Genomic DNA, 139,347 nt, shown 5'->3' on the forward strand with positions numbered 1-139,347 from the left:
ACACCACATGGTGGGAGGTCTATTTTCTCTCAATCTTCCCTCACTCCACAGGGAGTGTGTGTGTGTGTGTGTGTGTGTGTGTGTGTGTGTGTGTGTGTGTGTGTGTGTGTGTGTGTGTGTGTGTGTGTGTGTGTGTGTGTGTGTGTGTGTGTGTGTGTGTGTGTGTGTGTGTGTGTAGGTTGAAGCCTGGGTCAAAGGCTGGTGGTAGAGTCACTTCACATTCTCAGATCCCTCCCCAGATTAAAAGGGAGAACTTGAGTGTTTTCATTTTTCAAGAGCCGACACTCATCAAAATGATAAAACGTCAAAGAAGGGGTCACACAGGCCTCCTAAATCTGATCGCAGCTTACATGGATCTTCATTTCAACAATGTGTGCGCTGAGTAGATTCTCTGAGACATATCTTCCAGCAAGCCGTCTTTATGCTATTTGTTCAATCAATGCAATCTTTAATGTAGCATGATGGCTCTGGAAAGCATCTCTGCATATGTCTGTACACTTAGTAACCAGAGATCTTTCACTGCTAGTGATTTGAAACTAATTGTGTGATTGAAAGAAAATGGGAGTGGCAGGACAGAAGAGGACTGCTACTAATTTTTGATTAATTTGATTAAATAGCATACAGGGTATGCTTGGAATATGCTGATGTCGATGATGGTCTACCAGATCCTTTAGCCCTGCATAAGCAGCCTTCCTCTTTAAATTTTTGGGACCTATGTTGCACCTGTGCGTGCGAGCATATTCCAAGATGCAAAATGACTTCTCTTTGGGAGTGAACGGCATGGCGCAACCTGAAAACTGAACAAAAATAAAACATTAAATATAAAATCTTGATCTGTTTATATGCATTCTGTGAAAATTTGAGGTTATTTCAACAAGAATTGCCACAATTATTGGCCTATGAAATGATGTCAAATTTCTTGGGACACCCTGTGTAAAGCAAAAATGATGAATTTAGTTCCATTTACCTGATGATCCCCTCTGCAGGAAAACTACTACACCTCTTAAACTTGTCTATTAAACACCACTGCTACATCTCGAAAGCACACAGCACACAGTCCAAAAATAAGGCCTCACTCCTGAAATGATAACATGTAGGAAAAACAAGATTTTCAAGTGACACCAGTCAAATGTGAGGACACAGCATCATAGCGCGAAGCAAGGTTTGTGTGCGTGGGTCGGGATCGCAGGCTATCACAGTGTACCAAATATAGAAGTCCCCGGGTCTCTGGAGAGCCCATCAAGAGTCTCCTTTCTCCTTTTTGCTCTACACACTCAAGCTGATGAACAAGGCACAGAAGGCAAAGCTTTGTTTCTTCACTGTCAGAGAGGAAACATGGCGGGAATTTACAATGACTTTGCTGTAGACAAATGTTTTTACGTGTGCAAATGCACAATGAAAATCATTTGCACAGCCATAATCTGGATAAAAGGTTGTTGTTGTGCAGGTGTGGCCCAGTTTATTGCTTAAAAAAGATATTTACTGAGATAGATAAGAAAATGATTGTGTATATTGTTCACAAAGAAATGTAATTTTTATTTCCACGTCTTCTTCACCTTTGGCTGTCACAGTTCACATTTATGGATTTAAGGTTTGTGTGAACAGTTTGCAGACCAGTAGCTCAGAGTGCTGTGGTGTGCTGGATTTAAATTTGCCAGGTGTAGGCTCTTGCTGTTACACATCTTCTGTAGGTATGAATATTACATACACAGATCAGACATAACATTATGGCCACCTGCCTAATAATGTGTTGGTCTCCTTTATGCTGCTATCCAGTGGGGCATGGACACAGGATCTCTGGGGCTGTCTTTGGGCACCAGGATGGTGGCAGTGAATTCTGTGGGTCCTGTGGGTTGCAGGGTGGGATCTACCTAGATCAGGCTTATCCTGGCACATCCCACAGATGCTCAATAAGATTTGAATCTGGGGAGTGTGGAACCCGAGTGAACAGCTTAGCTCTGTCGTGATCACTGGGCCACTCCTGAGCAGTTTTGTGGTGTGTTGGAGTGCATTGTTCTACTGAGGGGGGCAACTGGCATCAAGGATTGCTGTTGCCATGAGGGGTAGCTTGACCTGCAATGCTTAGGTGGATGATACATGTCAAACATCCATATGAATGTCAGGAGGAGGTTTCCCAGCAGAACATTTCATTATAACGATGTTATTCACTTCACCTGTCAGTGGTCATAATGATATGGCTGATAGGTGTGTGTGTGTGTATATATGTGTGTGTGTGTATATATATATATACACACACACACACACACACACACACACACACATATATATATATATATATATATATATATATATGTCATTGCTATGTTTGCAGCTTGAGTATAGGCTTATCGAAGCAGTTTGACTCAAAGTTTCAAGTCATTTTTATGCTGTAAATTGCTTAAGGTTAGGGTTATTGTCAAGTGGAGGTTGATGTTCATCAAGACTACACATCATAAAAATAACCCCTTCTTGCCGTTTTTGTCATGATGCAACCCTACACTGTTTCTTTGTTTAGAATGTGCAGCTCTATCATTTCCACACCTCTTTCTTGCTACAGATGGAGCACACCGGCACACCTCATTTTATGACAAGTTGTAATATTTGAGTAGATAGCTCAGTTGTACATCTTTGATGTGGAAATCAATTCTGAAGAAGAATAATGATACAGAAAGCCCCGCTGCAAGCTGATTGGATTGGTCCTCTAGTTTTGTTACGTTTAAAACATGGTTGTCTACATCCATGTTTTTCAAATGGTCATTACGACACAACAACTTCAAGATTTGTGACAACCAAACCCCAATAGAATGCTTCTGTGTTTCTCGGAGAAAATGCTCAGCTATAACACTCTACAAAGTCATAATTATGATTTTCACCAGTGAGAGTTCTTCAACTGAAATATTTGTATAACCCAAACCAACATCTTTTCTGTAAGTAATTTCCTAACAATATCTGAGTCAATTTGTGTCTAATTTTGAATTTAGTGATCAGCATTGTAGCATGTCCTTCACTGTGGATGACCTGATTGCTGTGTTATCAAAGCAGAGGATGTGGAAGTTAACAGGATAATGATGCAGCAAAGAATCTGTACACTTATGTTTCATCTGGCTTTCTGCCATGTTGCATTTTACATGGAATGAAAACAAACTGTGATATCTAAGGTGCAGAATATGTCACTTCTGTTGATGTTGAATTGCATTTTAGCCAAAGAAATAAAGAAAAACCTCCCATTCTGTCAAACTTCTGCTTTTAGTGCAATATCCGTACATAGAGGTCATACAGTAGCAGCCAGCTCAACACAAGAGATGAGCATAACATCCTCTGCATAACTTTGACACTCTCAACCACTGAAGAACTTTCTGTCTCAGTTGTAAATTTATCTTGGTGAATAGGCGGCCAAAAGTTCCTAGCAGAGCGATGTGGGGTGTTTTGGTATGAAGGCTGGGCCTTTGTGCAGTGAGCCCGAGGGCAGCAGAGCATAGCTCTTTTAGGGTTTGATTTATAATTGAAAGCTGTGTTTACATCCGCTCTCTAGCCTCCATAGCACAGAGTGCAGTTCATAGCTTGGTGAAGGAGGAACCCAGAAAATTGAGCCCATTAAAACTGGATTTTTTTAGGGGAACTCGGAGGAAGGGGCAAAGGTTGGGGTGGTCACAGAGCATGGTGTTTACATCTGGTTGTACATCACTGTGTACACTAGTGGTACTCTGAAAGGAGGGCAAGGAAATTTTAAATCACCCCTGACAGCTGAGAAATTGACCACCTCTTGGCTCTAACATGTGTCTTGTGGGGTGTTGGGAGACTCTCCGGGTTGACATGGTGGTGGAAGCTAATGAGCAATCATTATACTTGGCCTGCTTTGTGTAATTACATACAGATATACACCATTTGTGAACATGCTAACATGACTTGTATACTGCCATTATTTCTAAAATGAATACGAGTATGAAAAAGGCATTATGTGTTGTGAATCACACGCTACAAAGGGAAAAGACAGCCAAATATATCAACGTCAGCATGAAAGCTACACAAAAATACAAAATCCACAAGCAGGTTTGCATTAAATCCACCAATCTGTCCTATTTAAAAGCTTCTCTGACTGTACAGTGTGTTCATGGATACAGAGAGGAAGGACTTTGTCACATATCTGGTTTGTATAAGTTTTAAAAGCTGCTTTTTTGTTTCCAAAATTGCCGTAAATATTTACAAAGGGACCAAGCTCTGCTCAGCTAGAAAACAGAATCCAAATAAATGAGTTCTCTTCTTGCAAAACATAAATCGCAAACTCCTTGCAGTGAATGAAAAAATGATTACACCCACCCTGAACGTTCCCATTTTTCTAAGTGAAATGCTCCAGATTGCTAATTAGTGATAATAATATTCAGTACTTTCACTTCCACGCAGGCAATCACTTCCTCACTGTGGGCGTCACTTTCTTCTCCAAATGGTACATGTCGTAATTTAGAATTAAAGTAGTTATATTTTGAGGCTGATTGTGCAGCTAACTTTGTGTACTAATCACTTGGTTCTTTATGTCTCTGCAGTTTGCCATAATAGAAGTGATGGAAAAAACAATAACCAAGATGCCTGGGGTTTTTAGTATTAACTCACACTAAACTGAAGTATGTGTAACTTTGTATGCAGATGGTTCAGTAGTTATATTAGACGTCATTCTGCGTACAGAATGAACAGTCCAACAGATGCACAAAAAGGTATCTGTATCAGTTTTCTGCAGAATCTGTGTTTTTCCACATAGTGTCTAAATCAGCAAATGCAATCACTTCTTCTCCTGCTGTGCAAACAGGGATCGATGCATGAGATGATAAAGTATTAATGAAGCTTGGCCCATTACCCATTCTGCTCTGTGGAGATGTTCATGGTCAAACTGGATGGAGTTTCTCGTCCCTTTCCTGTGCATCGCTTAAATTTCTACTAAATACCAGTTTAGTCTCCCTCCCCCGACTCTCATTCTTGCTCTTTTAACTGCAGCAAGCAGGGTCCGAGCACTGACGGTGCCGAGGACAGGCGATGCAAGGGCACCGACTGTCCAAGGCACCAGTGGTGCCTAGGACCCTATTGAAACCTTAGGGTTTTTTTATTATTATTATTAGGGTCCGAGCACCGACGGTGCCAAGGACAGGCGGTGCAAGGGCCATGCCCGAAACCCAAAAGGAAGTCCGCCATCTTGAATTAATTGTGAGATTTTTGACGATTTTTGTCATTTTTGAGAGCAAATTCCTCCTAGGGGGGTAACTCCAGGAGACCTGAAATTTTGTCAGTCCACACAGCAGGACTTGGTGATGGAAAATTATCAAAATGTTACCCAGAAGCCAAATGGCGTAGCCATGGCGACCATCAGTTTTGATGCTTCGCCATGAAACATCAGCTGCTGTATAACTATCCTCTGCATGCTCCAATCTGCCTCAGACTTTACATGTGTGATCAGAGTCCAATCCTGATCACATCCATAGGCCAACATACACTCTCAGTCGCAGCGCCACATGTTGGATGGAAAAGAAATGCTGCATAACTGGCCTCTACATGTTCAAATCAGCCTGAAACTTTACATGAGTGATCAGAGTCCAGCCCTCATCACATCCACAGGTCGGCATACACACTCGGTCGCAGCACCACCTGGTGGACATGCATGGATTCGCCGACAAGCAAGGACGCGAGGACCCGTCCAACGCTGCTTGCAGCTTTAATTTTAGTTATTACTACATTCATTGTGCTGTTGTGGAACAATCGTGACCTACACTCCACACCCACCCAGATGCTCCTGGAAATATTGCATTTAATTAAACTGTTATTGAGCAAATATTATTTATATAAATTGGGGACTTAATTGCCATGCAACGGCTTTCCAGCTGTGTTGAAAGCCTCACTGCCATTACAGGCGAATTCAGAAAAAGCCCACCAAAGTCCTGCTCAGAAGACCACGCTGAGTCTCCTCAGTCCAGATGCTGGCTGGAACAATGAATCCACATGATGGCCGCTTGGAGTCGAATAGTAAAGCTTAGAAAAGGATGCTTTAAAGTGAACATAGCAAACGTCTGGACAAGACAGTGAGTGATCAGATGAATAAATGAGACAACATGAGGTGGAATCATTTATATCACTTTCAGTCTGCAGTAAAATAAAACATGTTAACTCGTACTAAGTCCTGAGGTGCAACAACAACAAGAAGAAGGATGTCTTAAATTGAGTGGCATTTCCCTTTAAAAAGCTTGCCATGGCATACATATGCCAATAAGCAAGTTTTTATTCTGTTAAAATGCAGACAGTGCCACCAAGTGGTTCCTAAGTGCACTACAACTAGTCATTTCTATCCTTTGTGTCTTTTGTTATGAGGCGAGGTGATTGTGGAAGCACCTCTGGGTTTCTGATCATCAGCTGTAATATAGAAAATAAATAGCCAACAGATCCTGAGGTGCTGCAAAAAAAAACACTATCTGGTCTGAATGTACTAAATGAGAAACAATAAAAGTCATGTTGATCCACATGAAACTAGTTACAAAGGATGATAACCTGAAGCAGCACTGTACTGATGAGACGTCTACCATGCGTGCCTTTTCCTGAGCTGTGAAGTGAGGAATTCTTTACATAAAAAACAACAAATCTAAAGAAAAAGTGCCAGATCTTTCAATTTATTTCCCTCTCGCACATTTGGTGCAGAGAAATGTTCCAGGCAGTTGTTTAAATCACTTAAATCTTGTATTTCTGCTTTTTCATCCTTTAATCTATATTTACTGATCAAGGATGCAGTGTCACTGTGGACAGATTCCTTCTGCTCCCTACAGTGGACGTGGAAATAAAATAATTGAATGCTAAAAAAAAATGTAATACTACATAGCCAGATGTTTGGCTGATAATATTTGCAACATAATTTTACTTTACATTGATATAGTCAGTCTTTTTTTTGATCACGTGGTCAGTGAGTGTCATCTGAAAAGTCCTTCCTTGAAGCTCATCTTTATGTGAGGGTGTTTTATAGGAATCTATCTTACTTTTTCTTTACTACTGTTTCAAGTTTTATTTTTCAGCTTTAACTGAAATAGAATTGATCATTTTTTTTTAGAATCATGGCCCATTTTTGTATTTATGTATCAAATGATATACAAAATAAGTGTCCAGATGAAATAAACGGAAGCAAAACGTAAACTCTTTGAATATAAATATTATGCTCTCTTTCCTGCCACAAATCAATTCTAGCAATATCACCTGATATTTAAAGTGGTTAAAAACTGTACTCTATTACTTATTTCATTACGAATAAAATCTTCAGCTCAAACTTCAATATTTGAAATGATGAACTATTTAACACCATCAGTCCATAAGACCTAAGCAGACAGTCACGTTCTAGACTTCATCCTTTATATTGTGCTTTCTTTTCGGTAAAAGATTTCCATCAGACACTGAAGCTCCGTCTTGATGCTGTAGCAGTCTGTCCTTCCCCTGATGTGATTCAGGACTCCTCTGAAATCTTCAGCTCTTTGCTTTCTTTTAATGAGCAGCACTGAGCAGCCAGAGGGGCAGAGGAGCTGCTCTCTTTCCAGGGCCAGCAGGTCTGGAAGGTACTGCTGGGGATCGTGGTCCATTAGCACCAGATCGACGCCCTCACTGGTCCCTGCATCGGGCCCAAGAAGTGAGTGCAACCTTGGGATGGCCTCGGCTGAGCTGCATGTCAGTACCTGGAACTGAGGAGGACAAGAACAGTTCACATCACTGGTTTCCTGCTTAGTTTTTCATTAGGGTGTGGTGATCGCCCTTTCCTGTACCTGGGAGTGTTTGAAGCCAGACACTAGTATGACTTCCTCCCCCAGATCTGCTGTGACTGGGTCCAGCTCCACTGTGATCAGTCGGCCAGCAGGGGGCAGCAGACGTAGCAGGCGGACTGAGCTGTAGCCACAATGAGTTCCAAACTCCAGGACCCTCAGTGGACGGACACGCCTCACCACCTCATCCAGCACCTCACCTGGAGCCACAGAAGCAAAACTGGGGCTATTGTGTTTGTAGCTATCATGTTGGATCAGAACTGGAGACTTTTTTTCTAATGGTGTGGAATTTTAAACACTGACTAGTGATTCACAAATTCAAACACTTGACAAAGACTACACTATACAGCTACATGCTTAGTTTGTGGCAACCATGTTCAAAGAACTAAGCAATCATATTGTGTATATTTTAGCATGAACTTTAAGACAGATCAGGTGAAAACATTTGCTTTTGTATGTCTAAACAATCAGTGTCACTTGAGACTTGCACATGAAAATCTCTCCTCTGCTCTGATTATACAAACTGATAAGGCTTTTAAACGCACTGAAAGCGATTGTAGTTCTCACTTACCGATCTCTGGGCCGATGCAGAGGGAGGGGTGCGTCCGAGCGTAAAGGTCAAAGGTCTCCAGGACACTGTTAACTTTGCCGTGGGTGCAGTTGGAGAACACGAAAGCGTGGGCGCTCTTAACACATACTCGCCCTCGCATCAGCCTCAATGCCCAGGCCAGAGCTTGCTGGCACAGCGTGGCAACTTTCACCCGGTAGCGACTGTACACCATGACGATGGCGGGAAGCAGCGGCACAGATAAAGCAAGCAGCCACATCTGAACAGTGCATGGAAAGACGGTGAAATGTCCTGAAATCTGTGGATAACAGATGGAGAAGCTGGAATCAGTTTGTGGTTTGATTTGTCACTGAAACGATTCAAAATGCTGCTTTCTAAAATAGGATTTCCTTTAGATTTTAGTGAGGTTTGATCATCAGTTTCAGCTGAGGGATTATGGTGTTGGCTGAATTATTTCAGTAAGAAGAGAAACTGAACCTCCTTTGTTTTCACCTGATTAATGTCAGTACAAACCTCCAACTTCCATGCAAAGTTCTAGTTTTAACTGTTTTTACACTTCATTTATCTACTTTATCCAGACATGCATATAGAGTTAACCGCCAAACCCTTCACAGCCATGTAAATGTTGATTTGCATGATTAATTTTTTTTTATGAACAGATTTCCTTTGGCTGAAAATAACATAAACAATGGACAAAAGACAGTAAGTCATTGCATTAGAGATGTTGGTGATATATCAATTTTTAAATTATATGATTGTAGGCTTGGTTTTACATGACATTCTACAATTCTACAATTTTCGTTCAGCTTGTACTTGTAGCTTTTACAAATTTTTGAAAGCAGGATTCAGTCAGTGGAGAGCTGAGAGTTTACAGGTGTTTCTGTCAGTCAGACATTACAAGAGCTTGGACTGAGCTGGTCTCATGTTGGAACGAAAAGCTGCAGGTTCTCAGTTATATGTGTGTATACATATATATATATATATATATATATATATATATATATATATATATATATATATATATATTAATGCTCATTTCTAATCTTCAATGGTGTAGTCTTTTGGGAATAAATTCTACTAAAATTTGTACTGAATACAATATTAAATGTTCTTAGCCTTAATATGTAGGGGAGTCGTGTAAATTCATGTAATAAATAATATCCCAGGGTCATCATCTTTGCATTATAAATGTAAGGGGCACTCTACCAGTCAAAATTTTGGACACACCTTCTCATTTAATTGAGTTTTCATTTAATTATTTTTCTACTTATTTCATTGTATATCAATACTGAAGACATCAAAATGATAAAAGAATACATATGGAATTATGTTGTAAACAAAAAAGCATTAATCTTCAGCATTAATCTTCAATGTAGAAAATAATACAAATAAATAAAAAGCACTGAATGAGAAGGTGTGTACAAACTTTTGTCTGGTAGTGCACATTAGTTAGGTAAATAAACATAAATCCTACTTTTCTACTCAAAAATACTTTGGCTCTGTTATTTTAGACATGCTATATAAAATCAAATCAAATAATATAAATCAACATTGTTTTTAATTCACTAGTGAGCAAATATGATTTTATCTGTTAGATGGAATAGACAGTATTAAATTAAATCAAATGTATATCCTTGTTTAAATCAAAACATCAGGATTCAGGGCTACACACAGAGATCACATGTCCATATATTTCTGCCAAAACCTTCAGGGTTTAATATTATTTATCTCCAGCTGAGCCACAATCCTTCAATTATAGACCAACTCCATCTTTAGACTAAATAATCATACAGACTATGTGCATTTCTAACACAGTATGTCTGATTTCTCGAGGCAGCTCCTACCTGTGTGCTGGGTTCAGACACAGATGGTCCTGTCACTCAACAGTCTGGACGCTGAGCAGCAGAATGAAAACAAACTCCTGAAGACAGGAGGGTAAATTAACTGTCACCCTCACAGACCTCGTGGGAACAAAGTACGAAAGAAAACTACCGGATTGTTTACGGTATCCAGGAAATACTGTCGAAGCTGAGTCTGACGCACGGAGGGGAGGAGTGGCCAGGAGGGATTACACCCTCACCCAGACTCCTCCTAGTGAAGGTCACTACCTGCAGACCTCCACCAGAGGGCAGCAGAGATGTAGAACACCAGAGCGTGTACAGGTCATTCTGATAGGCTGGACGGGAAAATCACAGGCTGGATGATGGGTAGAAGGAACACTGTAATAATAATAATAATAATAATAATATGGTATCAAATTTTAAAAAATAAATAAATGTTTTTCAACAATTTACTGTTATTTTACAGATTTTCCTTATTTGTTAAATTACAGATAATAACTAAATTTTGTAATAAAATTGACAATAAATGAATAAATTAAATGCCCACAAAAAATTCTGTCATTATAAATGGTAGTTTGTTTTTTGAAATTATTTTACAATGTTTGTTGTCTAAAATTATACTACAAAATGATACTAACAAAAATTATGTACATTAAGAATTGAAAAAATGGCATTTAAGAAAAAAATGTGATAGATTGTCCCTGTTTTGTCAAATTACAGGTAAATCATGTTGCCTCTAAAAAATAAAAGTATAAAAAGAACAAAACTGTATATAATGTCTGTCGCCATCAAATCTGTTTTTACAAAATAACAGAGATTTATTCTATTTAAATTAGCTACAAATATCATTATTTTACAAATAACTGTTAAAAAAGAAGACAAAGCATGAAGCCAAAACTGTAAATAATGTTAATGTAAAATTCTGCATTATTTTAAAAAATTGACAATTTTTTTCACACAGTTTGTTGTTTAAAATTATACTGTACAATGATACTAACAAAAAGTTATTGTATTAAGGACAGAAAAAATCATTTTTGAAAATAAAATTCTTATTTGATAGAGTGCCCCTGTTTTGTCAAATTACAGGTAATACCTATAGTAAAATAATACTTCCTTGACCAAAAACACACATAATGTCCACATCATATCAGTCTTTTTTTTCTCACAAAATTACAGAATTTTGCTGAATTTAAATGAGATATCTGCTATTTTTAGAGATTTTTTTTAATGTTACAGTATTCCACTGTTAAAATCTGGCACCCTTGCTGCCAGATTTCTACCATTTTTTTAACAGATTTTTTTTTCAAAGTGTAGCATATGGGATGCAGTTTCATAATCTAATAGCCTCTAATGATGTTTGCAGAAGTTGAAAATATTGAAATCGTGTGTGTGTGTGTGTGTGTGTGTGTGTGTGTGTGTGTGTGTGTGTGTGTGTGTGTGTGTGTGTGTGTGTGTGACTGTTCTCTGGAATCTGCTCTGTAACACAAATAAATCAGTCATTTTATTGACTGACGTGGCTGCATAATTTCTTACATTTCTTTAAAAAGACACAAGAACAAAAGATTGTCCACGATGGCAGAGATCAGGTTTTAAAACTCTGTTTCGGTCCCTCTGGCTTCATTGTGCAATCCTACAAACATCATTAACCATGTTTGCAATTGAGCAACTGGTAAGACACTAAATTCTCGGCTCCTGATTACAAATCAGTTTCCTGGGGTTCAAGGGCATGTTTGCTCATGTTTCATTGCCAGTTAGAGAGTATTTGCCAATGATGAGTTTTTCCTTCCAATGCAAACACTATGACATAGCTAAAACGACAACCAAAGACCAACAAAGAAATGGGAATAAATAAATAACTTACCGAGGGAATGGCTTTTGAAATGTACTAATCTAGTATCTGCAGTCGTTACTGTAGAAGCAGTTGTCAAACATTTTATTATTAATCATCTTTTTTTGTGCAGGATATCCCAGCGAAACACAGTTTATCCAATTTTATCAAGATTTGTATTCACTTTATTTGAAAAATTAACATGATTTCATTGTTCTTCTAACACAAATCACAGAAATTCATAATTTTTAATAGAATCAAACTGATGAAAGTTCTAGATTACACTGATAGAAAAGTTCAAACTTCTTCTTAGCAGTATAATTTAGTTAACAGTAACTGCATCAACAACTGGAGGTCAGAGTTTTGGGTGCCTTTGCTCTAAATCTGTGAACTTGCCTCTCTTAGTTGCCCCATATAATGAAAGTGGGTGTGAGATCCCCAGCGTGCTGCTGCCCTCATTGGCTGCTGCTGGAGTCTGTGTATTTTTGGCCCTTGGAACTGAGCACACTGCAGTGAGCAACTCATGTCTGTCCAGTTGCGTCAAGCTGCACAAGAACAGCCTGAATATTAGAGGAAGTCAAGAGAGACGTTGAGAAAATAAGAGCATGGAGGACCTCTCAATTGTGACTTCAGTTCTTGTGGATTTTAATCACAACCATCAATCACACTTATATTTGGTCAAGTTAAACACACATTAGCCACTAATTCATTATTTTGTTACAGCAAAAACGTGTAAGAGATGACTTTTAACAGCTTCTGTTTCGTCATGAAGTCAATGTTATCAAAATAAAATTTAAAATCATTTTTGCACTTCATACATAATAAGTGGACTGCTGTCTTGGTTACCATTGGCCATTTGTGTCTAGTTTAAGAAGCAGATCTTCATTTCAGTAGTTGTGGAGAACCCCCTGCCATTGCTTCACTGTTGTCTTTTAAAGCAGCTCCTTACCGTACAAGCTGAAATGTTTACTGTTAATACTGAGCTAGAAAAATCCAGTTATACCCACTGGACAACTACAACCTGGAATAACGTGCACTAAAATCTACGACTAGACTAATACAGTTTTTTTTAAATTTTCAACTTATTTTACTGCAAGCTGTTCAAGCTGTTTTTCTGCTTACCATGTGAATTGCTTTGCTGACTTTGCCTTTAAATATGTAATGGCTATATAAGTGTTCTATTTGTGTCCCTAAATCTATATTTTCTCACTTGGCTACATTGTAAATGAGATAAGTGTTGATAAGCCATTTAGTCTTGTCAAGTTGCGTGACTGCATTCTAACATTATTAATGATCTAATGTAACCTAAAGTGTCAGATACAAACATTATTAATTGGCCACAGTAGAAACATGAAGTTAATTCAGTGTGAACATTTGTAATGCTGGTTAGGGCACACTGTGTTAGCTAATCCTGTGTTAGCCTTCTTGTGACCTGACAATGTGACCTTCTAGTATGTGTGTCCTGGTTTTATTATGTAGGATTAATCTGCACTACTATACCACATCTGTTCCGTCTACTATACAGCCTATATGAAGTGATACCATAACACAGATTAAAAACAGGATGGAAAGTTCTAAATGTCAGTGGTCCAGTACTGTGGATTAGGCCTAATTGATGTTTATTTATGTTTGCAAAATTATTTCAAAATGTTCAGTTTGACCAATTGTCCTCTCTCACTTTGAAGATGCTCATAGCAGTTCAACAAGTTAGATCCCAGCCCCAAAGAGAACAGATGCACCACATGCTGCACAGACTTCCACCGCTCATTCTGTTGCTCAATATTGTTCCACCCGACCATCAGGGGCCACTTAGATGTATCCATATTAATGTCTCTCTCTGTCTGTCTAAAGTCTGATTTACTCTTGTTTTTTTAATTTTTGGTTGGTGTGGTGGTAGTAGGGGGATATTTTACTGACCATTATTGTATAAAAAAATAAATATATATATCTGCCCCTAGAGTTGTACTAGTGTACTGCCTCAAAGTGTCCTGTTTGAGATCTAATGACCACAAAGCCCACAACACATGATTCCATTGTTATTTTATCTGATAATGATATAAGTTTGATACTTACACAAGTAAGTATCAAACTTAGAAAGCATTGTTTGGGTGGAATGAACCTTTCATATCTTAACTTGTTAGTTTGAAATTGCTATTTAGGTGAAATAAACCTCTCAAATCTTTAGTTGTTGGTAAGAAAGCACTATTTGGGTGGACTAAGCCTTTAAAATCTTTACTTGTTAGTTAGAAAGCACTGTTTGGATGGAAATGAGTGGAATAAACCTTTCAAATCTTAAATTGCTGGTTAAAAATCATTCTTTGGGTGGAATAAAAAATTCAAATCTTGAGTTGTTTGTTAAAAAACACTATTTGGGTGGAATGAACCTTTCAACTCTTAGCTTGTTGGTTAAAAAATCTCTATTTGGGTGGAATAAACCTTTCAAATCTTAACTTGTTGGTTAGAAAACACTATTTGGATGGAATTGGGTGGAATAACCCTTTCAATTTTAAACTTGTTGGTTAAAAATCCCTATTTAGGTGGAATAAACCATTGGAGCCTTAAGTTGTTAGTTACAAAGCACTATTTGGGTGGAAACAAACTTTATAATCTTAACCTGTTGGTTAGAAAGCACTATTTGGATGTAATGAACCTTAAAATTACAGGTTCGTGGACGTCAAGTCGTACTTTCTATGGAACACATTGAAATTAGAAACATATTTTGAGTGGAATAGCCTTTAAACCCGTTAGTGACCGCATTTTAAGGATCCTCCATGGCGGTAGGTGGCGCTCTCATTAAAACAGGCTCCAAATCATAGACTGTCTTTGCTCCAAACGTGCGGCCGAGAGGCGCGATCGCGGTTCTGAAAATCCGCGGCACCAACTTTTGGGGGCTTCTTCGGTTGTTTATCGTCCTCTGGTTTAACTTTGCAGCTCGAAAATGGGCCATTTTTTAAGATTCTGTGAAGTTTTTACTATGACGTCACTGCCAGTGGCCCTTTATTTACCCTCGTGTAGCATTAGCTGGCAAAGTTAGCTCGCAAACAATAAGCTAAGATACCGGCTAATTAGCGGTTAGCAAGACTTTAGACACAATCTTAAGTATTCCGGAAATGTTAACGGAATGCACACTGGGCGTTATATCAAAGGTGGGCAATTCTACATTTGCTGCACTGGAATATTTGTTTCACATTTAACTAACAAGTTCTCCACTAGTACTTTTATTGTGTCGCACCGGATGTCCTGTAACTAACTGTGTGTACGTTGACGCTGCTTGTTTCTTCCACAGACTCCAACAGGAGCAACGCTGGAGAGCAGCAACTGGTCCACTCGTCTCGCCGGTGCTGCTGCAACACATACAACCGCCCGAGGAGAACCGGCTGAGGGACACGGCTGATTTCGGTGGAATAAACGCGGCACCGAGCTGCCTTCGCACATCTCTGCAGGCTTTAACAGTTGACGAGCTGCGCTTCTTCGCCAATGGCAAGTCCGGTGGCAGACATAGGACAGTCTCATCAGCATCACCCTGCGACCGAATCGGCCGCAGACTCCGCGTTTCAGGAGGCGCAGAAATGGATAGAGGTGAGTCATTCAGTGTGATCAAAGAGCACAAATGCAGCTTCACATCACTCGGCACTTTGCCTCCCTTTAGTGCAGGTGTTTTGTTGTCTCTGTGTGGCCTTAGTTACTGGTTTGCAGCTCGGATTCTGCAGCGACTTCACCTTTGGACGACAGTTTATTTATTGCTTCGTCACCTGTTGAAAGGTGACTAAAACTTCAATAATTGGGACTCAAATTTAAATGAAAAATGCACGTTTTACTCCTGTGAAGTTCAGTACTGGGCTGCAGTGTGCCTGTTGCTCAATGTTTGGTAATTTAATCATCTGCAGTACAATATTCTAGCAAATACTTCCATCAGAGATCCAGAATACTGAGTAAATGATCACCTTATTGGCTCCACAATACAATCCAGCATTTTTAACCTCTGATAGATTCTAAGTAAATAATACAGCAATGTTCCAATTGGGAGGTTGCACATATTTTTTTTTGTCAGACCCTCCTAAATGTTGCAGCAGGCAGTCAGTTGTTTTTTGCTGAGGGCCATTGTACAGTAGCCGAGGCTGCTGTAGCGCCCGGTGCGTGTTTGGCTGAAAACAATGAATGCATCATGTGGAATGGATTTTTGCCTCATTGCGAGCCTGCTGAACAATAATCACACAAGCGAGGTTTTGTTCTGGGAGAATTTCAATCACGACACTTGCCTGCCCCCATTGCATTTGACTTTGTCATCCTGCACTGAGCACTTCTCTTGTCAGCCTTCAAAACACCAATGACTGGCTGATGATGTTTTGCATGTTGGTGGAATGCAGCCACAGCTGTGCAGGTTTACATAAAGGCTTAAAAATCAGATTTTAAAGCCCGCTGAGGCACAAAGCTCGGTCTAAAGTTTGTGATTCAGTGTAGCAGGGGTGTTGTCTAGGTTTATGGGGCCTCTGTGCAGGAGAAGATTATGGGCCCCCCTATCTCTTCCCTTACTTGTTTTAACAGATTCATGGTGCATCCTTTAAGTGCTGCATATATAACCTTGATTACAGTCACACTTTTTATCAGTCTTTGCTTAAAAAAAGAAGTTGACCGTATATCTGAAGTGATTCGTCCATCAGCCAAGCGACACTTCTCATTGTTCACTCATTATTTCAAGCTAGGCTGCAGGACTTTTACATATAAGTGAATGGTGCATTTCTGCATTAGCATACTGCTGGTGATGCATTTTAGCTAAACCTGCAATGATTGGTTAGGCAGAGCTGAGAGGGTAATAACCGACTGGGACGGAGTAGGCCACAGCAGCTAAGAATATGACCCTGTGTCTGTGAAGGAAAATCTAGAAAGTGTTAAAAAAAACTTTGGGATGCTGATGAATGCTTGCTGATTTTTTTTTTCTTCTTCCAAAATGACACTGCATAATGATTGTTTTTAAACTGTTTTACTGAAGATGAGTTGGACTAGCTTTGACTGAGTTTTGCAAAGTCTTTTATTTAATTTTTGCCAATTGAAGTCTGTTTTGAACATTTTAATTGTAATCTGCAAAAACCCTTTCTAAATTTGCTTTCTGTCCTGTTCTCCTTTTTCTAAGAATTAATCATTATGTGGTTTATTTATGTATGTAGTTTTCTAGTGCTTTTCAATAGAAGAATGTGAGACACAAGTTCAGAATATGAAGTTTAATATAAAGCGCACTTCAGCATGACTTTAATGTTATCAGTTACTTGAAGAGTATCGGGTTTGATGCGACAGTTAATCTGATTTGTGATTTGCAGCCATTCTTGATATATTTTCTGACAAGCAGCAGTGTATTAGAATAAAATTCGAGCCCAACATCATCATAACATCAGCTTAACCCTCCTGTTGTCCTGGGGTGATTCTGACCCCAGGTAAAATCTTTTGCTGTCGTAAACTTTGATGTAAACAAGGTCTGTTTGGCCCTAAATTCCAAAATTAAGGGACAAATTTATAGTAATGGATTGGACTGAATTAAGACTAAAGGTGTAGCACAGATTTGATTGACAATTTATACTATATGCTTTAAATAACATTCAGATTAGACAGGGCAGTTTTTTGACCTCAGAGGACAAAAGGTGTTAGACAACTGGGAGGACTTTATGAGGGTTAGATAAGTTCTGTTGCTGACCCCATCCACAGCAGTACACTGCTTAGCTTTCCTGTTGGTTCCCCTCTGCACCAAACTGACTCACCACAATTTACTGCCTCATTCAACCCCACTTCAAAGAAACCAAACTATCCTGTTTACGCTACAATTAAACTCCAATTAAATACCTGAAACTGGGTATGTCTTAGCACAACAAAATACTTAAAAATGCCAGTCTGAACATTGTTTAATTTGAATGGGAAAATATTAAAAAGTCATACTGACTCTTCTGTATGCACTTCTTCCCACTTGGGTATTTTTATACATCCACAGCCCTTTGTTTCATTAACTTAATGAAAAATGTCAGATCCTCTTTAAGAGTGTCAGACGCCATTACAGGCCTATTTAGCAGCTGCAAACTCCTCGGAGGCCCAATATCAGATCTTTAAAAAGCCACTACTGACCTAGAATCTCCGAAGCAGATCAGGGTTGAGAGCTGAAAAGACGGGAGTGAACCGACACCACTCCTGTGTTGTGCTCCTCTCACCCTTCCCCCTCGGGGGCTGATTTCATTATCCGCACACACCTGGTAACGGTCCTCGAGTCACCTGAGGGAACCAGAGACAGGTCACTGGTTCCTGAATGAACACAAAGCCTCAGTCAGCATCCCAGCAACTAATGCTTGGCTGCTTGTATTCAACTTCTGTGCCATATATGATGTCAGGACCCGGGGCTAGAGATTTTAACAAACGGGTTCCTTATTTGCCATGTACTGTAAATGGCAAATCAAAATGTGCAAAGAGGCAGCAGAACCTTGTGTGCTTTGTGTTGTGCACCTTAACAGCTGTTTGACTTGATTGGAAATTGTACGTTCTGTTTTTTTTCCCTCACCCCTATTTCAAGTTAGATACATTCTTTTATCTTTAGTTAAGATTTCTGCCTCATATTGTTACACTGAAAGTGTTAAACAGCAAACACAGAGTCATAGGTGCTATTTTAAAAGCTTGATCAACAAGATAGTAGTTCAAATCTGTGACTACAGGTGTGCCATGCCTATCAGAGGCTGTCCATGTGATTAAGTAGTAAGTAAACACTCACGTAATGTGTTGCAAAAGCATGCTTAATTCTTTCTGTGTTCTATTTCAGGGCATGTTAGACATGTATCACTGGGGGGCTTTCTTTTTTGATAACATGCTACACCTATTTAATTTTGAATTGTTTTGGCAGGTACAAATGATTTAAAACCTACTGTGGACTAGTTAGCCACGCATAAACTTTTAAAACTGCTGTTGAAAGCCAGATTTATGCTTCCATGTCAGTCTGTTCTGGTGGTCCCACATAGTTGTGTCCGGAGTAGAAACTGATTTATAGTCAAATGTTGGATTTTAGCCTCTTGATTATTCTAGTACCATTATACCAGTAAATGAAAGTGTCCTAAATTATGTGGCTGTCATGCATTTATTACAAACTCTAAGTAGTTCTTGTGACAGTGAGCCATGATGGGAAAGTTTGCACTACAAGTGAGCTGGCATCAAATGAAAAGCAGTCAGTTGTTGTTCAATTAAATATGTGATTATGCTTTTATATTTTAATTGGCATGGTTTGCACTGAAAATGCCTAAGATAATATATATTCAAGTTGTGTCACTGAAAGGAGGAACATTACTGAGTCTTCAACTAGCTTCTTTTTTTCTATAATCTCAACCATTTATCTCTACCAGCAATGGGAACGTGAAGGAGAAAACTCAAAAAGATCTGACCGGTCACATGTGGTATCAACGCAGCACAAACACATTGCTGCATTTTTGAGACTGTGCATTACAAAACCAAGTATTGAAGTAAATTTTTCCATCATGGGTTAGATCAAAGAGACCTTTGACTGAGAGAGATTATTTTGTGTTTCTTAATGTCCAATTTGAATGGCAAAATAGCCCTCTGAAATGTGTCGCCACGTGAACCGAGCTTAGCCAAATGGCAGACAGCGGCTCTGTCTGTTAAAAAATGACATCGAGATGAAGTGTTCACACCTGCACTCATTACTTCCTTGACGGCCGCTTCCTCTCACCATCTCATCAGTAACGCCGTCACTAATGATGGTGTTTAGGCTCCTCTGAACTTCAGAAGAGGCCGAGTGGCCCTTTGATGAGGGTGAAATCCCTCAGTTGGTTAGCTTGATGGATTTGTGTCATATGGCCACAGGGTGTTTGCGTGAACGGAACCCTGATGATGTTATCTGACAGGATCTGCTCTCAGAAGCATCTTAGTGGTTTGATGAACTGGCTTTCTTCTTGGTGGTTGAGGTCTCTTGCTGCTGGCAAATTCAAATCAAAGCATAACTGAGAGAGCATAGGTCCAATTTACGCAATTCCATCATTTGCCTTGTCATGATTAAAGACATTTTTAGAGGTGAAACAGTCATGAAGTGTGCGCATTTGAAACCGATACAGTAATGCAGCCAAAAAGTTGCCAAGAGAAGTAAAGCTGCTTAGGCGCATGTAGTGTAAAATGTCTTGCCAGTTTTAAACAAACTCAAGTACTAGGGATTACCTCGCTGATGTATTTCATAATGATTGCTTGTTTCTCTTGAGGTGTCAAAAGCAGATGGGAGAAAATAATTCATTAAATCTGTATTGACTGGTTAAGCCACATTGCCAGAGAGGCTGTCTTGTACAGCTTAGAACACACTACATGATGTAAAACCTACTTAAAGCTGAAAGAGCTGTTGCCCTGGCAGCTGCTTCTGCATCTCTGAAACAAGAACAGACTGTCTTGGACTACACATTAGGTTGTAGTTTGTGAATGTAGTTTATTCAGATTTCTTGTTTCAACACTCAAATTTTAGAGTATTATATTAATATAATAGATTTATCTCCTGGCATTTTATTCAGTTTTTCAGTAAAGCATCTGATCTACAAAAAAAATGTCCAATTTTTATATAAAAGGCATATTTTTCCCCCCATACTACACTATCTTACAAATAGAAACAAATTCTCCTATTAGAGAAGCTTTTATCCAAGTAAATGTACTATTTTTATCCCCCACCTCCACGAAGTGGAAAAGGGGGATAGGTTTGGCGTCCGTGCGTCCGTCTGACATGAAGGAGACCACTTTTCTCGGAAACTATTACAGCTAGGATTACGAAATTTAGTGTGTAGCTTCACACCATGGACACCTTGATCAAGTTCGAAAATGACACCTGTGCGATAATATTTAACAGAGTGATGGCCCTTGATCACTATTTTGGATATAGACTCATAGAGATCACATTTGGCGGGGGATATTGATGACTATGTAGTCTTGTTTTGTTTATTATTTTTTGTTTGTTAAACTGCTCAAAAGATGCTCAAAATAGCTGTTGACTAATTAACTCATTGACAAATCATTTTGGCTCTATCTCAAGTATATCCATTTTTTTCTGCAACGAGGACCTTTTGGCACACTGTAAGAGGTTGTAGCCATCTCTAAAGGAAACAACCAGCACAAAAATGATGAGCATTGAAAATTGACATTTTTGTTTATTAAACACTAAGAAAAGGCATAGATTTCTGTCATGTACAGTCACTTAGACTCACTGGCTTTATTGTATGCAAACCGATCTCAATGTTGTGTGTAGTTGCTCCCTACAGGCATTTTGTGAGCTTCTGGATATCAAACCATCACATTATTCGAATGAAATTTTGATAAATCACCTAGTTTAAGCCAGCTTGTGATTTATCAGTGGGTTCATCTCTGTGCCTGTCTGCCAACCAAAGATGTGTTGTGATACCTATAAAACAGGGCCATCCACTTGACCCTTTAGATATCCATCTGTATCTTTAGGTGGCATTTCTATTTATTCCCGTCACAGCTGCATAGCTGTGTTATCAGTCTAAAATCGTTTTGATCTAAATACCTTTGTGTCGAGGTGTCTTTCTTTCCTAAGCTTGTCTTGTCTTGTATACTGTGTCTTCTCTATCTTTAATCCAAGTCCTGACATGCTCAGGGGTCTGTGAATAATGCCAAGTTCCTCTGTGACATGCCTGAAAGTGATATCATCTAAATGTCAACGGCTGATACCCTTCCAGTGATATCATCACGCACAGCAGACAACAGTTCTGTGTTATTAGAGGCTGTTCAGTGTACATATATCACTGTGACGGGAGATTTAATCCTCATTCCGCTTTCTGCAGTCAGTGTTTTATCTTGGGACTTGGATAGGAGTGTTTTCAGTGTGTGCATTGTTGAAACTTGTATCAGAAGTCAGCACACGCCACAGATCTACTAAATTCTTCAAAATGCAGCTGCAGCTTTGTTTTCGTAGTTGTTGTTCATTGAAACTGTAGTAACTGAGTCAGCACAACATTATTTCACAAAGGCATGATTAATCGCAAACTAAATCCTGTGCAAAGGGCCAATGGAAGGCACCCAATGGACAGTAGAGTACAAACATGTTTACGTGGTGAGTGATTGACAATGAGGACCAGCCTTCTCCAGTTGGAATGAGGTGCAGTATATCAAGCTGAAGTGCCAAATAGGACTAGACCTGATGACAGCTCCTGGTGTTTGCTACGGAAACTTTGGGTTAAAGAGCCAGAAAATTGAGAACCAAGCCAAGAAATGGGGGGAAGAGTAACGGATGCCAGATCATTTTAAACACTGACGATCATGCCCTGAAACAATGTTCCGTCCCTCCACACTTTTGTATTCCTACGTTGCTATAAGGTGCTGTTTACTTTGTCCAACAAGATATTTTATGAGTGATGGTATACTGTGTTAGTTCAGCAGAAATCCTGGTAGGTTTTGAGACTGGGTCCAGTTTGATTGAAATTTTGACTGCTATGCAGAGCAACACTGTTAGAGGGTGTTGCTATTGCTCTTTTCAGAGTGAAACAAATAAATGACATCCATCATTTTTATGCCCTTCATTAAAGTGAGAGTGAACTCATGGAGAGATGTCAGAGAAGGGGCCCGTGATATATAGATGTTTTCCAGAGCTGCAGTTCACACTTTTATGTGTTCATTTAGTCTCTTTTTTTTTTTTTTTGTAGACACACACAAAACGTTCCTTTTGGGATATAAAATGATTTTGATATCTTACTGAACACGGTATCCTAAATCTGGGCACCCGCTAACATCCTAAAGGCCTCTTTTAAGATTGCCACATGCCTGTGAAGTTCTGCAAAGTTGTGATTAGGTACTTAAATGTAGCTACTTAACTAAAACGCTCTTTTGCTTTTTGCTGCATAGATACTATTGCTGTGTGCACATGCGCAAGCCATCATTGTCTCCTCTCTGATTTTATGGTGTTTAGTAAATAAGGCCCCTAATCCTGACCAAAAGGTCAATCCTGCAGGAGATAATGCACATCCATCAACAGAATTACCCTGTCAGAATATGTGTGAGTGATGGACGTTGCTCTGATTGCAAGTATTAGATTTATACCTGAACTATGAAATGGAAAATGCTGTGAATCCACCTGAGTATGAAGTCTTTCTTTTTGGATGCTGTGCCAAAAACATCTTCTGTCTATGGCCTCGAGCTGTTTTGGAAAGACGGTGCCATGTGCATAGAAAGATCTGTAGTCACTCTGTCTGTCCGAATCCTTACATGATCTCATTCCTAGTTTGGGGCCATTTTCATTGTTTCCCACAGATTGGTGTTAATTGCTTAGCTTTGACTACATGAGGTGCATTGCCATGACTACAAGCCATGGAAGAATGTAACTTTAGAAGGAAGTGTCTGTTAGAGAAGGGTTTAGTCTCGATTGAGGATGTCCCCTTCATTGCTCGACTTAATTCTCTGATGACCTGGAAATCCTTTGTCGACCACGAACCCCCTATGCTGACTGTGCAGCTTTGAGTATACAGTTAAGCGTATTATTTGAGGATGAGAATTTAGTCGAAACTTGGATTTCAGCTACCCGTTTGCTCTGCTTGCTTTCTCTGTTTCCATGTCTGCATTTTGACCTCTGTTTTCAGTGTGTTTATGGTTGCAGTTAGGTAGAGTCAGTTTCAGACAATTTATTGCAGTAATAAATGGGATGCTTAGTGTCCCCTTCTTTTCCAATACGTATATCAGCACCACACAGCTTCAGTCACTCACCCAATGAGAAATCCCTGAAAGTAAGATACTAATCACTAATCCTGTGGTTATGATCTCCTTAATCTCCACTGTAACCTTCTGCCTCTCCTGGTGAAGCAGGAAAATGAACCAAAGTTTTGATGCAATTAGTGAGACAGCAAGCAGTAAAGATCTAATATTTGAAAGATGCAGATAGAACATGTGCAAGTTTGTGAATACAGCTATATTGTAAAATGCTTTTTAATAGCTTGCTGCGAGATGCACCTATTGGCCACAGCATTTTAGATATGATCAAATGCCTCCGTCTGTATTTCTGCCATATATGTCTGCAGATTGAGAGTACTTGTTTATTTGTATTTTGTACACAAAAATCCAGTAGTAGAATGGTACAGATGTCAGCAAATGCCAGCCAGTGTGGCCACAGATGGGTCTTTAAAAACGCATACACATTTGGGGTGAGAGGTGATCATGTGATGGATTACCAAACTACAGAGGAGATTAGTCCCCTCCCTCTCCTCTGTGTCTGCATGCTTGTACATTTGTGTTCATAGTGGTACTGAGACAGATTACAGCATTCACTTTTGGTTATTTGTAGTGTTGTTGTGAGTATGAATCCAGTGCCACATTTGCAGTGACAAAAATAGTTCAGTTTGTTTATTTATTTGGTCAGGGGCTGAACTCATAGGAGAAGAGATGCATTGTTCCAGATTTAGCCACTAGCTCATTTACATTGACCACATTTGTCCTTGTTTTCACATTTTCTGTACCTGAACTTGAAGGCAGCATCACTGGCCAGCATGTGTGTCTTGCCTTTAGCTGATTTGTATAATGGCCTTCTTCTGAAGGAGCTTTCCGATAAAGCAGCTGATTTGTTGGCTTGCAGTTAGCTTCCAGTAAAGGCAAAGTGGATATTTGGAGGACATGCATGCCAGGGTAGACTCACAAAAGAACTATGCTCTAGTGAAGCAAGGAGGTTCAACGTATCTAGTGAAACCTGCAGGTACTCCATTTCACAGTCAAATGTATTCAAATAAAGTAGGCCAGTGGACTTAGTGAATTCTCCAGTTAGGCTGATGACAGGAGTTGGCTTACAAAACTATTTTGTTAATCACTGTGTCGTTTGATATTCAGTTGAACTTGTTTATTCAGGGGTAATTAATGAGTGGGTTGTCCAGGGAAGGCCTTAAAATACTGAAGACGTATGGTTAGGTTTTTTTTTGTCTCCTAATAAAAACCATGAACCCTAAGACAGTTTTACAAAGCTTATTTACTATTAATTACTTCTATACTTGGCAAGATTTACTAATGCCAAACTTCTCTCTGGAGGTTTAAGATATTTTGACAACAAGGCTCGATAGTTTCTGATCCTGTGCCATATAATGCCCAAATTTGTGGCATTATTGTTCACCTGTCCAGGATGTACTCAGTCCCTTACATACATAGTCAGAGAGGCTTCAACACACTGTCATCCTGAAGTAGCTGTGAATAAAAAAAATCTTCTGGATGGAATTATACAACAGCCACCAAGAGCAATGTAAAGAATACATATCTGCTGCTTAGCCTGGATGTCCCTTTGACTTTCTGGCTTTATGTGTGTGTGTCTGTGTGTCTGTTTCACCTGATTTTGCAAGTCTGTTTGTGACAAGGTGGACATATTCATCTCGTTCAACTGTCAGGTCTGTGTGTTCATGCACTGACAGAGAAAAGGAGCTTTCAAGGAGAAGAGATCAAGACAGTACGGCGCTTAAACTGCAGTGCGACACACACACAAACACACACAGGCACACACACATGTAGACAATAAGGACCAGTGTGAAGGAGGCACAGCCGCCTGTTTGCCAGAGCTGCTCAGCCACTCTCTGCAGGGAAGCTGTTGGCAATTGTTGTTACTGACCACGCTTGCAAATGCATTTAATGCACGCTTTGAAAAGAAATGTAACCAACAGATGATGACATCACGCCACTGAGAGTGTTAGACACTTAAAAGTATTCTTAAAGCATCGAGAGAGAGCTTTTATGCAGGACTGTATGCATTATAGCAGGAGAATAGCTTAAAAATGCAATGTTCATGGGTTCTGTGTCACTGTAAGCCTTTTTATATGGGGCTGTTTTAGGGTAAACTAAATCTTTGTGTGGATTCTGAAAACAATACTGTCCAGCCAAGGCTAGATGCATTTTGGTTCAACTTGGACGAGCATTGACTAGTGAAACAGAACACTTAGAACCATCTTTTCTGCTCTAGTCTACTCTTCAACCACCAGTGATGTAAAATTCACCATATAGGCTAACATAGCACACCTCCATTGCTCTGCTTCGTAAGTGCTCATACAACTGGAGTACCTACTGTTTGTAATTTGTGCTTGCGGAGCTAGCATCGCAGTCAAGGCTAGTTGATCCTACACCGCAATGGAAGCAGAGGGCCTCAGTGGGTTGATTATGAGCCTGTTCAGCAAGCGTTCATGCTGCATTCCACCTGCTTTGAATTCTTACACTGGAAAACTGCCTTATACCAGTATCTTCCTAGTGTGTAGCTCCTTTTTTGTCCGAAATTGCCCTCGTCTTTGGTAGTGCTCAGTAGACCCAAGTAGTTTGGGTCGTGGTTAGCATGAAGTGAAAATCTCAGCATCCTGCGAAAAGGGTTAAAGCTTAACTCATTAAAACGCGTAACGCTTTGGTATTGTCATTGTATAAGGAGGAGGTTTTCGAGGAGAAAATAAAAACTATGGAGCAAGAGAAACTTTTCATCCACTGGTCTGTGCACCAGCCCCCGATGCTTCAGTTAAGACATTGCCATTATAATTATTCTTTTAAAGACAAGGAAAGCGCATACAACAGTTTTGGGGAGGTATATGCGAGGCCTTTTCAGCTGTATTTGGAATTACTGTGGTTCCTCACCCATTTTTACTTCTTTTTGGGGTTAAAGTGGAGGGTTTGATTTTGCCCCTTGGTGGTCAACAGATTGTTGCCTTTTCAACCCTCTTGGCAAGACGCTTGATACTTTTGAAGTGGAGGGATGCTGCCCCACCCACAGTGTCACACTGGATCAAGGATGTTTTATTTCACCTTAAGCTTGAGAAAACTAGATGTGTTCTTAAGGGCTCTGAAAGGAAATTCTATAAGATCTGGAAGCCTTTTTTGCTTTATTTTGATCAAGCATCGACTCAGGTGCAAGAATGACTTTGATTTATAAATTACGCTGGCTAAACTGACTCCCCCTTTTTTTTTATCTTATTTTTTTTCTAACTAATTGTGTGTGCACTTTATTTTTATTGTTTATTTATTTCTAAGTGTTTTCATAACTGAGTGACTGTAAACGCATGTTTTTAGTGGGTGGGTTTTTATTTTTATTTTATGTTATATGTTTTTTTTTTTTCTTTTTTTTCTCATGTTAAAATCATAATAAAAATATTAAACACTAAAGACAAGGAAAGCGCTCCAAGGCACTCTTGAAGTAAGTTTTATTAGTCAGTCTTCTTGTAATTTGCTGTGCTGCTTCCTTATGAACGGGATCCCGTGTCCAAAAGGCCTGAGAGTTGTTTAGAGTTAATAATATTTCTTTGAACATACCATAAAGTGAAAGCGTTTTAAGTTTTACTTGAATTTTCTCACTTTCTTTTCATTAAGCAGGAGCCACAGATCAAAGATGACTGAAACATGAACACATGACAGTTGTGACTCTGCAGGGGTGTTCCTGGCTCTGTCTTCTTTGAATTAATCACGTTAATCTAAAATATTCAACCCTGACTTTGTGGAGCAGATGGAGAGAGAAATGAACTAGGCCTGACATCTACTGTGTACAGACACCAGCACAACTGCTTGGTGTCTCATGTTGGCAAAATATTTCACTTCCTCCAAAGAGAAATTTCCAACCATTTGAGGGACTGAAACTGTTTAACAAAAAGCTTGTCCTCTCATTTTTGCCCGTAATTACAGGCTGCACCTCCTCTGTCATGTAATCTACCATCACCCTATTGATTGCCCTTATTCACTGGAAAAGTGGGTCACTTTGCATGCCTCCCATTAAACTCAGATTTATTGATTATTTTGTGGGTTTTTGGCAGAGATGTTACAGGTTCAATTTCTTAGAGCAGTTTGAAATAATTCTGTAAATGTGCAAAATTCTCTAGAGTCCCTTCTGCAAATATCTTTTAGTAAGTCGTGTGCTGTCCTTGCTCCACATCTGGTGGAGCTTATTTAGTGCTTCACAGTTGTGGATTGGTTTTGTAATGGGCAGCTTAGTGTAGGGATGAAACTTTATCATGTCAAAAAATATTATTAGGAATCTTACTCAGATTTCTTCGTGTCTTGGAGCATTGGGAGCTGTTCTTTGTGAACTAAGACGATGGATAGCACTGAGACTGATGTCGCTACACCGTCCGGGCGATGTTTCTAATTGGGTCACGCAGGCTGAGCTGGTTTCCTAGTTTTCAGAGTTGGGGCACTGGGGAGCTGGACTCTTTCTGACTATCGAGGGAGCAAGTGCAACCTGCGCTGGATGACAGGCTGAATGACAGTTGTATAGCAACCGTGGGAGATTGGCCTGCCTTTTTGCTTGTTCTGTTCTGTTGTACGTGACCTGATAAGAGCACAAGAGCACACCATGACTAGTGACGACAATGTTGGTCTGTTAGTTGATCTAACGCTTTGGTCCAGACTACAGTGCCCACCAATAATTTCTGGATTGTCATAAAGTTTAGTCTAAAATAAACCTTGTGGTGAGAGAATGAAACATCAAGGCTTTGGCGATTCCATGCCTTTTACTTTAGAGCCACTATGAGGTTATATTTGTACACTGACAGTCAATAGAAATTTTGAGACCATATTTTTCAACATCATTTTTATTTTGAAGCCCGAAACTGGATTTTCTTCATATGAATCATTTGTTTAGCATATTGGCATACAGAAACAAAAATCTAAAGTTTCAAGAATGATTTCAAAATAAAGAATTTCACAAAAGAAAACGGCACCTGCCAAACACAAAGTCACAACAGTCACTACCGAGTATGGCCTCCATTTGCTTCGATGCAGGCAGCAATCCGTCGGCGCATGCTTTGGACCAGGGTTCTGATTGTGGGTTGGGAACAGCCCATACGCCTGGCTACATCACTGTAGCTCAAACCGGCCTCCACCATACCCAGTGCCCGGAGACGTTGTTCATGTGACAGACGCAGCATGATGCTGTTCACTGGACTAACAATGGTGACCTTTTTTGGGCCTTTATATAGGCCTTCAAAACCCATTCTCAAATTGTGCAGATACTCACTGAGTATTGCTTGGTGTGTATTTGGTTCACTTTTGCAAAGTGACCAACCCATGTGCAATGAATCATGACAAAATGACAACTCATCATTATCTCAACTACCAGGGCACTAGATCATCAGTAAATCCACAATGAATAATTACAACCCCCCCTACAAGTAGAATTCTGCGTACATTTCTACCTCAAAATTTCTATTGACTGTCAGTATATTACTTAGTAAGATGTCTCAACTATTGGATGATTCACAGTGAATGTTGTTACAAACATTACTGTTATCCTGAATTATAAAATTGGCCATTTTCTTTTCCTCTCATGCCATCGTGTAGTCAGATCAATTTCAGTGGTCCAATTTATAGTTTGTTCAAATATGTTTAAATATTCTATCTCCACTGTCAATTCATTTTTAATTTGTCAAAAATTAACTAAATTGAGATGATAAACATGGCTAAGATTTTCACTGCCAAACATCAGCATGTGTACAAAGCCATTTTCCACATGAAGACATACTAGAGAAACTAAAATCACACTTTAAAATGATACAATTTGCAAATTACAAAGGCTGAAATTTAGGAGATATATGTGGCTATTAAACAGTGAGATTATTGCTTTAATTCAGCTTTATTTTACTGAAGCAAATAAAAGCTTTCAGCGGTTACCAGGCGTAAACTAACCGTGACGTCACCCGTTGGTTTCAACGCCGAGAAAATGAAGTCCGGATTTTACTACTTCCTGGTCGCCGTTTTGGATTTTTTGGAGCCAGTGACGTAAAAAGCGTCATCAAACAGGCTGGACCGGAGAGCAACTCGGGGCAGGATTGGATGAGGACTCTCTTATCCCGCCCACATTTTACCGCAGAGGCTTCTGTTGCTGTCCATCAAGTATAGCCACGCCCCCTGGCTCCACCAACTTTAACGATTTATTTAAAATTCAGTATTGAGTTATTTTAAGATCGGCCACCTGATCTCTCATTTTGACCATGAAAACTAACGGGAAAAAAATCCTGAGCTGTAGAACATCAGTCTATCAAATTTTATTTTTTCCAAAAATGAATTGGGGTCTATGGAGCAAAAGCTTTTTGGAGCCAACCCTAGCGGACGGCGTGATATTGCAAGTTTTTGACACTTCCGGGTGGGCTTCAATTCTGGAGCCAGATGCTACGTCCACTATATATACAGTTTATGGCGGTTACCTGTCCACTGATCAATATATACTATAAATGGTGCTGTGAAAAAGTTTTGTGAGTTGTCTCTGTATAAAATTCTATAAGTATAAATATTAATTTGATTATCTGAAACATTTAAGTGTAACAGATATGCAGAAATAGAAAATTTCTATAGATAGGCAAATGCTTTTGCTCGACACTGTCTTTCATGCAGACAGGTGGTTCCACTGAGCCAGCCTCATTATTTGATAATGCATTGCACCTTTCTCAGGATTTAAACTATCGTGTCATTAGCTTTACAAATCCAGGAGGTCCTCGGTGTGACAGTCATGCTTTTAATGATGTCTCATGTGGTAAAACTTATTCACATTTTAAAATCTATTGCATAGTCAATTAAGAACTGAAGCCTGACTTTAAGAAATTAAAATGCAAATCAAATATGTAAGAAAAACACAACTGGATTTCCTTCTCAGATCATTCAGCCTTCAGTTGCACATAGTTTTTTTTAGGTTGATATGATAGTTTCCTATTCATTTTCTGGTGTGAATTATAAATTTAATGACTAATCCATGCTTTTTGGCCTGAATTTGTCTTCTTCTTGTTCAGTAATTTCAACAAAGAAAAATGACATTATTAATCTGGTAATGGACTCTACCTCAGCTGTTGTCTTGTTTCATGAAAGCATATTTTCTATTGTTTCAAGCTAAAAGTAAAATTGTTAGTCCTTTTTTTGCGCTGCAGTGAACCAGATGACTCAGGTCCCCCATGAATGGAGGCTTTTAGAACTGAGTGGGATGGCTCTCATTGTCTCACACACATAGTGTCGTACACATGACTCCATTCCCACTCGCCCCAACATTCCTGAACCCCTCAGTCCACATCCCATTCAGACAGCAGTGTACACACACAAACACACACGCAGACACACTCGCACACTGGTCGGCCTCTCACAACAATGCGTGCTGTCACCACGCTCTGGAAAGTGACACGGTCGTGCCTCAGCTGACTGGCGTTTGTCTGAACTGGCTGGCATGATGCAGCATCTTTTCACTGCATTTCTTCAATATCAGATGGGAATTTCTTCATAGTCGAGAAGGCATCTTTGCTTTGTTGGATCCGTCTGCGAAATTTCAAAGCATGATTTGTTGTATTTGTTTTTCCTGTTCCCCCCCAAAACATATTTTTGGAGCTGTATAATAATACTCTGGCTTATAATTTGTGTCTGATAAGCTTTTTTCCATAAAGGGAGGTTTGTTTACCTGGTTCCAAATTTTAGCTAATTGCAGCTTTATTTATGTGTTCAATTGTGTGTGTGTTAAGCTATGCTGTTGATAAGAAAAAACATGTTTCTTTTGTAAGTTTGTTTGTTTTTCTTTTTCCAAGCTTTGTGTTTAGATTAGCAGTTGGTCATTGAAGATGTTTATGGGAGCAGCATATTAAAATAGAATAACTATAAATTTAGGACAGAAGAACTGAATGCAGAATAGATAGAATGCCTTTCCTGCCCCTCTGAGTTTCCATCGCTGAGTCTTATTTCGTGTTCAGCTAAAACCATTAGCTGGTATTTGCATTAGAATAAGTGTCTGAGTTCTTTCTTTATCTCATGCTTTGACAGCCATTTTCCCACATTAGAATGAAAACTACATCTCAGTCTAGCTATATCAACTCGCTTCTGAGACAGGAAGGAGGGTCCTAATGGAGAAGTAGAAACATCTTTTGACTTAGATAAAGAAATATGTCTGGAAAATGTTTGGCTGTCTGGACATGAATGTAGATTCTCACACTGTAGTTTGTGTTTTGGATTGCTGTGTCTTAAAGAGACTGGAATTTACTAGATTAGTTTTGTATTTTTCAAGAATAAATCTTTAGGTGGTCTGGCTACCAGTAACGTGATGATTTCCTGTCTTCCATCTGCACTTGTCAAAGAAGTCACTACAGAGCACTAAGTTTAATTGGCAGGGTTGAAACCATGCCCCCATAAATATTAGTGTCAGCAGATGTTAACTAGTAAACCTGTCTGTTGATTCATTCTGACAGTGTGTGCTACAGATACGGTTACTGTACGAACATGTGTGAAGTGGAGGGGAGTTCAGAGAAAACCCTACCGTCCCTCCTTTCCTGCTCTTATTATTTTTTCTTCTCTTGAGTGACGGAAGATGAAATGGCTCGTTGACTTTTTACCAACTAGTGCACAAGCACCAAGCACAACTGCACTGAAATGGGATTTCCCCTGTGCTTGAAAAGGTCTTTTGTGGAATCAGGCTTTAGGCACAAGAAGCTTTATATTTCATGATACCTCAGGCAGCAATAGCAAGTCAGCGGAACAGAAGAAGAAGAAATGGATTATCAGTGAAGGAGTAATAAAAACCACCATGACTGAACCCATGAATAGCTCCACCTGCTGTCCAGAAACTTAAAACTCACTGATAGAAAAACGATATTGGACGTCCTTTATGATTTACAAGCGTTCTCTAGGTGGTATAATGCTGAAACTGACAGCTTTGCAAGAAACAATTCAGTTACACTAAGAATATTTCAAGATGTCATGACAAAAAAGAATCATTTGGGATTGCCAAATGAAATAAAAGTGTACAATTTGCTTGACTTCCTGCTGAATAAACATTAGTGGCAGGTGGCATCACTGTTAGTCTTGGATGATGTGATTTGAGTTTACAAGTTAACTGTACCCTCACCCTTTGTGTAAAACCTATGTTCTAGGTAAATGGGTATGAAACTGTTGCTTTGATTTACTTCAATAAAAGTTTAAATTTTTATAACCCGGTAGTGTGCACCGTTTTAAACAGTAACTAGACGAGCCCTCTGTAGAGGGCAGAACCACGCCCTCTACTGGCGAAAACCCTGTCCTCCCTATACAAATGATGCAATATGTATCAATTTTGATCATTGTACATGTCTCCCTTCCTACTTGATCTGCTGATCTGTACCTCCACAACTGAACAGGGAACCTTAGACTGATCTTCAGTGCCAAGTTTGATTATCCTGACTTCAGCACTTGCAGAGATATCGGAACGGACATAGACACACACACACACACACACACACACACACACACACACACACACACACACACACACACACACACACACACACACAGCCAGCCACCGCACCAAATGCAGTAACCCCGCTGTCGTTCGTCAGGCGTGCCAGGGTGGGTCTACTTACCCTCCATCAGGCTCGAGGCTGGAGTCTCCTAAAACTGGCCGACGAATCACCATGAAGTGTAGAGTCAGAAGGCGGGCGTAACAAAGTGACGACAGAGGCGCGACGATTCTGACAGAAACAACCGGAAGCAACTAGCCTAGCCGTGCTAGACAACCCACGGCAACGAATTTAATTCTCTGCAAGAGCTGACAACCAAATCGACAACAGTCGTTGAGCTCCATTAGCACAGACTCTGAATAATCTTTCTGTTAACATGTCTGTAATATAATTGAGCTTCACCCATTGACTGTATAAATAAGGCTTCACCGAACTACCGCATCCTCTGATTTCCGGCGCTCTAGGAACTATGTCAGCCTATTCGTTGCGCTGATTGGTTGTATACCTACCCAACTGCTGCAGAGTGATTTGAAAGACAACCTTTTAGCCCGCCTCCTTATCCCGCCTCCTTCCCTGTCGAGAGTTCCTAGACCCTTGTGTCTTCAGACCTGGGCCTAGCGCGGCTAGGCTACAAGAAAACAGCAAAAATCTCACATTTTTGGACCACTCAAAGTAGATTCAGGCTTTAAAAACAGCTCACTTAGCCCACCTATTGTAATCCTGCCAATTTGCAAACTACATTTAGTCTCTTAATGTTTTTTGTTACTTTCTGAATCAGTAGTTAAGCCAAGCCAATGAGTGGTTTCCTTTTTAATGTGCAAGTTTATATTTAACTGTGACGGACACATTGAAGAGGGGCAACCAAAGACTAAAGTTTTATTTTATGTATTTTTCTTGATTACTTGTGTGCCTCCAAAATATGATCAGAATTACACAGGACCATCACCACACACCATTTAATACAATTAAACTCATTCTAAAAACTGACAGGCTGTAAACAGTCCTAAACTGTCAGTTGCTTGTAGCCCAGTAACTGTAGCCTGGCACTGGCACTCTGAGGGTGAAAGGGTTAGATTTCCACTGGGCTCAGCCATGCTGAAAATACAAGCACTCACTGTGGTGAGAGGGATAAAAGCATCCGCTAAATGGCATACGTTTGATTTGTACAGTAGGAGTCCTGTTCTCTCCTACTGCAGCAGGTCAGCCTCTGTGTAACGACAGCAGCAGGCAGAGGTCTCCCTTTGGACCTGGACCACAGCCAGCACTGCAATTCAAGGAACGTGTTTGTTAAGTGTTGGCCACAATTTAATTTTGGCAGGGCATTTAGCATTTCTCATTGACGCACTAACCCAATATACGCAAACTCTGCAAGAAAGCATTTGGACCAGTGATCCTGAGCCTGTGTCCAACAGGGCAAATTTAATCTGCATATGCCATGTACACTGGCCTGTTTTGTTTTGCTTGTGTGCTGCATTGATGTGTATTGTAGTGACTAAATTAGTACCAGACTCTTAAAAATCTTTTATATGGTAGTGACTTCACACCAAGTTTTTATTGTTGCCTGGCTGGATAAACTGTCATTTGTGGCGTCCTTTGGAATGATCCCCACCCTCTGATTCTGACCCAATTTCCACATCTTCATTCTGAAAGTTATGTTGCATTTACTATTCCCTGAGGGAATATAGCAAACTCCTAACAGAAGGTGATAGTTTTTCTGTAAGAAAGCAATCCTTAATAACAACTAGTGTAAAGAAATTACGTGATCTGTACTCTGACACTTTCTTACTCCTGCTGCAGTGCTACTGTTTTTACATGGAAGTAGTTTTAGACACTGGTATCATGTAATATTTACAGCAGAGTATATGGGTAAACTGGGGCTTTACTTACAGTACCTTATTTATAAATTGGTGAAATCAGCTAACACACAGTGGCCACATAATAAACACATCGAGCGTTTTGGTGCTGCTACTTGGAATGTCTCATAACCTACTAGAGATCACGTTTAACGAGTGCATTGCACTTACATCGTTTAGCTTGAGCTCATTCAGTTATGTAACATGTCTTGCCAACATAGGTCCATTCCAGGTCTGGCTAGTTAAGAGTGTCAACTAAATACCTCCAGTGGAATGGCTTAGCTTACAGTACTGGTCTTGAGTGCTGTTATCCCCATCAGCTTGCTGGTAAAAAGGGATAAACTCTAATCCTGACTAATCTAGCCAGCTGCACCTCCTTCTTTTGCCGGCAAGCATGACAGCTCCCCTGGGTGGCCTGAGACCAACATTGACACTATCATTAAAGGAGCATAGGAAGCTTATCTGCATGTGGTACTCTGAGACTGTGACCCTGACCTTTGATATTCTCCTTGCCTGTAACGTTTGAAATTTGGGAAGATTAAATAAAAATGCAGTTTATCCACTGAAAAAATGTTGTACACATGATTCCCTGTCTGAGCCGATAGTAAAACAGGAAAAGATCAAGCATGATTGGCCACAAGAGAGAAATGTAGCAAAAGTCAAGCATGAAAAACAAGCAGGAAGCGCAAAGAAGTGTAAAACCACAAATATGTGTACACGCTGTTCAATTGTAGACTAAAATAATTATATAGTTATATAATTGTATAATTATATTGACCCATATGTTCTTGTTTTAAGCAAATTGACAACTATGATCACAAGTAGGATGTGTAAACATGCATTTCTGTACTGTTTCAACCCTACATATGTCGATTACAACATTTAGTTATTTTAAACCTCATATTCATTCTCACATTGCACACTTAATCAGCAAATGACTGTTAATGTTCTCAGTGATATAATCTGTTATTCAGAGGGCTTTCAAAAGACTTATGCAATGTGAGCAAAGCATAGGCCTCCATCTATGAACCCTGTAGCTGAAACTGACCAGGCTTTGTAAACTAAGTTAAGGAAGTTTTCTTTTCGGTCTCAATTCCAATTTTACTCTACTGCCAAAACTAATGTGTTATCCATCCATCTCAGATTGCTTACAGCACTTGTAAGTATGCAGACATTTGTGTGGGCACTGAGTGATAGGAATGCTTCTGTGTAAACCCGCTATTAGTTTACTTGATCCTACAATGGAAATCGGAGCTTAATCACTGAATTTGTCTTTATTTTTGAACATTTTTAGGGTTTAGCACACAATCACACAGTACTTTGTTTGTCTTTGGTCATGCTTTTGTCATATTTGTCACATGGATTATTTGAGCAATAATATAACCATTGGTCTCTGTATTTTTCAATTTAGTTCAAATCATGTACTGTTTCATCCACAGATTATAAGGTACGCTCTCAGTCTGTTGCTCTGGGACTTTTGGGATTTGGTTTACACCCATTAGCTCGTGTGCTGTTCATTAAAACAATTGTTCCCTCAGCTTTCGTCCACTTTTCAGTGATGCATTACTTAACTGCCTTGTAGTTGCCCACAGACTGGTGCTTTTCTCCAACAGATTCATTTTGCACATCTGATCCAAGGATGTATTAAATAAACAACCTGTCAGTCATCGCTGTCTATCTACATGCAGCCGGCTAACCTCCCTTTCTCAGGAAATCATTTCTGTCAAAAATGTGTGATCTGGCACATGCAAACACACCAACAAAAACATAAGTAGCATACATCTTTATCAAATGGATGACTCATATCTTGGAGTAAGACTGCAAATTTACACTGTGTGTTTATCACAGTGGTAGATTCCAAAACTATTAATTGCACATGGCTGACTCACAGGTATGACTTGAAATAGTCGAGCCTGTATCTCAAAATAGTACAGTTATAGCTATAAAGTACAGTTTTATAATTAAGAATAAACCTTAGTATTGTCACAGCCCTAGAATAGTTAGGAGGAGTTAGGGTATTTCTTCAAAACTGCCTCAACCTGAAAAAAGTAAAACCTTAACCATAGCCAATTTAGAGGGCAAAGCATTAAATATAAGGTGGACCCATCCTGACTGTTTATCACAGCTTGACGTGCTCAGTTGGTGTCTAATCAATAGCTTGTATTTGGAGCTGGGCAGCAAGTGCATGGCATGACTGTGGTTCTCTGTAGAGAAATTTGGGTTGCCATTCACAATCAGATATGATCAAATGTGCTTATTTCAAAGCTTGTTTTCACATGTACAGTATAATATAAACATTCTGTACCAATATTATATCAACATTTTTTTTACATATAGAACTAAACAGTAAAGCGTATTCTTGCCTTCAGCTCATCTGTTTGTGAGTGAATGTTAGTGGCACTGTGATGTACACTATCTCACCCATGCTGCATCTTCAAGAGAATGGAGGCAGAGTAGTCTGTAATTTTGCTCTCTTTGAAAGCTAAACTATCCAGGGATGCTTTCGTAAAACCCCTGAACCCCTGGGGAGAGACACAATGGCAGGATTTATGTGCATTCGGGGTATGGAAGGCCTGGCTCCAGTGCTTCCTTTTCTTTTCCTAATGGCAGCTCACTGGTAACTTGGACTGACAAACAGCTGTGTTCCCTGGAGTGACAACGGAACTTAGGTTTAGGAAAATGTCAGGGACCAGAGAATCCATTATCTTCCAGTTACATATTAAAAAACTGAATCATTGATGTGGGACAGAGAGTTGCATTTCCAAGCACATCTTTAGTTGTGCTCAATTTTTCAAATATATTACATGCGTATAAGGTTACAGTTTATACATCTGGACTTGAATCTTTTGCGTAATTGAAATAAAGTTGTCTTAAATCTGGTATGATGTATTTAGGATAATGTAGTCTATATTTCTAAATATGTTGTTATAAGCTTGGAAATGCCTTTTGTTTTTCTTAAATCTGAAGAACGACAATAATTTTACTCGCAAATAGCCTGTTTGTGTTGTTCATTGTCAATAATTCGAGTATTTTCTCTTCATTATGCATATTTGCAAACGCACAGTCATTGGTCACTTCCTAGGACATATGTATTTTAAGAATGCAGCTCGCCTGTTACGTTGAAGGTGTAATGGAAACCCAGTTTGTATCGCTGTTGAGTTGTTTCTCCTGTGGATGTTTCATCATGATTACACTAGTGGCCAAAGAGCGTCTCAAACGCTTGAGACCAGAAGCCATTGTAAACAAGCTCATTAACTCCTATTGTGCCGCACTGTTGACACATTATGTCAGTGACGCCCCTGCAGATTAGTTCAGTCCTGCTGAGGACAGAGCTCTGTAATGAGAGGAGCGGAGGACATGCCGGAACATATACACAAAGAAGAACAAAATCACGTTGAAAGTGCAGAAGGGTTTTGGTTTGTTTTGGCTGTGATACAGGCCTCCTTCTTTTAAAATGACAGCATGGAGATGTAGTGGTGTTATCATGCTTCTTGTATTTACCAAGATTCAAGGTCCGTTGCCTGGATACCGCACTCGGCACAGAGCTCCTAACATAGACGTTGTGCAGAATGTTTTCTTGCTCAATCTACAACAACATGGCAAATTAAAAAAGAAAAATACAAAAGGATAACTCTTCATTTCCATGGGACTAATGATAGCTGGGACATCCATTGATTGAGAACAGCTGCTGTGATCTGGTACCTGCCGTAGCCTGGGTGAAGACAACATTATAATAGGAACGATGCTAACTACAAATCGCACTCCAAGTTACACAAATAGTTGTTATACTAAGTAATGACTCCTAGAGCAAAAGGAGGGCGAGAAGAGGAATGTGTCGTACAATTGCTTGTAATTTATGCATGTGGCAAGCCACTAATTAAATGAGCTATCTTAGTATTTCACTGCAGGTGGGACTTCTCGCATTAGCACCAGAAAACCCACTGTGCCACATTGGCAAATTGAATCTTGTTGAAATATATACAGAAGGAATAGAAATGCTCCGTTTTCTGTGTCTATAGGGTCGGAGCCAAAATGGGTCTCTGTGCTCAAAAAAGGCACCTATTGAAACCTGTAACACTGCATGGCGTCAAGATATCCATCCAGTCAGGTCAAGAGCGGGTCGCCTGTTTGTCTATCAGACTGTGGCTCCCAGTGTGGCTGCCGGTTAGATGTTGCCCTCAGCCTCAGGAAAACTGTGGCAGGCAGGATATTGGAGACTAGAGGAGGCCCCTAAAAAAGCCCCACTGCTTAGGAAGCTTAGCTTAGAGCGCCAGTGTTGACACCAAGCCTCTTTGTTTCTGCTCTTACAGAGCAGTGGGGGGTGTCTGTGAAATCCTGATAGGTATGAGATGTATGGTATGGTAGCAGGGCACTGATGTGGTCTGCATGGGTTGGTTAATGTGTAAACTCACCACCACCTTTGTTGACTTTTTGTCCATCTAAATCATACTCAAAGGGCTTAGTTATATAAAGGCTATTCTGTAACCCAAAGATGACATCACTAATGGTTGTTGTCTCGCATAAGCCACTTGTGTCTGTGGTACGCTGTCTTTTCACCAGATAAATCATCTCCTGAATCAATTTTTCATGTAAAGAAAACTCTGCAATCTCACCATGAAGCTATTTTACATATTTATTCACACTCTCACGGCCTGGGTCTAATTTAACTGAAAATGTGTGTGAGATGATCTGGGTTAGTAGAATGGGGATTCGTAACAGGATAAATTGAAGAGGTGGCTTTTGTACCACTGAAGGGAGTTCAGAAGACCCTGGAGTGTGCACTAACTACAAGGGTTTAAAATTTCATCCCTTTCCTTACTTACACATCACTTCCACCCAGACGTATGAAAGCTGTTTGTCACTGTCCTACCCAGCCGCACAACTACGCAATCTGAAGGACCAGAAACCATCTATAACACTAACAGGACTCAAAAGTTTGCTTTTCCCAGCAATGATTGTAAACAGCATTAAAATTGGCGCATGAAAAAGACCTGTGAGTTTGCACTGGGACAAAGAGGATCTTATTAAACTTGAAAAATGCAGGGAATGGGATAAAACATCTGATCATCTGAAAAACACACAAAAATGGGTTTTACATTTTAAGTCAAATTATGCAGCTCTGAATATGAAATATAATTACTTTAAGACATCTAGATAATATCAGACAGTCAAATAAAGCCCTGCATATCTCAAAATGCTACATATAAGTTTAAGTCAACTGATCAGATTCAGATTGTGTGTTCTTTTTAAAAAATAATTTAAAAATGTGCTTCATTGACTCTGGTGCAGTTAGCTTTCTTTATCTATCGTCACCGCTCTGTCTTGAGCAAAATGTTGTGTGGTTGATTTTAATGTCAGAAATAGAATATTAGCACAGCAGGATGAATATTTAAAAAGCATCTCTCAGTTAAACATATATAAAACACAGAGGAATAAAAACATTTTGTTTTAGAATTTATGCACCATTTCTGTTTTTGCCACAAGTATATATTAGTTAAAATATTAGTTACCAGCCTCCTTGATTGGCAATAATTGGATTTTGGTGTTGGCCATGAATTGTAAAAAAAAAAAAAAAAAAACAAATCAGTCAACCCCCTCCATGTGAGCAGTTTTGCATTTTTACTATGGAACTTCAGCCTGTGTTTTGTTTGTTTTACCCCTCACAACTGAAAAACCCAGTTGCATATCTATTTCAGTGTCTTTTTACTAGGCATTGGTGATAAAATAATAGTGATAAATACCAGTGAAAGACACCATCAAGAAAATTGTTCAATAGAGTTTTGATAGTTTCACCTAAATGCATCATGTGGAAATTTTCATCAAAGCACAAAACTAAAATGTAAAATTTGGTTGCATGAAGCCGAAGCATGCATCACTGGCTCCTAAACAGCCCATCGTATCCCTTGATGATGGCGCCTCTTCATCCTCTGTCGCTCTTTCATGGCTGCCATCCAGCTCTCCTGAGTTGTGCTACTCATCGGCCAACTTGGCCTCTTGTCACCCCCATCAGACCTCCCATGGTGGAGGCTGCTCCATGGTACAGTCTGGTGGTCACCCTTGCGAGACACGCTTCACGGTCTAAAACCATCTAAAGTCCATAAGTCCCCCTACCACCTCCACTAAAGCAAGTCACTAGGAACCTTAACTTCAACTCTGTGCGGTGGCTTCACCCTAGTCACCCTCCATGTATTTTTACCTGGTTGAATTTATTTAAGGTGTATCAAGCAAAGATCATTCTTTTATTTATTTTTATACATAATTTTTTTGTGTGTTTTTCATCATTTTGTTGAATTGAAATGATTCCCCATTAAGCTTAACATTCTGTTAACATTCTCTTTTTTCCCACTGGTCTTTATTAAAAATAGGTAGGTCATTACACATTCAAATTCCCACCAATGACTTTATCTCACCTTAGAATTACAATTAGGTGAAAAGTGCATCTTGTGTAGTATTCTAGATAGGACATTCACATACTGCAGCAACACTATATCAGCCATAATGAATGATATGAGAGTACTTTTACTATGTAAACAAATTTTCCAAGTGCAAGTGAATCCCTATTAAATGTCTGGGTTATAGACTGAGACTGAATTTCAGTTTTAGTGACGTTATTTGTCAGCCAATTGCTGGTCTGGAATGAGCTGTACAAACGTAGCACTAAGCTTGGTCATAAAAAATAAATGCTTACTGCTGTGGCAGGTGTCCTAAAATACAAATACAACTGCTAAAAGACAGACTGTTTAATTATAAGCCATAGTAAGTACTTCCTCTGTGTTGGTTAAAGTATAATTATTCAAGGTCATTTACAAAAGCTAAACTGCCATGACATTGGTAAATTTCATTACTCCTGTGAGCAGACACAAATCTCTGGATCATATGCTGTATTGGTTTATGAATTGAATTAAGTGCGACTACAACTGTTCTAACCTCATTCCTGTTCAAACTCACTCACACACATGCACAATCCTGAAATGATTCATGACTTGGCAAACAACCCACAACTGTCAGCATCACCTTGCAGCTAAAACAGGACAATGTATTCAACATCAGCCTCTCCGTCTCCTCAAACCTTAGATCACGTCCGTCCCTGGTAATAGTCTCCTTCGTCCTTTTTAGCACTGATCCTCCTTCCTCTCCTTTTTCCCTGACTACTGCCAAGCCATCGTCCATCCAGATACTGCTTCCTCTCCCCTCATTTGGGTTCAAGGCCCAACCAAGACGAGAAGAGAATAGGGGGAGAAAAATGCTAGAGGGAATTTGGGGGTGGAAATGAGTCGCGCCAATGGGGGCCAGGAGTGGAGTTAATCCACAACCCAAACATTGTTCCATCATCTAATCAGGGTGGAAATGGGATGGACTGGCTGGAATACTAACATTTAGCTCAGGACCAGGCCATTTTAGTTGCAGGAAATTTGGCTTGTTTAATCAGAGGGGCTTATCTGGAGTCGAGGGGAAGAGGAAGCATGAAAAAGGGAGCTGGGCATTGGAATTCAGAGTGTTTCTGCTTTTACCAAAACAAGTTTGGAAAAGAGCAGTCTCCTATGTTTGAGTGCCAGGTGTATACTTTCAGTGTATGTTGCATGGTTCTAGTCAGAGGCTGGTGCTGGGTTAGCAAAGTCTGACACTACATTGTATTTTTGACATGCTCTACATATTTATTATTTTCTGCACTAGTCTGGTGCTTCCGACTGCTCACCCTGTTCTTATTCACAGCTAAATATACAATAGCACTGGGCAAGCCTGTGTAGAAATGGCACTGTCTGGCATGTGAATGGAGGCAGTGTGGGAGTGTGTGGCACACTTACTAAGCTGTTTTAGCCTCATTGAGAAAGAATCACTGCCACAACGTGCTACATTCAATTGTAAAGAAAACCACTAATGCTGTGGATTATATTTAAATTGATTTGGAATCATTTCAGCAACACATCTCAGGAATATAACCTGTGTTTTTGTCATCCTGCTGTAGTGTTGTCTCGCTTGTGTAAAGCTATTCTGAAGTACTTTTATCCACACAGGCCAAGGATAAACATTTTTCTAAATTTATTTCCTCAGAGGAAAACCTGTTATCCCCTTGTCCACCTCTTTTAATCAAGAGCTGCAGTATAATGATCTGATCTGAAACAGGCGAGACCTGTCTGTGAACACATGGACCAGAGGATACGCTGATTAAGAGCTGTTAAAGGTTGAGTCTGTGATTCTGGTGAAAGATTGTTGATATTTAGATAGTGATCGTCAGATTTCCCGTCCCTCTTGCTCCCCCTGCCACCTTTCCCCCTGTCTCCCCTTTCTCTCAATTTCCCCCGTCCTACACACAAGCTCAAACATGCACAGCCGGAACTGTGTTGTGTGGATCAACCCCAGCCGCTTTCTTTCCTGTTTATAGAGCCGAGTCTATGTGTGAGCACTGGATTTTCTTGCAGCATACACACAGAACAGACAGCGGGGAAAGATATTCACTCAACTGGAAAAATTAGTCAGCCAAACAAACAAATGTTACGCCCACCTTAAAATTAGTGGTATGTCATGAAAAGAGGAGCACAATTTTGTAGTTGTACATCGACTATTGAATAAGAATTTGCAACAGTTTGGTGTCTTCCTCGATTTCAGATTGAGCAGCACATCTTTGTGGTGTTTTGGTGCTAAGGGCACACAGGTGGGATTTACTGAAATGAGGCAGCACAAATGAATTGTCGATATTTTGATGTATAACTTGTCTTAAACTTTCCACTTAGATTAGATGTCTCAATCCCATGTCTACTGCTACCTTGGTGATTATATTAACAAGGGCAGTCAAATACTTAAAGCAAATGCACAGTAATGATGGAATAATTCTTGAAACCTTTTGCAAAAACAATAATAATTATCGTCTTTAAGAAACGTGAACAGAACAAATCTAAGTTTCTCTATTAGATCGTTAAATCCCTGCAACCATCTGAAAGCAGCAGCACAGATATGTTGATAAATCAGCAGCATCTGATTTTAGAAGCACACAGTATGAAACAGGAGAAGCAAACACTGAAATAGCTCGGATTAATTCGCTCATATAAATGGCTTCACGGACATTTTCTGTCATTTCTTTCTTAAATAAACGCCCACACCATCTGAGTCTGTCTGCAGATTTGAGGTGTTGTTTTCACATTGTGCTGCTCTGTAGCATCCAGACCATTTGCTGAGCTGTTGTCATTAAATAATAACAGCTGTTTTAGGCTCCAGTGATGAAACTGCCTAGGAGAGAATTAATTGAACACGACACCCTTCGATGTATATCTCATTTCAGCTGGCCCTCTTGCACTTGCATACATAACCACATAGCAGATGCACTCAAAGACACCCACACAATGTGTGTGCCTACCACCTTGCACTTGCCATTGTGCTTGCACAGGAAAATAGTGCTGACTTCCTTTATCAAGTGTATTTATTTTCTAAACGTATTTAGTAAAACATCCTTTCAAAGCCAAGTGCTTAGGTTTTACCAGCACGTCTAAAAATGTTATGGACAGAAAACAAACATTATGGAAAGTAGTTATTCTCTTAATAAGCATCATAAGTCCATATATGTTCCTTGGTCTTTTAAACCTGTAAAAATCCAAAAGCATATTATAAAATGTACTTTACATGAATGTATATTTGAAATGCGGCGTTCCTCAGCTGTTTTCCATTCACAGATTGACACCTGCTCTCTGCTTTCCTTTCATCAGAAATCTTCCTTTAGCTCAAGTGTCTTCTCCATGAACTCCACATACATATTCTGTAAAAAAAAATCATAAATCTGTGCTTGAGTCTTTACTTTTCGCTTCACAAATAATTTTTCTGCAGTGTTGTCAGTGTTACATAATACATCTTAATACATCTATAACGCTATGACTTTTCCTTCTGCTGAGACATGTGCTGGAAATCTTAGCTTTTGCTTTGGTGAAATACTTTTGCAATATATTCTTCACAGTGACAATTGAACAGGAGACCATGTAGACAAAAACATACAGCTTGATTCTGGAGATATTTGAAAGTTGACCTTCTTGTTTAGTTTCAAGCTTCCTCAAACGACGAGTTTATGTGAATGCTGGCTGAAGTCCATGGAGCTTTTCATCTGTGATGTGAAAGGAAGCAGAGAACAAGAACTGCTTCAATAGCCAAATTAAAAATCTAACAGACTGTTCTGAAACCCATTGAGGACTACTGAAACAGGACACGTTTTGTCGTTACTGGTTTCACAAAGGGACAGTTAGGTTGAAAATGAAGACATTGCGTACATTTTTTATACATTGTATTACATAATTTATATACAGCAATTTAACGATTTGCTTGCAGTGATTTTCTTATTGGACTTTTTAAACTTCTTGGTTTGCAATTGATTTTTGACTGAGCGTGTACTGTCAGCTCTTTAGAGTGTGAAATCATATTTATTTGCTAAAACAAAATCATGACAGATCTCCATTGTCTTTTTGTGTGCATCACCCATACTGGCATTGTATTCAACAGAATACACTGATATACACCAAAAACATTTTACCTGATCAGCTTTGGCATCCAAAAGAAATGTAGACGTTGTTGGAGGTCGTCGGTGATGTTAACACAAGTGTCCGTTTTCCTTTCAGTTAAATTCCTACTCATTGTACCTGTTGAGATTTTTTGACAACACTGTTGGCTTGCTTCCCGATTGACATCACTTATTTAACCCTTTAAGCTTCAGTCAATTCCAGCCGTTTTCAGTACAAAAAATTCACTAATATTCTATTTTTAAATAAAAAAAATGACGAAAAATACAGGGAATATTGGACGCACATCGCGAGGTGCATTTCCTTGAAAACGACCGATTCGTGGATTTTATACCGACTTCAGGACATGTTTTGGACAAAATAGTTTACTGGCTTGTGTTGTCTGGATGTAAAAGGTTGGATTATGGCCGTTTTTTGTGGAATCTTTTTTTCTGTGTGTAATAATGAACCCGGAAATGTGAGTCGCGCTGTGTGCGTTGAAGCCGTGTATAGAGAACGGATGGATGAATATTTGTTTTTGTCAGACAAATGTGTTTTTCTCACCCGCTGTGGTAATCACATCTGAAAGTGGTTTATACCGGCGGATTCATGAGAATCTAAGCTTTCCATCGGTGTATAGTGTTTGTATAATCGTGTTTGCAGCCGTCGGACATTCTTGAAATTCCTATGCAAATTAGTAGGTGTACCGCCGGCGGTACACCTACTACGCACTGAAGCGTAAAGGGTTAACTCCCAGTGATAACACTGACACTGTATATTTAAAAGTTTGATTGATGCAGGAAAGAAAAAGAAAGCACTTTTGTTCGGACCCTTTTTAAAGGATGATCTTCAAGTATGAACAAACATTCTTAAATGACACATGCCACTAGCAAGTTAGTAGTTTTTATGGTACATTACCTTTGTAAGAAATACAAAAAAAAGAGACAAAGGATCAAAGAATGCTGCATTATAATCTCACCTTTGAACTTGTGTCTTATTGAGGCATTGTTCAAATCGATGTGCCCCATGGCTCTCTTCTCTCGTGAGAACTTTTTGATTCATTGCTTTGTTGAAGTGACAATCTCAGCCGAGTCTGGAAAACTTCTCCAAGTTCCTCTGCTTGTCTTTGGGAATTACTGCCACGGTGTTTACTTAAAAATGACAGCTTCTGTGTTTGTGTGTGTGCAAGTTTGTGCATGTTGTGCCCATTTCTTGCTAATTGTAAGCAGGTGGCAAACTGTTTTGCTTGTAGGCATGTTTGTCTGCAGGGGTTGATAAGAATGCTGTCTTGATCAATGTGATGACTTTCTCAGAAACACAACATGGATTGCATCACTACTGAGACATAACGGCATTGGGCCTACACCACACTAACCAAAGAATCTCTAAGGATACCACATTAAGACATGTTACCTGCCAGCTCCGTGATTTCCATATAGACCTCCTGAGACGCAAGAGTGTGCAGCCACGTCTAATCACCCCCATCCTGCAGACACTCCTGGAAATGCTGTGGTTGCAGCTGCTACAAAACAGTGTCACATTTGACTGCATATTAAAAACCTACACAAAGTCACAGGTAGGCTGGTCGATATCAATGTGAACTACTTAACTTTAAAATCAAGAAAATCAAATTTTAACCACAACGTCAAACATATAACCAGTACCCTCCTCAGAAATAGTGTTTACACGGTTGTTTTTGCAACTACGCAGTTTTTTTAATATGTGTGTACAGACATTATTAAATTCTATTATATTTTATTAGACAAATAATTCTCTTGTTAATATTTAATTGGGCTTCATGTTTAGCTTTAGCATACTATAACTCTCCATTTTTGCTTTAACTCTGTTTGCAGTAATACAATGAAATGTTTGCCAGTCATTAAATATGGGTTTGTGATGACAAATTAAAGTTAACGACTTCAAACCCTAGTGGGCCAAACTTCCAGGTGGTCTGCACATTTCCAGTGTGAGCACAAACAGCCAACAGACATTTATTCAGTGCTTAATCAGTTGGTCCTGACAGACAGTGGGCCCGTCTCCAGAGACGAAGGTGTGACATCGAAAGCAGCTCCACCGTGAGGAAATGTTTTCTTGCAGGCTGGTGCAGATGACAGACCTGTGGTCACTGGGGAGCTCATATTATAACATGTGACTCACCAGGATTTCTACTGGTGAGGGTATGGTCCAAATAGTTGTTTGGACCACGGCGGCCCTGCAAGTGTCTGCTGACAGCTCCAGTCTAACATGTAAATATGAAGGAGCTTCTGCTGAAATGAAACCAGTGTGTCTTGCTGAGTAGGAACAGTACATGACTAATCAGGGGTTGTGTAAGGTTTCCCACGCCAGATGACTCTCACAGGATCTGCCATGTGCCTGGGAACGTTTGTGCTTTTCTGACTAAAATAGGAAAGTGACAGTAGAAAGCGTGTTTTTGTTTGTGTTTTAAATACACGAAAGCTAATGAATGTAGGTTTGTTGGGGAACTGAGGTAAATCCATCCTCTCATTCTTTAAAATATGTTATAACATAGACTGAAGTGTACTGTAAGCTGTTGTAAAACTTGCACACAGTATAAAATCTGACACAATCTGGCAATGTGGTAGTGCTCACTTAATGTGTTGTTTCTACAAGCAGTGCAACACTTCTGTTTAACTGGTCTGGCCCAGAGTGGTTTTTCTGCACTCTTGGACAGCACACTTATTTATGTCTTCCTCTTTATTGAGCTCTCCATGACTACAAATCAACATAATTCACTGTTGCTGCCTACAGCGTGTGGTTGGCACATGTGGACAGTAAACTTGTGGTGATCCAGTACAAAGGTCTTGCATAACATTCAGTCCCACACATCATTTTTCTTATGTCTTTCCATTAGGAAATGATGTGATACTTATGTAGCTGAATGCTTTTTAAAATAATGTTAGGCCTTTAATTCTGACAGAAGTTGTTATTCTTGCTCTTCAGGGTGGTCTTTCAAGATGTTAGCCATTAGAAGGTTTAGCCGATGAAACACAGTCATCTATCACAACAGATTGAGCATAAATAGTTTGCTGTCATCAGATTTGCCTAAAAATATTTTCCTCTGTAGGCTGTGGTCATGCTCTAGGATTGGACTGATGCGCTCCAGTGCTGATTCCACTATATAATTCCATGCCAATTATATTCTATTAACTGTCATTACCTATGATGATTCCTGTTTCATAATACTTCTTTGTTCATTGTCTCTGGCTTGAGCAGCGACTATCCTGTGTTTCCAGCTCGACGCAACTGCTTTAAAAACTTCAGCTGCTTCTTCAAAGCGTTCTGTCTCAGCTCCCACCAAAAGAAAAAGCTGTGTTGTTTACATTCTGTAAACACATGCTGACATCAAATATGTGTGATGATGTGTTTGTAGGCGTGTGGATGAATGAGTGAGTGTTTTTTTTTTGTTTTTTTTTTAAGTGGTCCAGTGGGGTCCATGAGTCTTTGTTTTTGTATCAGATGATAAAATATGACTTGTCAGAGTTCATTTGGTGCTAGACTGTGTGAATGTGCTTTTTTTTATCATCCCCGTGTTGGTTACTACACTACATACTCGTTTGGATGCGATTGTCCCACTGTATCAAGATCAGTCTGACATAGTATCAGGTTGGATCTGCAGCTGATTGTCGTGATTAAGTGGTGCTGCCATGCGGACTTTAGAAGCATGATCCATTATTATCGCAGATCTTGTAAAACCTCTGCCAACTCTGGGAAACCTCATGATGCATGCTAAAATTAGGCGAGGAAATAAAGATACACAAGCTATTCTGTTTTCCGGGACCACATTAGCCCCAGATGTCAAGTACCTCTGTCTGCTCGTTGGAAATGAGGGTTTGTAGCAGCATTTCTTGCTCACTCTTATACCGCAAAACTATATGCTTTTAGTGAGTCCCCAGTAATATATATTCTATGTTTAGAAGTGCATTTTGGATACAACATGCTATTGGACTGCATAGCTTTTCTGTCCATCTCCCATGTTAAAAAAAATACTTGTTTCAATGCTCAAGCAATATGTAGATTTTTGCAAAGCCTGTAAAACTTGTGCTTACCTCTGAGGTTGCTCTCTAATCATCAATATTTGATTCACAATCAGTAATCAAAAAGCTCAGATTAACAATTAGGTCCAAATGTAGCTGAAATATGCACTGAACATGAAGTGATCTTTTTCTAAGACCCAACATTTTCAGACCAGACAAAACAGACAGAAATGTCACGTGTGAAATGCAAAAAACCTAAACTGCTAATCCAGAAATTAAGCTAGCACTCTCTGATCACTCCTTCCAGCCTCCTGTTCCCCTTTACCCCTCTCCAAGTCAGTACAGATGCCAGCACACTGAGCCCAGACCAAAGACTCCATAGTCACAATAAAGGATCCCCACGGTGGTGGTAGTGGTGGCAGCTTGTGAAAAGCTCCAGATGATTGATCGTAGGCAGATATCACTCCTGACCTTTGGCTGAACTTTTTGAAGCTCCATGAGGTGAGGGGACCCCCAGCCAGAGGGCCCCTTCATAGCAACAGTCAGATGTTACCAATTTCACTACTTTTGGACAGTTTTTTTTTCATCAAATTCTGTTTCTCATAAAGCCAAAGGCAAGATTTTAATCTTTTTTTAATGCTAAAACTTGGCGATTTACACAAGGTTTCTGAGCCAGAATACTGTTTTGTCTCTTCAGTTGATTTAGGTTCTGCAGTACTGAACAAATTTAGCCTTTTTATTGTTCAACCTCTTGCTTGGAGAAGACACTAGACTACACAAATCCTGCAGCTGCAATATTTAAATCCTGTTCCTACTGCTCAGGTCATAAAATTTGTATTATTGAATGACCAGGTTGTTTTTGCTCTGTTAATCAGAACAAGAAGCATTTACAGATTAAGCCCGCTTGCCAAGTTGAATTAACAAGATTACAGGCTGTAGGCCAGAAGACCTGTTTACATGTGTTCCTGAACTTGGACGCATAGTGTTGGATTCAGTCAGGATTATGCAACACACTTAAGACAACCTCCTGTAAAGTAGAATGCTTTTGACTACAAAGCAGGCATGTGGCTACAAAGCAGGCGTATGGGTTGAGAGCACATGTCTCTGTTTATGTTCAGCAGCCCTTCAGCTAACAGCTGTCAGCTCTTTAACAGGCTGATTGCACTGGCCTCAGGGCCTTGAAGTAAGTAGTGTTTTACTTCCTCGAGTCACGGAATCCAGCCCGTCTGCAAACCTTGAATTAGAAGCTGTTAATTTGGGACAGGTAGCAGCGCTATTGCAGCAATTTCAGAGGCCCTGCATTGGACAGTTTTCATTGGATGGCTGTGGCGGTGGAGGGATTGCAGTAAGCTGGTTCAAACAGGGAGTAAGTACTGATACCGTCCTGGACTAGCTGGCTGTTTGATGGAAGACTCTTTGAAATTACTGTTGTTTTGACTGAATATGCAGGACCAGGGTTTTTTTTTATTTATTTTTTTTGTTGGTAATATTATTTCAGTAAATTGTTTTGGAATTGTGGCCCACCATCAGATAAGATTTGACTGTGGAGGAGACTCTTCCCGTCACATCGATGTTTTATCTCTCAGAACATGAAAGCAGTGCCTCGTGGGAGTTTTCATGCTAGATTTCCATTTATTTTCTATTTTCTAATTCATCAAAGTAGAAGATAGATTCACACACACTACTGCTCCCTCAAGGAAATGGAATTTGGCAAAAGCTAAGTTTGATTCTGTAAAGTTCATTCATGCATTTCTAAGCAAACAAACCTCTTTTCTTTGTGGATATCAAAGTTATAGTGACAAGAGTGCGCTCTGGACAGGAGTCCATGAGAATTGCTTTTTAGTCTGGACATGAAGGGTTTCCACTTTCCAAAGGAAAGGAAGTGAAGAGGAAAATGAAACCAGCCAACATCATTTGATTGTTTGTGAAACAATATGGGCGACATTCCACTGAAAACAAAGGCGACACATTCCTCTGACTAAATACCCTCATATGACCCTTCAGTGGTTTGAAAACAGTCGGATCCAGACGTTTCCAGCACTTTTCAAATTCATCTCTCCACTGTGCATTCTGTATGATTTATTAGCTTTAAAAATTGATAAGAATAGAAATAAAACAGCTGCTTGCAGTATAGCATTTATCAGAGACTTGTCTTAATTTTCCTTTTGGAATGTTAGTTTTTGTGGCCAGAAAATAGTCTGGGTGGCCTCCTTTTGGTATTGTGTTGCTTCTTTTACTAGATCCGATGCTGATATGCCCTTTGAATATGTGTTTAATGGTCATGTCAAATTACTTTTTATATTTTTCAGTGTAGAACTGAAGAGGTGTTTTATTAGTCAGCAAAGTGCTTCTCTCTACTGAGATACAAAAGCCTAGCAGCCAATTAGCCCCTTGTGATACGGTAACATTGAGTGCTTCAAGGTCCAGCCTTTGTTTATTTTATTACTAATATGTCATTCCATGTTGTGTGTTGGCCAAATGTGCGTTCTCTCAAAGTAAGCGTTCCCTCTGGCCAGACAGGAGTTTCATGCGCTCTTCAGCTCAGGACGACACTTATGAGAGCCACAGATGTACATGAATCAAGGTCCTTAGCCACTCTGCAGTTACTGCCAAACAGAACAGCAAGATGATGAGAAAACCGAGTCCCTGTCATTCTCTGCAGCTCAGACCTTGCCAGAAGAGAAATGTGTACTTTATGTCAATGTACATGAACCCCAAAGGACAGAATATTAATTGGCCTGACCTCTGAGCCTGGTTTCCACCCATGGGTTTGAGCCCATTAGAGCTTAATGGAATGACTTTTGGGATTTATTGGACATGTAAAGAAAATGTTTCCAATACAACTACAAACTTTTACATGTTTTGTTATTTCTTTTCATCATGAAATTATGAGTATGAGCAATTTCTGTGTTTTCAATTGAAACTTTATACCACCTGGAGACTCATTATAAGCCTCATTTTTCTGCATGAAGATATTTTCCAGAACAGTTGTACAGTTTTACATTTCAGTAATAATGAGTGTTTTTCCTGTATTTCCAGTTTTTCCTGCAGAGTCACTGTCCACAAAGTGCTGCTTTGCAAAAGCTAATGGGGGATCTTAATAAAACAAACAAACAAACACAGCGTAGGCTGATCTTTGTAAAGGTGGTAGCACTAATCTGTCCTTGTAAAGGTGAAGCAACACTATAATCTCTTGGCGCACTCACTGTCATTGACAAGGTTGGTAAAGAGCAGTGACTAGTTGTTCTGTAGCTTGGAACATGCAGAGTCCACTTCAGCTTGCTGTGATTTTCAGTTTGACCATATTCACTGTATTATGAGGGATTCTGAATAAGGTCTGCATAGAAAAGCCGTAAAATCTCTTCCAGTTTTAGCAAGAACAGTACTAACATTCGACTGACACATTTATTGAGGAGCTCCTAAATCAAGGCCATCTAGTCAGTTGTAGTTTTTTTTTTTTTTAAAGATGTGGTTATAAAAGTATCTAGGCCACTGAATCTTTACTGAGATCAGACCATGAAACGTTACTCCCTTGAACCAAACCAGGAGATGCTGTTCTTTAATGTTTCAAACCGGGGATTGCTATTCACTTACAGCGAACACCTGGGAAGGTTATTCTCTCTGGTCCAGGCCTACAGTGTGCTATTGTGTAATGCAAGATCTGGGAATGTCGTTCTTGAGTGCATAAAGTTGATGAAAAATGTAATTAATAATGGGAGCTGAAGCCTGCTCTCTCCTAGTCATAAAGTTGCACACAAAAGAATGCACGGTGTGTTTCACAAATCATTTCTTTGTTGCAGTTTTGGAGACAGATTTAATCTCATTGATGAGGTTAAACCTCAGCAGACAGAGCCAAAGAAATTTTTCTGGCGAGGTAACGTTAGCCTGAAGCCCAGTGGAAAAGGCAAGTCATGAGAGAGGAGGAAGATAATTACCATGAATGCTACTGCTCTGGCCTGTCAACAGAGAAAATATTGTCCAGTGACATTAGGGTACCTGTGTTAACCGGTCTGTCTAAGCTTTTCAGACAGCACCAGCTCAACTAGTCTAGAGGTTTTTAAAGGAACAGACATGCTGGGATATTTTTGCAGTAGACTGAAAATTCTGTCTTATATGTCCATTCTCTATGAAGCTGGACACAGCGGCCACCTGGCTTTACGTAGCATTAATACTGGAAACAGGAGGAAATGGATATAGGCTGTATTTGATGGGGACAAATCCATGTGCAAAGTCATTATATAACATGTTATGTCTTATTTTTACTTGTTGTAGTCGACACAAAAAGTTTAAAAATGATGCAGTGACTTTCTGAAATCTGTTTGTGGTGACGGGACTCACTCATCCAGCCAAGAAATAGTTGATATTGCCCATAACTATCCATAAAGCTACATATGATCTTATTTACACTTTAAGAAACCAACTGTAGAGCTATCACATGATGAGATGCATGTTTACAGGAATGAAAGCTTCTTGAGGTAACGCACTTACTCAGAAGCCTGTGTGATTCAGACATTGAAAAGGCAAAGCATTATTTAGTAGTGTTGGCTCATTTCCTTGACACTACTCCGTTGCCATATTTGCACATTGGCTTGCATGTGTTTTTGCCTTTCTGTGTTCATTTGTCCAAAATATATCCAAACAACCCTTCTGCTTTTTCTCTTTATCGACCAAAACTTACCATGGAGGCTGTGCACTTGACATGTTTCTGAGACAATAATGAAACGTTATTTGTCAGAGCTCATGAGACGAGCGATGAGAGGAAAACAGCACTCTGAGTGAGTGAGGAGGCAGGACTATGTCAGTACTGTGATATGTGTCAACTCAGAAAGAAAGAAGAGAGAACAGTGTGTCAGTATTGCAGAAAATGAGTGTGGTGTTCAGAATTGATACATGTTGAAGAGTCTATATTCATAACTGCTCTCATTACAATTAAGTGGTGGCTAAGTGGTGCTTTAGATGTGCTGCAGTTTTACCTTCAGATGGAAGGCATTTATATTTAATCTTTTTTTTGTTCAGTTTTCACGTTGAGCAGTGTAGTTTGCCACGGGTTTTGCTGATTGATGTTTAAGTTAACAAATATTATGTCTTTCTGCAGAGCAGATCTCTTACAGTTGTCACTGATGTGGGTTTGTGGACCATATGTTAGAACAGTAAGGCAGACTTTTAGGCCTCCATACTCGGGCTTCAATCATTGCTTTTGTGCTGTCAACACAAGACACACAATGCCTTGTTCACAGGTGCTGCCGCAGAAGGGAATAGTGGCAGTGAAGAGCAAAAGGTCAGCATACAGAGAAAGTGTGGGCCACTTACTTTCCTCTATTTGTTTCTTTACGTACGTCTCTTGAACACCCAACATGACACTTCACAGAAATGAGGCCTGCTGTCGGCCTCCTCGCTGACATACAGCAGTCCATTTCTTTTGTAACAGGTCCAGGCTCCCCAGTGAGCCATGAAGCCGACAGAAACACACGGCCGGGCCAGATACTCTACATCTACAGACTTTTTTCCCCACAGCTGTGCAAATACATGCGAACGAAACTCTCAGGAAATTTAATCTTGTAATTGTTTTGGCTTCCAAACCAGCAGTCCGAAGAGGTCCTCTTTTTTTTTTTTTTTTTTTTTTTTTTTAATGGTCAACTGTCTGCTGGTGTTTGTGAGAATAAATGGATTTTAAGTGGGCTTGGTTCGAGATGTCTTGCAATAGCAGATTTTCAGGAGTGGGAGGCAATTTATTTCACTGTTGGTGTATTTTTTTTACTTAAGATGTTTGTGTGGGACGTCAGATGTGTTTTTGAGCTGTCCCGTTCGCTCACATAACCTTTCACTACAGTGAAAGGTCCAAACTGAAGCTGAGGGTAATAGTCACAAGCAAAATAAAACAGTAATTTGGACTCAGTTTTATAAACTTTGCTGTAGCTGAACCTCACACTTTTGGGACATGTGTGGGTTTGTGGCCCAAGGGTTTGTGCTCTTAAATATTAAACTTTATTTATTGGAGAAGTCTCATAGAGCACAAGATTTATTCTGCAAGAGAGACTTGAGTGCAAATAACGTACACACAGGCTACTCAATGAATATCACACACTAAAAAAAAGAACAAAAAAAACATGCTTCACAGCAAATGTGAAGCATTCATGTGAGTTGTACTATTTTCCCAAAAACTGTCATGCAAGTACGTATGAGGCATGCAAGGCAGCGTCTCCTCCTCAGAGGGTCTGAGCAACTATTACCCAATAAATCCCCTGTCACAGCACATTAGCCAGCCAGAGCCATTTGGTTGGGATGATTGCAGCTTATGTCAAGCTTGTTAGTGTTTAGCACTGTTAACCAGGGAGGGACTTGATATACGGCCGGCTACTCTTTGTGCACCTCTCCATACAATTCCCAGAATTTATTGTGAAGGAAAGACGTGAGAGGGGTGTTGATAAAGGTTGTTGCACTTGTTTCTTCCAGACGTGGAGGCTTTATGTCTAGACTTCAGATCCAGAAAGTTAAATGATCGTTTGATGTTCTGTTTTTGATCTGAAGCAGTCTTACTGTTGTATTTTGCTAACTCGCTCCTTTCGTCTCATCTGTAGGCTGCGACAGGAAGATGTTTTGGTGACAAGGATTTCAGAGGAGCTTTGGAAAACGGGATTCTTCTGTGCGAGTAAGTTCTGACTACATTTGTTTGTTTTTTTTATCTGACCATCTGGACAACGGGGAAATTTCCTGCCATATGTCTTTAGTGCTTTTGTCGGTGTCGCTCTCATGCTCTTGACATTCCATGTTTTCTCACAATGGTCTCACTGATTAATTGTGATAAAATTCTAATAGCACTGTATATACATTATTTGTTAATACGTTTCCTGAGCATTACTCTTACAACTGTATACAAATACACAGAGAGTGACTGGAAACCAGAGTGAAATTCTTTTTATGTTTAAAATATCTTATTCTGAGTCACTGAAATTATGTTTTCCACAGGAATAGTAAAAGGGTCACAGTATTTTTTGTGTTTCTTATATACCTAAATACCAAAACTCCATTTACACATATAAGTATTGGGTTCTGCCTTTTCAGCACGTGCTTGTTTTAGTCTCATAATGTCCTGAAAGTTCACATACAGTTAGAAGAGGAAGATAAAGATGAGAATGTGAACCGAAAATAACCACACACTGTTCTGAATTACCAGGAAGAACATGAGCAGTCAAGCAGGTTTTCCTTTCAGAAGTGCACTGATTTGTTCACAACACTCTGGTCCAGTGATCAGAGAGACCAACGTCCTGCTGAATTGTCCTCCAGTTTGACACTTGAACTCTTGTCTGCCCACTCATAATGAGTCGCTGTGCTGAAATGAGACTGAAAACATACACTTCCAGTCTCTCTCTCTCTCTCTCATTCCTGTGTGCTAATGTCAGTTACACAAACCCAGTGTGTTTATACTGTCTTTATTGTGAATACAGACATCACAACCAATTTAACAGTGTCCCCACTGGTTTTGGAATTTTTAATATTATGGAATACCTTGAGGTAGAGAAATACTGCAGGGCCTGAGAATCACAGCACAATATCCTAAATATGTGATCCTCATAGGAAGCAATAATGACGAATTACATCTCAAGAACACTTATAGATGAAAAGCCAAAGATGCTATAGTTTCAATCGGCAAATTCTTTATTTTAATCACTTAGTAAGAATTACAGTTGAGAATTCAACAGTCTCTGCTTCCATCTGCTGCAATGTCATGACTACCTGCTTTTTCTATTTTAAAATATTGTAAAATAACTATCTTAAAGGTTGTTTTAATTCTGTCAGTGGTACTAGGGGTGGCTGATCTGATTATCTAAAATCACAGATGATCTCAATTTGTACAGATTCCTTTGAAACTCAGATAATTAGCAACTGTTCACGTATATAAAAACACCATGCAAGATTTCCAACTCTAGATGAACTAAGCGTGTGATTGACTGTGACACAATGCGGACGATGCTCATTGGACGCAAAACACAACTTAGAGGTGTAAATTATCTTTTACCCAAATGACAGCATGGCAGACGCAGAGTAGTATGAACATCCTAAAAGAAGCATCCAATAGGCAGAGATGCAAACTTCCAGCTCTGGGCAGATGTTTCACTGTGAAATCTGAGTGAAAGCAGGATTTAGAGAAATAATTCAGTCATCTTTGAGTCAGGTCTTAAGTCTTGAGTTAAAACGACAGCCGACCATTTGTACAACGAATCATGTCAACTCAAGTTGAAGTAATTCTTTGGGAGGAATTGTCAAACTACCCTAAAAGAACGTCGTATAAACTTTTGACCAGACTGGTCATCGTTGCAGTATGTACCTGCCATTCTGTAGCGCTAGACCACCATCTGCCTGATTCCACGAAAAAATGGCAACAACAGCTTAAAAAAAAAAGAACATTTTACACGAAGGAAAGGACCATGACCCTTTGAACAGTCTATAAAACACTACTGGTGGGAATTATATCTTCTTTTCCCAACACATTACCAGTGTTTAGGTGAGTAATTCCTTTTTTTAGTTTTTTTTAAATCTCACAAGTTAAAGACTCGCCAACATCTTCCTCTTTTCAAAGCATGAAAAATGTCCCAGTACACACTCAAAATAGTGTGTTTATGTTACTTGTACTGCGTTTGTTTTAGGTTTGCCTGTGTTTTCTAATGCAGGAAGCACTCTTGCTTAACACTTCCTCTTCATGCTGTAACCAGTTTGGATTGACAGACTGTAGTGGATGCAGCTGGGCTACATATTTCTGCAGATAACTGGCATTCATTCTATCATCTACAGTGGGACATGAAAGCCATATTTCCCAAGAATATTTTCATAAACGAAGTCACCTGTACATATTCTCAACAATCTTTCAGGGATAAATCCACCTCAGAAGACTTTTTTTCGTGGTCATTTGGGGCGAAAATAAACAATAAAAGAAAGCAGACAAACATTTTTTCTCATTCTAGGCAATTTTTCAAGAGTGGAAATATTATCTTCACTGTTGCCATTGCTCACTCTCTCCACCTACACATAGTGCATGTAGCCCTGAAAACACCCGTCTCCTGGGGTTGTTCAAAGATATTCTTGGAAATATACAGTACACCAGGAAATCTCTAAGTGAAGTAGGAGTACATGAAGCAGGCTGGGCAAAAGAAAGTTCACTAGAAAGGTAAATTACCGCACTTCATCTCAAAATAACTGCTGGAATGCCATGGACATCACAGGACTGCTGATATCTAATACCATGTATCCAAAGGTGGGATTTTCCTATACAGGGCAGAATCATTACAGTGCTTCCTCTGATGAAAACACTCACAAAAGATGAAACGGGAGACAGAGAGAGGGAGGCGGGATCTCCAAAACTGCCTGTTCATGACTGACAGTTTGAAGGAACATAGTGTAGTTTCCCTCCCAAAAAGTGTGTATGAGATCAGAGAGACATAAGACATAACTCTGCACATATGTGGTTTTCTGTGACACCAAATGTTCTGGAGCTAGTCTGCAGTGGGGGAAAGGAGCAGCTCGGACTCTGGATCTGTGTCTTTCTACTGCAGATCTTTCAGACGCCACTGTGGGACTTTCAAAAATGTTTTATTCTTTTTTGTTCTCTGTATTATTTCTGTAGAGGCACACACAGTTTCACACATTGTTTCTCTTTTGCCTGAAGTTATTTCACTCTGCTAAGGTTTCAAATTTGCAAGGCATCCTTTGAAATATTCATCTCAACTTGTCAAGTTTTTAAAGGCATGACTCTGCTGTTCTTTTTTTTTTTTTTTTTTTATTAAAATTTTCCTTTTGATGTTTTCTTTCTCCTGTGTGTCTTTTATCAGGTTGCTCAGCTGCATTAAACCCAGCCTAGTGAAGAAAATTAACAGACTTCCAACACCCATAGCTGGCCTGGTAAGTCCTTTACCGTCATCCTGGAACAAAATCCAGGAAGCTCAACGGGGTTGTCTTGGGTTTTGGCTGAAATCCTTCAAATATGGGTGTTTTCAGGATTTTAGCCAAAACCTGAGACACACTGTTGAGCTTCCTGGATCTTTTTCCAATGCTATGACTTGCTGTTTTCTTTCTTTGTCACGTTGCTTGATGCTTGCATCTTATCTTCCTCTTTCTTTTTCAATCAGCGTGTTTTCCTCTCCAGAGACACTGATTCAAGCCTGTCTAATATTAAAAACTTACTGGAACATGTTGTAACTTTATACGTGACATGACATAGTTATACTGTGATGTTGTCAGGGTCGTATGGCAGTCATGTGCCTTGTAACTTGGGATTATGGTTTGATATGTGTCTATAAAGTTCAGCCAATACAGCTTCATCATTGCCCATGTCTGCCTTTTTCCATCTAACCTTCACTTTAGTGACTGAGGGTCTGCAAAAAACGGGTAACATCAAAGCTTTCTCATTGTAGTTAATATTTTTTTGAACCCATGTCAGTATAGTATTTAATTCTAGTACCAACTGAACAACTTTACCTAGAGCAACAGCTGAAGCCATGAACTGTCGATAATGATGCAGATTTATAGGCTTTGACAGACTTAACATGTTAAGCTACTGGGTGTATAATCAGGGTTTGATTACAGATACCTGCAGCTGAAAGATCTTATTGTACAGTAAGACAGGTGTGCAGTAAGCTAGATCATTGTGAAATATTTATCCTCACAGCATCAACATGAAAAAGCTGTTGGAGAGTAATAAATGCTCCAACATTTTTTACTGTCTATTGTATTTCTTTAACTGAACCGTGCTAATCAGTTGTCCTAAAACCATCAAAAAGTTTGAGTTTTTTTTGTCGTCAAAGCAGATAGAAGCTGCTTTCTGCTCATAGAACCTGAAATACATATTGTACTTTGTTGTCTTTGGTTTTATTGAAGAACCCTAAGTTTGTGTTTTGCTTTGAAAGAGAGCCTGTGAATTGAAGCAGATCAGAGCACTGATACATTTCAGCTGAGTACAGTCCACTACAGTAGAGTTCTTTCATAGCGACCTAAGATCCTTGATCTGGATGAAGTGGCCTTTCAGGACCATAGTCGCATATAAACAGAGGCATAGTGAAAGCCGATAGTATTGGAGCTAAATGTATCCGTTTCCTTTCTGATTTACTCTCCAGTGTGTAAACTTGATTTTCAGCAGAGGGCTTTTTAATTCAGTCACAGCAGGTTGTTGATTTGGTTTCAGCCCCACTGTAATCCCTTTGCCTTATGTTCCCTTACATAGAAGTGGTCCCGATGTGTTGTACACAGTGAAGTGTACAAGTTTTAAATCTGAGCACAGTGCTACTGGTTCAATAATCTAGCCACGCACCTTGTTAACATTTTGGAATCAAAATGTAAAGTATTGGGTGAGAGAACTTGGCTGAATGCTTCTGTAAAATGTATAAGAAATGCATTTCAGCATGTTCTTGTGTTTAGAAGAAAATAACTTCATTGTGAATTTTGCATTATCATTTATATGAACAAGTAGCACCCATTGAAGTGATTAGGAAAAGAAAAGTACTCGGGATGATGTATTTATTCACACTGATGCAAGTTAAAGCACTTGTTTGCTTTCAACAAATCGTTGCAGTAAGATAAGAAGACTGCAGAAAGATAAAGAGACTTAAAAATGATGGGTCCGTAGTGGTATGCTCGTAACTAAGACAGATGTTTTGGTACTAACAAAAAAAACATGCAGTTGGAGCTCAGTGTTATGTAGAACCCAACAAGGACATCTGAGTTGGGCTGAAATGGCTTTTCTTATCTCATGGTGTCACTAATGGCTGCCAGTGCCCCTTCTCTGATTTTTAAAGGTGGTGGATAATTACACACATTCTTCAAATCCTGTTTTCCACCTTATAGTCTGCTAGAAAAAACAATTGATTTTGCTGTTAGGGCTTTAAAACCCAGCAGCTTCTGTGCTTACTCTGTTTTGGCTTTTTTTTCAGCTGTGTCGCCGGTGCATAAACATAGACTTTCAGTTTCTGTTCCACTGTTGTACTGTAGTTGCTTCTGTCAATTTACTTCTTGTTTGTAATCATTTCGGCTGTACTGGTTGACAGCCATGTCGTTTTGTATTTTAAAAGCTTTTTTGAGAGCTGTCAGAGACGCATCGGGGCAGAATATCAGTTTTACGACTTTTTACCAGTAGTTCCTTAACTGGATGTTTGGTTTTAAAATCTTAATCTTCTGAAGTTTTGTGTACATTGATCATGTAACGCATGTCTACTGTTTTCTAGAAAGCAAAAGATACATTTAAAGTAAGACGTGAATTGATGTCAGTCAGTGGTATTTTTTGTTGCACCGTGTATTTTAAAGTCTAATTGTTAATCTGATTGGGACAGTGTGCATGATATCTGAAACACCAGCGTCTGCAGGGACTGATGCATGTAACGCCTGCTGTTATCACCACGGGTCAGTCCCATCTGTAGGAGACCGGTAGGGACCTCATCCACCTTTAGGTAGGCTCAGAGGACATTATCAGCCCATTTATTGGGGATTTAGCACAAGAAGAGCAAAGGAGGTAGGGTGTTTTGGTGGTGATGTAAGTGAGCATATTTTTTACTCAGATGACTTGAGTATGAGTCCATTCGAAGAACATCATTATAGCTTTACTTTTTCACTTAAGTCTTGTTTTTGACTTTCAGTTTTTACTCACTGTCTTTCGCTGACTATTTGCTTGTGTTTTCAGTCAGTGTTTAGTTAAGTTTAGGCACTATTACTACTTGGTTAGGTTTAGAAAAGATGATGTTTTGGGTTGAAATTCATCAGGTTGCTGCACTTGCCACCTGAAATTTTAGTCCTACTTACTCACACGACTACAAGCGATCGCCCACATTATCAGAGTTACTTTCTGTTTGTCCATGATCAGAATGAATAACACCCCCAGTAGATGATGGACGAGGTGCCTATTAGCCCGTATATATGAGAATGATGTGCAGTAACGACAGCGTTTTAATAGGCTGATAACATCCAAATCAGGTATGTAATTAAACAATTAAACATCGCTCTTAAATTAGGCACTACGACACAAGACCAACATGACTAACATGTTTACATCAGAACTTTCAAGAAAAATTCAAGAAAATGACACCTTTTGGGTGTTTTTTTAATCTGAACAATGCGACCCTTTATACTTTCAAAGTTTCATAATTCTGTTTCTTCAGTTGCTGTGGCTTTCCAGAGATTTTTTTCTTCCTCTTGGCTGTGATTAGAGAGGTGCGAAACACATAAACAAGGAGTCTGCTGTTATCTGGCCCATCGTAATAAAACACAGCCTACTCCCCCCTTCCTCTTCCTGTTTGGGGGTTAATGGGAAAATGAGTCTCTGAGGAGGTTAGACTGTTTTGTAATCAGAGCAGCTACCTCAGTGTTTTGGCAGCTCGGCTTGTATGGCTCAGTGTTGGTCTGAACAGGTTGGTTGTGGCGTGCTGTGTTCCCAATCGTCTCTGGGTCGACTGGTATGTTCATGTTTTACAGCGTGTAAACAGACACGCAACGGCGATCCCCCTGCAAGATGAATAGTAGTAATTCACATGCCTTAAAAGGTGTTGTTTTCCAGACATGAAGTTTATGGCATCAGGCATTTTGTTTCTTTTTAGTGACGTAACTTTAGCAAACAACACTTAAGACTGTTACATAAAACCCTTGAAATTCCCACTTTATTGATACTCAGTATTTATCTAAATTTCAAGATTTGCTCGTTAGTGTCCTGAGATTATCCCAACGATTATCAACTCAAAATTTTCTCTGAAACCGCTCTACGTGTTGGAAATACTACAGTTTATACCAGGTAGAGGCTAGAGCAGCATCTGAGTTATCTTGTGTTACAAAAGATAAACCAGGAATGCGTTCTTGTTCACTTGGTTGGCCAGTGTAGTAAAACTTGAGCAGATTTAACTTTGTGGCCTAAGAAGAGTTTAATTGAATAGCATTTTAGAGTGAGATATTTGAGGCAGTGTGTGGGGTGGTTAACTTCTCAGATTCATATTTGTTCTGCAGGGTTTTCCCTAAGTTTCCTCAGTAGCTGGCTGGGTCCCACATAAGTGTTTACACGTCATTCACTACCATTGTCCTAACATATGTGTGAATAAATCAGGCAACAATTATATAGTTTTGGAATTTATTTATTTCACCAATAAGGATATTTGAAATTATATGAAAATGTATGTATATGGAGAACCTGAACTTGTACACATACGAACAATAGACATGTTGCATTGCTAATGTTCATTTGTGGCATAAAACTGGACCGGTCCAAAGACTTTCTGGTTGAGTTAACATTAGACGCTTCCAAAAGTAGCTTGTTTTGTAGTTGCTCTCAACTGCCTTTTGGAACATCATATTTTCTTTACAAAGTCATGATCACTAAACAAAAATGCTTTGAGTCACCACGTCATGTTAGATAACATTAATTCAATCGAAGCGTCTTTATGTATTTATTATAGACGCAACTAGCTTCACTGCCTAACATAATTCTGTTCATCTGCGTAGCTGCATCAGTAGTTTCTTTAGTTTTAAAATAGGCTTCATTAGATATGTCACCTCTGCCATAACTGCTGTTCACAGCCACAAAGTTTATACATAATTTATTCTTTGTTGAGGTTTATCCATTAGTGATGGTTGCAGCATGCGTACCCAAGTCAATGGTTGTAGCTACCATCCAGGTGACAGATGAGCATCTGTCACACAGCAGAACCTACTTTGTTGCCCGCTTTCTGGTGAAGCTCGTCATTGTCCAACATCAGATGTTTAACTCGGATTATCTCCGTGAGAAAGCTGGTGTACTAATTCTGATATTGGTCAGACATTTATTGCAATGGACTTTGCCTTCAAAGAAATTCAGCGTTGTTGTTTTTTTTTTTTTTTGCCTCATGTAGTGTAAAAAAGCATGAAACTAATCTAGCCACATTTATAGTTGTTATTACTGGATCTTGGAATAATTTCCTGTCAGTAATGTGGTATTTATTGTTAATGTTAAAGTGTTCTTTGTATTTTTAAGAACTTTGCACTATAAACCATGTGTCAAGATTAGGTTGTAAAATGAATTTATGTGAATTTGTAACTTTAATCTGACAGTGTTAACATTTTTATGTCTCTTGCCTAAATTTATTATGGCTTCGGGGATCTGAGTGAACAGCGGCTTTGTTGAGTCAGCCTCCCAATGCTTCTACAAACACATTCAGCTGTCAGTCACTTCTTTGCGGTAGACGCCTTGTTTCCTGTGGCAGTGACCTGAAAATCACCACCAAGTGGTGCTCCCTTCATCCAAAACTCACAAACGTATTCCCTCTAAACACCTAAGTTTTTTGTTTTGCTATTTGTTTTATTGTAATCATTCTTTTTAGTATGTGGGACAAAGTTGTTTAGCTGCTAAAGGTAGAGCTGAAGTTGCTCTTTGATTGCTAAAAGTATCAACACTATTAGACTTTCTGTTGCCCCAGGCTTTAACTTAAAGTGCTCTCTGTTTTATGGGCATGCTCTAAATTACATTCTCAACTTCTGGAAGTCTCTGTAGGAAAAAAAATTTTTTAAAAAAAAGACAATAAAATAGAGATCACATTTCAAAGTTAAAAGATTTCAGAAGCTTTTAATCAAATGTTAGGTAGATTCCATCACTGTCTGACAATTGGCCGAGTCTTTTCAGCTGTAATTATAACAAGCATGATTATATTATTTGCTTTGCTAATTATTGTCATTAACATTATTAATCATGTGTGCGTTTTTTGGTTTCCAAAATTAAATTCAGTGCTTCAGAAGAGACAGTGTCTTTTGTGTATTTTTAAAGATTTATATTGTTGTGTTCACTCTTACTGCCTTCCTGTCACTCTGGCCTTTGTTTGTATGGGCTTTAATATGTCAAAAATAAATGATTACTCATGGAGTCAGCCATAAATCAAAAAGTGGTACTTGGGAAAAACTTCCTTTATCTTCAAATGTTAGCCAGCAGCTCCATTTTTTTCCCAAGTTGATGAAATATGCTTGTTTATGGACACAGCATAAACACAGAAGCAACAAATATTTGTCTCTTATTTGTAACTGTTTACTTGGATACTTGGACATAAAGTTTGGGAGTTTTGATTGCAGGATGTCTGCACCTAAGGGGAGTCGCTTGTTCCAAGTGTTACCTCATTTCTTGTATCTAAAATTTAAAAAAAAATAACAAATATTAATTGGTTGCAGTTGGTCCGAAAGTGTTAAGTTTGAAGTCCAGCATGACCTTGATCAGCTGTGTGTGAGAGCCAGATAATCCGACTGTAGGTGTGTCCTCTTGATGTAGAACTGGCAGAAGAAGAGATTGCTGGGTCATCTCTGGAAGAGACGGCCATGTGTCTGTGGGTGTTTGTGAGCAAGTATCTGTGGGTGGGGTCGCCTCACTAGGAGAGCAGAGATGGCCCTGTCCCAAAAACACAGGAAGCTGCAGGGTGGGTTTAAAGGGGGTGTTTTGCCAGACATGGAAAAGGATCGTGAGAACAAGTGTTTCCAAGTGTGTGTGTGTGTGTGTGTTTGTGTCTGTGGCCATGCATGTGTTCTTACGCCTGTCAGTGTGTATATGTAAATACGGCTCTTAGTTTTGTGTGTCTGAGCACTCATAACAGTGTATCTTTAAAACAACATTTTCCCTAAGTGTGCGCATGTTGTTTGTTGATATACGCACATTGTGTTTGTGTTTGGCATCTGAGAGAGAGTGCTTGGTACAATCGGGGTGGAGAGGAAATGGTGACACCCTGAGAGAGAACAGGAGGGAAGGGCTTAGGTTGTGGCCCTCTGAAAGATAGAGAGAGACAGAAACAAACAGAGAGAGAGAGAACCTGGGAACAGGAGAGGAGAGCCTGACTCAGGTTGCATCCAACAAAGAGTTTGTCAGAGAACAGAATGGAGAGAGAGAGGAAGACTGAGATGATGGGGAGAGAGTGAAGCAACGAGAGAGAGAGGGGGAGAGACAGAAGGAATGATCGAGGAAAAGCAGGTGAATGAGGGGACAGAAGTAAGAAGCAGGAAACACTCGGACAAAACGGGAGGTCAAGAGTGAAAGTTGGGGTAATCTGAGAGAGGGGATGCAAGAAAGCTGAAAACAAACCCTCATGGTGTCGCGTTTCTCTCGAGCAGGTATCCTGATTTTCATGTTTTGCAGAGAGTGCTTGTTTGTGTGTGTGTGTGTATGTGTGTGTACATGTTTGTGTGCAGGAAAGAGAAGAATTAACCCTCTCCAGTTCTGCAGAATGGACTCGTGTGTGAAACATCTTTGGTCAACATGTTTGTTTGACAGAGAAAACATTTTGTGTCACAGTTCATGTGCAATGATTTAAGAGGATCTTGATGTTCTCTGTCATTAGCTGTGTGTGTTTTAGTGTGCATGTTACTGTACATCTGCCCTAGTGAGATCTCATTTGATGTTTGTATATTTGTTAATATTAGAACAGCGTGTGTCTCAACAAAGGGTTGTTTAAGGATTGGCGCTTGGTTTAAAGTTTCTGGTTAGAATTAGGTTTCTGTTAAGGATAGGATTAACACTGGGGAAGTTATTCTGTTAATAGGAAGCAGTGAAGTGTCACACAAATGTGCATGTATACTATTTCAGTGGAGAAGTAAATCAAAAGCACCTGTTTTTTCTTTTTTGTTCTTATAATCTAGTGTGAATCGAGTGTGTTTCTTTAGTGCATGTGAGTTGAGACTTTATGCAGTGAACCTGACATTGCTTTGCTTCTGTCTTTGCCAAGTATTACTATTTATCCTGATGAAACCGTGTGTGTGTGTGTGTGTGTGTTCTGCTCAGGACAACCTCAGTGTGTTTCTGCGTGGCTGTGAGGAGTTGGGACTGAAGGGCTCCCAGCTGTTTGACCCTGGAGACCTGCAGGACACATCGACACGCCCCGCTGCCAAGTAAGACTCAAAGTTTCAGTGTTCGCTTGCTGCTCAGTGGGTGTGTGTGTGGGCGGACGTCATTCGGTTCTGTTCCAAAGTCGGTGTCCACCATGTGAGCAAGCTGAGGCCTAAGGATTTAATGGGAAATCTGTTGTTCTGGATCTAAATGTAGCACAGTAATGATTCAAGAGTAGGTGTACACAAGAGGCGTTCTTTTATATTAGATTGGATTGTGGTAAATATTTAGTAATTAAATCCCAAATCAAAACTAATCTTGTTCTTGTACTCTTCAGCTCCTCCAACCTGTTCATGTGTATGTCCAGAAATCAAACCCAGCATAACCTGTGCTGTGCTTTCCATGTATTTGTTCCTCATATTAGAAGAATAATAGTTTAAAATGTTTTACTAAAGGACCTGATAATGTCTTCGGTGACTGTATTTGGTCAATTTAAGTCATTTCTGTGGTCACTGTGGCTCCTTTAAGCAGTCTCTCTCTCAAGGTTTTTCATTAAATAACGTACATATGCCCACTATGTGACGGTCTTAATGGCTCAATGCCGTCTTTATTTCCTCTTCAGTGTTTTTGTCTTGCCCTATTGTAGTATTTAATCAAATTTAGACTTGTGCTTTACTTCACAAATCAGAATGAGAATGATGTTCTTCCACAGTCTGATGATAGTAAAGGCATTGCTCTGTCACAGGTACACATGGAAATAATTTCCAATGTCTTACTTCTTTTCAAAGGAGTATTAATTACACACAGGGGATAAGAAGTAATATTGTTTTTTTTAACATGCAGTTTAGTAGTGTAGTGTGGTACAGTCACTGTGTTACAGTAGTAACAGTATCTATGAGCAAACAGCAGTGAAGCCCTAATCTGTGTTTTTAAGCTTAATTTACTGCATGAATGCTGGATTTGAATATCTTATCTCAAGTTCCTCCTATTGTTCAGTGACTGTCTGTCATATCGCATCAGTCATTGGAATTTTCATTGAACCATAGTTGCTCCGATTAGTTTTTTCTCCTGAACTTTCTGAAGACTTATCATCCTTGTCAACCTAAAAGCTGAAATTGAACTTCTTTGCTTTTAGAAACAGCAGCTGACAAAACAGTTTCGCCTCAAGCTGAAGAGCTGTACTGCAGCTTTCGTGTATATTATAGAAAGTTTAATCATAAGAACAGCTTGTGTTTTACTACGTGGTTGGACGGGGTGCTGATGATAAACACTTGAGTTGTGTGTTAATAGCTTGTCTGTCACCCTGCTTGTCCATTTCTTTGTGTCTCATGCTGTCATTTGCTCTATTAGACAATCAAGTAGTTCACTGCCACACAAATAAGTAATTGAGAATCAATGGAAGTTTGTATTAGTCTGTGTCAGTGAGGGAACAATGGAATATTTGTTAGACACAACTGGTCTCTGTCCAAATACAACACAAGGGTTTGCATCACTCACTGAACCGTGACTCCTGCTTTGTTGCTTGGTAACAAAGCCAAGTGCATGTATTTTTTATATATATACTACTTGTGTTTATGTGAATGTGTGGGTGTTTCAGTGTGTTCGGCATGCGCTGTAATCACGCTGACTGTAGTTTCATTCACAGAAGGGTTTAGGAAGGTGCTTCTGGAGATGAGGAACAATGCTAATCTTAGCTGGTCTCAGGAGCAGCTGCTTCACTGGTTCTGTCAGGACAAGGAAATCTTTGAAAGCCCTGAGGTGTCTGTGTGTGAATGCACGTTTGTTTGTATACACTAATGTTTACATAGTCACTGTTGAGCATGTGTGCAAACTTACAAGAACACATACCATTTTGTTGCATTTATTTAGCCACAGGGGCAACAGTGTCATTTTCAGTCGGTGTCAGTTTACACCTACTAGAGCTGCACAATTAATCAAATACTAATCATTATCAGGATTTAGGCTTCTCATAATTACATGAACATAAGATATTGCAATATTACTATTTAAAATGCCAACTCTGATTATAGAAAAGCCCTCCTAAGAAAAAACAAACTCCTTCAGAAAAAAATCACTTAGGTTTCAGCTTTGGTAAATCTGACTTTAAAAGATGTCTGTGTAGCTTCTCATTCTGACTTTAAAACACTTTCTTTCTTTCTTTTTAACCCCTTTTCAGTCACACGTATGCACAGCTGTTTAACTTGTACCTACCATAACCTCTATGTAAGGTATTGAAGGAGCGTTGGGATAAAATGTAGTGTCTATCGATAAGCAGATTTTCCTATAATCATGTTTATCATTTTGTCTATAATCGTGCAGACCTACTATGTTGTCAAACCTAACTTAACATTAACCACTAGTGAACAGTTAACATGGATGTGACGGTAAAGTCAGTAGCGAATAATCATCATTGTCATTTAATCTGTCAGTAATTTTTCCCAAAGCTCAAGATGATGTCCTGAAATGTCTTGTTTTGTGGACCGCCCAAAGACATTTAATTTATTATCTGGAGGAGTGAAGAAGTAAGAAATTATTCAAATTTGACCAATTAGAATCAGAGAATTTAGATTTTCTTTCCTCGAGTCAGTCTCTGGCTCTAGCTTACTCCTTATTTGTGATACTGTTGTGATACATCATGTATACCATTTATGACCTGAGAAGTGAAAAGTGCACAATATCCATTACTCAAACCCTTGATAAAGAGGTCTACACCTGGGTATACAGAAGCATATTTCTCGAAACTCCAAGCACAAGTTACATTTTTAGAAAATTAGTAAACCAAGAATGCTTTTTAGGAATACCTCCTGCTAGAGGTCTTATTACAAAACTACTCTTGCACTTGGCAAGAGTAGTTTGAATTTCAGCTTCATGTTTTTGGCACTGTATTGACTTTTCCATACTTAATCTTTTACCAATAACCCATTTAGGCTCATTTTAGCTGCATAGTAATCATAATTTTCAAAAACTTTGAAAGGTTACATTTCAAATGAGATATCATACATACATTTTGGCCTTGCGGTACTCTGTTATGAACATTTCCATTTGGGTCTGCCAAATAGTAATAATTTCATAAAAAGATGCCTCTGTATGGATGTTAAGAGGTTAAAAAATATGGCTATGCTCACTCTGGAAATCAAGAATATGGGAGTAATATATATACAGGTAGCATTAAGCCCGAAAAGAAACTTTGTCGTCGCTTAAGTGGCTTGAGCTGTTTCCAGTGGTTATGTAACCCTCTGTCGTACAGGATGCTATTTTCTTGCTCCTCATAGCCATGGCAGGAAGCAGTTTCTGTGCTACACCCCTGAGTCTCTGGACAGGTGTTTACTCATCTAGGAAACCGCTTTGGACAGGGAAGCGCAAAGACAGACAGGTTGTGGTACACTATGAGCTCAGGCCGGAAATATCTCCTGTTCCTCCGCGTGTTGATGGAAACAGATCGATTTCCAAGATAAGTGACGCTTTGCCTGGCAGAGTTAGTGAGAGGACAGTAGAGAGGCGCTGGGTTTCCATTCATGTATTGAGCAAGCTGCAGACAGAGCTTTTAAAAAGCTGCGCAAAAAACTAAATTCACACTGAGTGTTTCCATAAAAATACATTTGATGAAAATCTGAAAACAGCCGCAACAAATGCAACTATTTTAATTGGTATTAAGCTGCTGTGACTCTGTACTGTCAGCAAATACTGGAAAATATTTATTGCATCCACAAACGAAAGCCACAATAATCATTATAAGTAATGCTAATGCAACAGCCCATCAGACAACATGGAGTCGAGGAGGGATGCTGCTCTAAACGGATTAAAACAACTATTACTAGGCCGTATTTCAGTTTTTTGTAATGAAAAACAAATTTGTCTCTTGAAGTCTGCATTGTTAATTCAGCATATGCACTAATAGATTTTGGTAGAAAACCTGAAATTCCCTGTAAAATTGTTGTCTAACAAGGAAAGCAGTTGTTGCTGATTGTAATTTCCTTTAATATACGTCATTAGCAGTCTCGTTGCCTGATACAGAAACTACACACCCACACCAAATATCAAATATTTATAGTTTTCTTTAAAGAAATAAAAGATACCAGTAGCTATTTTACGTTGTGTTTTAACCCCCTGAATCCCAAAACCAATTAGCAGCTTTGAAACTGAATGAAGCTTTGAGACACAAGTTGTAAAAACACAAAGGATTGACAGAGTTTGAGCTTTCTGACAGTCCTTGAACTAATCATGTGTGATGTGTTGGCCCATTGTTAAAATTAGCCAAATCTTAGCTTGATATCATAATTAATTTTTTAAAAAGACCTACATTTCTCATTCAAAAATGGCCTAAAAATACTTCAGATTATGTAAAAACTTAAAAAAATATGTGCCGTTTGTTGCTACTTGACAATAACTCGACTACGACAGTCACCTAACAAAATTCCTCAGCTATTTGGCTGAACTGCAGACTTTGTTTACACTACAGAGACAAGTATGGAAGCAAATTATAGAGTTTGAGAGCAAAATACAACATACCTAATCTTTCAGATAAGCGCAGAATGTGTTCAAACCATATACAAAGGAGCAAGCTGTAAAGAAGTCGTTGTAAGATCCATTCAGCATGGACAGCTGTCTTTTATGGAGCTGATACGCAGAGTAGTGAGGAGAACGGCTTGTTTGTAGAGGTGGTAAAAATGAAAGTAGTGAAATATTTCTAGAATGTAGAGCCACATTTTTTCCAGTATTGGTAACACGTGAAGACAAGGAAAAAATGTTGTATATGCTTAATCCATTGTTTTATTTATCAGAAAGGAATTATTATATTATAAGAAATTTTACTTTATTTTTTCCCCGTACAGTTTCTGACATTATAACTTTATTATATTCCGCAAAAGTCACTTTGAGTTCTGTCTACTTCTGGCCATGGTGGGGCTGTTTCCACAGAGGTTCAGGACTTTATGTTCCAGTGAATGATGAGCCCACAGTGATTTCTTTTTTCTGACTGATCCTGTATGAATACTATCATGGATACTGACAGTGATGGAGACAAACAGAAAGAAAGTAAAGCTGTGAAATATTACAGATATGTACAGTAACTGGGCCCCTAAATATGATCTAATACCTTGTGGAATTCATTGTGCTTGTCTTTTAGTTTTACTTCCAGCAAAGGAAAGCAACCTGTCTTAAAGTTTATTTAGTCAGCTGACAGAAAGAGAGGATGATGAGGCAGCGGGAAGGTTTTCCACATCATCCCCTCCAGCTACTTTCACCTTCCTCCTCTCCTCTTCACTCACTCCTCTGTTTCTCAGGTCTCTACTGTCATGGAAAACCCAACTGTAATTTGGATGTCACTTGGGTGTTGAGTGAGTCGGGTTCTTTGACCCTCAGGCTTTGGAAACTAGTTATAAACAGTCCCGTGATAAATGAGCTCAGACATCAAAACCTGTGTGGTAACAAAATGCATATTGATTTTTTTCTTTTCTGTAAATGAGACCAGAACATTTACTAGTTACTGATGTGGGTTTTGTCTGACAGTGTTACTCTGTCATGTAGCTCAGACATGAAAGAAACCTCAACCTCTTATAGCTTTTTAAAGCTCTGCCCTGTTTGATTCCCATGTTTGGCTAAAGTGTTCCCAAACAAGGTGATGCACTACATCATCATTAGCTGTACTTGAATTCTTAGAACTGCAGTATATATATAGTAGGGACTTGTTAAGCTGGGATGATTCTTCGCTGAATTTATACGTAAACATCACCACAAGGCCTGGCAGTGAAGACGGTTGTGGTTAACACACATTATACACTAGATGCACACAGGTCTCAAATCTCAAAATGCATTGTGTACATCCACATGTCAGACAAACTGATAACTTTACTAAGTTCTCTCAGGAAGCATGTTTGTGTGCATAGAAATATACAAAATAAAAACAGCTGGGAGTGGCCCCTCTGCATGTCCATCTGGGAAAAGCACAATTCCTACTTAATTCATGCTCACTTCTTGAGCATATGTAGTCTTCTGTTATCCATTTCAGGCATCCATTTTCCAGGAAAATTTATTTATTTAGTTATTTATTATAAGGGAAACTGTGACATTTAATTCCTTTATACATATGACCTTTTTTATATGAAGAATTTGTACATTTAAAGTGAACTAAAAAAGTGAACTGAAAAATAAGCCATATTCCTTCCACCTATGATTCTGTCCACAGGCTCCTTCTCAGTTCATTATCAGTTTGAACAATTAATTGATATTGTGTTATCCCATTAGGGTGCGCTGACTCTGGTAGGCAAACTTTGGCCAGACTTTATTGCTTTCAGTTCTATTTTAAGCACACTTTCTTGGAAAAGGGTTAGTTCAGGGGTTTATTTTAAACCGTGGTAATTATCAAATCAAAATTCAAAATCAAATGAAGTTCATTTGTGTAGCACATTTAAAAATAGTCAGAGTTGACTGAATTACTGCACGATATAAATAACAAAAAATAATTGCCAGTGCAAAGTACAAGATGGAACACATGGGATGTGTTTTTAAATCAATAAAAATAAAATGACACAAGTCATATCAGTATAAAACAGGATAACAACTTCTAAGATGAATTTCTGAAATAAAATAACATAGAAGACTAAATATTCAGACCACTAAGAGCAACCAAAAGCCATTAAAACAACTACATCTTGACATTTTTCTTTAAAGTGCCAGTGGAGGTGGAACAAGACATTCTACAAGTTTTGACCTTTCCGCAAATGAATGATCCCTTTTACCCAGCGGCCTCAAACGTGGTTAACAGCAGTAGTTCTGAGGATCTAGAAGCAGACTAGACTGGGAGAAATTCTGAAATGTACCAGTCTGCCGACCCATGCAAGGCTTTATAAACAAACAGAAAAACCTTGAGGATCACTTCTGTGTTTGACATACATTCAAGCGTATTTTGAGAGTTGCTTTCTGGCATCGCTTCCTTCTGTTATTAAGGAGTGACGGATCATGTAGCTTTATTTTTTGTAAGCATTCCTCTGACTGTCTTCAAGGTTAATAAATCTTGGCCTGCTTAGGGAAATAGAAATGGTTGAGTTTGTTTAGTTAAGACTGCTAGATAAATCTCATACTTACTGCTTTGCATACGTGTCTGTGTTTTAGCCTTTTATTTTCCTGCTCTTCTGTCTTCTCCTCTCAGCCTAGAAGTATGTATTTCTACTACAAAAGTGTCCGTTGGGGTTACAGCAGTTTCATTCCACTTACCATTTATAGCTTCATGTGGTAATCCGCAAGATCCGCTTCTTTTCATTTTAGCAACATTTGTGGCGCTAAGTGGCCACTGCTGTGGTGTTTCTGCACTCCACCTCCACCTCAAACCATTTGGCCACCACTGTGACGTCTGTCTCCTTTGAGTGTCCTTCAACAAAAAGGATTTGTCCTGATGAACCCTGGTTCAACACTGCAAATGTAGAAAGGCTCCATTCCATTATATATTTTTATTTTGTATAGCTGAAGTCAAAATGCAGCCATTAAACTGCTGCAACTGTTCGATAAAAGTATCACCAGAAAACAAACTGAATACAGAGATGGAAGTGCAGAGTCTTTTAGTTCTGCTTGCGTGGGCAAAAGTCCCTCCAAATACCTCTGTGTTTTCAGAAAGTTCTGCTTCTGCTGCTGTTTTGCATGAATATGTGGGAGATGGTGAGTCTTAAAGTTGTCTGCTGTTCTCTTTATGTAAGATGCTTCATTGAATTGCACCAGAAGTCGGTGTCTCACTACGGCTCTCTCTCTGTCTATCTCATTCTCCAGGGGAAGTGACTGCAGTCGAAAGCTCAAGAATGTAAGTGATACCGCCGCATGACAGCGGGATAATTTGTTTGTGTGCTAAATGCATGTGTGGATGGAAACTGTTTTTATGGATCACTGTTTCTGTTTGTGCTGTTGCCACTACATCTGATTTCAGCTGCTCTTATTGTTCATCATCCACCTCACTTCACCCCATAGTAGTTCAGTTTTAGTCTGCTAGAGTCAGACAGCATGCTCTGTCAGTAGCTATTCTGATTATTTAAACTGCTCTGCTTGTGTCTTTTCTGTCTTTAGTCTTTCTTTTCCAAGACCTCTACCTGTTTTGGATGTCCGTATTATCTGGACTATATTTTAGCTATGCTTATGTTGTGTATTCGACATATTTCTGTCACGGCTGTCCATTTTCCAGCTCTTTGTGCTTTATCTGTTTTACGTTTTTGTTTGCCCTTTGCGGTTTTATTTTGTGTTCCATGTTTGCTCAGTTGTTGTTGTTTTTGTTTCTCTTTTGAATATTTCTGTGTGCTCTGTTCAGTTTACTTCTTTGTATTCTACATAGTTGAGGTTGTTTTGGACTTGCTGTTCTGACTTTCTTTAAATAATTTAGTTGTATGTCCCTAATGTTGCCTCTGCCTGCTCCAATGCACTCCGACATCTTCCTATCCTCTTCTTATAATGCAGCTTTAAGAAGTGGAGCACATAATGCTGGCTCGGCCCTCTCTGCAGTCGAAGCAGTTCTGCTCTCTCGGTCTCTCTCTCCGCTACCCTCCCTCTCTCTGTGATGCTGGTGTGCACTGTACAAGTTAATGTGTCGAGCTGCAGAGCTGGCCTGAGCCGCTAGCTCATTTAGCTGACTAAACACAGGGACTCTCAGCTACATCAGCCAGTGTGAGCAGCAGGAGCGAATTGTTCACATATTTCCAGCAGACAACGCTTTAGCCAGGACCTGCTACTATGATATGTTACTACATTATGGATCAGCCGTGCAGACTCAGGACTGAGAACTAGGATTTGACAGCAGCTGTCTCTGCAACACATCAAATATTGAGAGGTGAAGGAACTGCACCGAGAGGAATGTGCTGATGTGGCGATGAAGGTGTTGTTTAGCAAACATATGGGACATTACAGTAAAAAGAGGATGCCTGGATGGATGGAACATTGTCGGATTCATGAGACGGTCGTTTAGCAGGTGAAGATGTCAACAAGAAAGGCCGATTGTGCATTGTGACGACTGGAATGAAGGATCTCTGCACAGATCTCAGTGTGCAGATTGTGACATGTGCTACGATGTATGCATGCATGCGCTTGTGTATATAGGTGTTGATGTCGTAGTTTCATTTTTGTGTTTATGCGTGGCGCTGTGTGGGCTTGGTTCAAGTGTGTTTGCACATGAAACAAAGAGATTATTGTTGTTTCAGTAGAACCTCTTTGACAGGTCTTTCCATCTGTGTCAAGGCAGCTGAAACTGATGAGGCAAAGCGAGTTTGACACCGTCTGTCAAAACTCCACCGACACGTTCTTAAGCAAATGTTTTCCTTGAACTACTGTAACTCAGTGCCTGTGTCCAGGTTTCGGTTTTTCTGTGGTTGTCCATTGGTTGCTTTAGTGTTACATGTGTAAACCACGCAGACACAGTGGTTGTGGAGCTGGGATCAATATGGATGTGTTTAAAGCAAGTGAAACTGGTGCTGACCCACTTCCAGTGAGAGTTGGCACCAATATGTCCATTATATTGGTGACACAGAAGCACTGTACTCCTCTGCTCAGAGTGCTACAGTATGCAGATAATGAAGCTCAACCACAGCAGCTGCAGTGTGACCACAGCACTTTACTTCTGGAGCATTGCTTTCAGTTCCAGGATAGGAGATAAAGCTTCTTGTGCATGGTTTTACACAAGTATAACTAGCAATACTAAAATATATGACGATCAGAATCCATTTATTGATTTAACTAGAATTCCAGTGTCTGTAGCTGTCAGTCAGACCAAAAGATTAAATTTTCCTTCAAGATTCAACACATTTGTCTTTGTGTTTCTGCTAATCAGCAGGCCAGTTCCTTTGCTCGTTCTCCAAGTGTGTCTGAATGGCAGAAGTTGTTTACACTGACGGTATGACTGAAATAAACACATTAAGCCACGCTGAGCTTTCTTATCAAAGCAATCCCTGTGGAGTGCTGGTTGACATGGACACTGTAAATATAGCCGCGAGCATTTTGCCAACAGTGCTAAAGGTGCAGCTCTGTGTGATCTCCCTGAGGCTAGAGCCAGTTCTTTCTACATTTTAGTCATTTAGCTGACTACAAAGGAACTTCCTCTGAATGCAGTCGGCTTCAGCTCCTTTAGTCACACTCAGCAGTACTTCGGGGCATTATGTTACAAATATTGGTGCAAAAAACAGAAGCAGACTCCGTCACCTGCTTGGCCAGCATTGTTACTGTTTTTGAGAGAGTTTAGGTTGATCTGGAAATGTATGCACTCAGGGCTAAGCTAGCTAACATGCTAAATAAATCACTGCTAGCAGTGAACGGTTGCTGATGTTCGCAGGAGAAGTGCCTGTGAATGGTTTCAGGGTCAGAACAATGGCTCGGTCTTGTCGTGTTTGTGCAGGACGTCTTTGCTAACACGTAACTTCTTTGGAAGAGACCAGACTGAAATGACCAGGAAACTAGCTTGTGTTGCTTTCCAGGGAGAAAAATGAAAGGAACGGAGTGGGGAATGTGGGGAATCTGTGCTTTTACCTCCTCCCTTCAATACAACCTATATTATTTATAGCATTTTACTTGTACAGCTGAGAAGTGAAAGGTTCTCCTACCTTACTGCAGATGCATGCTGCACATCAACTTGAATAACATATTTTGAGTTGAATTGAACCCCAAGGAGTTTCTGAACTAATTTTTCATGATAATGTACTGCCCTGACCCTCTTTGGAATCAATACAACTGTGGCTACAAGTGGAGAGAACTCCAAAATGTCTTGAGTGCAATATGGCACATTTATAATGTCCTAAATATTTTTGTTTGTTTGTGTATACTAAGAAAATTGAAAAAAACATTTACAAGATTTTTTTTACCGAGTGCCTATAGGTGTTTCCAATACTTGAAAAAATAGTGACTGTTTTTTTTCCTTCTTTCCCATACTGGCCTCTTGTCTGCTCTGTGTAAACACTGCCTGCAGTTCAACTGAAACATTTCTGAAATTTTGTCTCATGATTGTTGATCACAGTTGAGTCACTAGTAGCTACGGCTATTTGTTTGTTTTTTAATGATTGTGAATAATGCTTACACGCATGTACATAAGCACATTATTTGATTTCTTCACTGCTGAAACACAAATTGAGCCTGTTCAGAAGGAAGCAAAACTTTACTCTCATTAGGAAAATTAAACTACGCATATATCCGCATTGGTTTTCACTTGACACTGACATAGGCTCAAGATTTCAAAAGCTTCAACTGTCATCTCTGCACAGTTATCTTCTATGCTTTGCTCTGACTGCAGCTTTCTTCGTAGGTAGAGTATGAGCTGAATATATCACGATCTGTGACTGTATTTCTTCTTTCTTTGAGGTTTTAATCACCATCTACTGGTTGGGTCGTGCTGCCAACACCTGTACCTCCTACAACGGGCCCACACTGGACCTGAAAGAGTTTGAAGGCCTGCTGTCACAGATGCGAAAGGTTTGCTAAGAGAGAAAGACAGATAATCACATATTTGCTCCCTGCAATGACTAAATGACTGGTCAGTATGGCCTCAACAAGACACGGTCTCTGCTGGATCACTTACTTTTGTTGTGCACTGAATGAGTGTTTAAGTTTATTGAGATTCCTCAGGACTGATCTCAGACAAAGCAGGACACCATCCAGCCCATAATCAGTAATGACCTCGATAAAATTGGACTCTAGTGTAAATCATCTCAACCTGCATTCTACCCATTTACTGACCCTAAAGGACAGAGAAGTTGGAATTAGCTGTCCCTTAAGACGCACACTTTCACTCTCTGTGACAGCCATGATGTCACCCACATGCAATTTATTCCACAATGTGACGTCCTTTTGCTGTTCTATAAAACTGAGAAATTGCTGCCAACTCAGCAGAATTACTTTCCCAGATGTTCACACGTTGCAGATGAACAAAACAAATCCACATTTCCATGAAACAAAAAAAAAAACTGTAATAAAAGAATAGCAACTGAAAATCAAGGAAAGGTCATCAGGTGCATAAATTCCACATCGACACTTCATTTATACAAGTTATTGAATGGCAGCTGAACCTTTCAGAAATGATGATGGAAAAACAAGAAGCAGGTGAATATTTAACCTCGCTGCACTTTTGTTCTGGTGGGGGAAAGGGACGTTTTCTTTCTTAAGCCTAGATGTATCTAATCCTGTAGATAGTTTCTGTGTTTGTCTTTGTTTGAAGATGTGTTAAGAGTAAAATTTTTCCAGATAAAACATGAATTTCTAATTTTTCTGTGAACTGAGTAAGCAAACCTGAAAAGTACCATAGATTTTTTTTGCTTAAGGCTGCAAGAGCAAAAAAAAAAAGTCGTATTTTATCAGTTCTGTAACATCTGAAAAAGACAAATCTTTACGTCCATCCACGAATCTGACCAGTGCACTTTCTGTTTTTTTTTTATCTGTGATGTTATTGCCAAAGCAAGAGAGGTGTATCACAGAGAGAAACAAATCACATGTTTTATGGCGGTTGAGCCCCGTTTAAAACATAATGAAGACTTTTACAAGGCTTTGAGAGTTGTATAACAGCCGATAGAGGGTCGGGAGCAGGAAGTGTTTTGGTAGACAGGAAAGGCTTTTCTCCACCTTCCATTAGCTGCAAAGGCACAGTTCAGCTATAGACAAAGAAAGGGAGCAGCCACTGAGGTGAAGAGAGAGTGATGATATGAGCAGAAGAAAATGCAGAAGGGTTGTTGGATGAATAGATATAGGAGGAGATGTTTGTAGTGGACTCAAATCAAAGGAGACTTTCACAATTTCAGTAACGTGATGGATTGTGCAAAGGAAATTTCCTCTGAATATTTGGGTCCTTTTTAAATTCTCTTAAACTACTCAAATGTTATGTGTTGTTTCTTTTGTATACATGCATTTCGACATACCCTTGTGTGCATTCATGAATTTTCAGGAGGCGGAGGAGGCAGAGAGCCCTAAACGCAGCATCCGGGACAGTGGCTACATCGACTGCTGGGACTCTGAGCGCAGCGACTCTCTTTCTCCGCCACGCCACGGACGCGAGGACTCATTCGACAGCCTGGACTCCTTCGGCTCACGCTCACGACAGACCCCATCGCCGGACGTCCTGGTCGCCCGCGGCAGCAGCGATGGTAAGAAACACTCCAGTTTACTGTCACCGTAGTCGCGCTGAACGATTTGTTAGAACTTACCATGAAAGTGCAATCTGTTTATTAGCCATTATGATATTTTCTCATGAACTATTTGTCTTGTGGATGGGAAGCAATTTATTACTGGCTTTGTTTGGGCGGGTCAAGGTGTTTAGATACCGTATATAGATAAATCAGGTATATTGTCCGTCTTGTGCTACTGTAATAAAGCCTGTTATTCTCCTGCCTGTGTTTTTGCAGGACAACGCCCAGTGTTAGTCAAAGGCTGTTGGAAAGAATAATGTGAATACTTTTAGTGCAGTGCCTGTTTTGAAGTCAGCCTATAGCCATTGTTTCTACAGCCATACATCATGTGAAAGGGAAGGAGTTTAGGACTGGCAGTGATGATTTTGTGGAGGTCAAATTTAGCACTTTGATATAGTGTACATGAGCTGAGGTAGTTTTTTAAACCATTTTTAGTCTGACATAGAAAAGAAAACTACTGTTGGAGCCAGGACAGATATTCATCTTCTTTTGTGAAAAGCTGCTCTTGTACTTTCTTTGCACGCCTGTGTCAGTTCAAGGATCGCCTTATCTGATGTCAATCTGCAGTGTCAAAAAACATCCTCAAGCCAAGTTTCAATTACAAATACTTTCACATCTGTTTTTGTTTCAGACACATTTCAGTCATGCAATATTAAAATGGGCTCCACCAAGCTGACATCCAATGACAGTTGTAGCAGGCCATGTGAAACCACATTTATTTGTCTTTGTGGGAGCGCTGACGTGTTCTGAATTAAATGAAAAAAATAGACATTGCCAGGAAGCTACAGTAGGGATCTGATTTTGTACCACATGTCTGTGTTTTCTTCGATAAGAGATTAAGACATGCATGTTAACAATGTCTTCCTGTGAACAAATCAGATCTGCATTCTTTGAAAATATATTATAAAGGTTTTAAACTGTAGTTTAAAACCTTTATAATAGATCTGCATTCTTTGAAAATATATTATAAAGGTTTTAAACTGTAGTTTAAAACACTGAGACCCTGAAACCCGTCTGCTCGGTAGAAAAATCAAGGAAGTAGCTCCATCTTTTTTTTAAAATCTCTTTTTCCTCTCTTTAAATTGCACTTTGTAGCAATTTAGCTTCATAGTACAAGAATTCTATCTGTTTCTGCAATGCTGTTTTTCTAATCACAAATGTTATGTGTATGAATGAACAGGTGCTTGAACCACCGTCCTTGTCCAAGCTTACAGTGTCATAGTGTTGGTGACACCTTTCAGTGTGGATTTCCTGTCCTGCCGTTGCCATCCGTGAAACGTGTCTTTGTGCTTTGTGTTTGAAGCTGTTGTCCTTGGTTACGGCCATTTGATGACTCTTTAAGTGTGGACTGAGATGAGTGATGGCACTAGAGAGGGTGGCAGAGAGGAAGTGTCCTGATGTAATATGTGAGACAAAGAAGTGGAAGGGAAAGAGGCGAGGTTGTATGAATGGGCTTTTAGTGGTTTTTGATCTGACACTTGACGGAGATGTCAGTGATGACACGACTGCCAGCTTTTGGTTGGAGAACAAAGGACACAGTTACGTATGATGATGCATCTGCATGGTGGAGAAAATGAGCTGATGGACTAACTCATCAAGTGATGTGTATAAAATGTGAGGTCTAGAGTTAAAATATCACGATTTGAAGAGAAGACAAAGTGTAGGTGTGATTAATTTATCTTCTGATTCCCAGCACTGTACTACTTGTAGGGTTTGATATTTCTGGCTTTTATGAATTAATGTTTTTACTGACATTACAACATAGAGACCTACACTGGTGGGTAGGACAGTAAAGTAGCAGAACATTAGGATTTGACAGCATGTAATTTATGTTGTGTATGTTGCCTTGTTTGTTTTTGAAAACCATATAGTAGGTGAAACGCCTTGAAGAACTAAATAGAAGTCCCGTTTCTTTCTACCTAAGCTCTTAGGCAGGCTTTTTCCTGCAACGAGGAATTTCTGGCACCTCCCCACTGAGCTTTTGAAGGGACCGCTAGAGAGGTTTTAGACGGCTCCAAAGAAAAATCCCAGCGCGAAAATGAAGAATTTAGATTTTTTTTTTTTAGGAACCCTTTTTGTTAATTGGAGTTTCATTTACTTGAGCATGATAGACGTTTTTGTTTATCAGTTGGTCAGAAATATCAGGAGAATTCATAGATTCTTTTCAGATAAGTTAACACAGACTTATTGCCCTCACTGTACACAGACTTCATCCTCCAAAGGCCCTTTTTGATGTAGGAAAACCCTTGTTAGAACATGTATTTTAAAGCATCCAACATGGTAGCATAGCACTTCTCCACAATGGTAAGTTCCTCAAGACAAACAAAGTATGAAATGGCTTTGAAGCAGTTTTTATAGTTTGTGCTTAAGTCAGAAATTCTGTTTAAAAATACATTTTGGTCACATATGAGTACTTTACAATGCCAACCTGACCATATGCTGTCATTCAGAGCTCTTGATTTCTGCACTGTTTGTGAATTTGAACCTTTTAAATTTTAATGACAGGCTGTAAAGAAAATAACAACAGTCGTCAGAAGGCGTAATATGATTTTCATCACCAAACTGCACGTGGGAAAATACTAGAACAAGGCTCAGCATCCTGTCTGACTGTGTTTTTGTTTTGAGGGGAGTGCAAAGGAAACTGCTGTCTCCGAAGCCTGCGGTGTTGTCACCAACAGTCAAACTACAGACTTTAAAACTTCACTGGATGTTGACTTTTGCTTTATCAGAAATACGGGGGAAATCCACCCTAAATCTCTCCTGCGAACAGAGCGACGGGCCTTCTTGTTTGACTGTGTATTCTGACATTCTTACTGACACGTAACCATTTCAGTGCAGAGAAAATGTTAGTTCATCCAAGGGTGAGATTTTGGTTTTCCAAAATGTTCAGCACATTGAGCAGTCACACAGTTACAGGACAGAGAAAGACAGTTTTTTTCCCATTACAGTAGCATTAATCGATCAAACTGCAGAGCTGCCACAAGACTTTATTATAAATGCTCTTGTTTTACTACACAAGCATTACTTAATCATTCCCTCCACCGACATGTGCAACCCACAGCTGATTAGTCATGCTGTCAAGCTGTTTGTATTCCCACACGCCCACATCTGATCCAAAGTTTAAAAAATATGAAGGGAATTGCTAATAGATGAAAAATGAGGAGGCAGGTTGGCTCAGTAAAAACTGAATGACAACACACACATCTGAACAGAGTGACTCCTCAAATGGTTCAAACATTGCAGAACAATGATACCGTAAGTAACAACATCTTCGTTATCTGAGGTGGAAATCCCCTCAGGTTTTGTTGGGTTTACTGCTGTTGGAAGCATGTTGTGTTTCAGACAATAGAAGATTTCAAAAACTTCTCATTTAGTTCTGCATTTTTGTGGAAATTTTCTTGTCTGGTGATATTTATTTGAAATATGTCAGTGTTCATATCACCCCACAGGCATAAACCAGAGAAGTGTGAACAGAGAACAGGGAGCTTTGAGGTCACCAAGAAGAAAAGCATCTCTTTATTACCATGTATACAAACTTGACTTTGCCAAGTCCTCCCTGCCCTGACCTTTAGACTAAGCCTTTTCTTTATTCATCACTGAAAACTGATTTCACCCTGACAGCAATTAGAGGACAAGGGGAACAGTTTAATCTAATCTCTGAAAGAAATTCAATATTGGCAGAGGGCTTATGTTTGGGCCAAGTTTGCAGATGGTACAGTTTTGATAAATGAGACCCTTTGTGCTTTTGGTGCTCATATAGTAAAGAATGTCCTTGTCCTTTCTATTTTTACGGGGCGACACCCACTGCCAGTCAAAGGGATGACTGAATGATGTAACTGAGATGGCTTTAAGGGTTTTGTCGAAACTGTTAGCTGAACATGAAGCGTTCAGGTTTTCTAAAATATCACTTACCGTTTGTTTTCAGTCTACTGCTTTCACACCTGACTTATGACTCATAATTCATATTGGACATGAATATGAAGTGACTGCAATGTTTAAAACACACATGCACAGAATAACAAACGCATCAAAGTAGTTTTTTATTACTGAATTATCCCATTTCTAAGCAGTGCCTTCCTTACTGATGTTACAGTCACACGTGCAGTTTACAGTCAGTGTTTTTTAACACAGGCTTGTGATTTCACAGAAAGGTGAAGCTTGCCCTTTGTTTATAGCCAGCAACTGTTATTTTTGTAAACTAAAATAGCAGCTGTTGTGTATAGGTTTTATCTGCTGTAATTAGTTTCATGAGTTATTTGACAATTTTCTCTGGCTGAATTTTTAGTATTTCCAGCTGACTTTTATTAAAACGAGAAGCCAGTAATTTGATCACATGAGATGATACATGACATGATGCAAGAGGACTGCAGTGCATGTTCCAGGTGAAAAGTGAGCGTTTCAAGCTGTTCTTCATCCACGTAGAACACAGATTAAAGGAGCAGCATTTTGATTGTATAGCAGAGTAGGATTAGTTAGCACTGCTCATATAGTATCATAAATTCTTAATGTAAGATAGCATTATTGTGATGCTAACAACATTCTTGGACAAGTAACACAGTGGTTCGGGTTATGCTTTATTGTTTGTTTTAAAACATCATGTTTTGCTTTTGCAAGACATCTTTAAGGATGCTGATCAGTGTGTATGTTTGGGTAGATGGAGCATCACTGGCAGGACTTGCTGAAGTGTAAACCTTCTCAAATCCAGTAAAGAGGACAATTGAGCCACTAAAATGAGCCTAATCTCTGCTACACGAAACTCCAGCACCAGCTGTTACTCAGGGAATGTCCCAATCCTGAAATCAGAACCTAACCTGACACTAGGAGACTACTGAAGGTAATATGCTGCTTAACTGGGCTTTGGGTTTGCTTTTAGATGTCGTGCAGATCAGATTAGAAATATGTTTTCTTGCTTTTACTGTTAACTCTGAATATATAACACTAGATTTGTATCATATGATGGCAAAAAAATTATATCAAATTAACATATTTTGCTGTTATGTTCTAGGAACTGCCATTTTTTTCCCTCTTTAACGTCATCACTGTTTGTCATTTATAATTTTGTTTCCACTTTTCAGTTGCTCTAACAAATGTTGAACTGGACTCCTCAGCTTTCCATTTTCATGTACTATGACTGTAAGTTAATGATTATTGATGTAAATAAGCTTCTCTGTAGCCCTGGCACTATATGGCACTGACCCAGGATAAATGCTCCTTCAAGCTTTAGTGTTACCACATGTGCAGCAGGAGCAGATCATCCCATAGGAACATATGTTGCTCCTTAAAGATGGATAGACTTGGATGGTAGAGTCACTCATGTTTCCATTTGATGGGTTAAGAGTCATAATCGAACCATTCATTGTTGGAAGTGCAGATTCCTCAAGGCCTTCTTTGGACCTTGATCTGTCAATCTTTTAGACCACAGTAAAACAAAGTCTAATAATAGAAAAGTTCAAAATGTTACGTTTCTTTCCACTGAGAGCTGTGGTTCCTTCCACATGTAGCGCTTCAAAACGAAGTGGAAGATTTTATGGTTTATACTTTGAAAATATATGCATTGAGTCATAAATTCTTAGGTCATAGACAGAGTACATATGCACTCTGAGGGAGGGGACAGTAGCACATGTGCAGAACATCTTGGAGAGGAATTCTTGGGAGTCCTTATGTAACACAGGGCTGCAGGTATCAATTTTATACTGATCGAACATACTTAATCTAGAGTAGGATTTGCAAAAAAAAATTAAGGTGGAAATGGCTGGTATGTGGGCAGTACAACACAGACATTGTAAACGTGTGATAACCTCAGTCAGCCTGACTTTCATTTCTCTCTGCTGCATGTTCTCCGGAGATCACCTTAGGATATCTTGCAGAGGAATTTAAGACACCAAGTGGGGAAAGTCCTTGAACAGTGCACTTCTGCAAAACCAGGTGTTGCCACTGGCATTAAAAAACTAACTATATGTTTACAATCTGATACACACAGACACAGAGGCATCCTGAGGAAATGCTTTCCTAACTCTAGGCTAAAATTTTGTCAACACGAGCTGCACAATACAAATTTAGAGGTGATGTATGTTACCTGCTTTGTTTCAGGCCATGAATCTGCTGGGGCCTGATTTATGCTAAGCCACTGGAATGTGCTGCACATAATAATACTGTAAGACCATTGTAGTGTTTTGTACGGTCTGTATGATCTAACAGCTCGGAGATAAATTCTACAGATTTAAAGAAAGAAATCTGGATTATCAGCTATGAGAATTCCCAATCAACAGTTTATCAGCCCACCTTATTTTTGGGTTTAGTCTCTCTCCCTCCCTCCCTCTTGCTCTCTTTCTCTGTCTCCCCCGACAATGACTCAGCAAGCTGGATGTTCCTTATTCTCTAGGATACTTAGAGGGGAATCGTGGTCATTTTCAAAACACGTCATCACTGAGGAGGTGCACATCATGTTTCCTCAGAATGCAGCTGAATGCCTAGATAGTTTTGTAATTACCTATTAGTTAACATTTCAGTAGGAAAATTAATGGAGTGTAGGACTGCTAAGGTAGTCTCCTCTTGTTGTAAATCAGCCTGTTCTACAATTAAACAAGCCAACAGAATATGTGTAAGGCTATTTCCGCCCAGTTCTTTTGATGGAGTAGTCAGGAGACTTCTTCTTAAAATCAAAAGCATTTACTACAGCAAAATTGAATGTGCGATACAGAGCTCTGGGCCTGAATCCTCTGTCCCTAACCAACAACTAGTGTTCAGTCAGTTCGAATGGAATCAGACTCCTAACTGTACCTGGCCCAGTCTTCTTACACTCTAACAGTGTGTATAGCCGTCGAGGCTGGCCGCCCGCTCCAGGGCTGCTCTGGTCCGCTCTCCTCTGTCACAGCAGATGTTTTGTCATTATCGCTCTCGTAGGAATGACTTCACCAGTGCAAAGCAAGATTAGAGACTGCACACACAACAGGCTCATGTTCTTTACTGATTACGGCTTACGTCAAAAACTGTCTGTACTTTTATTATCAAAAACTGTCTGTACTTTGATTATCAATCACCTTATTTCTTGATCATCCTTGCATTCAATCACATGAGTAATAAGTAAAATAAAGCATAAGCTCCTTCTTATCGATTCTGGACTTTTCTTCTCTTTGTTTCATTACAGTCACACCGTGGTAATGATGCTCTTGACCTTCCTAGTCCTCAGAACCAATACAGCTCTTTAATATGCACTCTTAGCAAATTATAAAACACACCATTTCCCACACTCTGAACCTGTACAATCTTTGTAACTACTTGCAAATGCTTTGTATCTTGTTACTGCCACTCTGCATCAAGGTTGAGGCAAGTATTACTCAGTGGGGCAGTGGTATGTTTTTAGTGCCGTGAGCAGGATTATGCAAAAACTACCAGGCACAGCTCCAGATCACTTTCTTTTAAATTGCAAGATATTGCATTGGCCTTGGTGGAGGACTGTACTATCTGAGTGCACTGCTAGTCACATCAAACGGTGGCAGGAGGAGTAAAACTGTGTTTCACATAATAGTTGTAACGGTCCAAAAGACTGTAATTTCTAAGATTTCTGCTTTCAAGTTTATTGTTTTGTCATTTCATAAATATTTGAATTCATACGATCATTAAACCGATTAAAAGCACAGTAAGATGGTTGAAAAAGGTAACGTTGAAAATGTTCAACTTTAATATTAATGTTGGATGTACAAAATGTGATGTCTTAATCAAGAATGAGGCAAGTCACATGACCACAGTTTAGTTTCGGGTCACACCTGTGATTACTGCTGCAGAGGGATACACCAGCATTGCTAGAGAGTAAACATTATGGCCTAAAAACACAACTATTCTCCAGAGGTGCACACAGTAATTGTGACTTTTAGGTTTTATTTGTTGGCAGTATTTATTGAAGTGATTTGTATGAATGGTTTCAACAGCATATTGGACCCGTCTAATGACTGCACCCAACTCAAAAGACTTATGTTTGGAATCTGTTTAATTAGACACTTTGTGTATTTGAAATGTTTGTATGTCCTTTATTTTCATAGTTTTCACAGTGTCGGCTGACTGAAGAGAAAAGTTAATGTTAAAAGACATCTGTATGATGTGTGGCCTTCATTATATCGGACCAGAGTAGCTATAATAGTTAAACTTTGCAATTAATCTGCGGTTCTCTTTTGAGCTGAACTGTGGGCGGTGATCCATACAGAACACAGATTCGTAACAGTCAGTTACACCACTGCTTGCAGCTCCAGAATACAGTGCCACATCTGTTTGAGTTTTCCAGTAACCATAAGTTATTCTTTATAGCATTAAGATAATAGAAAACAATATACAAGTATGAACAAGCAGCAGTGTTCGTACTACTGCATCAAATCGCCTAAGTATTTTCATGTAACTTTCAGTCTGTTTCATTAGTTTATCTTTCATCTTAACCACAACCCTAAATATTGAAAATAAGATTTTCTTACATGTCACTATCTCTTCCGTGATATAGCAATATGGCTGGTCTTCCTCTTGTGTTTTGATTTGTGCGGTAATTGTTTGGAGGATTTCATTCGTAAATCTAAAACTAATCATTTAAATAATAAACTAGTGTCTGTGTGATAACAAATGTACTCCACTGACACCAGTACACGTCTTCATCTTCATCCCCTTTTCTTCCCCTCATCAGGCCGTGGCAGCGACTCGGAGTCCGACGGCCCCTCTCACAGGAAGATGCCAGATGTTCGTAAGGACGACATGTTGGCACGGCGAACGTCCATCAGCGAGCCACGAACCGCCATGCCCTTCAACCAGTACCTACCCAACAGGAGCAACCAGAGTGGATATGTGCCAACACCGCTCCGCAAGAAACAGAACGACAAGGAGGAGGGAGGACGGAAGAGCTGGAGTACCGCCACTTCACCTATGGGGGGAGACAGACCTTTTAGGTGAGTGTGAAGACGACACGACAAAGAAATGTATAGCTTTTGTAAACTAGTAGGGTTAATGAAAAGGCAGTCACCATCTGATCACTGTTACGTACAGTTAACATATTACTAAACAAGGCTGCAGTTTCCCTTTAAGTCTGTCAATAACTACAAGAATTTATGCAGTAATAAATGTAACGTATACTTTATTGAACTGTTTTAGAGTAACTGCAAATATTAGATCAAATCTTCCTCCTCTCTTCACAGAATATTAAGATGGCATTGGTTGTTAGTAGAACTTTTAGTGAAATGTTATTTGCTGCGTGCATTTGTTGTAAATTGTGACACAGGCTAACATAATTTACATCTATAATCTGTGGGATGTTTAGTGACTTGGCAAAATGAACAGTGCAGAGCTGATGAAGGTCCTTGACTCTTGTGATGCTAACAGAGCACTGAGCCTTCAAAATCAAAGTTTGTTGTCACGGACGAACTTTGACCAGACAAAATCCTGCAGAATAATTGTTTTATGTTTGAATTGGCATGACTATTCTAGACAAAGACTATTAAAATTTGCGTGGATATAGACCATGGAGTTGATTAACTTTAAATCAGATTAATACAGAGCAGACAAAGCCGACCAATATGAAGGACAGACTGTGAAACAAACCATGTGTTGGATATTTATTAGAGTTTTAATGTTTCTGGGTTCATTTAGTCCTGAACAGTTGGGCAAGAGCAGGTGTCACTCATGTCCAATTGTACATGTGGAATGAAACCTTTTGGCTGTTGATTATTTTTCTTTGTCTAGTGTTGCACAGATGGGAGTGGCTGATGGAGGCCAGATGTGCATTTCCATTGGCTCACACTGACTCTGATTGAAGCACAAGTGTGAAATATGCTGCCTAGTCAAAAAAGAGACAGATTTAAGACTGAATATCTTGTTGGCATGTATTTGTTTGGCACCATGCGAGAACTCTGGGATCGTGAATTTTATCTCAGGTTTCACATTTCTGCTGGCTCAGTGGATTCCTCAATAAGCTTTGATCAGAATGCACACTGATGGTGGTATGTCTGTATTTATAAGTGAATGATAGTTTGCTGAAATTAGTTTTTGAAGACTGACATTTTGAGGTTCAGGCAAATCCTTGTTTTAGCTGTATTGGCAGACAGCTGCAGACGATTGAAAGCCACATATTCTAATTAGCCTTTCCCCGCACTGTTTACATTTCTGATACGTTCTACAGGTGGTTTCCAGCAGGAAGGTGTTGGAAGTGATTCTGTTTTGTCTGTGTATCACCCACTGTTTGCTCCTAATGTCAGTTCCCATAGATTCATCCATCATGTTGTGTGGTACATCAAAGCGCATGTAAAGATTGATTTTGCATTTGTTTGTTTTTTTCTTTCTCCATCCTTCACATCTCATCATTGTGTGTCTTGTTTTCCTCTCGTGTATGAACCTACCCTCACCACTTATGTGTGCGATTCACATCCTGTCGCCATCATGTTGTGATCTTCCTCATGTCGCTCATTTTGTCGTCATTGCGTCTTCCCGTGTGTGTTGTCTGAATGGCTGATTTATCAGTCCAAATGAGGTCTCTAGCTTAGACGTCCCACCTGACGAGTCTCCTAGTCCATCCCCCACCCCGCCCCTTGAACCCTACATACAGATTCAGAAGGAGATCCAGAGTATAAAGGACGAGGAGGAAGGGGAACAGGCTTCATCCACACCTTGCATTGAGATCCATGCAGTGGGCATAAGGAGGAGCAGTGCGCCTCTGCCCTGTAGCATCTCCCAGTTCCGTGCAGAGTCCCCCGAGGAGACTGTAACTCAACTGACGGTCACCTCTGAGCAAAGGTCTTCACCTCAATTCATGTTTTTCTCAGTATCCAAAATAATCTTACCATTTTTCTTTTCATAGAACTGATTCTAATTCATATCTGCTCTAATTTAACCAAATCTAATGGGAAATAGTTTACATTTTGTTTTTGTCCTTCGAAGAGAAATCCCCTGATTTTATGCATTAAGGTTTGTTTACAGGTTGAAGGGAGTGCTACTATATATAAAGAAAAAATGCACAAAGCAGTTTGGGGCCAAAGAGGGAGCTCTGCGATGTTTAATAAACTGCAAAAAAGTCCCTTTAAGCACACTGGTTAGGGTTCAGGAGGGAAAATCGGATTCAGAAACAGAGTGAAGTGAATTGACCTCTGTATCACTGCTTTACATCCCTGCTTTAGGCAAATGGCTCCAAGCTACAATATCTGTTCTAGCATAGCAGACACAAATCTTTATCAAAGCTGTCTGTAGTCCAGATACACTGTGGGTCATGTAAGCAGCAGGTTTAACAATGAAAAGGAACATCAGTTTTGTTCTTTTTTTTTTTAGTCATTGTGAGTCCAACAGAGTTACAGTAATGCAATGCTAAAAAAGAGAACTCTGCTAATGTTGGCTATGAATTGCGTTGAGCATTTGTTTTGTTAGAGAATCAATCCATCCAAATCAAGCATTGTGTAGCCATGCAGATAATTTCCCTTTTAAGTGGACGTATCGATGTATCTTCCACTGGCACGACTATGAATTTTACCTGTGCCACTGAAAACACGAAAAAATTGCACTTCATAGTCTCAGCGGTCCAAAACCAATGTTCCTGTTAGTCAGGATAATCCACACGTTTCACTGTGAATGGGCTTTCATCAGGATCGTTTCTTTGGTGGAAAATAGTCATAGTTTTCACAGCTGGTGTTTCAATCTACCTGTTTTGTTCTTTGGCACAGCCTTTTCCAGATCATCATTTCCACTGCCTTTCTTATCCAGAGCAGCATAACAACAAGTTAGCAAGAGATTCTGTTCTCATTTAAACCTGTTCAGGACACATTGTTCTGAACTTGTGGCTTCTCGCTTGTAGAATTGAACAAGTCTTTTGCCAGCAGGCCAGCAGATTTTACATTGAGTGTCAGGTAACAAGGTGAGGATTACGGGCTGTCAAAGCAGAATGCTATTGTATATTTTACAGGTCACACAAGTCCAATGTGAGCCATGTTTGCGGTATTTCTCTCTTGAAAAATGTCAGTTTAAAGCTCTTATTTCACAATCCAGCCATATCAGTTGTGATTTCCTAGTCAAGCTGACGTTTCATTCACAGTCCTGTCTGAGACTTATTAAGAGTCACACCCCCAGTTTCTAGGTTTTTCTGGCACAGATGTTACGGCATTGATTGGACTGTCAACATTTGAAGGGAGTGAAAGAATCCTCAGTAGAAATCAGACTTGTGTATATTTGTGTTCCAAGGAAAAAGGGGGATTTCTAGGATGTTTGTAAAAGGCTTTGATATGGACTTCTCCTCTTGGGAACAGTGTGTACTTTTCTAGAACAAAGGTTAGAATTTGTCATTTTTGATGTTGACAGGAGTTTATGCTTTAAAACACTTGTAGAATACGTTTTGCGTAACTTCAAATTGGGGTTTTACAGTGCCAAGTTGTGTTGACACATCCTTTTATTCGAGCTTTTTCTGATGTGGCTGCCTCTTTCTATTTATTTGAATCAAAGCAGAGCAGAGCTGCCATCCAAGTTTGAAGTGGTAAATATTAATAAATAATGCAACTGGAAATTCAGCTAAACATCTGCAACTGCAGAACATCTGCACTTACGTATGTTGAATTCATGAAAACCAAATCTAGAACTAAAATGTGCAAAGAAAAACAATTGATTACCTCCTACTTTCCAACCAACACCCTTGACCTTTTCTTCAAAACTCCCATCAAAGTCTAGTAACAAAACTGCAGGCAATTTCACATACAAACACAAAAATGTGCTGTGTGTCCACACACAAACAAACGCACTCGCAGAGAACATGAACATGCGACCCACCCTCAGGATGTAAGGAAATGAGGCCGCCTTCCTTCCCTGACCCTGAGCAGGCTGGGACTGAAGCCTGGCCTTTTCACTGCCGGCAGCTGGCCAGTCTCTCCCTCCCTGCCATGCATTCTGGGAATTTACAGTCCAATAACACGCCTAGAAAATAGCTGTTCATCTCAAGATGACAAACAGAACGTTGGTTGAATTTTGCTTGGAGTTTGTGCCTCCAATTTGTTTTCACATCCAGTCTGCTCTGAAGGGATTTGTGACCACATGCTATTTTTCTTAGATTTATGAGTTCAAAAACCTCCATTTAGGCTCCTCCAGAGGAATGCTGTCTAATGATATAGCATGATAACCAGGCAGCAAAACGGTTTAGTTTTATTTGCTTTCTGCAGTACTCCATCTCGCTCGTGCTCAGAGGAGTTCTTCCAACATTCGACGACTCTAGCGGCGAACACCACGGCGGGCTCTGTGACTGCAACAAGCCCTGTCAACACAGCTGGGAAACGTGCACCTCTGGGAGGCCAGGAGGATGCAGAAGTGAGGAAAGGAGCTGCCATTTCTAGGGTAGTTGCAGAGGGGGGTGATAAAGAGGCCTGTCGAAAGCTGACCTCGCCCAAACGTGTCACCACCCCGAGTCTGTCCGACTTCCTTCCTGTGCCTGCTGCTATGGCAACCGCTTCAACAGAAACAAGTGACACAGGCCGACGGAGGGGACGCACACTGAGCGAAAGGGATGACCCGCGTGGACTGACGCCTTGGTTGGACAGCGGTCTTCCAGCAACGTGAGCTTCGTCCAGCAACTACACCACATTTAGTGAAAGTCTGCTGCTTTGAGCTGCAACTGCTAATTTCACCTTTAATGTCAAGGGATCATCTATTCCTATAATCCCCTTGAACATTCTGTATCAGCATGTGACCTTGAACTGAGACTGCAGTGCTTCTATTTGGATGATGAAATGTAACTACCTGAAGATTGCATGACCTTCTTTAAATGGATGTGAATTGATACTGCAAACTTAAAGCTGTTATTACGCACAGAATGCATGGAAACTGGAAAAATCTGTATTCTTTCTCATTGCTGTTTTTCGTTGTTGTTGTTGCTTTTTTCTGTTATTATGAAATTTGGAGAAGAAGCAGCTTTTGAGAATGTGGTCTTTGATTAACTATGCATGATCTCTTCAGATCTTGTTGGGAGACCCAGTTTGGTAAACCTCTGGAGGACTTGAATTTGAGATGGTTCGAACCAAAATGCATTCTTAAATTCGCGAATCTACATGTTTGAATTGGTCCACCAATAATAATTCCATGCATGCAAATGAAAACCTGACATGTCATTGGTTTTAATATCTGTAGAAGTCATCTTTCTACTAAAAAAGACATTGAAAGTAGATGTTTGACTACAGCAAACCATATGGCAAAAAAACCGTCTTAGAAATAATCTATTTGGATGTGATTAAGGAAATCTTGTCTTAATTCAGTCTCCTTTTTTTCTCTTGTGGGAAGCAAACCACAGGCCACACTTTCTCACACCCCTCCAACATCACAGATGCAGCTCTTTAAACAGAAAAGACCTTTGTGGTTAAGGCCAAACCTACAAGTGGTGGTCACAGACAGAAAGAGTCACATCTTTGATGTTGTTCTTGTGCTGTCTAATTAAAGATGCATGTGCTTTTTTCATAGTTTAGTGTCAGCTGCATTGTAAGATCATTGCCATATGCATCTTCTTGTATACTAGCAGTGTTTTGGTTTGCAGTGCTGCAGTAAACTTTGACATCAGTTGTTCTCTGGCTGTATTTTGGATAAGACTGCCCCCTTGTGCTTGGTTTTAGGATCGTCATTTAACCCAAGAGCTGACAAATCCATCTGTGTATACCCACCAAACCATCATTCCTAAGGCACACGTGTTTAAAAGATTATTCGTCGAACTAAACTGTACATATTCCCCTATGTCCTTCGTCATAAATTTTGTCCATTGTGAACTGTGATCATAACGCGATATGTTTCTAACAATCAAATATTCCATCACTGTGTTTTGATGTTTGCATGAGTAGATAGCATAGTTCTTTGTTCAGAGTGTTGTGTTCATTTGTGATTGTGCTTTCTCTCCATGCTCTCTGCCTTCTGTAGATTCAGCCACACAGATAGTGTGTCAGATGATCCACAGTAAGTTGTTGTTTTACCACTTAGAGGCTCAGCTGCCTGGCCCTGCTGTGCACTGCAAAACAAAGCTGGCTGAAGTCATTTAGATGCTTATTCATGATTAAATGAATACAGTTAATTTGATTTACTTGATGCAAGGTGGACAATCTGCCAAAGGGGTGTAATGTGCTTTTGGTTTGTTTTTTGAAGCCACTGAATTCACGCTTTCATAGCAGTTTTTTGGTGTTTTTGCTTTTGAAGACCCCATGAGGCAGCATTTTGAGCCACTTTTATCTTTTGTTGACCATCTTATGATGTTAGGAAAAAATGTCCACATGCCAGCGTTAAAAGGTCATCTAAAAGGCCGCTTCACTCCACATGTTGTACTGGAATTGTTTCCTAAGCCATATTAATTAGCATTCTAATTTAATTTTTTTAGACTTAGAAGACTTATTCTCAAATATTTTTCAAATGAAATTGAGATGTCAGAGAGCAGTTACTAATTCACACTGAAGAGTGGAATGGAACCTAAATGTTCTCTGTAATAACAGTAATTTATCAGATTGTTGTTTTCATGGAGGTATAAATTGGAAGAAGTACACACACTCAGGGCTGATACATCACTTCATTTGTTGTAAGATGGTCTTCTGTGAGCTCTTTATGAAAGTTTTTTTTTTTTGCATGGTAAGCATAAACGCCTCCCTATTAAGCAGATATTCCACCTTGCATTACATAAATTCAACTTATAAATGAAATGACTCCTCAAAATGGACTCTTTGGCAGTGGGCTTTGACGGTGTCAAACATTGTCCCTGGCTTTTACATGTGAATTATTATGAAAATATGGTTTCAGTAAATCTTGTGGATATGCTTTTCTGCTTTGGCCTGGCACCAATCCATTTCTGTCAGATTCATCCAAAGTGCGTGGCTTTGGAAAGAATTTACTGAACTCATCATCAGTGCTTCTGCCAACTGCATGTATCATGTAAAACAACTATTTCACCCCCCCAACAGGACCCCATTCCTTTATGTCACAACGCTAATGAAAGAAAGCCTTTGCGGTAATCTTTGCACCAAAAGTGGACGTAAAAAGGGCAACTTTTAATTAAACTGGATAGAATCTCAAATGTAACTTTGTTTAAAATTTGGATAAGCAAAGCAAATGGTTATTGAAGCATGCACCAGAACATACACAGTTCACAGTTGTCTTGTAGCTTCACCTGTCCATCTGGCTAAAACCATGGTCTCTTGGGTCGAAACACTGATCAGTGAACTCCAAAAACATTTGACTGAGAGTGACTACTGTCCACTCCTTTTGTACTTTTAAGTCAAACGATTCCTTTGTATGTTTGCGGAGCATCGCTTCGCTAAATCTCAACAACAGAAACATCATTAAACTCATTAAACTGACTGGGACAGTTCTTGATGCAAGGATAAAATGACTTTCCTGTTTGTGATGAACACCCAGTATAGTGACATGCCCCTAACACTAAATCTGCACTAAAACTTGATTAAATGAATATTAACTGAGCAATGGAAACATTCACTGACTGTCTGAAGATCACACGAGCCAACACGTATCTTATACTTAAACCGGAATGTCACTAAACACTTCACAACCACCTGTCTCTCACCTGAACCTGATATTATCAAAGGTTGCATTAAATTCTATTGTATGTATTCATCTCCTGCTGAAACAAATGTTGAAATTTGACGGGAAACAACATTGAGATCTGTTTAGTTTTACTTGGGTGAAAAGGTGCATTTTTTTTAAATTGGAAATGTTATATTCATTTTAAAAGCTTTCAAAGATGCTTTTATTGTATTAACTATAGCGAGCCATTGCTTATTCACTGGCTGTTCACGTTTTCTTATTATGATGAATTTATGTATTTCATGATTGTTGCAGTTTCTCAGACTGTTTAATTGAAGTAAGGTTTCTGACCACTGCTGAGTCCCTGAAAAAAATAGAGAAAATGTTGCACTGTGGTCCAGTGACAGCAGGAAACAGATTAAAGATGCAAACATGACAGTAAATGGACTGAGAGAAACTTATGGAATTACTAACAACATAAAAAAAGATCAAAAAACAAACTTAAACTAATTCCCTCTTGAAATTCAACTGTCTGACTCTGTAAAAGAAGTGAAAGTCCATGTTCTTCATAATTCATGTCCTTCGTCTGTCTCTCTCCTCCTCGTCTTCCTCCCCAGGAGTGTGAGTATGATCGACATGCGTGGTGAGGAAGAAGGCGTCCTGCAGCCGCACAGTCAAGTGCGTCATGAACTGATGCACAACCAGTACAACAAAATGAAGGAAGAGGAGGATCACTGGCAGGATGTGAGTTTCTCTAAATTTCTTTGTTTGTTGGATTTAGATTACTTTTTATGTCATCTTAAAATATTATCACATCTCTACAGTTTGTATGTCAGACGGTTATCAGCTCTATGCTGCAGTTTGAAGCATGCAAGCTTTCGTCAAACTCATTGAAAAGTAATATTTAGCTGAGCCCCAGTTTGGAATAAGTGCTGCAGAGTCGAGCCTTACACAAGTCTGATTGTCTGCGTGTCAGGACCTGGCTCGATGGAAAAGTCGTCGGAGGAGTATTTCCCAGGACCTGATCAAAAAAGAGGAGGAGAGGAAGATGATGGAGCGAGTGTTGTCAGGAGACAGCTGCATCTCTCAGAGGAGAAGAAGCATCAAGACCTACAGAGAGATCGTGGAGGACAAGTAGGTGACATCCACAGCGACACAACAAGTGTGATCACGATGTCACTGAAATGCAAAAGCTGCATGTACAGTACAATGCTCGGATGTGAAAAACTGGGTCATTCTCAGAGAAGAGAATTTAATGTTCCTTGTAATTCCTGTCAGCGGGCAAGGAGGTGACAGCAACTCCTCCTGGAGTTCACTTAAAGTAGGTCTCACTCAAAGAAAAAGCCAAAGAGGAACAGCAGATCTGTGTGAGTGATAGTGATGTAAAAGAAACTGATCCTTTGGAGTCAGCTGCTAATAGAGAGTTGCAAAGTAAGTTAAAGACACCCTCCAGTAACGATCATTTTTTAGTCTTATTAACATGTTCATATTAGGATTTTTATGTGCTACAACTTGCATAAGTTAAATCAGTCATCAAAGCCATGACTGAGCAGCTGTCTACTTGGAGTCAGACTTCTGCAAGAACAGAAACCCGAAGAAACCAATCCTGTCAATTGTATAATGGGACTTTTAATAGTAGTTTGAGTAGAGTTGCAGGTGAGCTGGTGTGCTCAAGCTGCTGTGAGTGGACAAAGAGATGGCACCATGTAGATCCACCCAGTCTAGAGAAAGCAATCATGCAGAGTTCCATCCAAGCCATTTTAGGGCCGAAAACAAAAATTCTAAATTTGTAACTTTGATACACACACAATTTTTTAGTAGTTGAATCAGCAAGTGGAGTAGGCCTTTAACATTTTTGTTATCTGAATCGTTCTGTGTCTTACTGGTGTGTCTTCATCTGATTTGCTTTTTAGGGAGCGGCGTGAGGAGGAGCTGCGGCAGGCCTACAGGAAAGCCAGAACCCCAGAGGAGGCGTCTGCCGTTCTCCAAGGTTATGCTCAGCGTTTCTCCATCAGTGAAGCAGTCCTGGAACGCCTGCAGCTGCCAAAGCTCTTGGACCGCAGCATATCTGCTGACCCTTCCTTTCCCTGCTCGCCCTTCCCCGTCTCCCTCTCGCTTTCGGCCTCCCCGACAACGCCGGATCCCTTTGACGCGGATCCTAACGGGCCCCTGAGGTATCTGCGCCAGCAGTCGGCCCCAGCTCCAAAGTTCACGTCTACACTGGAGGCACGAATTGAGGAGTTTCCCAGAGACTCATCATCGCACCAGCGGCCTCAGATTCGCTCTCGCTCCTCTGAACCGCCAACAACCCGAACCCTGTCGCCCAAACCGGTGCCTTTGGTGACGCCCAAGCCTTACTTCCAGTCCCGACCTGCAGCAGCTGAAACTTGGAACAGCAAGGTGAGTCTGACTCAGCAGAAAGAGGCCAGGTGTGCTATTAACAGGATTAAAGAATAACAAACTTAAATGTTTGATAGCACGTGTTGAGTTATGGTATCGTTAAGATGCCGTGTGGGTCCTTCACTTTTCCCATGTGTTGTCTGAGCCATAGTCAAATATTTAGTTACTCTTATCTAAGTTCTTTTCACAGTGATGCTAAACTTCTCTTCACACGTCCATAAAACCAGCTGAGATTGGATTAGTTTCACAATGATTGAGGCCTTGACCACTTTACATGTGGTTACTTCTCAGCGTTCGGTGGCCTCCTGGTGGGCAAATTCCCCTCCAGCTCTCTTTGCATTTACATTAGAATACCACAGAACTGCCATGGTGATGGGATGTCTGGTTTGTAGGAAAACATAAGACTTCCCCTCCCTGAAGAAGCATGTAATGTTTCAATTTGGCTCAAAGTACCCTCAACAGGATCCATTTCCTTTTCTTCTGGAAAAATTGCCAAATGGGAATATTCAAAATGACATCTTGTGTTTTGGTGTGGCGAGGAGGGCGGGGCGGGTTATTATCAGACCAAATGGAGCAGAGCGCTTTTCTGGAATTTCTTGTCAGGAGTCTGAGCGGAGCCTGGGCTTGAATGGAGCCCTCTGTTCCCTATTGACTTAAGAAGTTGACAAGTAGGACCCTCTCAATGTGAAGTGGGCTCCCAGCGGACAAAGACGGCCCACACAGGCTGCTAGGAGAGGGCCGAGAAGGTGGAGGCAGAGGGGGGCAGACTGAGAGCCTGCATTCACCCAACTCCACCAGCGTGTCTTAAGTTACCGCTCACTAGGAGCTCCTCACACATATATTAGTGCTTCTTTGTCAGAGAGGCCAGCATGGTGTTGTGAGCTAGACGAACAGCTAATAACCACAAACGAGGGCACTGGGTTTGTAGGCATATTTTATTTTACATTTTCATTTTGCATTTTCCTTTATTTATTGGTAGTGAGTTTTTTAATTTTTGAAAATAATTTGAGATAGAACAGCCTGATTGTAGCTGAAATTCAGGCAATTTTAAGATATTTTACACAAATAACCAGATTTTTGAACCATCTATGTCATGCATGTCAAAGTATGGATGGAAAATGAACTGAATTTAACAAATTATCTGCTTAACTTTCAGTAAATATATATATTAAGCTGAAAATAGCTGAAACATTCATCAAAAGAAAAGTCAGTCAGTCAAGAATGTTAATAGTGTTAATAGTCTCTTTATCAGGGCAAACATGGAGTATCAGAAATGCAATTGCAGGAATTTTTGCACATTGATGCTTTAAAAATGTCTACATTAATTTGAACTACCCAAATGTATTGACCAGCCTGAATCAGGTTCTGAGGTTACTTCACATTAAAAGAGAGTTTTTCATCCCAAGTATCGTCAAGTGGTTGCTCATGGGGGAACTGTTGGGTTCCTCCAAACTGTTCTTGTTTCTTGGGAGTCAAATACGAGATAATATGAGAGAAAAGTACAAGGTGTCCTTTTGTGTCAATGTCATCTGTGTCAATATTTGGCGCCAGTAGACTCATAGTCTCAATTTCATTGTATCTTGCAACTGAAGTCTTGTTTTCTCTCCAGACTACTTGGTCAAGGATAGGAAGAGATCAATTTTCTCATAAAATCTGTCCTTTCACAACATTACGCACGTTTCAAGGCAAGTTCCTGGTTGTCCAAATAGGAGCTGGGACGATACCAACTAAAAAGAAACATTATGCTATGGACTCATGACATCTATTTCTAACATTGACATCTTTTAATAGGTTTGTTGGAATAGCTGTGCATTGAAAAGTGATGCTGAAGAATACCCAGTGCATTCAAATTTGACACCAAGTAGTCCTGATAAAGCATCGGTATACGAGGAGTTAGAAGTGAGACAATGTTTATTTCTATAGTACTTGTAATACTTGTTAAAGGGCCTTGAGATGAAAAACCATTAAATTGAATTGTGTACATTTTTGCCTCAGGGCAGGTGTTTTTTTTGGGATTTCTTTTGAAGCATCTTCTTAAGCTGCACACAGCAACCCAAACCGTAACCCCATTCTCTGCTGATCTAGGCGGATGGTTTGCTCCGAGTAAACGGCGACGTTAGGAATGACGACGTTCCCACCACGCCCGAGAGCCCGAGAGGAAGGGAATCCCCTCCCCATTTCCAGGCATCCCCTTCTAAAACCAGAGACAGTGCTGTAGCGGCTCCCTCATCAGCGGCCTCACCCACTCGCAGTAAAAACACCTCCACTGCAGGAGGAGCTCCAGTGTCACCGAAGGCCAAGGAGACACAAGCTGGCACAGAGGCAGCTTCTGAAGACGTCCAAGAGGAGAAAGTCACTGAGCATTCGACACCACCCAGCCGGCCCACCTCACTCCCCACGGTCAGAATTGACTATCTTTTGTAGTTATTTACAATTCAAAATAGCAATAATTGGTTTTCTTATAAAATGTTAAAGTCCAAAGGTTGAAGGTTTATAAGTACATTTGTTGTGTGAGTGCTTTAAATTTCACAACAGAAAAATTCCTAAATTATGTCATTTGGAACGTCTTTGTCTGGACTTTTGTGCAAAGTCCATTTCCTCCACTTACTTTCCCTTCCTCTTCTTACAATGTGTGACTCATTTACATACAATCTACAGTATTCAACACTAGTACTGTAATCTTCTCTCTTTTTTTAGTAGCATCATAACATCTTGTCAGGCTTTCGGCCAGTTTTTATAGAATTTAAAATGTAATATATTAGATATGCAACTCTTGTCAAAATAGGGCTGTTGATCTGCAGAATTAAGTTGATCATTTGTTTAGAAAAACATGTGTGACCATTACAGGAGCTCCAGAAGCCAGAGGAAAGCTTTGGAAAGACGGGAGTCCAAACAGCAGCTGTTCCAGAGAAAGAGAAGTCCGATGCTGCAGCTCATCAAACACCACCTGCAGGTCTGAGGGACATGCTCCTTTACTGACACCTTGTGGTTGCTCTTACTGTAGACGCATGTTATTACAGTGCATGCACTGTAATTTCCCCTTCAAGTCAAACATGTAAAAATGTCTGCAGATATTAAAATGTTCTTGTGTTTGCTGTCAGAAGACAAACAAGAGCAAGAAAAGCCTGAAGCATCCCAGGAAAACCCCTCCAGTCTTGTTCAGCCAGAGGTCAACACACAGCAGGAACCAACAGTAACTTCCCAGGTGAGACTGTTGAGGACAAACAATAAAATCTTTTGTCACCTAGCATGTCCAAAGTCAAACCATCAGCAGTTTTTTCAATGGATAATCTAAAATCTGCCTGCAGGCAAAAGTTCCCTCTTCCCAAGAGCAGTCGCAGAAAACAGAGACGGCACTGAGCTCATCTGCACCAGGATCATTTGAATATCACACACCAAGGGAAACGACAGCAGGTGAGTGTCTTCTAACATCCACATAGCAAGCTCGTGGCTTCTTTTCCATACATCTCCTCGCTTTCTGACTTTGATTAGCGTGTCCCTCTGTTTTCCTTTTGCCTTTCAACATGGCACTTTTTCTCTTTTGCTGTTGTAATTTTGAAAATGTCCTCAAAAATGTGGATCCATTATGAGCCTATATTGGCAGCTAGCATGAAGCTTCACTTCACTTTTCATATCTCCTGATGTGATCATGATTTCTGAATGACACTTAGAATGAGTCCTCCTTAGATTTCACAATGAAGATGGACACACAAGCTAATAAAGTCAGAAAGCCAACAAAAACATATTGAAAAGGAAGCAAAAAAAATTACCTTGTCAAACAGTGTACCCAAAACATTGTTTTCTTAGTTTTTATTTTCTTTTTTGGCTTCATTCTGACTTTCTTGCCCTAAAATTAAGTCTGAATTTCTTGTCAGGTAAAAAGCACATTGTGTTTTGTTTTTTTTAGTAAATCTGGATTCCAACCTTTTTAAAGACTAAAAATCAATAATCCAGTTACCGTTCCTCTGACCCACAGTATGACAGGAGCGACATTTTGAAACCCTTCGTCACTTGGATTTTTCTAATTCTCTTGGTGTCCATCCCAGCGCCTGGTTTTGACATCTGTCTATCCCCCATCGTTTCCCTCCCTCCTTCCCTTCCACCCCAAATTCCCTCTTTTCCTTCCACCCACATATGTTTTTATTTCGATATAGAGTTTGAAATCAGTGTCAGGTCTCCGCTGGCAACCAGCAACCCTAAGTTACGCTGGGAGTTCTTCGCTCCGCCAGGTAAACTCCTCCATTCATGAAGATCATGTTCCGCTGGTGCACAGGGGTCTCCCTGCCGTTCTGCAGACGGCTCGACAACAGCCCTCCAGTCCCATTCCTTGTTTATTCCTTCATTTCCAAAGTCTTGTGAATGATCAGTGATGTTTTTCTTACAGTTCTAAATGTGTTTTGATGTTTTCCATTTGTGTTGCAACTATGCTCACTGACACAAGTGCAGAGTTGTTCCAGGTTTGACTCATCAGTGTGTTGTAAGACTGCTTCATTTTCATTTTGTCTTCATGTTGGTTAGGATGCTCTGCTACAAGGCCGTTTAAAAAATGATAGTTTAATATGTCACATTTGACAGTACATTAAAAGAATCAGGCTATTTATTTTAATGGATGATGTGAATGAGTTATACTTCTCTATTGCCTCAGTGTGATTCACATTACTGGCATCCAAATGCGATCAGAAAGTTCCAAGACTGCTTATGGCAATCAAAAATGTCATCAGAAAGTAGTCTTTTTGAGCATCGATAAACTACCATACACGGGGGTTTCTGCAATGTTTGTAATTCTTCCTGGAGGTGTTTTAATGTAGACATGTCAGGCACTATCTGCAGTGAACACTGAATCTCCTAAACTGTGTCAAAACAGTGACTCTTCGGGTTGAATTTTATTTTGTTGAAGAGGAAGAAGTTATCACTAAAAAAGCATTTGTAATCCCAGTACTGTGACTGAGCGCTCAGGATGTTACAGTAGATCTCTGCATTTATTTGAGAGGACTAATAAATGGTGCCCAATTTCGTGAATGTTGAAGAAAATGAGCTCCTGTCCTGGTGCATCTTGGCTGTTTATTTTTTTTTTTTTAGAAACAGCAGCTCTTCCACTGTGAAAATTATTGTTTCTTCTCTTTACTAAATTTCCCTTCGGGGATGAATAAAGAGATTCTGTTCTATTCTTTGTGGCAGCCGCAGTCCCACCTCTCATCAGTAGTGATGATCCTCAACATAAAGGCTGGATCTTTCCAGCTGTTGACTGTGGCAGAATGCAATGCTTTCTTCTCTGCTGTAATTTGCGATCCAGGAAAAATTACAAAAGTGCATCTACCAGTGGTCACAGAAACGTATGTAGCACACGTCCTGCTGTCAGGCCCAGTCACAGATCTTTTTGATGCCTCCTTGTACAACATCTGGCTCCATTACATGAAATTTAACAGTGGGATCACTTCTAATCTTTTCAAAGCAAGTGACATATTTTCAATCCAGAGTCAAATCCATCCAAACATGAAGACAACATTTAACAACAATTAACTTAATGATTAACTCCAAATGTGATCTGTTCCTTTTGATGGACTTTAGTTTTCTTCTACTCAGCTCTGTCTTTGTTTTCTTTCATACACATTGTCACTTCTCAGGTTGTTTAAACCAGCACATGGTGTGTTGTCATTTTCCTGAATATTTATCCCATAACAGTGATTGATCACCCATATCCACAGTGTTGTTTTAACGTGTGTTTTAACTAATGTTTCCTTACTCTACAGAAGACGCTGAGAAGGACCTTCGTGGAAACGTGAGTAAAATCATTTAACTGAAAAGCTGTTTTATTGCTTCTCATCTGGCTTGTGATCTTCTGTAGTGCAATGTGTATCAGTGATTTAGTGCTATGACAAAAAAATGAACAGGTAAGATTCAAAAAAACAGTAATCTGGGAGATTAAAAATCTCACCAAAACTGACAAAAAACATAAAACACGAAAAACATTACTGCGTAAGTCCCTCCACTTCAGTGTTAGCTTCCAGCATTTTTACATACTATGTAGTTTCAATGAAAAATGCTCAGTGATTTATAGATATAAATGTGTCCCACAATCTCATTAGGTGTTTTTAAATATTCAGCTTTCATTTTTAGCACAGTTTCAGCTGTGAACTTGCTGCGTCATTCTGTAGGACACTCAGCTAGCACTCATAGGACACACAGAGCTGTTGATGTAGCATGCCAGATGAGGATGCTGTAGTCGATGGCCGATACTGCTTATTTTCATTTTTAGCTCATCTATCTCTTTCTCTGTCTTCTCTCTCCTTAGTAGGAGTCCTTTGGCTAGCATTGGAGTAGTGCTGTTGTGGTAGACCAACTATTTCTGTCTCCTCCCTTCTCTTCTTTTTTCGTGGTGGATGTGTGTGCACATTGATGTTGATCCGTGTGTGAATGGGATGTGGGTGGGTGTGAATGTGTGCATGAACATTTGTGTGTGTTTGTGCATGTTGATGTGTGTGCGTGTGTTTGTGTGTTGGGGTCTATCAGGTGTCAGTGCCGGTGTTGCCCCAGGCCAAGCGGGGTGACCGCTGGTCTTGGGACCCGGATGAGGAGCGAAAGCGTCAGGAAAGGTGGCAGCAAGAGCAGGAGCGCATGCTGCAGGTACACAGTATATCACCAAGGGTAAAGCATGGCGCATGAGTCTGCAAGGTTAGGGGTTCGCTTTCTTGTGAAGGTCAGTGGGCAGAAGGAAGCAGCAGCAGTGTGACTTTGAGCAGCTGCATGTACAAAGCAAGCTCTAGGGAAAGAAGTAATTGCTTGAGATTTAATGTCAAATGAAGCTGGCTAATTTTGAGGCGTCACACTCTTATTAAAAACTGGATACGATCTTTTTATGTTTGTTATTCAGACACATAGCTGCACTGCAGGTTCAGCTATGAAGTTTGGCAATCGGCACATAAAGCTTTATGAGCCTGTTTGGACAATTAGTTTAGCAATTTCGGAGCAGGTGCATCTTTCACAAGGTTTTTATGAGATAAATTTAACAAAACTCATTACATTTTTATGTACTGAGAGCAGAAAAAATAAAATAATTGTGTGATTTACTTACCTAATTGTGCACGTTTAAAATCCCCTGGGAAAGACGAAACTAATTTTTCTATACACATTCAACTTCGAGGTTTGATAATATTTTAGATTGACTGAGAGCATCCTAAGGAATACAATCTTCCTAATAATTGTGCACACATTGAGCTGAGTTATCTTGAAAAGTCAAGGTCTTGTAAGCATCTACATTATAACTGTTTTGAAAAACAACAGTTCTGTGCCTCTATTTCAATACAAAGGAGGTCCTAACTAAATGTGAACATGCTGGATTCTGTTAGATTATCTGTAGTCTAAATGTCTTTTAGGCTGCATCTCACCAAACCTGTGAAATTGGACAGTTTGCTGCTTACCAAACTGCTAAAATGCTTCCAAACCCCCCAGTTGCACTGTAAGCTTCTGCTTTACAGTCAGAAGGATTACCTGCATTTCATTGCTACTTCCAAAGCTTGCCTCCATATTTGTTTTATATCGAGCACATCCTCCTCTAAAGGCACACCCCAACTACCTCTATGCACACTTTAACCACTAGATGGTGATTTTGTGCAGTGGAAGAACCCCTGTGTTGGTTTTATTCCCTCACTGTCTCCATCTCATGCACATACAGAGGCAAGGGCTTTGTCTAAGGTTGCTGCTGTTGCTGCTGCCCTAATCACCCTCTCTCTCCTCAACCAGTAGCAGGTGCATCTCCAGTCCACATATTTCTCAACATTTAAAAGATTCACTGGTGTCACTGGCTCGCTGTACTCGTCTGTAGTAGTTTCTGGATAAATACGACTTGAAACAGCGAGAACGAATTTCTTTTCTCCCCGGTTGTTGCAGGACTGTTTGAGATGAGATGCCTTTAAATGGATGAATGTCTGGTGCATCAGTGTGCTCATTACCTGCCTCCCTGGTTGTTTCTGTGTGTGTCTCTGCTTCCTTCTAAATATTTAATTTTTAAATGTGTCCTCCTTTTGGGGTTCCTACACGTCTGACAAAATAGATATCAGAAGTGCTATCTTTTTGTGTCATGTGTGTGAAGAAAGCAAAAATTATGAAAGATGGAAGGCCGCTTTTGAAATTAAGAATGTGTAGGAACCCAGTGCTCAGTGCTTCTGCATGTTCTGCTTTTGCCTTTTGTCTGCACTGCCTACTTTTGCTCCCTTTTATTTGCTTTTTATCCCTAAAGATCATATCTAAATGTTTAGCCCTAACGGACAGGAAGCTTTTCCTCCATTTTCGTCTCCAATTCAAGGCTCATTTTTAAAGTACGTACAGAGGAAGTCCCACATGGAAGTCTTAAATAGTCTACCAATTATCTCAGCTCTGTCCCTCCTTGGACTAAATTAAGCAGGGCGCGCTTGGAGAGAATTTCATCGTCGACTGATTCAGGAGACAAAACGTTTTGGAGAATGTCTGAAAAACAACGTTTCATGCCAGATGTGACAAAAAATCCACCTGCAGACAGTTCAGTTCAGTCTTCCTCTTTGTTGAGGCTCTGTGCTGTATGTCATGTGTCTGTTGCCATGGTAACAGGAGAAATACCAGCGCGAGCAGGAGAAGCTGAAGGAGGAGTGGGAGAAAGCACAGAAGGAGGTGGCAGAGGAGGAGAGGAAGTACCACGAGGAGGTGTGTGTCTGTGCTTGAGGGTACATGTTGCATCTGTCATGTGTTTTGGTATAAATTACCTTTGACGTACTTAAAATTCTGCATAATTTTGGACTAAGTTCTTCTGCATTTATGCATTTTAGAGCCAAAATTGTGTTGTTGTTTTTTTTGTTTTGTTTTTTACTGCGAATCGTAGCCCATACTTACTTTTCTAATTCGCTGACACTACAACAGGAGCGCAGGATACTGGAGGAAACTGTGGCGCCTCTGACACCCCGCTCCTCAGCCCTGCCCTCCCCCAGCCGAGGGGAGTTCTCCTCCACCTCTGAACCTCAGGACACCATCGTCCGTTCGCTGGCGGACTGGGAGCGCAAACAGGAACTGCTGGAGAGGCAGTCGGTGAATAGCTCATTGATTCTGGATTGTTTGATGAATACTTTGATACTCGATAAGTTCAGGAGAGGTGTATAAACGGACGATAACAAAAGTGACTCTCTATATTTCCTTTATGGTCTATAAATTCCACTAACAAGCTTGATATTGTTTAATCCTCACTCCACTCTGAGCTACATCAGTAAACTGTTCAAATCTGGGCCTGGGATCTTTCTGTATGGAGTTTGCATGTTCTCCCTGTGCATACGTGGATTTTCTCCGGGCACTCCGGCTTCCTCTCACAGTCCAAAAATATGCTGAGGTTGATTGATTACTCTAAATTCCCCGTAGGTGTGAATGTGAGTGTGATTGCTTGTCTGTATATGTAGCCCTGTGACAGACTGGCGACCTGTCCAGGATGTCCCCTGCCTTCGCCCGAGTCAGCTGGGATAGACTCCAGCACCCCCCGCGACCCTAGTGAGGATAAAGCGGTGTATAGAGAATGGATGGATGGATGGACTGTAGTTTAATTAAAAGTAGCTCACGCAGCCCAATACAAGACTATTTTCTAGGAGACCCAGATCATTGTACATGCTCAGACACGTGGTTCTGTCTACACTGCTATGCTAGCTTGTTGGGCTACTGTTTGTAACCTAATAATTGAGAAATCTGCATTTTTGAATCCAATCTATACAAAAAATATGAATATTTGAGCACTAAAAGACACTGTCAGATGTGATGGATGCATCACATCTGACATCAATTTTTTACATATCATCTTGGTTTAACATATTCAGGAAGTATTCAGCAGTGAATATTAATGCCACCACAGGAACTATTTAGGAGAGTCTAAGCCCAATGAAGAGAAATAAGGAGTGACCTAAGGGGCGTGGATGAAGACCACTGTGACTTCTTAGGACACCAGAGTGTTGGAGATTTTCTTTGGGCTGGACAAAATATACTGACAACATAATGCAGAACCTCAGAGTAGAAAGTGAAGAACTGTAGCCATCACTACATACAAAGCACTTTTTAAATATTAATTTGTTTCAGTTGAAAAGGCTAAGACTGCAAATAGTCTAGTTTTTGTGATAAAGAAATCAGTCACCCAGTGTAATCGTGTTTTAAGTGGATGTTCAAGAACCATAAAGAGGAATAAGCCAAACAAGACTTTGGATGGAGACAGTACTTGATAGTAGAGTCAATGTTTCAGTGATTTTTGTCTGTTCAGTCATAAAAATGCGAAAAAAATGATCAATGTTGTCCCTGAAAATCATATCAGTGGACGTTTGAACCGTTGAACTAACTGTTCACTGTTTCTGATTGGTTGACAGAAGCCGAGCACAGAGAGTGTAGAGTGGAAACGGAGAGAAAACGACAGGACCAGTGACATCAGCACCGCTGACGACAGCATGAAAACAGGCAGAAGGTTGGTGAACAGTGTCTCAAACCAGTAAATGTTCAGTCAAACACTTCTCTATTTGACCCCAAGTATAAGAACTTTACTCAAACAAAGCAGCATAAAAAAAAACATGAATTTGTGTGATCAGTAAGTTTAATTATACCTATGCTTCAGCTTGATGAAATCTATGCAATAAAATCTAAATCTTGCATGTTTCTGAGTTAGTTTCTTTTTCTATAAAATACTTTGCTATAGTATTTTGTTTTGCCTCTTGGACTTAGCCCTGTAATGAAGTGTGTTTATGACAGCAGACAATAACGTCAGCTCGTTTCTCCTTCTGCCATCATCAGCTCGGTGAGTCAGAGCAGCAGTCAGGTAGAGGTGCTCACTCACAGCCTTCAGAACGGCCAAAAGGTTCCTCCGATGCCGACCAAATCCTCAACTCCAGTCAAGAAACAGGAGCCCCCAGCAGACAGTAACAGACCCAGCCGGCCTGCAGGGGATCGAAGGTGTGTGAATGTGGATGTGAGAGAGAGAAGATAGCCTCAGTCCAGGTTCTGCAAAATAATATTGTCAATATTAGAAGTCTCTAACTTATATTTGGGTTCCACCAATATATGAAGGAGGGTTTAAACATTTTGTCACAGTAGAACTGAAGAATGTGTCATTTAATGCCAGTCAAACATTATTGTGAATTTTTGTTTGTGTGTTACAGGAATGTGCTAATTCCATGTCCCCAAGCATTGCTTTTTTTCACATGCTCATTTTTTTTTCTTTGCTTTTTCAAAGCCTCAAAATGTCCCTCAATTTTTTACATATCATCCTGGTTTAAATACTCATTTTAGGCATCCAGAATAGGAACCAACAGTGCTCTGATTACAGTGGGTTTTTGTAAAGCAGTGAACCTGTTTGACCAGCAGGTGGCATCTTGTACCTGCATTTTCCTTCATAGTCCTCCTCCACATGAAGTAACATCATTGCAGGCCAAGACAAAAGCATTCTACACAATATCATAAGAATCAAACATGATAGTAGCACCCAAAACTACATTTTAAAGGATAAAGTAAGCTTGGATCTGCCTAAACATGGCTGAGTAGATTTGACTGTTGCTCTGGCTTCGATTGGTTCTTGTCTGCTCGGGTTGGCCAATAGTGTCACTGTATCTGTGCGTCATCATCATGTTTCATGTTGCTGTCCATTTCCAGGAGCGGCCCCATTGATAATAACGTGGGCCGCAGCTCATCAAAGCCCCCTGCAGCATGTCCATCACCGTCAGACACGCTGCCTCCAGCACCCAACAGGTATTGCATCACAAGCAGCCCACATGGAGGGAGGGGAGGGTGCCGTTGGTTTCTGCGTTGTCATTTTCTGCTTCACTACCCACATTTCCCCACCCATCTCATAACATGTACCGCTGCAGCGAGGACACTCCAAGCTGCTCGGAATTTCACTCTAATGAAAGGAAGGTGGAGGTTTATTTGTTAACTTTATGCTTCTTCATTCTGCAGGGAGCACATGCGCAGACGTCGCTGCGAATGTGCCTTCCAAGATCACGAGTTATTAAAATACAATTAAGGTCATGAATGAAAAATGGCACAAGAAAAGTGGAGGCCAGAAAATATAAAGAGCGATAGAAGTGATGAAATAACTACATGTAATGTGAACTGTGCAGGGAGAGACTGTGATGAGCATCAATTAAAACACAGATCTAGATTTATTGAAGTTAAAACATAGGATATGATATGTAACATTTAAGTCAGAATCTTGATATTTTGTGAGCAGTGTATAATTTTAAATGTCCAGTCTTTATTATTTTTCCAGTTTGACAAATACTGACATACAATCTGGTGATTAACCCTCTTTTTCTTGTTCTCTTGTTGCCTAAATGCCACCACAAAAAGAAACGCGTATTGAGCATCATTACAGTCTGTCTCTGTGTTTCCTTCTCCTGTAGGTCTGTCAGTGGGAAGAAGCTGTGCTCCAGCTGTGGTCAGCCGTTAGGAAAAGGGGCCGCCATGATCATAGAGACCCTCAGCCTCTACTTCCACATCCACTGCTTTAAGGTTGGTGAGAAAGAGAGCGCTCATCCTCAAAAAGTGCTTTTTCTAATGAAAGACCGAGACTCATTCTTAGCTTTATTTCATTTTCTGCATCTTATACAACATCCATCAGAAGCATGGATGCTGAACAGCCAGTGGCATTAAAGGAAGTTATATTTGTGATTTTACTTACTGTCTACAAATCCCACAAAAAGACAAAGTCTGCATTGTCTCTGTATGTGTTGTAGAGCTCGATTATTACGCAAAAAAATATTCAAATCCCATCGGTGGACCACACCATTGTTTATTTTGAGTGTTTACACTGTCCTGCTGCTGGAAATAGCCACTGGCTAACCAAATGTTTATTAATTCGCAGCTGAAAATAGTTCCCAATAAATGCATTGTTTTGAGTAATGTCTCCTAAAAACTACAGTACCCAGTTGTTTAGATAAAGTATTCAGGCTTTATGAATGTCTGTGTATATGTGCATGGGTGCAGATTTCAGGGGGATATTTAAAACACGTGCACGTTTTTCCCTCCACCACTACCTCTATACCTCCGCTGCACCAATAAATAAAAAGCAGATAACTGGTGTATAATTACTCATAACCACAGAAATACAGATGCATGTAGGGTATGCACAAATTGTTGCATAAAAAAGAAAGCGTGTGACACTCAAAATTCCTGGAGTGGGACCCTCACACCCCTTAAAGTGTCCCCTGCAATGCTTAAATAACACCTACACTGACAAACCTCTGCAGATGATCCAGAACGCAGCAGCACGTCTGGTTTTCAACCAGTCAAAAACGACACATCTCACCCTGAAGTTCAGATCGCTTCATCGGCTTCCAGTTGCTGCTAGCATAAAATTCAAACTCTGACACTTGATTTAAAACAACCATGAAAACATCTCCCTCCCACCTGAACTCTCTCATTCAGGTCTTCACTCCTTCCCTCCTTCTCACTACACTCGGCCAACAAAGGGTTCCTGATAGAACCAACACAACCGTCCATAGCTACACTCGTCTCCTCTGTAGTTCCCCGGTTCCTCTCAGTCTTGAAGGAAACACTAAAACCCCACTTCTTCACTGAACACCTTTGCACTTGACAGACTGCAAAATAAATAAGTAAAATGTAAAAAGCACTGCCTGTTCACCAAGGTCCTATTGTCACACTTGAACTAGTTTCATGGCATTTATAAAGATTATTTTCCCTTAACTAGATCCTTACTTGTGTTGTATCTCCTCTCAGATACATATTGTTTTGGATAAAACCGTCTGCTGAATGGAATTGTATAAATTGTAATTGTAGAACCCATTGATTTGTATCTTTTTTAGGAGTAAATAGTTTGGGAGCCTTGGAAGTCCTGCAGTATTTTCATTTTAGTCTTTTCAAGGGATTTTTTGAACATTTAGAAACAAACAGAATGACATCAAGTACATCCTTAAAAGACACTAGATAATGAGCAGTGAGTATTAGTATAAATATGTGCCTCTGTGCTTCTGTCTCTCTTCAGTGTGGGGTGTGTAAGGGACAGTTAGGCGACACAACTACGGGGACGGATGTCCGGATCAGAAACGGTCTCCTCAACTGCCACCAGTGCTACATCCGCTCTCGCTGTGAGTACTTTCACCCCCTCTAAGCCATGCTCTCCTCTCTTAACCCTTTAAGCTTCAGTGTACCGCCGGCGGTACACCTACTAATTTGCATAGGAATTTCAAGAATGTCCGACGGCTGCAAACACGATTATACAAACACTATACGCCGATGGAAAGCTTAGATTCTCATGAATCTGCCGGTATAAACCACTTTCAGATGTGATTACCACAGCGGGTGAGAAAAACACATTTGTCCGACAAAAACAAATATTCATCCATCCGTTCTCTATACACAGCTTCAACGCACACAACGCGACTCACATTTCCGGGTTTATTATTACACACAAAAAAAAGATTCCACAAAAAACGGTCATAATCCAACCTTTTACATCCAGATGAAACAAGCCAGTAAACTATTTTATCCAAAACATGTCCTGAAGTCGGTATAAAATCCCCAAATCGGTCATTTTCAAGGAAATGCACCTCGCGATGCCCGTCCAATATTCCCTGTATTTTTCGTAATTTTTTTTATTTAAAAATAGAATATTAGGGATTTTTTGTACTGAAAACGGCTGGAATTGACTGAAGCTTAAAGGGTTAACCTAACTCTGTCCTGCTTTTATCTGTTTCTCCACATCTATCCTGTCTACAGCAGTGTTTCTATCCATCCATTACAAACATGAATGACTGCGGTCAGATTTGTCTCACTGGTTCCAAACAAATGAGCCGTCATCATGACTATCTGAGAATCACCTAAAGTACATAACTCACTTCCCTTCACCAAGACAGAACTTTTAATCATTTTTTTAAATTAGAAAAGAGCATAGGTACTCTTCTCCCTTATTGTTTGGTAATGTTGGCCATATTTCATATTTTCACAGATGAATGAATGCAAATTTTAATAATGTGAATGCAAAGCTCATGAAGCAGTCCTCAAAGGTTATTTTGATTTACTGTTTTCAAAGTAAACCCGACACTGTTTTATGATGAGAAGAAAAATCTGTGTATTTTAAAACTTGGACTTTATTGCAGCCCCACTGTGAGGCTGATAAGGCAAATGTATTTTAATGTTGAAATCCTACCCGGTGCAGCTTTAATGAAGAAGTGTCAAACACACTGAAGCTGCATCAGGAGGAGGCGCAGGTAGGAAGAGAGTCTGGAGAGGATGACGGTAACTTTCCGTCCTTTTCACCTTTACCGCACTACAGCAAAAAAAGTTTGTGCCTTCTAAGCAACGCAGCTTGTGTTTCAATAACCTCTCAGCAGCCGTTTATCATTTGGGGATCAGTAAACCACAAAATCAAATCAGAGCCTCTATCAAAGGACTCCCGAGTCTTTATCTCTAATTAAGAAGGGTTTCTTTCACTGCAGTTGCATGTCCTTGAACTTAAAATCCCATAAAAACAACTTGTGGTTGATCAAAAATTATGGTTTTCCTTCTTTTCCCCCCCCTCCCCCTCTCTTTCCTATCAAGCGGCCGGACAGCCAACCACATTGTGACGCTCGACTAAAAAGCACAAGGTTCACGGAAGAAAAACCCATCCTCCCTGTTTTAACCCGATTATCTGCAAATCATGTCCTTCACAGCGTGTCGGGATCTTTGCATCCTCTTCAGCTCGATAACCGTTGAAGATTCATCATGTGGGATAATGGGGACAGTCACGCGTTTAACAAAAATAACTGTATATTTCTCGTGTTTATGTCATCTGATACGTGAGTGAAATCTGGATTTGATTGGTCCTCGTGCCACCACAAACTGTGTTTCATCATGCAGCGAAAGAGAGAGAGAGACTGTTCAGAGGCGACGGCCATGTTGAAAAGAAAACGCAATAAGATTTGCAGATGAACACAGGTAGGCTATGCTGATGCCCAGAATGAACACTAGAATCAGATTCTATTTTCCTGGTTGGATAAAAAGAGAAAAAAAAGAATATTTACTATGATGGAAATGCAGTATGTCTTCACTTTATACCATATAAACAATATTTTCTTAATTTGAGGTGATAAGAATAAAAAAAAATGGAGTTTAAACAACATATGATCAGGCAGCACAGATTCGATCTGGAAAAACAAGAATTTTATGCCCCTTTAATGAAGTAATAGATTCAAACAAACCTAATCTAGGAAGTGCAATAAAGGTCACTATATACACAATACAACAAATTGTAATTCACTATATTTTATCCTTTGGCCCACACAGTGACCTCCAATGTCTCTTGTTCTGTGTACAGAATAGAACTAGCTTCTAATATAAAGACATAGTATGGATGTAGGCTCCTCTTTAGGGCAATAACATGACTTGTGAGCTGTCTTTGTGCTTGTGGGTCACGGCAGGTTGTTCGTCGTCCGGTCTGTCAGCTTGGAAGACTTTAATGTGCCTTAGGAAAGCAAGGTGAAGCAGGAAACAAAACACCAGCTGTATGGTGTTTAAATTTTCCTTTCTTTATTTTTATTCTCTTTTTTTTTTGAGTCCAGGAGGGATTTGGCCAAATTTAAACTCCTAAACTGCAGATGGACGAGCTGCAGCCCTCCTTCACATCACGCTTTACTTCACTTGATAAGTACTCTTTATTTTCTCAGATACAAGGATCTTAATTTCATATCCACCCCTGCGATTCCTCTGTGATTTATAGTGAAATAAAGAAAGAAATACATCTGTTTGGAAACACACACCCAATACCGTGTGTCTACTGCAGGGGGTCTTGATTTAATTTTGAATGTTTTATTCTAGAGCGATATAGACTTCTGTATGCTATTAATTGAGGTAATTTTGATAATTGCTCAGTGGTAGAATTCATTTATACATTTAAAGACATTTTAAAAGATCACCAGTACATGTTACACGTAGTTAAACGGCAGAGGTAATCCGAACACTTACCAGCAGCAGTTGCACCTGTGCAATATTTGGTTGGATGAAAACTGAAGATCCGTGCCGCCAGCTGCACATTTTAAGTCACTTGCTTCTTTTGTATGAGAAGAGCTCCGTTAGGTGTCGTGGATGTACAACAATAAAATAAAAATAAATGCACGTTTAAGCCTAAAACCAAATGATTTGCTGTATGAAAGCAAACTAGCAGCCTCCACCTCTTCCTCCTCCTGAACTGCGTCCTATAGCCGAGCTTCTCTCTCCGGGTTCATCTCTCTGATCTACAGTATTTTTAAGGTTCTGTTACGATTGTGTATTTTTATTTTTATCCTCATTTAGTTAATGAATCAGCTGAGTCTCTTATAGCGGGATCTTTGAGACGGAGCTCTATATTCAGACGGTCTTCTTAACAGGATAGTTGGGGAATGAGAACCTTTTACGTCTGTTCTGTATTTATTGTAATATTCACCTGAACACTATCCGAAATATAGATTAATTTGATGTTGAAATGCATCGGCATTTATAGCATACTGTATGTTTATAAATAAAATGTTATAAATTAAAATGCTGCTTCTGTGTTGTTGTTTTTTTTTTTGCAAGACAAACATCATTCACAGAAATTTGCAGAAACATTTTGAATAAAGCTGAAGAAATACAGGAAATAAATGCTTTAAACATTATTTCAGCAACTGAAAATGTGCAAAAGAGGAAACACAAAGTCAGGTTTTTTGGAAATTGCTGGCTGTTTCCACTTCAAACACCTCTTTATAAAAACAGCAAACATAGTTTAGTACTCCAAGAATGGGCAAAATTAAGAAGAAAAATGAATAAAGCAGTCAGAAATTGCTTTCAGTTCTGGCCAAAAAAGTTAAAAAATCTACTTCAACAATTTAGATTTAGGGCTAAATTTTGATTGAAGTGAGTTTTTGTTGTTTTTTTTGTTTGTTTTTGTTTTTTTTGCAGACTTAAACAGATTTGGACATGAAGCAGCAGACAAGACACCAACGAATTCTAAGTTTTCTCCTTTCCATGCTTGTCCCCATGTTGAGGAAAAAGGTATTTGCACATCACATAGGCTCATGAATTCCGGCATTATTTCTAAACCGTACCAAATGCAAAATACAAATATCTCACATCATTATTTTTATTGTTATAAATTTGTTTTGCAATTTATGTCCTAATGACTTATCTGCCACAGACAATTTATGAGCTTTAAAATAAACCGATGAAGACTGAGCTTTATTTAAAAGAAAAATAATTCAAAATGTGTTTAGAATAAATTGCAATGCCACTAGTTTCCAGTTCCGATCTAATTTTCTTCGAATTTGAACCCATTTTTCAAATAAACCTACAATTATTTGAACAATACATTTAAATCCAAACAAAATTAGGATTGTTTTTGTTTTGTTTTTTAAATTCAATTGTAAGAAAACAAAACAAAAAGGCTAAATAACCATTTAACTGATTTTTCTGAGGAGATATAAACCTTAGAGTTGACTGAAGCGTTGCTGTCCGTGGTGCTGAAAGCTGCGGCTTTTTCAAACACCGTCGCCGCATATTGAGTCATTTATGTTACAGAAATGTAAGAAAATAAATTAAACTTGCTGAATACAAAACGAATAATTATTTCCCCAAAGAAAACATGACAAAAGCAACGTGAGCTATTTTTTTTTTTATCATCAACAATCATTTCAATGGTACACCTGGAAAACTATGTGCACATGTAGAAATATTTCCTTCTTAAATATAAGCATTCATTACCTACATATAAATAACTTTCAGATCCTGGACAAAACATGTTACATAATGCTCACAAAATGGGAGGGAAATCATTGTAAAATCAGACAAAGAGACAACATGCAAATTATATAGAAATAAATACAATGTTTGCATCCATTCCCTTCTTTTTTCCTTTTACTCAAAATAAATTCTTCCGAGGGAATCTTGTAAAACATCAAAAAGACTTGTATGATCGATCTACGAGGGAGTATGGCCTATGGTTCAACTATAGGAGACAATAATACGTATTAACACTATACAATTTGAGCCACAAAAACACTGCCGTAGAAAGACACACAAAACATACAGATTTTCCTGTCAGAGGTGAACATTGCAGTAGTTTGTGCCTTTTTTTCTCGAGGAAATAATTGTGTTTATATCGATAATTTAAAGAAACTAAACTCTCAGCAGCCCTAGAAAGGAAAAAACGCAGCTGTAAGAGGCCACTTCCACACAGCAGGTCGTGTCTATAGAGAACGAAAAAGCAGAATGCGTCAGCGTCTTGTTGGATATTTCTTGGTTCGTGGATGTGTGGGAGAGCATCCTCAAGTCACGGGTATTAAACGTCTCTGTGCCAAACAAAGCAGCTGTTGATCTCTGACATTTAACCGACGAAACGAGGCTCCTTTGCTCGCTGATGGCACTACGCGTTTCCAGAGCGCCGACGTTTGCTCAAATTCTGGACAAAAAAAATAGTCATCTCAACAAGCCATTTCATCCAGTATTCAGTCTTTTTCTTTGAACCAGTTTGGGATGATCTTGCTTCGAATTTACGCGTGATAAATGTGTTATTTTGATGGTATTAATACAGAAAAAATTCTTTTTTAACTTTAATTTTCAGGATTACCTGTCTGGAAACAAGTATAAATATCACCCAGTTAGCACTTGTTCAAAGAAAAGAAAAACGTTATTTTTAAGACAGTCTGACTTGTCAAGATGGATATTTTTACAGCAAACTGACCACAAGAAATGGCGCAAGGCGTAAAAATAAAATAACAGTAGTCATTTTTTCCTAACTGCTTTTTATTGTCCTTAAGTCTGTCTTGGGCGATTGCTTTTTAGTCTCCGCATGGAGGAAACATCTCTTTTCCTCTGCTCTGGTTTTTCACTCCCGGCTGTGAAGCTTCATTAGAACATGCTGGTCTTTACTAATGTAGCTTTGGCTCCGTTCTGTCTTTGCAAAGAGGACAGTACGCTGGCGAAGGGCCCGCCCAACGAGTCCGGGATAGAGGTGATGGTCCCCGGTGCGGTGGCCCAGCCTTGGCTCGGTGCTGTCACTCCCATGCCGGTGGACACGGAGGTCTTCACTTGGTCCACCTGTCCGTTCCCGGTGGTGTTGACTTGGCCTGCGGTGGGGCTCGGTCCGCCGCAGTTGGAGGTGGGCACCGGGTTCGGGCCCGGTCCTCCTGTGCTGTCAGGGTCGGTGGTTTTGGTCTCTTTGCTGTCTTCGTCTCTTGAGTCTGACTTCTTTCCAGAACTGGACTTGGCAGCCGCTGCGGCAGCTGCAGCTGCGCGCTCTTGCTTGCGGAATTTGGCACGCCGGTTTTGAAACCACACCTGAATAGTTGGGGAGAGGTGAAAGCAGAGAGGTTACACTACTATAGTGGTTTGTTTGACAAGAATGAATGAAGTTATATGTTAGGAGTCATACAGATTTTTTAGGTGGTTGTCATAAAGATGACAAGCTTTAATATTGCTGATGTTTGTGTTCCTAAAGAAAACACTTTATTTTATGCAATAATGCACCACACTGGGTGGTCAGCAGTGTGTCATTTCAAAGCAGAAAAGCTTTTTGTTCACTAAAATATACTGTAAAAGTGTGATTAGTAGCAGTATGTTAAAGTGTTTCTTATTTGCATCATAAATCCTCCCGTGCATAATTGTGCGTAATGATGCGTAACGAGTGCCGGTGATTGTGTACCTGCACTCTGGCTTCAGTTAGATCGATTTTAAGTGCCAGCTCCTCTCTGGTGTAGATATCCGGGTAGTGTGTTTCTGCAAAAACCCGCTCCAGCTCCTTCAGCTGGGCGCTGGTGAACGTGGTCCGGATGCGCCTCTGCTTTCTCTTCTCGTTCAGTCCGCCGTGATCCGTGAAGAGTTTGTATGGAACTGTAAACGGAGTGAAATGCCACCGTTAGATGTGCACTGCTCGTATCGGTGCTGTAATGGGGAGATATGAGGCTGTGTAACTGTGATGTTGTCAAATGGAAGTAAATTCAAATTCGATATTTTGTATAAAATCCGGTTAAGGACGCTGGGCTAAAGCTTTCAATTGTATTATGCCTTTGATTACCTGTGAATTAGTTCAGAATTGATAACGTTGCAGACCTGTGATGCGCTTAATTGTAATGTTAAACTAATTGTTGCTCCTCAGATTGAGGCTCAAGTTTGAAAACTTGTCGTAATGTTCCCATCCGCCCCGCTTGTTGCTACTGTAACTCCAATTCGGTGTCAATAATGAGCTTTAGTCTTTGGTTATCTAATTATTTTCGAAGCTTTATGTCTCATCGCAAAGTAAATAAATTATGCCTATCATTTTGGCAGCTTAAGATAATTCTGTTGGCGGTTTTGGGTGTGACTGGGATAGTATAACCCCGTAACCGAATTACCTCTTGCCTGCAATCGCTTCTAACGTGATAAATTCTTTCATTTGTGTAAGCAAATTTCGTTTGGTAAATACTAAACACATTTCCATTTTCAAATGCAATCAAGGCGTCCTATAATACACCGGGTTGAGGCTCCGGAGCCGCTGCTTACCTGCGGCGTACGGGCTGCTCTGGTGGTCCCGCAGGGTCCCCAGGCTGCAGGACCCCGGCGTGAGAGACGGACAGCCGGAGGTGGCCCCGAAAGTGGTCCTGATGGGATTGTACTGAAACCCACTGGCTTGACTGCACGAACTGAAGTCCGCATAGGCCGATGCCAAGCTCGACGTGTCCATCCCGGCCATACATGACTCGTAGGCAGAGGAATTTAGGTAAGAATACTCCATTTTATACATTTGAGAAGGCTCGGTAGTGTGAGAAAGCTGCACTTCCCTGGAAAAAAAGTAAAAGAAAAGCACCCAAAAAATGGGCTTGAAGGGAAAAAAATCAAAAAAAATCAAAATGAGGATAACGCGCGGTCTGAGTTTGGGGGGAAAGATGACTTGTTTGGTTTGAACTGGTTGGAAGAAGGCTGGACGGTGGGTCGATGTTCACTGCTCAGCGCCTGCTCCAAAACTGGCCTCCTTTATAGGAACCTAGCCCTGTTTTATGAAAAGCCCCCTAAGAGCCGCCTAGCCCGAGGTCTCTAGAGCATATAGTCCTCATAATAAACTTGGCTCTTTCCGCTTGGACAATAGCAAAGCGTTTGGTCTTATTGCTAGCGCTTTTTTACATGACAATAACTCATCAGTCTATTGGGCTGGCACTGGGGGCCCGGGCTGTCCAACCTCCCTATCATTGATCCCCTGCATCTCTAATTAGAATTTAATACCACGCCATTACGCACCCCTCCACCACCGCCGCCGCCGCCCACCCCTCTACCCATCCGCCCCACTCCTCTCCAACCACCATCTTGCCCTTTAATTCAATCACACCACTTGGAAATAATGAAAGTTGGGTGACGATTCTCCCTGATCCAATTTTCTCCAAGCTTTTAAGCCTTTTAAGCGACCGTATACCTTGGGCAGGATTTCACATAGTATTCCCCCTCTGCCTCTTCTCTCTCTGCCCGTCTGCTCAGACTATTCTCACTGTTTTTGAGTCTGATCTTCTGCACTGGAGCGGGAAAAACATGTCCGTTTTTATCTGTGGTTAACATCCTGTTCTTTTGCGTCGAGGTAAAGGAATCTGTTGCGAGTCTACCTGCTTTTAACGTAATAAAAATGTATATAATCTTTGCACCAATTCGTTTCATCTTGAGAGAAACCAAACAAATGTGCAGCTAGGTGAATCATTTCATACTTGAGGCTGATTTTTCACCTTTTTCTGCTTTGGAAAATATCATTTTTAACACGGAAATGTCATTATTCCCCACATTTACGCACAGCAGTGACATCCATACCTGTGCGTAAAAAAAAAACCTTTATGATTCCCCTCTGTTTGATTTAACACTCAACTGCACCAGATTATCTCCTGGCCTTTCCCATTTGTGCATCTTCACTGTGTCCCAGCTCCAGTTTAAAATGTAAGCCAGAAATCGTCCCCAACATATTTGGAATTAAAGTAATAAAAGATTCGGGTTTAATGTGATATTCTGCTCTTTTTTTAGCCAAATAAACACAATTCTTCCCCTGCACTGCCGCGGTATCATCTCTGCTAAACTTCAGGGTGTGTTTTTATGATTCAAATGAGTTTGTAATTGTCTTTATTACTTTCATTATTCCGTTTATTTGGCAAATAACATCTTTCTAATGAAAGTAACGAACTGGCGAGGCAGTCATCGGACCTCTTAGGCTCACAATATTGGCTGAGTGGTTAATTTGGTTTGTGTAATAAGGTGAGCAGCTTTGTATGGCGCGAACACACTCTGATGTGTTTCTTTTTCCCCCCCTTTTTTCTTCCTCTATTGGACCGAGTTCAAGTCCTCCGTTGAAGCTGCGCGTTTTTTCCTCCAAATTATCGGAACACAAAAAGGGAGTAACAGGAATTATGGAGCATCAATTAAATTTAGCAGATGAGTGTTTGATGTTTGAATTTGTCTCGGTGATTGATCTGTGCGGTGGCCCCACAGCGATCGAAAGAATCACTATAATATTCCAGCAATAACTCTGCAGGGACTGTAGGAATATGAGGCTCAATAGTAAAGGTGTATTTTTATCATGTGTGTCAGATTGGACACTGGATGTTCTAGAATTTACCCTCACAACCCGTTAAATATTATTAGAACATTAATATAGATCTTTTGCTTTGAGTTATTGAAACCGATTTCATCACAATATTGATCAGATTTTTCATTATATTACATTTTATAGGTTGATATTGAGGAAATATTGGTAAAATGCACACAGATCCCTCATTAGATTTAGCTTTTTTTAATTTCTCACCCTCAAATACACAAATTATACAAATAATACGATAGGTTTAGATATCATTTTGCAACTCATGACTCAATTCAGACCAAATCCATAAAAATAAAATCAGAAAACAGCTGCATTTGAATGGAATTTTAGCTTGTTTTATTGTTGATATCAAAATAAAGGATGTTTCCACCACCTTTATAAATTGGACGCCTTTTATCCTTCCAGCTCCACATTATATCTGTTTGAAAAATGAAAAATAAAAGACCCCGGCTGCATTTGCCATCATTTTTTTCTCTCTCTGTCCAGTCGCTGACGTGCTGCAGTGTGTTTTCTGCCTTTTCTTTCGTGTGTACATTGTCTTCTCGGGGATCAATGAGAGCAGAAAAAAAGGAGTTAATTCTTTCTTGACACAACCCGGTGCCTATTATGTAAATGTTTTCTTTTTTTATTTTCTCTTTCTACACACGAGCTGGGACCCAAAAGTTGTACCAAATGGTTAATTTGATTATTGAAACCAAAGAGCCAAATGGTTCACCGTCCTCCCTCCACGCGTCTGGCAGCGAGAAAAGAAACCATCTCTGGGAATTAATCTAATAACGCTCAAAGAAACGAGAAGTCTTTTCTGATATTTCGCCGAGGCAAATACAATTATAGCTTTTAGCCATCGGTTTCTTTCACTGAAGCCGCTCTTTATTCTTGTGGTCTATAGTCCCTCTGCCATAGTCCACCAGCTATTGTAACGCCTCCTCTTTTATAGTTTCAACATCTTTTAATTCTTTCAGCTGCCTCGGGTGGGACGAGGAAGGCGGTTTGATATTTTGATGTGAGAATATTGAATTGGAAAGATTGGACTTTGCGGTCGGAGCTGATTTGAATGATTTTTTTAAAAGCTTTTGGCTAAATGCAAAACGCGCAGACAGCTTTTGTCCAGACGCACTTCGGCCTGGTGGCTGCAGGTCTCCGTATTCCGCACCTTCTCCCCAATAGCAGCAAAGAGCGGAAACGGTGATTTACAGTAGCATAATGGTCCTTTAATTCAAGTAAAGCGCTAGTTAATTCGTAATTATGTGGCGATTAAAGGGCTTCAGCCATATGCCTTCACTTAAATAAATCAGGAAATGCGATGTGTGCGAGACCCTAAATTCCCCTGGCAAGTGCCGGACAATAGCCGGGATATGGGAGGAACTCCTCTCCATTTACTGCGCACTGTCGTTGCTCAGCAATATAGGAATGCGGGTCGACAGGAGGGACAAAAAGAGGAACAAAATGCCATTGTCTCTGGATGGATTGGATGGATCCACTCCCCCGAAAAGGCAAAGAACCAGAGGAGGATAAAGAGAGGAGAGAGAGAGATGGGAGGGTCCCGCTGTCACATTTCACCTACAATGTCTCACTCCTCCGCCCGAGGAAATCCTACGCTTATCAAAACGGTTATTAATAAGGCCGCGTGTTGCAGGGGAGGGGCTCCGGAGCGGATAAAAAAAAATCATTTTGGGATGCTCTCATGACAATTTAGTCTGATGTCTCAATTTGACGGGATGGGGAAAGGCGAGAGTCCAGATTTAGCTGCAAAATCCGTGAAACAAAAGGCTTAAATACAAATAATTCAGATTTTATTCTTCCTAAACAATACTTATATTCTATAATAATTTCCATTCATTATGTTTTGACTTTTCTCTAAGATCTAAAACTACACAGCAGGCGGTGCAGTGGGCTTTGGGGCTACATCATCAGACCTTAAGGTGTTCGAGACTGGCGCGTAAAAAGGCGCATCGCGTTTCCAAGCGCACAGATGGAAAGTGACATCTGGAGAAGAGGCAAAATTCAATTAGAAGCTGGTGTCTTCTCTCTGTGTCTGCAGGAAAGACTACAAAAAAGGTGCAGCACAAAAGACATCAGAGATAGTCTGCTGTAGACGTGCAGGCACACTTATGTTGTTTATGGAGAGTTTGGAAGTATTTTTATCTGGTGCGTCTTATTGTGAGTTTGTGGGAGGGAAGTAGACCACCTGTCGTCATTTATCCAAAATGATAGGCAGAACATGTAGTTAATTGGGATGTTAGAGTGTTAGAAATTGTAAAATAAAGGTATGTAAGGTCAGATAACCCTTTGATATGAGCATGTGAGCATTACCAGCCTTTTATATTGGAATTCAATATTACATATCAGACTCTACATGTAACTGTTTTTATGTTGTGTGAAATATCTTCCTGTTGTCTTGCATTAATCCTTCCTGCTGTCTTCCAGATGCTGCTTCCAGCTCCTGCAGAGCACAGCTCGTCTCTGCTGGCCTCTCCGGCCCCTCCGAGCCTTTATCTGCTGCTTCCCCCAAGTGACCAAAGAGGACCCAGCCAGCGGATTAACATAAAAATCTTATTCCGGGGGATAAGATTAGGAAACATATTACCCTCAAACGCGGCCTTGGCACGGGCGAGAGCCAGGCAAGGAATCAATTACTAAATTACTCCAACCTCTAAGTCGACATTAACGCAGAGAAATGCCATCGACCGGCTCTTGAAATAAGATTTCGCAAAGATGTGATCATTAAATCTCTCCAGTGTTCAAGAATTTGATTCATAAAATCGTCTGAAATGAGATGGGAATTAAATTCTTATCGGAGCTCTTGTCATCGTTTCATCCCGTGCCGCTGTTTAACGTTGGTCAATGGGCCTTCATGAGATTTTCCCCCTGTAAATAAACTTGGTAATTGAATCCGCCTCTCCACGACACATTGTTTGGTTGTTATTAATTTATTGCAGGCGGACTGATGGCGTGTGCAGGGCCCCAGTCTGCCCTGGATGCTGCTGCTGTAGCTGCATCTTCTCTCTGCATGCTGGAAACCGCACATTTGGACCCAGTTTGGATGCAACATGCTTGGAGACGAGGACGCGTCCTCGTCTCCAAGCATGTTGCATCCAAACTGGGTCCAAATGTCTGCTTGTGTTAGGAGGGGGGGGGGGGGGGGGCATCTCAAACATCATCTGTCAATTTTTCCCCCTTTCTTTTTTAACCTCCATGCATTTCACCCCCATGCAGTGGGGTCAAGGCATATTTTATTTAGCATAGTCCACTGGCATCACCCCCTCCTCCTCCTCACACACAAGGCATTAGCAATTGACAATTATTAGCCCCAGCCTCATAAATCAGCTGCGTGACCCGTTATTATTGTTGAATTGAATAGCTGTTGGGGAAGTGAGGGTCAGTGTCATTAACTCACCCTCTCTCCCTCCCTCCTTCCCTCTCTCTCCACCCTCTTCTCCTCCTCACCCACCACCCACCACAACCCCTCGGGCCCCCTGAAGGCATTTGGCCCTCTATACAAGGACCTGCCGGCTAATAATGCCGTGTGGTCGGGGCCCTGAAAGCTTAATCACACATGCATTTAGCGGCAGACAGCGGCCTTTTGTGCGCACGTAGGTTTTTACTGGAATTAAGCGATTAATGGTCATCTGAGCGGCAGGCGACAAGGCGGCGCATCGAGAATGATGGAGCGGTTTTTAATGTCAAAGGGGGGAAGAAAAGAAAGGAAGGAAGAGAGGAGGGAGGGCTGGGCAGCAATTACAGTAGGCCGTGTCTCCCAATCCATCATAAAACGTCAAGGTCATTGTGAATTATATTGATTATTATACGACGCTTTGTAATGTTTATTACACACACAGCCCCCCACTCCCCTGCTTAGATATTATAATATGCAAAAAACACCACATGTAAACACCTGCTATCAATTTCTAAAGCTGCTAATTTGTCTCCCCTCCTCCCTCCCTCCCTTCTTAATTTCATATTCTTTTGATGCCCTCCGACTAAACACGTGCCTCACTTGTGTACATTAGACTCCTTTATTTTGACCCCATCTGCATAAAGCACCAGCATGCAGCTCATATGAATTATTATTTCCATATAGTCTAAAGGGGAGACAACAATAGTCCAGACATGCGCACAACAGGGCTTCCTGCATTTAGTGCTCCTGATGCAGGGTTCATTTACTTATCAATGGTACGTGGATTGATTGGGAGGCTTTAATAACAGAGATATTAGAATATTGTAGGGAAACATTCATCAGCATCCATGAGATGTTTCTGAAAGGCTTCACCTGCCCACACAGGTGGATGTTCAGGCCTCTGCTCTGGCATTATAACATGTTGGCTTTGTTGTAGGAAATCTTTAGTTTTTATGATTCCGTAACTTCCCACAAACCTTCAGTTTTTGCCTTTTTATATCTTATTTTGGACGTTAGATTTCTAAATGTATACTTTTCTTTTTATCTCAGAACCTTCTAAGTGTTTATTTAACGTCTGCTGTTGCACGAAGACAGAGTAATTTCAATTCTTGGTATGTCATGTAAATATTGAAGAATTGATAATAAAGCTGACTTTGACTGTAATTAATTATGTATTTTAAGTCAAATTAACCCTGAAAAACTCAAATGTAGAAAAAAGAGCAAAATTAACATATATATTATATGCACTGCCATTCAAAAGTTTGGGGTCACTTAGAAATGCCTTTATTTTTGAAAGAAAAGCATTTTTTTAATGAAAAATCAGAAATCCAGTTAGCGTGGTAATTAACTATTCCAGCCGCAAACAGCTGATTTTTAATGGAATATCTCCATAGGGAACATTTCCAGCAACCATCACTCCTGTGTTCTAATGCTACATTGTGTTAGCTGGTGATTAGAAAACCCTTGTGTAATTATGTTAGCACATGAATGAAAGTGTGAGTTTTCTTTGGAAAACGTGAAATTGCCCGGGTGACCCCACACTTTGGAACAGTAGTGAATATGTGTAAAATAACACTGATGTTGTATTTTTGCAACAGTGAGTTGTACAAGGTTTTAAGGGCTGTTCTGAACATTGAATTAAACAGTTTACCCTCTTTAATGTTGCTTATTTTGTAGCATTTATATGCAAGAAATCATATTTTGCCCCACTTATTCCAGGTATATTTTATCAGATTTTTAGTTTTAGAGCTCATGACAATTTTATAGAATTTAGTTAAATCTTTAATACAGAGATAGATTAAATACACCTAAAGGTATATGTGGAAATATCTACACTTTACATGGTTTTCATTATACTTTAGACATGGCAGAGCATATATTCTAACTTTAAAATTGCAATCACAGTTATATAGAGACAACCACTCCAAGTTGTTTTTCTTTTTTCTGATGCGTTTTGATGCTTTTCTGTGTTAATACTCCAGTTGCTGCTTGATTAAACATTAATTCCATTACGATTAAATCACAAACACTATTTCGTATTCATAAAACTCTGTTTCTCACAAAATGTCCTTAAAAGAGGAAGAAAATGGTTTTACGGTAAGAAGTAAATAAGAAGCTGTTTGTGTGTTTCATCACTAATAATTTGTGAATGATGAGGACAGAAACAGTGAGAATTTTGCTGAATTGATGATAAATTAACCCAGATTTCCTCCCGAACAAAATAATCTCTTTGGTAAAGCATCATGATCTGATATCTAACAATATCAGCGATAATCAGCAGGTTTATTTTCATACTAAGAAATGATTCTAAGACACCATGTGACAGATTTTTAACTTCACATCCATCTTGAAGGATCCTGATTTCATCATCTCTCTCCTCGCTAACAGAAACCTCAAATTACTGAACTGTATATTGGACAAGAGGAAGTCAACTTTCCTTGAATTTCATGCACACTTTGTCACAATTGCTCTTCCTCTGAGAAGCCATCCATATTGATGGCAGAGGGTGATTTATATCGCCATGACTACCGTCCAATGGCAGCGCTTGTTGATCAATCAAAGCTAATTTGATTGGATGGAATCCTTAAAGAACAGCCAGATGGGAGCCATCCCAGTCACTCTGTCCACTGCAGACTCTGACTCTCTTCCTGTTCCCAGAAGGCCGCTGTCTGGACCTGAAGGATGATGCTGTGCCACAGAGCTGGAGCAGAGAGATTCGGTGTTCTGGCTGAAATCGATATGCTGGATGGTAAATTGGTCCGTAAACGAGAACAGTCTCACTGATTTATAGTGTTTTGTAATGTTTTCACAGAGCTTCTTGTTAGCGGACAGCGTTGCACTGCGTCATTACAGTAGATTTAGATTCTCGAGCAGAATGAGGCAAATTGTTTCTGTATTTTTCATGCTGTCAACATATAAATGACCAAAACAATGATTCAGTCTTACAAAATAAGTATTTTGTTTGTTGCACAGAGCTTTTTGTATCTTTTTGTCCCTTAAAAACCCATCACTGAGACGTACAGCTGCTTATGAAAACACACTGTCCTGCTGTTGGAAATACTCATCAAACCAGAGCGCTGACACTAATAATCAAGATAGTCCCCACTAAATGCACAATTTTACCCTGTTTGAGTAGCATTTGCTAAAAATTAAAGTGCAAAGAAACTGTTTATCCTCTTGCCAATTTAATGATTTACATCAACAAGCTTCAAACCTGACAGTCACACAAAACTCATTGAAAGAGAGAAAAACACAGAATAATACCTCCCATATCATTTATATTTTCTCCCCGTTTCTTGATTTAACCCCTAAATCCTCATCTCGGTGTATCAAAGCTACATATTTAGAAGTTTTTTTTCCATGAGAGTAATCTCTTCCGGCCTCAAAATGGCGGAGGTGTAACTCTACACTGTTGCTTCCCCCTTATTCAGACAAAGAATAATGATGCAGAAAGCTGCATCCTGCCAGTTGACAGAACTGGTTCCTCAGGTTTGTTTTATATGAAACCTCGAACCAAAGTGTTCTGATGACACTGCAGGTTCAAGGTAAGAATGCTCAGCCATTGTGCTGAGTGTTTATTTCACTCAGGATATCTTCCAATATAAAAAAAACCCCACCTCATACAGACACGAACAAAATGCTAAAAACTACAGACAGTTAAAGTTTGATTTATGTTCTTATTAAAATATCAAATAAGCAGTTCTAGTATAGTAACAGCCTGCACAGATTTTCTTTCAGGTAAATTCTAATATCATCATGCATTATAATCATGTTTGCAGATAAAGCGTTCATCAATTTCACATATAAGCATGCTAACATATGCTCTTTAGCACACATCTGAGTCAGACGGCGATGTCATTTGTGTTTTGGGTATTATGAAGTGGTGAGGGAAAATATATCTAATTTTTGAACGATCTTCAGCTTATGTAACTTTAGGCAATGTATCTTGCAGTTAACTTGGTCAACGCATGCTAACAAAGCTCTGGAAATGAATACAAATTCACTTTATCTGCATCTGTTCAACGTATGACACAGCAAATCAGAAAATGAGATTAATCTGTTCACCGGGAAAGTTCAGTAAAATATACATATGATATAGGATCAGAATAGAGGAAAAACATACAAATTGAGAAATTAAAAAAACATTTTAAGCAGTCTTCATTGGCAACTTCAGGCGACGTAATGGGATGATCATGATGAGGTCAGACAATAAAAAAGAGGGGAAGAATAATCAGTCACTTTTAGGTGTTAAGTTTAACTGATGGTTGTTTTAATGCCGCATGAGTCAAATTCAACAAACCAAGCACAAGGTTTAAAAATCAAGAACACATCCAGCTGTTTGGCCCCAAAATGCAGCTCAGAGGTTAATTTCACTTATTAAATCCACTGAGGACACATGATGGTACAGCTCAGTCCATCTACAGTTCAGGACTGTGTGAAAAATCCGCATTTATTTCTTCTATGTCCATTGCATTGCGTGTTTTGTCTCAGTGCAAGTTATTTTCAGAACATGTTTTTAAAATGTAGTTTTTAGAAAGTAATGGGTACATGTCCACAGCAGCCCCAGTGTACAGGAAACCTGTGGTATTTGATCATAGCAAGGTACTGGAGAAACTTAAACATTCGCCTCATGGCAAGGTCGCTTGAAGGGACTATAAGCAGAGCGGTCTAACCCACAAAAAATCCAAACTCAGTTTCATATCATTTCTGTAATATTTAATGGCCCAGATTTTAGTGGCAAAGTGGTCTAACCAACAACCCAAATATAGTGTTGCAGTGGAGCTTCAAACATTCTTGAAAACACAAAACTTTGAACCCATTTTTCTCCAAAACTACAGAAAGTGGATTAGACTACTCTGTTTCCAAGCCCTTCCATTATTCCAAAGCTGTGGAATGTGAAACTTTCATCGCAAGCCATTCAATGATTATCAACAATTTGCACCTAAAACCACATGTTCAGACCTCTACATGGTAGAGTGAGGGTATCTCTAATGTCAGAGGGGATTCATTGCCCCAGAAACGTACATTTCTGTACAATATTTTATGGCAATCCATCCAGTAGTTGAGATATTTCACTCTGGACCAAAGTAGAGGATTTACTGACATTCTCCTCCCTGGAGACGACTCGCTAGTGTGGCTAAAAATTTATGGCAGCTGCCTTAGCTGTGTGAAAACAGATGGCGATACTCTGAGCTTTCGTTCTATCTGCATTATTTCTATGCCGCTCCTCTTGCCTCCTCTGCCTCCCCTGTGGAAGCTTGACGTGACAAATAGCTGGATCTGCACTTTTCTGCAGCAAAACCAACATGCCCCTCATCATCACAGGGTGCAAATTTGATCAGAACACACCCAGAATCCCCTGGCTGCCTGATGATGAATTGGCATATTAGGAACGATGTTTATGCATCAGGCCAGCGCTCTCCGGCAAATGACAGTAAATTGCCTCTCAGACAAATCTCTGGTCTGGGATTCCTCTGACTGGCGATGAATTGAACCTTCTTCCTGGATCCCATGGGTTCCAGGAAACCTTGTCAAAGACAGCAGATGATCATGGGGGATTTGCAGATAGTTTACTGCAAAATTAGTCAATTTAAGCTCAGTTGGTGAAAACAAAGGTGAGATTAAACAAATTGCACAGAAGCTCCAGCCTAAATAAACACAATGGTAAAGCCACACTGAAAACAATCACCTTTTATTCGCAATTTTTTAGGAGTTTTGTATATTTTTGCTATTTGATTCTGACATCAAGTAAACCTTAATGACGAAGCGCCACTAGTTTGTCCTCATTGGTTTGGTGGATTTAGCAGAAGCTACATTCATCAGCAAATTACTATGACTGTAAATTTACCTTTTAATACACTCTCAGATGTAATGTCCCGTTGATGGAGTGAGCTTGTGAAGTCAGGAGTTGAACTTGGCTGTTCATATAGCTTTTATATGAATTAACGTCAGTGTAAGCTGGTCTAGCTCAGCCTGGTCCGGGTCCAGATTGAAGCCACAGAATGAAAACCAATAGCCCAGGGCTGATATAGAGTAGCAGTGAGAAGACAGAGGGAACCGTAAGAGGAGCAATAAAGCTAATGTGATCAAAGAAAATGGCTCTCTGAATAGAGGTGGGATGAAAGCCATACCCCTGAAATCTGGGTTTGCAGGCCCCAGCTGAGGTGACAGCGTGATGAAGTTTCTATTGGATTTCCTGAGAGTAGAAGCAAAGTAGCCCTAAACCACTGCTACTCACATGTTAGATATGAAATTGATAGGCAATATGTGTTCATGAGGCAAATTACATTGGCAGATGTGGTAAGATTGTGGGCTCACATGTGAATAACATCCCAGAGTCTAGAACAGGCAAAATGTACGCTAACTGGATCTGTTGATGGCTGGTTGAAGAGTTTGAAGCTTAGTAGTGAAGAGGAGGAGTTTGCTCTTTCTACATTCATGCTAAATTCGACCAAGGAGCCCAATTACAGATATTTATATGTGTATGACACAATAAGTCAGAAGTGAGATTAATTTGTTGACCAGAAAAGTTCAATAACATATGCATAATAAAATGATACACCATACAACGGGGGGGGGGGGGGGGGGGTAAAATACTGATGTATTTTACCCATAATTGAAAAAAATGTAAAGATAAAGCCAACTTGAGGTATCAATTTTACTGGCATTTTTATTCTGGATGTCATTTCTAAACTTTAACTGAAAAAAGTGATCAGAGATTCCTCCAGAGAATCCAGAGTTGGTACGATGAAGGGATAGAAAGCTGGCTAATGTCCGGAAGAAAATTCCTGCAAAGCTTCAACTGAAAACAGAAATATTTATAGTAAAATGTCAGAACTGTGTAATTAAGACTAAAAAGTGGCCCACAGCAAAATGAAATCATGTGAATAAAGAGAGATGAAACAGTATTGTCAGAAATAAAAATGACTCCAGTAAACATTTTTGGATCTGAGCAAATTGTTGCTGATGTTTTATGAAATTCATGTTTCCCTCAAATGTCAGTGTTCATCAGCTGAGAAACAAAACAGCCTTGTTTTAAGCTTTGTGGCATTTTTTTAATGCCTCATGCAGCTTAAGAAGTAGGAGAATTTACTACATCTTTTAGCTTCTTAGCTAGTTAGCATTCTGAGTAACACTAACTTAACTTCAGATGGAAATAAATTCCATCATTAAGGAAATGCTTCAACATTTTAAGGAGGTGAGAAGATAAACTGTTCACACATTTTCTGTATTATGGGGCTGATGATGGGAGACCAGAAGAAGTTTGACTTGTTTCTTACTCTGTAACGTAAAGGTGACAATTTGTGGTTAAATGTTAATCCATTATTTAATGTAAGTAATTTTCAAAAAGGCTGAAGAAGTAGCAACCTTCACATTGTCCAGTTGTTTCTGAAGACCATTTTGAAGGCTTGAGTTTGAAATTTGGCCGCCACCATCTCGGCCTTTGGAAACGGATCTAACTCAGAACTTGAGTATTATTACACCAGACATTCTGCTAATAACAAAGTGAAATGGTGAAGGTTAGGATTAAGGTCAGAGGGAGGGAGTCATTCGTACAAAATGCAGATAGCACACTATGTGACATGGGGGTGGTATTCACACATCTTTTCATGATTCCATTCTTCAAAACACGGCCATATTGTAGCGACTTGTCAATCACAGGGTACCTTCGAAAGTCCTTCTTTATCATCTTTTTTATTCTGTATGGGACAATAAATCTCAAATTGAATATCATGCTGTATTAAAGGAGACTTAAAACTAGCGATTGAGACCATGAACTAATTTATTAAATGCTTACAGAGGTAATAAATCACCTGTTGTCTCAGAGACTTCTCTACAATTTTACTTCTAGATGAGTCGCCCCCTGCTGGTTGTTGGAGAGAACACGTGTTTAAATCACCTCTGTTTTAGCTTCACTTTTCAGATCCAGAAGCTTCGTCCATCTTTCAGATACACTCTGTGATTAGAGCTGAAGAAGCTGTTTGGATGTGAGGTGGAACATTCTCAGGAAACTCAAGTAAGCCAGACTTCACAAATTTGTCACACAGGAGTAAATCCAGAGCTGTTGGTGAGTCCTGATGAAAAATCAGGATCACCGAGGCCGTAAATGTATTTACCGACAGTCAGTTAACCAGCAGTGCCTCCTCCTCAGTCTTTCGCTAGCGTGACTGAAATGTAATTTCTGGTTGCGTTTACATTATTGTAGAATTCGATGAGGATTAATTCAAATAACCAGGATGATGCATGTTGTGATTTGGTTAGAGGAACTCGGCTAATCTCATATTCTGATTATGACAACCCCAGTTCACACGGCTGGTTTATTACTGTAGCATGAGAGCACACTTTGCTACCAGGGTAAATCGCAGGTCAACGGGTTCAGCATAATGACATGAAGTACATGACGGAGAGCGTTTGCCGCTAATTTTATTTGTTAGAAGTCAAATGCTGCTCGCTTAAAAACAAAAACATACAGCTGAATTTTCTGCAAGGCTATCACAGATGGAATTTTAAACAACATGCTGTAAAGTGGTTTGTTGTTGAGTAATGTTGGCAGCTTAATCTGAATGTCACGGAGTTATATGATTACTTTTTGAATGCTTTCTAATCAAAACAACGACCTGTAATGGTCATTTCTGACGTACTGTGTGTCTGTCCCCCTCAGCCAGACTGTGTCGAGGTCTCGTTTCGTTTCTAATCACAAAATGCCCACCAGTTTGCAGCCGACGTTTGTCCGCCCTCTCCTTCCCCTGCCTGTGTTTGCAGGTTTGCATCTGAATCAGGGGGCTGGTGGGGGCCCGAGCGCTCGGCCACGTGGACCAGATTGATGTCATTGTCTCGGCACACTGACCTTTGCTGTAATACCCACGGCAGACATCACAAACTCTCACATCAATTTAGCCCAATTGGATGTGGCATGTCTTGGCTAACTCAATTTGTGGAGAAATGCACCTGTCTCTGCCTTCCCTCCCTATAGATTTACTCAAGGGGAGGAGGAGGAGGAGGAGGTATTGCAGGGAACAGAAAGGGAGAGTGAGGGGAGGGTTTCGGAGAGGAGTTGGCTGTTGATCCACTACCCTCGCTCCCTCCTCCTCCTCACCCCCCAAAAAAACACTCACCCACATGCATATAAACACCGTACACCAACTTCTCCCTTTTTCTCGTTCTCTCAGCCCTTTTCCCTCGGCCATACTTTGCAGATGTAGCGCCTCTGCAGCGGCACACACCCCGAACAGTGTGTGTGTGTGGGTGTGTATATGTGTGTGTGTTTTCCAAGGTCTGGGCAGAGCGTCTGGGAGGAGCAGAAGGAGAGCCATTAGCCCGGCGGTAATCAGATGAGAGCGACGTTAAAGGGGGATGTGAATTTAAACAGCCAGCAGAGAGAAGAAGAGGAAAAGTTGGAGGTGTTATTAAGGTTGTTCATTACTCATATGCTCTCAGTGTGTGTATATGTGTGTGTGTGTGCAGCATATGTTGGAGTATGGTCTGCAAGGTCACTTCTCTAAGCAGCATATGTGTTTGCTTTGCTCCGAGCTGCTGTACTGTATGTGTGCAGTGAACGCAGCTTGTGTTGTGAGTTTGTTTGGACAAATTTGAGACCTCAGGAGTGAAATTTTTTAGCTGGTTCTCACTTTTATGCACACCTTCAAAGGTCAAGGCTGCAGGATTCAGGATGGGATCAGGCTTAGGTTAGGGTTAGGGGTAAGGGTTAGGCCTTTGGTTGTGATGGTAAAGGTTGGGGTAAGAGGCCAGGGAATGCAGAATGTCAGCAAGAGTCCTCGGAAAGATAGAGGTTCAAACTTGTGTGTATGTGCGTGTTTGTGGGTGTGTGTTTGTTTTATGCAAAGCGCGCAAGCTGTCAGAAATGAATAATACGTGTTGGGATCTGAGCATTAGGTAATGAGCAGCACGCTGTGAGGTGAGCCATAAGCCCTCCATCTGCACTGATGCTGCTCACTTGTAAACACACAAACACACACATTAGCTCTGCTATCCTTGTCAGGACCTGGAATCACTCACTAATCCAAAGCAAACCTGAAATCCTCAGTTAAATTTGCACTTTTGTGAATACATTTTTACATGTAGTAGCAGCGATGAAGCTACAGTGGCCAGTTTTTGAGCCTGTTTTGGCTCTTTGTTTTGGTTTTCTGACACATTCACTACACAGTTTAGCCTCACAGCTCACATTACGTTTGTTCACAACAGCAGCAAGTGGATGTTTTCTCCAAACACTTCAGGTGAACCTGCTGTTTGCTCCTAGTCCTGCACTATATGGCAGACAGACATTAGGCTGTTTTCCACTGCAGGAACCTGCGGGTTGTTTTAGGGCATCCCAAGCTTTGTGCACACTTCAGCCACAAGAACCCCCACTTTAAAACATTTTTTTTGGGGCTGTTTGCAGGGGTGAAAAAGGGTAGGCCTCTCTGAGGGACCCTGAAAAAACTGCTGTGCAAGTCTCAATGCTAATCTGCCTTCCCAGTTTCCCTGTCGGGTAACAATTTTCTCCTCTATAACATCGTCATCAACAACATAAAATTCTCCATATTGGCCAAAAAAACAAACTTCCGTTGTTCTATTTTCTACATCCTCATAGAACTGCACTTGCGTCAAGTAGCTACTATTTGTAGCAGAGTTAAATTACAAGCTTCCTGCTGTGGAAAACCACCTACAATTAGCAACTTTCAATTCAATAACATGAAATATATGAAAGCTAAAAAAACGGATGCATTTTTTCAGAGTAAGACAAGATTAGAAACAGAGCTGCTGGATGTGTCCTCAAGATTTCCATCTAGTGCCAATGTTCCAGTACAGAAAGTCGCATCCTTTGTAATGCAAAAGGAAACACCGTGAAGATCACAATGGTGGATGGACACATATCGCTTCTTACTTTGATCAATATGACTGTAACCTCAGTCACAGATCTGCATCTTTAATAACTGTGACCACAGTCTTTCCCTAAACCGAACCATGTTGTTCTTTCCATGTGCAGACTTTGTTGAAAGCAGGAGTTTTTGAACTCTTGGCCTTTCACTGTCCATTATGTTGCTCCGCCATCCGCTAGCACCATTCCTGTCTGGTGATAGTGTTGGTTTGCTAAAAGTGGTTCACCATAACGACGTTATAAAGCAATAATATGTCAGTGCTGCATGTCTGTCAGCTTGTTTTGGAGATCTAAGAGTCCTAATGGCCAAAAATTGATTACCACAGCTTTCAAGTGGCAATCTCATCTCAAGATCAACATTTTGTTCTCTTTGGCGGCACCTGTGGCGATAAGTGGCGACTGCAGGTGTGTTTTTGAACTTCACTGGTGAGATTGTTTGTCAGTTGGTACCTTCAAACCAATTCAACGTCCTCACACACTAAAGCAAAAAATGGAATAATGATGGAAAAAGCATCACCAGCTGTGTAAATGCACAGCCTTTTGTATCACTTCATCAGTGGTTCAAAGGCTCGGCAACATTTGCCTAACCAATGCTCTACTTATGGATATTTTGCACATTCCAGTAAAATATTTTGTAAGACCTTAGAACCCTTTTGTGCACCAGTGAACACCAAGAAATGTTGAGGCAACATTTGCAGGCCTTATGGATTTTGCCTGCAGTGGTATTGACAGGCCAGTCGATAAGTCAGCGGGGTAAAGACGACCCCAACCTTACTATTCAGTTAACATTGACTCGGAGGAATCTCCTGGACAGCACAGTGAAAAGAGCACCGCATGTCAAAACACCGAGATGCCCGCCGTGTCATAATGTTAGCGGTGATGAGTGTCAGAGCATTTACCATTTCAACATGGGTGACCTCGATTACACTAATAGCGTGATTGTATAAAGAGTAAACATACGCTGATATATAATGTTAGAATAGGTGGAACCAGATTTGTTTGCAAGATGGAGATCCGGACTACACGTGCTTTTTATACCTTTCTGAATGCTCTATATCCAGATGTAGACAGACTGCAAAACAATGAAAGCCTTTGTAGGATGGTTGCTTTTACACTACCTTTTGTTAAGGGTATTCGAAGATGTTTCAGTAGCAGTAACCCTCATATAATAATAAATTATAGGTTGTACAATTCGTCAAGCCCTTGGTTGTCGATGTTAATAAGCGGTTTATAAATGATCTGGGTCCAGATGTCCTGCAGCTGTGTTCCAGAGGGCACGAGGTCAAACAAACAATGAGTTAAAGTGTTGGCTGAAAAGACAAGCAAAGTGTTTTATTAATGATGTATAACTGCTCTATAAAGCATTAAGAAAAGGCATATAAACATTAATAAACCCATTAATTTCAGCTTGTAAACCCTTAGTAAAATGTACTTTATCAGGAAGTGGAACACCAATCTGACTGTACTTCTAGCTACAGAGTACAATATTGTGCCAAACAGTGAATGACTTAACGAGGGAGAGATTTTCATCACAGCATCAGCCTGAAGCACAAGTGCTGCTTGTTGCTATGGTTACATGCAGTATAATACCGCATACATGTAGCTCTGTTAGCAGGAGTTGTTTGAAGAGTGCTGTGCAGGTCTAATAGGTATCAACCAACGGATCAGAAACCAGTATGCTTTTTGATGTATACATTAATCCAAAATGCACCAGAATGCCTCCTTATTTCACTTTGAAGATGTTTTATTCATAAAGATTCAACTGAAAGATGTCATAAATGGATTTACCTACCATCACTAAGAATCTTGTATTTTGCTTCTCAAGAACCAGCTCATGCTCAGTGGTGACAGTGGAATTTCATGTTTAAGGTAGATTCACTGGCTGCAAGTTGATTTTTCTTGTGCGTGCTCAGTTTAAAGGCAGTTTATGATGGATTGTGGTCAATTATTCAGGAAAAACTAAGTATCTGCAAATGTTAATGTTCTTCTGCCCTCTTTCAAATTTTGAGACTACAGCAAAAGCAACATAATCGCCAGATTTTGTTGATTTAACGAGTCTGAACAACTGAGCAGATAGACAAACAAATCATGAGTGCATTTGCTTCTTTTTTTAAAAAACAGATTGTCTTTAGCTGCTCCAACTTGATTTAAGGAAACATTAGTTATCTTTCCTGTTTTCTATATGTTATTTTTACTCCTGTTACCA

At 39.9% G+C, this 139,347-nt stretch overlaps 3 protein-coding genes across 22 annotated transcripts; 1 reads left to right on the plus strand and 2 right to left on the minus strand.

Moving 5' to 3' along the window:
• Positions 1 to 6,093: 6,093 nt before the first annotated feature.
• LOC110948260 (transmembrane O-methyltransferase homolog) lies at positions 6,094 to 10,362 on the minus strand. Its single transcript, XM_022189709.2, has 4 exons — positions 10,185 to 10,362; positions 8,344 to 8,638; positions 7,776 to 7,972; positions 6,094 to 7,694 (listed from the first exon to the last, which is right to left on the minus strand). The coding sequence occupies exons 2-4, from the start codon at positions 8,597 to 8,599 to the stop codon at positions 7,371 to 7,373; spliced, it is 777 nt and encodes a 258-aa protein (XP_022045401.1). The 5' UTR covers positions 8,600 to 8,638; positions 10,185 to 10,362; the 3' UTR covers positions 6,094 to 7,370.
• Positions 10,363 to 15,271: 4,909 nt separating this feature from the next.
• Positions 15,272 to 116,829, plus strand: LOC110960615 (LIM and calponin homology domains-containing protein 1). 20 transcript variants are annotated; one of them, XM_051953999.1, is made up of 29 exons: positions 15,273 to 15,588; positions 56,096 to 56,166; positions 59,342 to 59,411; positions 67,264 to 67,370; positions 75,067 to 75,097; positions 78,622 to 78,732; positions 80,195 to 80,393; positions 89,101 to 89,359; positions 90,924 to 91,196; positions 93,593 to 93,982; positions 95,328 to 95,363; positions 97,550 to 97,676; positions 97,909 to 98,066; positions 98,846 to 99,332; positions 101,418 to 101,732; positions 102,180 to 102,285; positions 102,434 to 102,537; positions 102,641 to 102,746; positions 103,487 to 103,561; positions 105,083 to 105,111; positions 105,843 to 105,956; positions 107,916 to 108,008; positions 108,222 to 108,386; positions 109,694 to 109,788; positions 110,112 to 110,270; positions 110,967 to 111,062; positions 111,716 to 111,824; positions 113,317 to 113,419; positions 114,873 to 116,829. In XM_051953999.1, the coding sequence occupies exons 1-29, from the start codon at positions 15,487 to 15,489 to the stop codon at positions 114,896 to 114,898; spliced, it is 4,116 nt and encodes a 1,371-aa protein (XP_051809959.1). In that variant the 5' UTR covers positions 15,273 to 15,486; the 3' UTR covers positions 114,899 to 116,829. The 20 variants fall into 20 exon arrangements, with proteins under 20 accessions (XP_051809971.1, XP_051809959.1, XP_051809960.1 ...); XM_051954000.1 differs by having other exon boundaries at positions 105,086 to 105,111; XM_051954001.1 differs by having other exon boundaries at positions 102,437 to 102,537.
• Positions 116,830 to 117,921: 1,092 nt separating this feature from the next.
• On the minus strand, positions 117,922 to 121,447 carry phox2bb (paired like homeobox 2Bb). Its single transcript, XM_022207923.2, has 3 exons — positions 120,801 to 121,447; positions 119,965 to 120,152; positions 117,922 to 119,600 (listed from the first exon to the last, which is right to left on the minus strand). Exons 1-3 carry the CDS (start codon positions 121,039 to 121,041, stop codon positions 119,172 to 119,174), a joined length of 858 nt encoding a protein of 285 aa, XP_022063615.1. The 5' UTR covers positions 121,042 to 121,447; the 3' UTR covers positions 117,922 to 119,171.
• Between the last annotated feature and the right edge of the window lie 17,900 nt (positions 121,448 to 139,347).

Source organism: Acanthochromis polyacanthus, chromosome 10 (assembly GCF_021347895.1).
Source record: "Acanthochromis polyacanthus isolate Apoly-LR-REF ecotype Palm Island chromosome 10, KAUST_Apoly_ChrSc, whole genome shotgun sequence".
NCBI lineage: Eukaryota > Metazoa > Chordata > Actinopteri > Pomacentridae > Acanthochromis > Acanthochromis polyacanthus.

Coding starts and splice junctions, on each gene's coding strand:
- LOC110948260 (XM_022189709.2), bottom strand. CDS start 8,599: ATGTGGCTGCTTGCTTTATCTGTGCCGCTGCTTCCCGCCATCGTCATG. Junction 7,973..8,343: donor CTGCATCGGCCCAGAGATCG/GTAAGTGAGAAC, acceptor CTGTGGCTCCAG/GTGAGGTGCTGGATGAGGTG. Junction 7,695..7,775: donor CTGGCTTCAAACACTCCCAG/GTACAGGAAAGG, acceptor TGTCCTCCTCAG/TTCCAGGTACTGACATGCAG.
- LOC110960615 (XM_051953999.1), top strand. CDS start 15,487: ATGGCAAGTCCGGTGGCAGACATAGGACAGTCTCATCAGCATCACCCT. Junction 108,009..108,221: donor AGAGGAAGTACCACGAGGAG/GTGTGTGTCTGT, acceptor ACACTACAACAG/GAGCGCAGGATACTGGAGGA. Junction 109,789..110,111: donor AGCATGAAAACAGGCAGAAG/GTTGGTGAACAG, acceptor TGCCATCATCAG/CTCGGTGAGTCAGAGCAGCA.
- phox2bb (XM_022207923.2), bottom strand. CDS start 121,041: ATGTATAAAATGGAGTATTCTTACCTAAATTCCTCTGCCTACGAGTCA. Junction 120,153..120,800: donor GAGCAGCCCGTACGCCGCAG/GTAAGCAGCGGC, acceptor CTCCGTTTACAG/TTCCATACAAACTCTTCACG. Junction 119,601..119,964: donor TAACTGAAGCCAGAGTGCAG/GTACACAATCAC, acceptor CCAACTATTCAG/GTGTGGTTTCAAAACCGGCG.